This window comes from Ornithorhynchus anatinus, chromosome 10 (assembly GCF_004115215.2).
Source record: "Ornithorhynchus anatinus isolate Pmale09 chromosome 10, mOrnAna1.pri.v4, whole genome shotgun sequence".
Taxonomy (NCBI): domain Eukaryota; kingdom Metazoa; phylum Chordata; class Mammalia; order Monotremata; family Ornithorhynchidae; genus Ornithorhynchus; species Ornithorhynchus anatinus.
Window position 1 is genome coordinate 54565743 of NC_041737.1, and position 117576 is coordinate 54683318.

The 117576-nt window shown below is 57.5% G+C and overlaps 9 protein-coding genes across 9 annotated transcripts in view; 3 read left to right on the forward strand and 6 right to left on the reverse strand.

Moving 5' to 3' along the window:
• The window catches only part of ADCY6 (adenylate cyclase 6), a 19239-nt gene extending 17876 nt beyond the window's left edge, over nt 1-1363 (reverse strand). Inside the window, exon 1 of the mRNA XM_029073752.2 lies at nt 1232-1363. The gene's annotated coding sequence lies outside the window, so the exon portion shown is untranslated. The remainder of the gene's footprint in view (nt 1-1231) is intronic.
• Nucleotides 1364-13898: 12535 nt separating this feature from the next.
• Nucleotides 13899-24175, forward strand: CACNB3 (calcium voltage-gated channel auxiliary subunit beta 3). Its single transcript, XM_029074113.1, is given in 16 exon segments — nt 13899-13967; nt 18278-18349; nt 18351-18401; nt 18532-18630; nt 18632-18663; nt 19420-19536; nt 19798-19862; nt 20141-20160; nt 21130-21153; nt 21155-21214; nt 21411-21469; nt 21869-21978; nt 22124-22275; nt 22445-22540; nt 22633-22782; nt 23227-24175. Coding segments are annotated over 16 exon segments (1467 nt in total). The 5' UTR covers nt 13899-13922; the 3' UTR covers nt 23542-24175.
• Nucleotides 24176-25218: 1043 nt separating this feature from the next.
• On the reverse strand, nt 25219-35558 carry DDX23 (DEAD-box helicase 23). Its single transcript, XM_029072914.2, is given in 20 exon segments — nt 25219-25443; nt 25445-25522; nt 25525-25592; nt 25710-25884; nt 26332-26440; nt 26551-26702; nt 27244-27486; nt 28258-28435; nt 28858-28988; nt 28991-29005; nt 29100-29325; nt 29481-29624; nt 30214-30326; nt 30437-30570; nt 30817-30955; nt 31122-31187; nt 31413-31506; nt 32022-32144; nt 32299-32519; nt 35455-35558. Coding segments are annotated over 19 exon segments (2622 nt in total). The 5' UTR covers nt 32508-32519; nt 35455-35558.
• Nucleotides 35559-38872: 3314 nt separating this feature from the next.
• On the reverse strand, nt 38873-48242 carry RND1 (Rho family GTPase 1). The gene is made up of 5 exons (XM_029073740.2): nt 48026-48242; nt 47476-47563; nt 45026-45135; nt 43378-43512; nt 38873-39813 (listed from the first exon to the last, which is right to left on the reverse strand). Exons 1-5 carry the CDS (start codon nt 48143-48145, stop codon nt 39568-39570), a joined length of 699 nt encoding a protein of 232 aa, XP_028929573.1. The 5' UTR covers nt 48146-48242; the 3' UTR covers nt 38873-39567.
• A 10863-nt stretch (nt 48243-59105) lies between these two features.
• CCDC65 (coiled-coil domain containing 65) lies at nt 59106-70137 on the forward strand. The gene is made up of 8 exons (XM_029072728.2): nt 59106-59329; nt 62730-62897; nt 63490-63659; nt 65125-65263; nt 66791-66988; nt 67612-67830; nt 68937-69089; nt 69794-70137. The coding sequence occupies exons 1-8, from the start codon at nt 59198-59200 to the stop codon at nt 70094-70096; spliced, it is 1482 nt and encodes a 493-aa protein (XP_028928561.1). The 5' UTR covers nt 59106-59197; the 3' UTR covers nt 70097-70137.
• Nucleotides 70138-70558: 421 nt separating this feature from the next.
• On the reverse strand, nt 70559-75105 carry FKBP11 (FKBP prolyl isomerase 11). Its single transcript, XM_029072915.1, has 7 exons — nt 75036-75105; nt 73728-73834; nt 73503-73568; nt 73070-73157; nt 72772-72805; nt 71891-71961; nt 70559-70792 (listed from the first exon to the last, which is right to left on the reverse strand). The coding sequence occupies exons 1-7, from the start codon at nt 75103-75105 to the stop codon at nt 70575-70577; spliced, it is 654 nt and encodes a 217-aa protein (XP_028928748.1). The 3' UTR covers nt 70559-70574.
• A 3229-nt stretch (nt 75106-78334) lies between these two features.
• Nucleotides 78335-87641, reverse strand: ARF3 (ADP ribosylation factor 3). Its single transcript, XM_029073760.2, has 5 exons — nt 87589-87641; nt 82684-82932; nt 81586-81696; nt 81068-81192; nt 78335-80685 (listed from the first exon to the last, which is right to left on the reverse strand). The coding sequence occupies exons 2-5, from the start codon at nt 82829-82831 to the stop codon at nt 80524-80526; spliced, it is 546 nt and encodes a 181-aa protein (XP_028929593.1). The 5' UTR covers nt 82832-82932; nt 87589-87641; the 3' UTR covers nt 78335-80523.
• Nucleotides 87642-90542: 2901 nt separating this feature from the next.
• WNT10B (Wnt family member 10B) lies at nt 90543-99479 on the reverse strand. The gene is made up of 5 exons (XM_039913396.1): nt 99443-99479; nt 95943-95976; nt 95583-95848; nt 93284-93654; nt 90543-91539 (listed from the first exon to the last, which is right to left on the reverse strand). Exons 1-5 carry the CDS (start codon nt 99477-99479, stop codon nt 91081-91083), a joined length of 1167 nt encoding a protein of 388 aa, XP_039769330.1. The 3' UTR covers nt 90543-91080.
• An 8861-nt stretch (nt 99480-108340) lies between these two features.
• WNT1 (Wnt family member 1) lies at nt 108341-111953 on the forward strand. The gene is made up of 4 exons (XM_029072916.1): nt 108341-108456; nt 109532-109788; nt 110647-110912; nt 111465-111953. The coding sequence occupies exons 1-4, from the start codon at nt 108341-108343 to the stop codon at nt 111951-111953; spliced, it is 1128 nt and encodes a 375-aa protein (XP_028928749.1).
• Nucleotides 111954-117576: the final 5623 nt, after the last annotated feature.

The following is a 117576-nucleotide window of genomic DNA, read 5'->3' on the forward strand; positions in this document are numbered from 1 at the left end:
GGGACCCTAGGGAGTTGGGGGGGGCCACCCCCCACGCCCCCCCTCCGGCCGGGCCGCCCCGCCCCCATCGCGAGGACCGGTCCCCACCCCCTCCCTGCGGGATCGGCCTCCCTGGGGACCCTCCCCCATGCGGGGCTTCCCCCGGCCCCCCCTCCCACGCCCTCGGGGTCCCCTCCCCAATCCCTCCAGGTCCCCCGGGCCCCCCCACGAGTTCCTCCCGCTTCTGGCGGGCCCGGCCCCTCCGGAGACCCAAGTTTAATGATTAATTAACATTTCACTGCAGGAGGCGCCAGGTGTGAAAAAGCGGCCTCCGGGGGCCGAGGCGGCCGGCCCCCGCCTCCCGGGCCCGAGGGGGTCCCTTCCCCTCCCCAAGTCAGGGGGAGGGTGGGACAGGGTCTTCCCCGCCCGCCCTCCCCCTCCCCGGTGACCCCAGGGGGTCGCCCCCCCCCCCCCCCCGGCCCACTTGCGGGGACATCAGCAGCCCGACCCCATTAAGGGGGCCCGAACTTGGGGGCGGGCATTTGGGTTCCCCCAATTTCTCCTCCCCTTCCCCCCCCCCCCCCGGTTACCTGGGGCCGGATGTCACGTGGCCTCGGCCCTTAACCCTTTCGAAGGCACGCACCCCTGGGGAAGGGGCGAGGGCCCGGCCCTGGGGTTGGGGGGGGGGGGGCGGGGAGGGCCTGGGCGGGGGTCGCGGGGACGAGATACGGGGAATGGGGAGCCCCTTCGGCCAGCGAGGAGGAAGGGAGAGGACAGGGGCGGGGCAGGTGCGGGCCCGTGTCTGCCGGGGCTGGGAAAAATTCCCACCTCCACCGCGCTTCCTCCACCTCCCAATAATAATAATGATGATAACTGTGGTCTGGGTTAAGCCTCTGCTGTGTGCCGAGCCCTGTTCTAAACGCTGGAGTAGATACAAGATCATCAGATCGGACACGGTCCCACCCTACCTCCAGTCCTGTTTCTCCCCCAGTTCTACTCCCCTGCCCCTCCCGGCTTCTTCCCCTCCTGCTCCCTCTCCCACACCCCAAACCGCCCCAGGCCTTCCCTCGGACGTTCGGGGGATCCCCGTGGGAACGGTCCCCTCTCCCACCCCCGCCGAGGGAGGAGGCAACAGCAGAGACCGGGATGGCGCGGGGAGCCAGGACCCCCCGGGGCCTAGGAGCGACAGGTGACCCTCAGCAGCGCCCCTCCACCCACCCCCCCCTCCCAGCCCGCCCCCCCCTCCACGCACCTCAGATTTCTTCTCGACGAGGAACTGAAAAACACTTTGAAATCCTCGAATAGGAGGCTGTGTGCCCGTCAGTCATGCTCACAGACACACACCCCCTCAGACACACCTAGACAGAAACACACACGCATACACAGAGACGCACACCCACGGACACACACCTAGACAGAAACACACATGCACACACCGAGACACACACCCAGACGGAAACGTACACGCACACACAGAGACACACACCCACGGACGTACGCCTAGGCGGAAGCACACGCGCCTCCACCGAGACACCCACCCACCGACACACACCTAGACAGAAACACACATGCACACCCAGAGACGCACACCCACGGACACGCTCCTAGACGGAAACACGCACGCCCACGGACACACGCCTAGACAGACGCACCCATGCATGCACACAGACCCGCGCCTAGACAGAAACACGGGGGCATCCACAGACACAGCCCACGGGCCCGCACCTAGACGGAAACCCAGGGCCACCCATCAGGAAAGACGCACGCACCCCCGCCGAGGACACACATCTGGACAGAACACATGCAGAGGCAGAAGGCTTCATTCAGATACATGCTCACCAGCCACGCCGACACAGACACACGGAGAAACGAAGACCCGGGGCCGGACCCACGCATGCCCACAGACGCTCACGGCGGCCGGCTGACACTCTCATCCACCCACTGATAAACACGCACACACCTGTCGCTGAGTCCGGCCAGCCCTTTTTGCCCCCCCCCCTCCCGGCACCGTCCCTCCGTCCCCCTTTGGCCCCCCACTCCCCACCCGCGACCCCCGGCCGCTCTGACCTCAGGGCTGCAGGGCAGGCGAGGCGCCACTAGGGGGCGGGAGGGGGTGGGAAAAAGTCACGCGTGGGGAGGGGGCGGCGGGCGCGGTCCTGCCGACAGGGTCCTGGCAGCGTGGGGAGCTGCCCCACCTGCACCCACGGGCCTTCCCCTGTCCGTTGCCCCCTCCCCGTGGCCACAGTCCCTTCCCCCACCCCCGGCCACCGCCCCACCCACCCTCAACCCCCCGGACTCTGTACCCGGGGCCTCTTTATGGCCCCAATTTCCCGTCTCTGACACCCCTCCCCCTCCATCGGTGAGGCAGGGAGGTGGTGCTCCGCACATAGGAAGCGCTCAGTAAATACTATTGAATGAATGCATGGAATAATAATAATAACGTCGGTATTTGTTAAGCGCTTACTGTGTGCAGAGCACTGTTCTAAGCGGTGCGGGAGATACAGGGTCATCAGGTGGTCCTACGTGAGGCTCACCGTCTTCATCCCCATTTTACAGAGGAGGTAACTGAGGCACAGAGAAGTGAAGTGACTTGCCCACAGTCACCCAGCTGACAAGTGGCAGAGCTGGGATTCGAACCCATGACCTCTGACTCCCAAGCCCCGGCCCTTTCCACTGACCCACGCTGAATGAAAGGGGGGGGGCAGCCTGACTGCCCAGCCGGACCCCCTCCCTTCCATCAGTGAGGCAAGAAACTGGGGAGGGGTGCAGCCTGGACTGGCCGGCTATCAGTGAGGCAAGATGGGGGGCGGCCTACTCTGCCAAGATGCCCCCTCTCCATCAGTGTGGCGAGGAGATGGTGTATGTGGGGGTGGGGGTGGGTCTAGTCCGTGCCCCCTTCCCCCTCATCCAGGAGAGGGGGGCCGCCCAGCTGTGCCCTGCACTAGGAGAGGGAAGTGCCCACCGAGCGGCACTTGGGGATGAGCTGGGGCGGGGGATGAGGGGCTGGTTGCTAGGCAACCGAAAGCCGTATCCTGAGCCGAAGGGGAGGGGGAGGGGGGCTGTAAGGGGCGGGGAGCTGATGGGAGGGGCGGGGAGGCAGTGCCAAGGTCAGGGTGAGCGGGCAGTGCCGGGGTCAGCGAGTCAGATCTGAGAGGGTGGCACCGTGACTGCTTCTCGGCCTGCGTTTGTGACCGTGTGTGGGAAGGATCTGCTTGTTTCCCGCTGTGGGTCCCTGTGAATGCGGATGACAGTGTCTCTGTGTGAGTGTGTGGTGGTGAGTCAGCCTTGGCCTGCATGAGAGTGTGTGTGTGTCCACGTGTCGGGGTAGGACTGCGTGAGTGTGCGTGTGTGTGGCCATTATGCGATGGTCTGCATGAGTGTGCGGATCTATGTGTCAGTGTCAGAGTATGGGTGAAAGACGATCTGCTTAAGAGAAGCAGCGTGGCTCAGTGGGAAGAGGTCGTGGGTTCAAATCCCAACTCCGCTACTTGTCAGCTGTGTGACTGGGGGCAAGTCACTTCATTTCTCTGGGCCTCGGTGACCTCATCTGTAAAATGGGGATGAAGACTTTGAGCCCCACATGGGACAATCGGATGATTTTGTATCTACCCCAGCGCTTAGAACAGTGCTTGGCACATAGTAAGTGCTTAACATATACCAGCATTGCTATTGTTTTTGCTATCCACGGGTCACTGTAGGACGGAGTGTGCGTGTGAGCGTGTGAGCATGGTGCACAGGTCTGCAGGCGTGTGTATCCATGTGTCAGTGTAAAAATGTGTGTGTGTATCCATGGATCATCATAGGCCTGCATGAGTGTGTATGTGTGTATCCATTTTGTAAAGGTCTGCCTGAGTGTATGTATCCATGTGTCAGGGTATGACTGTGTGAGTGTGCGGCCATTGTGTGACAGTCTACATGAGTATGTGCCGAATTATACATTCCAAGCACTTAGTACAGTGCTCTGCACAGAGTAAGCACTCAATAAATACTATGGCATGAATGAGTATGTTGTATCCACGTGTCAGTACGAGAACGTGCAAGCGTGTGGATCCATTTGCCAGTGTAAGAATATGTGTGTGTATCCGCGTGTCATTAGAGGACTGTGCGAATGTATGTGGGTCTATGGTGTGACAATCTGCCTGAGTGTGTGCATCCGTGTGCCAGTGTAATAATGTGTGAGTGGGTGATCCCTGCACTCAGGGAGCTTACAACCTAATAGGGGAGTCGTTCATTAAAAGAAATTACAGGTGGGAGAAGAGGCCGAGTACCAGGAGCAACACATAAGTAGTTTCGGGTTGGGGGGGACGGTGAGTACCGAAGTGCTTAAGGGATACGGACTCAAGTGGATAGTCACCGTAGAAGCCAGGGAGAATAACGGGGAGGGGGAAATGCCATTCAATGGTATTTACTGAGCGCTTACCGTGTGCAAAGCACAGTACTAAACGCTTGGGAGAGCACACTCTAACATCGGACACGTTCCCTGCCCACAACGAGCTCACGGTCTAGAGGGAGGGGAGAGCTTAGTGAGGGAAGTTAGTCAGGGAAGGCTTCTTGGAGGAGATACGACTTTCTATGATATTGTGTCCGTGTGCCTGCGCCAGCCTGTGTCAGGCTATTTTTAATGTACTTCTGCATCTGCCTCTGAGGAGGAGGCAGGGATGGGCCAAGGGAGGGGCGTGTCCTGCTCATCGATTTATCGCTTGCTCTGGAATCGGCTGCTTGGCCTGCCCGTGACCCATTGCATTCTGGGAGTTGTGGTCCACCCACCATATTGGCTCCTCACTGTCAAAAGGCAGAGAGGCTCACCAGGGTCTTTGTTTGGCGGTCCCCTCTCCCCCTTTGAGGCCAAAGAGACTGAAGTTAGATGAGGATGATTTCTCTGGGTCTCAGTTACCTCATCTGGAAAATGGGGATTAGTACCATCAACCTCGTGTGGGACATGGACCGTGTCCAACCTGATTAGCTTATGGCTGACCCAAGCTCTTAGAACAGTGCCTAGGACTTTGTGAATGCTTAACAAATACTATTGAAAAAAAAGAAAGTAAAAACCCAACAAGGGTGGATGGAAAGGTCAGGCTACAAGGAAGGATTTAGAAAGGGGGACCTCGAAATAAAAGAATCTCAGAATTGGGGCATCTTCTCCAGGAGGAGACACCCCCTCCCTCCGCTTCCAATACTCTGGCTAGGTGACAGAAAGACCTGGAAGATGCTGAGGCAGGGGAATAGACAAGATGACCCAGACAGCTGAGGCACAGCATGGCCTAGTGGATAGATCCCAGGCCTGGGAGTCAGAAGGACCCGGGTTCTTGTCCCGGTTCCACCACCTGTCTGCTGTATGAACTTGGGCAAGTCACTTCACTTCTCTGTGCCTCGGTTCCCTCATCTGTAAAATGGGGATTAAGACTGGGCCCCATATGGGACAGGAACTGTGTCCAATCCGATTATCTTGGATTAATTCAATGGTATTTATTGAGTACTTACTGCGTGCAGAGCACTGTACTGTGCCCTTAATCCACCCCAGCACATAGAACAGTGCTTGACACACAGTAAACACTTAACAAATACCATTAAAAAAAGAGGCTCAATTTTTGCTGGTCCCTCTGCTAAAATGGGCCAACTTCATCACCACTCAGTGGGCCGTGGGATGAGCCCCCATTTCCGCTAGACTTCTGAGCCTGCTCTGGACCCAGGCAGCCTAGGTGTCCCCCAATGACATCCTGTCAATCATCCGGGACGTGGCTTACTGAGAAGCAGTGTGGCTTAGTGGATAGAGCATGGTCCCGGGAGTCAGAAGGACCTGGGTTCTAATCCCAGCCTCGCCACATGCCTATTGTGTGACCTTAGGCAGGTTACTTAATTTCTTTGGACCTCAGTTAACTCACCTGTAAAACGGGGATTAAGAGTATGAACTCCAGGAGGGACAGGGCCTGAGTTCAACCTGATTAACTTGTACCTACTCCAGTGCTTAGAACAGTGATTGGCACATAGTAAGCATTTAACAAGTACCATAATTATTATTATTACTAGACTCAGTACCCTCAGGAGCACAGCTAGACCTTCTTGCATCCTGGGCAGTGACTCTCCTCACTTCAAAGTCTTATTGAAAACCCATCTCCTCCCAGAGGCCTCCCTGACTAAGCCTCTTCTCTTCTCTTCTCTCTCTCCTTTCTGCGTCACCCTGACTTACTCCCTTCATTCATTCCCCCGCCCAGCCCCACAGAACTTATGTCAATCTCTGTCTTTTATTATATTAATGCCCATCTCCCCCTTTAATCTGTAAGTTTGTTGTGGACCGGGAACGTGTTTGTTTATTGTTATGCTGTCCTTTCCCAAGTGCTTAATACTGGGCTGTGCACAGAGTAAGCTCACAGTAAATATGATGGACTGACTGACTGGACGCGGCTGGACCTCCCAAAGTCCAGGCAATAGCTGGATCCACCCATGTCCCGTGAATGGATGGATCCAGCTGCGTGGGCCTGGACCCACTGGACCAGTTTTCTCTGCTCCGCCCCCAATCTGGGGTTGCTAGGGTCCCTCTTTGCACTTGGATCCAGTGACCTTTGGACAGTGGATATGATGATGATGATGCTTCTCATATCTTATAAATTATAAGCAATTTATCATATATGATTTAAAGATATGCACAGAAGTGCTGTGGGCTTGCAATGGCGTAGTAGATAGAGCCCAGGCCTGGGAGTCAGAAGGTCATGGGTTCTAATCCCAGCTCCACCACTTGTCTGCTGTGGGACCTTGAGCAAGTCACTTCATTTCTCTGTGCCTCATCTGTAAAATGGGATTTTAAATGGCTCCCTCGTCTCTCTGCTCCAGCCCCTCACCTTCAATAACTCTTACCTGGAGAGATCAGGTAAAGGCTTCTCGAGCAATCCTGATCCCTCCTGGATACACTTGGACAGGCAGGAGTCCCTGTGGGAGGCCAGGGACCACCAGGGGACCCCGGTGGCTGGCGGACACGCCAGCAACACCTTCATCGAGCATATTTATAGCCGACACTGCATCAGGACAACATGAGCTGGAGCCTAAACCCGTCAGATCCCAGGGGAGCATCAAATCACCCCAGAGCGGCTGGGCCGAGAGGGCAGGGCAGAGGCTTCAGCCAGAAGGATGGGGGGGGTACACCTGGGGAGATGCTCCAAGGATGGCAGGGACAGCACTGAGCTCCTCTCCCCTAGCTATCCTCAGACAGATGGGCCTGCCAGGGCCTGTGGTGGGTGTCGGGGTTGGTGACATGACATTCCCTGCCTTGGGTCATTGTGGCATTGGAGGGAGGTAACCATGGTCGGGATCTGGTTCCCTGCATTGTAACAATCATCATTGTGATATTTGTTGAGCGCTTACATTGTGCCAGGCACTGTGCCAAGCGCTGGAGTGGGTACCAGCAAATCGGGTTGGACACAGTCCCTCTCCCACATGGAGCTCACGGCCTTAATCCCCATTTTACAGATGAGTTAACCGAGGCCGAGAGAAGCGAAATGACTTGCCCAAGGCCACCCAGCAGACAAGTGGGGGAGCCGAGATTAGAACCCATGAACTTCTGACTCCCGGGCCCCATGCTCTAGCCACTAAGCCATGCGGCTTCCTCGTGGACCTGCTGGAGTGAAAGACTTGTATCAGAGAAGTGGGGGGATGGCGAGGAGGGGGTGGCCACTGAGCCCAGCTCCTACAGCGGGTGACACCTGGCTGCCAGGAAGGGCATGGAGGGCGTGAGCTGGGGGCAGGTGGGGCAGGTGTGTATGTGTGTGTTTGTGTGTGTTGGGGAGGTGAAAGCCGGGGGATCCCCACCTTTGGAGCAGGACCCGAATATCTGTTCCCTCCCCACCAGGTGCCCTTAACCCCCGTGCCCCCTTCCCTTCCAGCAGAAGGAATGGGGAGAGGGAGGGACCCCCCCCTCCCGGGGAGGGGTGACAGGGAGGGGGAGGGGGTGCAGCTCTAACCAGTCAGTTCCTTAGCTTTTCCCTTTCTCCACTCACCCGCCTTCCCATCCTCCTCCTTCAGAGTCAAACAATTGATGTTGCTATTTAAAAGCTCTGAGTCTTCCCCCTCACACACGCACTATTCCAACTCCCCTCACTCCGATAGAAATTCGAGCCCCCAGGCCCTGGGGAGCAGCCTGGTCCATTAGCAGCGGTCAGTGGTGGGCGGGGACAAGGGAGGGTGGCGAGGATTCTCCCCTCCGGGTCAGCCAAATGGAAAGCTGGCCCCACTCCCTCCCTGCCAGAAAGCCTCTTTGTCTCTGAGCAGTTGAAGCTGCAGAACTTGGGTGGGGGGCTGCAGAGGCAAGAGGTGGGGGATGGGGAGTCCTTGGGTGGGGGTGGGAAGGGGTAGAGAGGCGAGGGCCGGAAAGGGGATGGGAGAGATGGGGGTGTTTAGGGAGGAGGGGAGGCGTGTGGGGAGGAAAGGACTCTAAGGGGAGAGAGATGGGGAAATGGGGAGAGGGGAGAGAATGGGAGAGGTGAGAAAACCTCTCCCCACTCCCAAATCCTTCACCCCAGGCGGAGGGGGGCGGCGACGACCCAGTGCGGGCTCCTCCTTGGGATGAAGGGTAGGGGCAGTGCCCTCTGACCCTAAAGGGCCAGACTGGGGCAGGACTGCCAGGAGTAGGGGAAGGAGGGATGCTGAGCGGCGCTAAAGGAGGGGAGCAGAGAGAAGGTTGGGATGGATGCCCCAGCCCGGCTCTCCCCGCTCCGGCCGGGTTTTGGGCTTGTCCTGTTTGACGTTCCCGTCGGGGGGGAGAGGGGAGGGGGGCGCTGACCCGGGGAGCGGCCCCCTACCCGGCTCCCGGGCTCCCGTTATTCCCGTCCTGGGGCTAAGACCCGGGCCGGGGCCGTGGAGGGCAGCGAGGGCGCAGCGACTTCTGCGGGATGGAGGTAGGAGGGGGTCCGGGGGGTCGGGAAGCAGCCTGGGGGTCTCGGTGGGGGGGGGGGTGTCCAGGGGCAGGGTGGGGTCTCCGTAAGGGGTCATCGTTGGGGATCTCGGGCGTGAGGGCAGATGATGCTGCTGATGAATGGTAATTTGTTAAGCGCTGTTAAGATGCTCAGGCACTGTACTAAGCGCTGGGGCGGCTACGAGCAAACGAGTTGGACGCAGCCCTTGTCCCACATGGGGGACCCAGTCTCGAATCCCCATTTGACAGATGAGGGAACTGAGGCCGAGAGGAGTGAAGTGACTTGCTCAAGGTCACACAGCAGACAAGTGGTGGAGCCGGGATCAGAACCTTTGACCTTCTGAGTCCCAGGCCCGGGCTCTATCCACTACGCCTTGCTGCTTCGGCGTCCTGGGGGGGGGGGGGGGTGTCTCTTCGGGGGAGGGTCCTAGAGATCTCTCTCCGGGCAGCCCCTCTCGCTGGCGGGACCCAGCCTCCGGAACTCCCGCCCCCCAGCTCCCCGGGGCCGGGGCCGGACGGCGAGGACCCCGGCCCCCTCCCACCCTCCGGGAGAAAGTTGGGGGGAGGAGAGGCGGGGGACCCCGGAGCCTCGAGCTTCCAGGAAGCAGCACGGTGGAGTGGACAGAGCACCGGCTTGCGAGTCAGAAGGTCTTGGGTTCTAATCCCGACTCCACCACTTGTCTGCCGTGTGACCCGGGGCCAGTCACTTCACTTCTCTGGGCCTCAGTGACCTCATCTGGAAAATAATAATAATAATAATGATGTTGGTATTTGTTAAGCGCTTACTATGTGCAGAACACTGTTCTAAGCGCTGGGGTAGATACAGGGTCATCAGGTTGTCCCACGTGAGGCTCACAGTTAATCCCCATTTTACAGATGGGGTAACTGAGGCACAGAGAAGTGAAGTGACTTGTCCACAGTCACGCAGCTGACAAGTGGGGATTGAGACTGTAAACCCTACGTGAGACGGGGGGACTGTGTCAACCCAATTTGCTTGCGTCCACCCTGGCGCTTAATACGGTGCCAGGCACAGGCACACGGTAAGCTCTTAATAAACACCACTATTATTATTATTAATAAGGGGAGGGGGGCGGGGCAGAGTAGGAACCCGACCACCCCGAGGGAACCTTTTCGGACAGCGCTTGACTAACGGCCGCGGACTCAGAAGGGGAGGGGGTCTCCGGGGGGTGGGGTCGTTGGGCCCTGGGGACAAATGGGTTGATTTTGCATGGGGACGCAAAATTGTACCCAAATGAGCATCGATGTATTTTGCGTTCGGTCGTGCCCGGGGTTGCCGCACGGACCGTCGCCCCTCTACGGACCGGGCGCGGGGGTCTTTAGGGAGTGCTCTGCACATAGTAAACGCTCACTAAATACTACTGAATGAATGAGAGCCCTCCCCGGACGCTTGCCCTCCCTCGCCCCCTCCCCACGGGCCGGAGGGGAGGCCAGCGGGGAGGAGGAGGGAGGGATGGAGGAAGGGAGGGAAGGAAGGAGGGAGGGGCGGAGAGAGGGAGGGGACAGGCAGGGGGCGGGGGGGAGAGGAGGGGAGGGGGCGCGGGGCGGGGAGGGGCGAGGCGAGGGAAGGCGAGGCTGGCCCCGGAGGGCGGGCGGGTGGGCGCATACAGAGCCCGGGCCCCGGCCTGGCCCTCCCACCCGACCCGTCTATGTCTTTTTCTGACTCCAGTGCAACCTTCCTGCTGAAACGAGGTAACCGCACCCCCACCCCCCACTCCCATTCGAGCCCCCTCCCCTCGGATCCCCAGCTCCCGGGCGGGGCGGGGGTCGGGAGGCCGCTACACCAAAAGGAGGGGTCGGAGAGGGGTGGGGTGGGGTCTGGGAGGAGGGGAACCCTGGGGAGGGGGCAGGGCGGAGAGGGGACCGGGACCAGGCCGGGGAGCGATGAGGAGGAGGAGGAGGAAGATGGGGAGGAGAAGGAGGAGGAAGAGGAGAAGAAAGAAAAGGAGGAGGAAGAGGAGAATGAGGAAGAAGAGAAGGAGGAGGAAGAGGAGAAGAAAGAGAAGGAGGAGGAGGAGGGGGCCGGACTCGGCTACTCGGGGACCAGGGCTGGTGACTGGGGCAAAACGACCATTATTAGGTTCACCTCCGCCTTGAGATCTCTAACCTATCTTGAGCCTCAGTTTCCCCTTCGGCGCCCAGGACCAGGGTCCAATCCACTCCCAGGGGAGGGAGTGGGCCCCTCCCCTCAACCCGGCCCGCCCATTCTTCCCCGAGGTTTTGGCCTCTCCGCCCTTACTCTGCAACTCTCTTACCCTCCTTCAGATTAGTGCCAGGGTTAGTTTATACCAGGGAGCAAAAAGAGCTGGGCAGGGTCCCAGGGACAAGGTGGGTGTTGGGGTAGAGAGTGAGGCAAGGGGGGAATTGGGGTGACAGAGAAGTGGGAGGGGGCAGGGGAGGGCTTTGTGCCCCCCTCCCAGTGGCCCTGGGGCATCAGGGGAGTGGGCAGGGGCATAGGCAAACCAGAAGCAAGACTGGGGAGCTAAGGGGCCCAGCCTTGGGATGGAAGAGATCCAAGGAAACCCTCCTCCCTGGTCCAGTAGTGACACCTTGCCACCCAAGGGTCTGAGGTAATGCCCTAGTCAAGGATCTGGGGAGTCCGCTAGGAATGGCTGTAGGTGGGCATGGGGGTTCATCAGGCATCGTGGAACCCCATCTTCCTGCCCAGGGGTCTTCCTGAGCCTGCCCAGGATACTGTACTCTCCCAAACGCTTAGTACAGTGCTCTGCACACAGTAAGCACTCAATAAATACAACTGACTAACTGACCGGTGGCTGGGGTGGGGGGGTGGAGAGAGGGCAAACTTGTTCCCAGACATTTCTTTAAGGTTGAATCCAGCCTCAAACCCCAACCTACCCCCCCCTTCTGCATGGGAGGGCAGAAGCTACGGCTCCCACTCTCCAAAAGAGGGAAATTGAGGCACAGAGAGGGATGTCATCGGTTTCCTGTTTCTCGGTCCAAGAAGTCCTGTTCTGAGACACACCCCCTTTTCCTCCGCCACCAAACTGTGGGCTTTCCCCACTGAGCAGGAGGAGGAGAAACCAAAGCAGAGAGTAATCAAAGATGAGTATCAGGCAAGGCAGGCCTGGCACTAGGAAGGATCTGGGGGTCCTGATGCCCTGTTTCCCCACCCATCTTAGAAGAGTCTAAGAAGGGAGCAGGAGCACTAAGTACTGACCTTCTTAGCTTCCTCTTCTCACTGGGGCCCTCAAGGCCAAGAGACCCCTCCCATTCCTGCCTTGGGCTTCCACCCGTCACCTCCAGAAAAAAAGTCATTCCTCTTTTTGAACTCGCACCTGAAAAACCCACCGATCCCCTCCCCCGACTGAGCAATCAATAATTAATGATGGCATTTACTGATTGATAATTAATAATGGCTTTGTTAGAGCATCTATTAAGTGTCCTAATAATTAATAATCATTGTTATATTTGTAAACCGCCAAGCAGTGGGATGGATACGAGATGATCAGGTCGGACATAGTTCCTGTCCTACGTGGGGCTCGTGGTCCACGTAGAAGGGAGAACGGGTATTGAATCTCTGTTTCACGGATGAAGAAACGGAGACACGGAGAAGTGAAACGACTTGCCCAAGATCACAAAGCAGGCCCGAGGTGGAGCTGGAATTAGAACCCAGGTCCTGGGGCTCCCAGTCCCGGGCTTTTTCCACTAGACCACTTTGGAAGTTTCACCAAAGAACTCTGAGGCCGTCCCCGCCCTCGAAGACCTTATGATCTAGCGAGGAAGGCAGGCACTCAGAAAATAGTGAAGAGAACGTGAACCCGGATAAAATGAACAGAGCGTAGAGATAAAGAAACGAGTGAGCAAATAAATGAATGGATGAGCAACATGTAAATTCATCAAGTGACACATGAGTGTAGGGGCGGTTGAGGGATTGGCACGGCCGGATTGATGGGGAATTAGTCAGGGAAGGCTTCCTGGGGGAGGCGACTTGTGAGAAAGGTTTGAGGGAGGGGAGGAAGCCGGGGTCTGGTGAAGGGAGGTGGGGAAGGGGGAGGCCTGGGCGGCACTGAAAGGGGAACGCAGGATGAAGAGGAAGCTGAAATGTCGGGGTTCAGTTCTGCTCCCCCTGGGAAGCCCTGGCGACCCCCCGGAACTGACCCCTTCCCGGGGTCTCCACCCTGAGACCAGGACACACCCTCCTGTGGACGATGGATCTCCCTCCCGCTTCTGTGTGTGTGTGTGTGTTTTGGTGGGGGCTCGGGTTGGGGTGATTTCAATCCGAAGGCCGGGGTCCAGGCAGCTGGCTCCAGGCCCCCAGCAGAGCTACCCCGTCCCCCGGCCCAGTTTTCCTCCCAAAGTCCTGTGCCGGTGGTGATGGCGGGGACGGGGGGCTAGGGGGTTCCCGTCCCTGGCTCCCGGACAGTTTGGAGGGAGCCCTAAATCGGGAGCTGGAAGGGATGTAGTCCAATTTCCCTGGAAAACCGTCCGGTGGGTGGGGATGGGCGGGGATCTCCGATCCGAGCAGCTGGGTTTTCCTGCCCTCCCTCCGAGGCCTTCCTCCATCCTCCCTCCTCCTCCTCTTCGGTCCCCGCCCCTCCCCTCCCCTCCCCCGCCCTTTGTCTCCCGCTGGGCGGCTCCCGGCCTCCGCAGCCCGGCTGGCCCCGCCCCGGACCCCCCCTCCGGTCCCCCCCCCGACCGGCCCGGGCTCGACAGGTGCCCGCCCCCTCCGCCCCCCGCCCTCGGGCCCGGCCCGGCGGGGGAGACCCTCCCCCCCTTTAGCCTCATGTGTCCCCCCCGCCCTCCCCGGAGGAGGCCCGGGGGTGCGGGGCGGGGGCTTCGGAGAAGGGGAGGTCCGGGGGGGGGGGGGTCGGGAGGGGGAATTTCAGATCCGAGCAGCTGGGCTGGTCCGCGCCGCCTCCCTCGCCACCCGCCCGCCTGGCACCGACGCGGGCACGGGCGCGGCCCCCTCGGCTCCTCTTTCCAGGATCTCCCCCTCGGGCGCCCCCCGCCCCCTCCCCTCCGACCCCCGACCCCCCAGCTCGCCCCTGCCCCCCGATTCCCCATGTATGACGACTCTTTCGCGCCCGGGTTTGAGGACTCGGAGGCGGTGAGTGTGCCCGGTGGCGGGTGGGTGGGGGGGAGAAGCCCGGACCCCCCAGCCCCCTTTCCCCCAACCCCCCCTTGGTCACGCTTCGGGGATAAACGACTCAGCGGCGACGGCTCCGGGGGGGCGCATCCCGGGGGGGCGGGGGGATCCGGCGGCCACCTCCCCGAGGTCTGGGGGCTGAGGGGGAGGAGGAGGAGGGAGTAAAGCGCTTGGAGATCGCCCGGAGTGGTGCTGGTGGGTGTATTGGGCGGGGTTGTGGGCAGAGGGGCGAGCCGCGCGCAGTGGGGGGGGGGCAGGGCGTGTTGGAGTGGGTGAGGAGGGGGTGTGCAGTTGGAGGGAAAGAGAGGGAGGGGGCTTGTGAGACGTTCAGAGGGGGCTGGGGAAGGGGAGGCTGGGGGAGGGGGTGTTCAGAGCGTTTCCCAGGGACCGAAAGTGGGGACCCCCCCCGGAGACCAGTCCTGGGGGGAACCCAGGGAGTAAAGACCTCCGTCCTCACCCCTCATCACCCTGCCTTGGATTCGAGTCTCAGACAGAGTTGAGGGGTGGGGTGGGGGGCTAGGCTCTTTACTGCCCCTTGGCACCCCCCCCCAGCAACACTCAGGGCTGCCCCGCCTCCCCCGGCCCTGCTCCAGGAGGAGCTACCGGGCAGTGGGGTGGCAGAGGAAGGGCTCTGCAGAGAGAGCCAGGCCGTCTGATAAATATTTAATTCTGGGATTTGCTTTTATCTCTGGCTGTGGGAGACAAACCAGTGCGGGGCCAGTTCTGGGGGCCGCGGGGGGTGCGACTCGGGGAGCAGATGCCACAAGCTGGGATGGCCGGGGCTCCCCACCCGACCCTGCTGCCTAGCATCCTCGCCCCCACCCCGGGGGGGAGGACTCCCGGCAGCGGGGAGGAACTGAAAAGAGATGCTCCCCTCCCTTCCCCACCGCGGTGGGGGAGGGCAGCGGATGTGGGTTTATATTCTGGGGGGCCTCGGCCCGGCCCTGGCTGAGGAAGTGAACCACACCAGGGGTCAAGAAGGGGCAGGGACTGGCGAGGCACATCTGCTTGGCTCCGGGTGGGTCAGGCCCGCCAGGTGGCAGCGGGTCCTTGGGCCTCTCTCATCCTTAGCGTGGGAGTGGGGAAATGGGCATCGGGTCGAGCCGGGCGGAGAAGGGATGAGGTCGTGGGTAATGAGGCTCCCCGGGGCGGCCCGGCCTCTGGGCCCGTGGAGCTGAGAGGGCTGGAGGGAGAGGCCTCCGGGTCCCCTTGCCCCCCTCCGCCCAGAACCCCCCAGCTGGGGCCGCTCGTGGGAGCAGAGCGACTCTAAATAACTCCCAGCCTCATCCCCCTCCTCTCCTTCCCCGGTGCCAGGCGCTGCATCTGCCCACACACCCACCAGGAAGGCGGGCACTGCCGGGGCACCGTGCCAGCTCCTGTCGGCTCCTTGCCTCTGGCTTCCTTGGCCCCGAGTGGTGGGGGGAATTGGGGAGGGGGCCGGGGGGAAGAAGAGGGGCGCCCAGGCGGCCAGGAGCCGGCTGCCCATCCAGTCAGGGGTCAGCAGACCTGAGGGCAGGAAGAGCACCTGCTTCCTCTTTCCAGCAGCGTGGCCCCTGGGAGTCAGAGCACCTGGCGTTTCTGATCCAGCTCCACCACTTGTCTGCCGTGTCAACCTGGGGCAAATCACTTCACTTCTCTGGGCCTCAGCTCCCTCGTCTATAAAATGGGGATTAAGACTATGAGCCCCCTGTGGGACAGGGACCGTGTCAACCCGACAAGCTTGTATCTACCCCAGCATTTAGTACAGTGGCCTGGCATGAAGTAAGCATTTAACAAATACCACATTATTATTAATTATTATTATTACTTCAAACCCAAACTATTAGGCTCTCAGCAAGACGGATAGAGCGACCTATAGCTCATTCTATCCCTCCCTCACCTCTGAGTAGGAAAGCCTCCTCTCCAAGAGTCTCTCCCTCCACTCGCCCCTTTCGGGTCTGCCGCTCCCACGACGTCCTACGACCCTAGTGGTCAGGAATTCCTTCCTGCCGTCTAACCCCAATCTTCCCGGCTGCAGTCCGGACCCATCCTTTTGATCCAGCTGTCGCAGTGAAGGGGCACGGTGAGCTCCAGCCTGGAGCCCCCAGCTCCGTCCTCCCGCCCCCTTCAGCCTCCTCTCTTGGTGTGTGGAAGCCCCCAGTTCGGTGACGTCTCTCATGGCCCCAGCACCTGCCTCCAACCCACCCCGGGATCACAGCTCCGTTTTACCCCACCGGTGCCAGGGGAGAAATGGAACTGGGCCCCAGTTCATTCCAACCCCAACCTGGCTTGGGACCCACAAGGAACTCAAGATTGTTGTCAAGGATGGGGCAGAGAAGGGGGATGGAGACCCTGGACCACCCGAGATAGAGGCGTCAGTGTGGGGACCTGGGGGACGCGTGAGGAGCTGTCCTCCCCCAAACAACTCAATGCAGCTCAGAGCCTGAGGCAGCATTCTTCCTCCCGGGGGACAAATTTGTTGTCTTAGTTGCCTGGCACCGGCCTTTGCCCTCTCCTGAGTCCAGAGCCCCAGGGTGAGGAAGAGGGGACAAGGGGAGGAGGAGAGGAGCAGGGAGGGAAAATGTCATCACAGCAGGCAGCTGGGAGATGGGGGGTTGGGGAAACCGCTTTGTTGGGAAATCTTCTGCTTGGCAGGCATGCCCGCTGCTGGACCTGGCAGGGCCCTGCAGGTGGGAAACAGGGAGGAGGAGGACTTGGAAATGCCCATCTCATCTCTACCAGCTCAGAGAGGAGGTCCCTCCCATCCCCCAGCCTCGGATAGGAGGCACGGCAGGAGTATCTCTCTGCCCTGGGTGGGTGGAATCAGCCAGGGACTGTCTCCCACGCCCCTTCCACTTGCCCCTCCAGAGGGTCTGTCCGAGAATGGGGCCGCTTGGGGTGAGGGAGCAAGGGCCATTCTGAGCCTTTCCGGGGTCCAAGCACCCTCTCCCCACTCCTCTGCTCCGGCCTCAAGGACCCCACTGGGGGAGGGAGGAAAATTGAACGGTGGATGAAAATCTAGTTTGGGCCTGGGCAATCTGCTGGTTTATTTGCCACCTCTGGGGTTGGACATTACACGTGTGGTGTGTATTGCGTGCGCATGTATAAACTGTGGTACTTGCTAAGTACTTACTATGTGCCAGGCACGTATTCTAAGCGCTGCAGTAGCTACAAGATAATTGGGTTATGCACAGTTCCTATCCCACACAGCACTCAGTCTTCATCCTCATTTTACAGATGAGGGAACTGAGGCTCAGAGAAGTTAAGTGACTTGACCAAGGTCACAGAGCAATGAGTGGTAGAGTAGGGATTAGAACCTAGCTCCTTCTGGCCTCCCAGGATCTTGCTTTATCCACAAGGCATGCTGCTTCTCTAGGCCTAGTGCTTTTCTAAATATATAGTCCTCTCTCTCTCTCTCTCTCTCCATATATATATATACACACACACATATATATATACACACACATAGTCATATACACAGACGACACTGTATACACATACACACAGTATACCCCCCCCACACACACACATTCATTTAGAGCTTACTATGTGCCAAGCACTGTACTGAGAACCAAGCTAGATACAAGATAATCAGGGCAGGCACAATCCCTGTCCCACGTGAGCCTTTCGGACTAAGGGGGAGGGAGAATGGATATTGAATCCCCATTTTATGGCTGAGGAAACTGACTCAGAGTAGGGAAGTGATTGCCCATGTTCACCTGGCAGGCAAGTGGCAGAGCCAGGATTAGAAAATGCTGGACCTTTGATTCCCAGGTTGATTCCTTCTCCTCTAAGCCACACTATTTCTTGGTGTGCCAATCAATTAGTGGCATTTATTGAGCCCTTACTGTGTGCAGGGCACTGTACTAAGTGCTGGGGAGCATACAGCAGAGCCAAGAAGATATGGTCTCTGCCCACAAGGAGTTTACAGTCTAGGGAGGGAGGCAGACATTAAAATAAATTACAGAGATGGATGTAAGTACTCTGGGGCTGAGGATGTGTGGATAAGCAAATGTTCAATGGGAGACGGACTAGGGGACATGAGGGCCCTTAGGTGGGGAAGGCTTCCTGGAGGAGAGATGCGAATTTTTAGGGAGGGTTGCGAAGGAGGGAGAAGTGGTGGACTGTTGGAAAAGAAAGGGGAAGGAGCTCCAGGCCACACGGGAAGAAGTGGGCGAAGGGGCTGGCCACGAGATAGCATGAGATGAGGGCACGGGTGAGTCGGGGTGGGAATGTGGGGGGGCCAAGGGGGTCGCCTCATCCCCTGGGGGATCTCCACCCCTCCCTCTCAGGGCTCGGCCGACTCCTACACCAGCCGCCCGTCTCTGGACTCCGACGTCTCCCTGGAGGAGGATCGGGAGAGCGGCCCGGCGTGAGGTGGAAAACCAGGCCCAGCAGCAGCTAGAGAGGGCAAAGGTACCCGCCGTACCCACCCAGGGGTGGCCCCGGGGTGGAGTGGGGAGGTTTTCTGCCCCCATCCCCCTGCCAACCCATTGGGACCCCCTCCCCGGGCCTAGTGGAACTAACCCCACCCCCTCCCCCGCAGCACAAGCCCGTGGCATTTGCCGTGAGGACCAATGTCAGTTACTGTGGCGTGTTGGATGAGGAGTGTCCTGTGCAGGGCTTGGGCATCAACTTCGAGGTTTAAAGACTTTCTGCACATCAAAGAGGTGATCTTGTCCACTCCCCTTTCCCCCGTACTGGGCCCTACATGCCCAGCTTTGGGCCCGACTCCCAGTCCAAACCCCCCGCAATATACCCAGCTCCCCTGCCCCTCCCCTGTCGGTCTCAAGAATTCCTCTACCTTGCAGGCCTGTAGGTGCCATCTTTGGCTCCCTGGGGTCCCTTGGGGGAGTCCAGTTCTCAGTGGTCCTGGATCTGGTGGCCAGATCCCATTGCCAACCTTGCTTCCCGCCCCTGGTGGGAAAATGTGTCGGGATGGCGGGGGGCTGAGGCAGAGAGCAGACCCCAGGCTAGTAGCTGTTCCAAAGGCCACACTGCTTGCTCACTTGCATCTGGGAAACAAGATCTTGGGGCACTGCCCACCTGTCCTCCTCCTCTCCTGTAGTCCCCCCGCCCACCTGGGGCACCGTGGCCCAGGCCTTTGGCTGCTGCTGCTACTGATGTTGCAGGTCTCACAGACCCTCCCTCTCTCCCCTTTCCCCCAGCTTCCCCCACCCCCACATATCCCCCCCATTCTGAGCCTGGCTACCCACCCCCATCTTACTGGGCATTTGCCCCCCGCCCCCAGTTCTCAACAAATATGCAAATATGAGGTCTCTTCTACCTTGCGTGCAAACGTGAGTGCCGGTGGGGGGAATGGGATGTGAGTAGGGGTGTGCTTGTGAGATGCGGTGTTGTGTTTGTGTGGAAGGGAGGTATGGGTGTTTGTGTGCATGTGTGGGACCTGTCCTGAGCCCCCTCCCACCCACAGAAATTACAGCAATGAGTGGTGGATCGGGCGGCTGGTGAAGGAGGGAGGGGACGTCGCCTTCATCCCGTCCCCGCAGCGGCTGGAGAGTGTCCGGATCAAGCAGGAGCAGAAAGCCCGGTGAGGGGGGAAAGGAGGAGTGGGATGGGCTGGGGGGGAGGGGGATGAAGAGGGAGCAGGGAGGGAGAATTGGGCACACTCACACACTCCTCTAGGACACATTCCCCTCTCCTCTAGACTGTAAACTCATTGTGGGCAAAGAATGTGTCTGTTGTGATGCTCTAGTGTACTCTTCCAAGAGCTTAGTACAGTGCTCTGCACCCAGTAAGTGCTCAATAAATACGATTGATCGACTGACTGACTATTCCCGCTCTTTCCCAGGAGATCAGGAAACTCCACCGGTTTGGGTGATGTCGGTTCTCGGCGCTCCCCTCCTCCATCTCTAGGTAACGACTCCCCCCTCAGCCCCCTCCCCATCCCTTCCCGCCTCTAGGCAACATCAGGCCCCATTCCCCCTCCCTGGCCATGCCCCCAACCCCTGCCTGGATTACAACCCAGCCACCACGCTCAGAACTGGTTTGGGGGGCACTGGGGGGTGCCTTGCCGGGGTTCAGGCCGACTCCCCCCTTCCTTCTCCTGGAGCGCCCCCAGACCCTCTGTCCAGACCCCCACCATCCATCCCCGCCCACCCCACCAACCTCTGTCTATTTCCTTTTCCAAAAAGCCAAACAGAAGCAAAAGCAGGTGAGTGCTGGGAGAGTTAGGGGGGCTGTCGGCCTGGGGGCAGGGGTACCCCACGCTCACCCATTAGCATCACCAGGAGAGCTTCATTCAGGGCAGAGCACTTTATTAAATGCTTAGGAGAGTACATGGAGGCACACTTTCCCTGCCCTCCCAGAGTTTAAAGTCTCGTGGGGTGGACAGACCGACCAAAAGTCATTTACAAATAGCGGGAGAAAGAACAAGGATAGAACAAGAACAAGTGTAGCAGGAGGGAAAAAATGAAGACAAAAATATACAAATAAGAAATGAGGTACACAAATAATGGGAGAGAGGAATGAAGAAGTGCCTATGGTAGGACAGGGAACAATAATAATAATAGTTGGTATTTGTTCTGCGTTTTAAACTGGGCAAGTCACTTAACTTCTCTGGGCCTCAGTTACTTCGTCTGTAAAATGGGGATTAAGACCATGAGCCCCCACGTGGGACAGGGATTGTTTCCAACTTGAAAACCTTGCATCTACCTCAGCACTTAGACCAGTGCTTGACACCTAGTAAGTGCTAATCATTATTACTATGTTGCAGGCACTGTATTAAGCACTGGGGTGGATAGAAGCAAATCCATTTGGACCCAATCCCTGCCACACCTGGAGCTCCCAATCTCAATCCCCATTTCACAGATGAGGTCACTGAGGCCCAGAGAAGTGAAGTGACTTGCCCAAGGCCACACAGCAAACAAGTGGCAGAGCCAGGATTAGAACCCATGACCTTCTGACTCCTGGGCCCATGCTGCTCCTACACGGTCCAGGTTGGGGGGCAGGGTGGACAGGTTGGGGCACCGGGCCGGCGGAGGGCAGACGGTCACAGCCCCAGCAGCGGCCAGCAGGTCGACCCACCCGGGGACCGGAGAAGCCAGGGTGTCCCGAACCCCAGCGCCGGGGGCGCCGGGGCAGGGGGCGCGTGGCAGCAGCGGGACCCCTGCCCCTTGTCCAGGCGGAGCACGTACCTCCCTATGATGGTGGTGCCCTCCATTGCGGCCCTGTCGGTCCTGGTGGGGCCCTCCCTGAAGGGGTATGAGGTGAGTGAGGGGCTCCTGGCGGAGATGGGGCGAGAGGCTGGGGTAAAGCCACGTTTGCTTCTCACATTTCCTCCAGTGGCCCGTACGATCCCTGCCTCCCGCTGCCCCGGGGAATTCCCCTCTCCCCGGAGGGCGGATCTGGCGGATGTGGGCGGACCTCGGCCACGCTCACCCTCCCACTGCCCCATCTCGCCAGGTCACAGACATGATGCAGAAAGCGCTGTTCGACTTCCTCAAACACCGATTCGACGGAAGGTGAGACGTCCCCTGCCCGGCGGCCACCGTGGCCCTTCAGTCAGTGGTATTTATTCAGCGCTTACTGTGTGCAGAGCAACTGTATAACACTTGGGAGACTGCCGATATAACAACAGAACAAATACATTCCCTGCCCATAACGAACTTACGATCCAGAGGGGAGACGGACGTTAATAAACAACAGATAGGGACAAAAGCACTGTGGGTTTGGAGGGGGGGATGATTTAAGGAGCAAGTCGGGTGGCGACGCAGAGGAGTGGAGAAGAGGGAGGGAGGATTGGTCAGGGAAGGCCTCTCGGAGGAGGTGAGCCTTGGCTGAGGGCCCAGAGAAGGCACAGCTTGGGCACAACGCACGGTGCCACCATCATGACCCCGACCCCACCTCTCCCCTCCCGCCAGAATCTCCATCACCCGCGTCACTGCCGACCTCTCCCTGGCCAAGCGCTCTGTACTCAACAACCCGGGCAAGAGGGCCATCATTGAGCGCTCCACTGCCCGCTCCAGCATTGGTGAGCCCCCCGCCGCACGTTCCTCGAGAGAACCCCATCCCCCCCACCCCCCCCCCGGAGACCGGGTGGATGGCTACGAAGCGAGGGGCAAGAGGCCGCCGGGGTGACTCCTCCTTTCTCCCCTTCCTTGCCTCGCCTCTCTCAGCCGAGGTCCAGAGTGAGATCGAGCGGATCTTCGAACTGGCTAAGTCGCTGCAGCTGGTGGTGCTGGACGCCGACACCATCAACCACCCGGCCCAGCTGGCCAAGACCTCGCTGGCCCCCATCGTGGTCTACGTCAAGGTGTCTTCCCCCAAGGTCAGGTAGCTGGGGGGCCACCCCCTCCTTCACCGAGCACGTCCCCTCGCCCCTCTGTCGTCCAGCCGCCAGCCCAATCCCGCACCCGCTCCCGTTGTCCAGTCTCGCCTGCTCCATGGCCGCCTGTGCTCCCCGCCCCCCCCATCCATCCCCTCCTCGTGCTCTCCAGGTGCTGCAGCGTCTCATCCGCTCCCGAGGGAAATCCCAGGTCAAACATCTGAACGTGCAGATGATGGCAGCTGACAAGCTGGTGCAGTGCCCGCCGGTGAGGGCCGCCGGGCAGAGCGCCCACCCCGGGGGTGGCGGGGGAGGGAGGGAGCCACCCAGCCTCACCCCCTGCCCCTCCATGCCTCCCAGGAACTGTTTGATGTGATCTTGGACGAGAACCAGCTGGAGGATGCTTGCGAGCACCTGGCCGAGTACCTGGAGGTGTACTGGAGGGCGACCCACCACCCAGCTAGCGGGCAGAGCCTGCTCAGCCCACCCACTGCCATCCCTGGCCTGCAGGTACTGGGCTCCCAGGCCAGGGCAGGTGTGCCGCTCCTTCTCACCACCCCCGGGGCACGGACCTGGGCTGGGGACTCAGGCAGACTTGGACTGAGAGAGGGGAGAGGGCAGGTAAAGCCTGGCTTTTCCAATCTCCCTCTGTCCCGGGGCTAACCCGAGGGGGGAAATGCAGCAAGCCAGAGTGAGGTTAGATAGCAGCGAGAACTGCCGCCTACGGGTGAGGGAGAAGGGCACAGAAAAGAGGGTTTTGAGGGCAGCAGCCTGGACTACCATACCGAGAGCTAGAGGGTGGCTGGGATTGGGGGGAGAGAGAAAGAGAGAGGTGTGTGTGCTTCTATACTACCGTTCTGAGTTATAGATGGAGGAAGTGTGTGTGTGTGCGTGTTGGGGGGCGGGTGCGGGAGCCCAGCTCACCCAGGACCGGGTCTCCCCCCTCCTCCCCAGAACCAGCAGCTGCTGGGGGAGCGGGGGGGCGAGGCGTCCCCGCTGGAGCGGGACAGCCTGATGCCCTCGGACGAGGCCAGCGAGAGCTCGCGCCAGGCCTGGACTGGCTCCTCCCAGCGCAGCTCGCGCCACCTGGACGAGGACTACGGAGACGCCTACCCGGACCTCTACCAGCCCCACCGCCAGCACACCTCGGGGCTGCCCAGTGCCAACGGCCACGAAGCCCAGGACCGGCTCCTCGACCGGGACTCTGAGCACAACCACAACCAGAGAAACTGGCAGTGCAACCGGGCCTGGGCCAAGGACAGCTACTGACGGCCACGGCCCCCCCGCCCCCCCGCCCCGAGACGGGGCGGGCAGGCTTTAGGCTCTGCCCCTTCCTCCGCCGGTTCAGACCCTGGCACACCTCTCCTTCCTGCACAAGCTGCCAGCATGGGCAGTGCCCTCAGGCTGGGACCCCCGTAGGCACAGCCCCTACAGGCTCAGGGAAGGCCCCCCTCCGGGGGCGACGGGGTGGGCGAGTGCCCGAGGCTGCCTCCCAGCTCCACACTAGAAACGAGACAATCACTGCCCTCCCCGCCCGTCAGCAGGATGGGGGGGCAGGGAGGACGTAGGGCCACGGGGAGGGGTCCCTGGAGGGAGCCCCCCTTCCCACTTTGGCTCCAACCCCCGCCCCCACCCCCAGCCTGGGGACCCCTAACCATCCCGTGAGACCTCTGACCCCGGGCTCCTCCTCTCCCCAGCTTATAGTCGCAGTTCCTGAGTTGACCTCGTAGTTGGGGGAGGAGGAAGGGCGGGGTTGGGTCACATCGTCCTCCTCCTCTGGCACTGAGCGGCCCTCACGCCCACCCCAGCCCCAGGCAACAGAGCACGCCCAGAGAGCATGCCCCACGTGCCCAAGGACCGCCCCTCTGCCGTCCTCACCAATAAAGACCACGCACTGCCCTCCCGGCCCCGGCTCTTACTGTGCGGGCACCGATGCTCGGGAGGTGGGGGGGAAGGGGGCGTCCAGGAAGACCTACCTGAGGAAAGCCATAGGCCGCCTTGGCAGCAGCCTGAAAAGTGAACGGGGAGGAGGGCTATTGTCTGGTGGTCCCGTGGCAACTGGAGTTACGTACGGCTGGGGGCTAAGCCGAGACGGGCAGCCGGGCCAGGTGGCTCCTGGATGGTTACAGCTGGCTGGGGGTACAGGCCTGGGCCAGATGTACCCCCTAATCTGTCCCAGGGACCAGAACCCATCAGTTGGCATGACCTTCTCGAGATCATCCCGTTCCCTCTGCCTTCAGACAGGCCAGCTGGATGGAGGAGGAGGCGCCCAGGACGGTTGGTTAGTTGTCCTGCGGTCTACCCCGGTACCTCGAGCTGCAGCTGGCACCCTGCTTGGGCGCGGGGGAGGGCCGTTGCTCCCGCCCCAGATACAACGCCCCGCTCCCCCTCTCCCTGCTCAGACTGGGAACGGGCCCCTGTCCCCAAGTGACCCCCAGCCGAGTCCCCTGCTTAACCCCCAGGTTGCCAGGAGGGGAGGGGAGGAAGAGAGGGAGGGAAGGGGTCGTAGGGGCCAGAGAGGGCCTGAGGCAGCAGTGACTTTATTGCCAGCACACCCGCATTTCCATCATCTCAGAAAAATGGAAATGGAGCGCTCACTCCCGGTGACAGAAAGACCAGGATCAGGCCACCCCCCCACCCCGAACCCCTCAAAACATTTTTTTTTTTAAAAAAAGGGCCCCTTCCAAGTTGCGCTGCAGATCCGGGGCCCCCAGCCCCAGGGCTGTCCCTGACTCTCTCTGGAGTGCTCAACCCCGGCCTTCCTCAATCAGCTGGAAAAGAGCTGCCGGGCCGGGTCTGACCAGCGGGGAAAGCAGCCGGGCTCAGGCTAGGCCCCCGCTGTGGTGGCCCAGGGCCCGGCTCTCCAAATCCCTCCCGTGCCACACACGCAAGATGCAAAGGAGGTGGGGGTTTTGCTGGGGTCCAGGCCCCCCCGGGGACTGAAGTTCACAGAGGTTCTCCTTGTACCTCTGAAGTGCGTCCCCCGGTCCCACAGCTCCGGTCCACCCCTTCGGCCTCCTTTGGCTGGTTCAGGTCCAAGACACCCGGCGGGGTGAAGGGGCTAGGGCACGGTCCTGCGGGTGGGCCGTACAGGCGGATAGGATGGTCTCCTCTCCGGCGTTTCTCGGTGAGGATGGTGCCCGCGTTGTGACTGGGCTGCGGGGGGTTGGCCCAGCTCTGGGGGGCAGGCCGACACGCGGGCTCTCCAGGATGGCTGTTTCATCTCGTAAAACACGGGCCGAGGCCTCCTTGCGTCAGGAACGTGATGGCCACGCCGCTCTTGCCCGCTCGGCCCGTCCGCCCGATGCGGTGGATGTAGTCTGGAGAGAGGAGGGATGCCGGTCGTCACCCCCTGCCCGTCCCGGCCTGACCCCGTCCCGTCCCGTCCCCCGCCTCGGGGGCCCACCGCGGAATGGGCGGGCGGCCCTGGCTCTCACCTTCGATGTTCTTGGCCATGTCATAGTTGACCACCATGGAGACGTCCTGGATGTCGATACCGCGGCCGGCTACGTCCGTGGCCACCAGGATGTCCTTGGCCCCGGCCTTGAGGTTGGACAGGGCGAACTCACGCTGCTCCTGGCCCTTGCCGCCGTGTAGGGTGCAGGCATTGTACTGCAGGGACAAGACGGGGACGGGGTTCAGGGATGGGGTCGCCTTTGCCATCGCCGCCACCCCCCGCCATCCCGGAGCCCCCACTTTCAACCTTGTGCACCCCCTGCCGGGCAGCAGGAATGATGAGGGGACCAGAGTCCTCTCTCCCTAAGCCCCCCTTTTCCCTTTCTCCCACTCCCTTCTGCGTCCCACCCCCGCACTTATGTCCATATCGTAATTTATTTATTTATATTAACACCTGTCTCCCCCACTAGACTATCTCATTATGGGTAGGGAGTGGGTCGTTTATTGTTACATTGTACTCTTCCAAGCGCTGAGTACAGTGCTCTGCACACAGTAAGCGCTCAATAAACACAACAGTGAATGAAGAGGGGTGTCTCCTCTCAGGCAACGGGGAAACGGAGGAGCCCTGGTGTGGGACCACCGCCTCCACCACATTCTTCTTACCCCCATCTTCTCCAGAGACTTAGCCAGAACATCGCAGCCCTTCTTCTGGTTGACGAAGATGATGATGGGTGGGTCGAACCCTTGCTCCAAGATGGCCAGTAGTTTTTTCCTGGGAGGGGAGGAGGGGGCTCTGGGAGCTGCTCTGGGGGAGCCCCCCGGAGCCCCTCCCCGTTGCCCTTCCAGCCTCCCTCAGCACCCTCCCCCCCCGGCTCCACCCACCTCTTTTCCGACTCTGACATGAGGAAGACCTTCTGCTCCACGCGCTCGTGGGGTTTTCCCGCGGAACCGATGTAGACTACGGCTGGGCGGCGCAGGTAGCTCCGGGCCAGCCGCTCCACCGCCGGGGGCATGGTGGCCGTGAACATGACCGTCTGTGGGTGAGGCGATGTGCCCGTGGGTCAGACCGGGACCCCGTCCCCACCCATGCTTGAAGGTACTATCTCCCCGGGCCCGGGCACCGCAAGAAATCGGGTGGTGGCTAATCTGTAAACCCGCTGTCGGCAGGGAACGTGTCCGTTATATTGTCCTCTCTCGAGCATTTAGTACAGTGCTCTGCTCACAATAAGTGCTCAATAAATAGGAGTGGCTGACCACTGGGTATGGTGGGCCAAGAGAGCATTAGGCACGCCTGATGGGGATGGTTCTGTGGCAGGGACCAGAATCCCTTGAAGTGCCCGCTGCCCGGCTGGGGTAACTGCCACCCGGGGGGAGGACTGTGCCCCGGCTCCTCCGGCCCCTCCCCATCACCCCCATGCGCCCCCCAGCCCAGTCTGGGCTCTGTCCTGGGGCCGGCTGCAGGCGGAGAGTGGCCTGGCACCTGCTTGGCAGCCTGTGCTCTTGTGCCCCCCATCCACCTTGAAGCAATGAAATAGCCCGGTCAGCCCAAGCCCAGGGCGCCCGGAGTGGCCTCACCTGGCGGTACTTGTGTTTGCCCGACTCAAAGTTGGCCAGCATCTTCTCGGGGTCCTCAGCCTCATCCGTGTCAGGCTTCTGGTTGCTGACGGGCATGTGCTCCAGGATCTTCTGCACATCAGGCTCGAAGCCCATGTCGATCATCCGGTCCGCCTCGTCCAGGACCACGTAGGTGCAGCGGCTCAACACCAGGTAGCGGTTCTCCAAGACGTCGATCAGTCGCCCGGGGGTGGCGATCACGATCTGCAGTCGGGGAGGCTCGGGTGACCCCTCGTGGGGACTCCCCCTCCTTGGCACTCCCCACCCGGGCCTCCACCGGGAGGACGGGAAGTCCCGGAACAGAGGGGCCGAAACCCCGAGCCCCTTCACAACCGAGCCCAGCCCCTCCCTCCTCCGGGAAGCCTTCCCTGATTTCTCCCACTCGCTCTCCAGGCCCACTGGCTTTGCGGGCTTTCGGAGTCCTTGGGTGGCCCTGTAAGCAGCCCCCCAACTCCATGGAAGTAAACTTCCCAGCAAAGAGGAGGCCCTCAATCAATGCTACTGCTGCTATTTCGGCAAGCTAAGATGGGTGGCTCTGCCTTCTGGGAAGACTGATGGGCCTGGGGGCCGGGGGGATGGCATCTGTCCGACTCCCTGCCAACCGGCCTGGCCTTGAGGGAGCTCCCGGGAATTCTGGCTGCCTCCTTTGGGACCCCTGGGCCCAGGTGCTTAGCTAATGATCGGAGAGCTGTCTGCCCCCTCCATGGCTCACTTCGAGCCCCTTTCAGATCATGGGCCATGAGGGAGGTTGGCAACTCTGCTGCTACCCAGTGAGGATCCCAGGGCTCTAAAGAGATTGGGTCACTGAGCCCTGAAGGACAGTGGGCAATCCTACCCCCCCACCCCGACCCCTAGCCCACCTGAGCTCACTGGCAACCATCATCGAGGGGAGGGAGGAAGGGAAGTGAGGCCCCCTCAACGGCAGCCACGGGGCCGAGGAGCTGATGGCACAGACGGAGGGACGGACGGACTGACCTCACAACCCATCCGCAGCCGGAAGCCCTGGTCCTCCCGGGAGATGCCACCGATGACGGCCACGGTCCGGATGCCCAGGGGTTTCCCAAACTTGATGGTCTCCTCCTCGATCTGCTGGGCCAGCTCACGCGTGGGGGCCAAGATGATGGCGTAGGGGCCCTGGTCTGACTCCTCGATCCTGCCCGTGGGGGTTGCTCTGCCCGTCAGCTGGGGGGCCCTGACACCACCCCCACCGTCCCCAGCCCCTCTGCCTCTGAGCTGGAGAACTCAGGGATCCAGAACACAGTCACCCCAAGGGCAGCGGGACCCTCACTGCAGGTCATTTCACCCGGTCCCCACCAGCCCAGGGTGGATGACAGTGCCCTCTCCCCAGGCTGACTTGGAGAAGGAGGGAGGGATAGAGCGGGGAATCTCTCCTGGTTTGGGAAGGAGACGTCACGGCCTTCCCTGTGCTACGGGGAAGTTCTTGGCAACGTCTAACCTCGCTCCCTCCTGTTATGGTTCCAGCCCCTCCTTTTGGGGAAGTGGGAATGCAGCTGGTCGGCCTTTAGGGTAGTTCTTGACCTCTCGCCGCCTCCCTTCTCTCCCCCGGACCCTAACCTGTCTATCTTGGGCAGTGTGGTGATCCAGACCAGCAGCGGGATCAAGAAGGCCGCCGTCTTCCCGCTGCCCGTCTCTGCCACGCCGATGATGTCACGGTTCTGCAGCCCGATGGGGATGGCCCTGGCGCTGGGATGGGCGTTGGTTCCTGCGGGTATAGCGGGGCGGAGAGGGGAGGGGGGTCAGGCGGCCCCGGGTGCCTGATGGACGAAGCCCTGCCCGGCGGCGGCCCCGATACCCACCTTGTAGCCGCACTTGTCGATAACCTCCAGGATATGGGGGGGCAGGGACGAGTCCTTCCAGGAGCGGATGGGGTTGGGGATCTTGCCGCCCTTGGTGGTGATGCTGTAGTCCTCCCGGAAGATGCGCCAGTCCCTGTCCGTCATCTCGTCCAGCTTCTTCTGCGACCAGTGCCGGTCGTCCCAGCGCTGTTTGGCTTCTTTCTTCCGCAGCTTGCGCAGCCTTGCCCTGGCGGGGGCAGGAAAAAGATGTCAGCTCCCACCTGCCCTCCCCAGCCCCGCCCTGAACCCCAAATCCTCCTCCAGCGTGCCCCTCTTCTCCATCAGCCCCGATAGCCCACCCCACCCCTCCCCAGCTGGACGCCCCCCGGCCGCCTCACGCACTCCTCCTGTTCCTTCTCCTCCAGCGTGCGCCTCTTCTCCATCAGGTCCCCGTAGAACCGCGACTGCTCCCGCTTCTGCTGCTTCAGGTCGATGCCGGCGATGAAGCCGCGGCCCAGCAGCTGCACCTGGTGCCGCTCCTTGTACCTGGGTCGGGGGGAGGGGCGGGGCACGGCCAAGGGTGAGATGATGGGGGGACGGGGGGGGTCAGGAATTAACCGAGCGAGAGGGAACCCAGAGCGGTCAGGGGCGAGAGAAGAGTCAGGGAGGGTTCCACCAGCTCTTCCAGCACCTCCACTGGGCAGACCTTTCCCCAGAGCCAGCTCATCTCATCTTTCCTAGTCCGGCCAGTGACCACTGTGACCCCTTCACCTCTTTACAGCCCCCCTCCCAGCCCCACAACATTTAAGTCCATAGCTATTTATATTAACGTCTGTCTCCCCCTCTAGGCTGTACGCTCCTTGTGGGCAGGGAATGTGTATGTTAATTTTTCTATCATACTCTCCCAAGCGCTTAGTACAGTGCTCTGCATACGGTAAGTGCTCAATAAATACGACTGACTCTGTTCCTCCTCCAGCCCAGATGAGTGGTCCCTGTTATTCCCTGCCAGCTCCGACCTTCTCCATGGCAGATTGGGAAGAGAGCGGGGAGTCGGGAAAGGGAGGCGGGGAGCAGAGGGGACAGGGAAGAGGGAGGCAGGCTGCTGGGCCCTCCGATCGGGGCCAGCCACACTCACAGGGGGTTGTAGTCGATGGACGTGTCCTCGGACGCATCCCACTCAAAGACGAATTTACGGTCGTTGAGGTGTCGCGTGCGGCGCCTTTTCCTGATGCCCCCCAGGTAGCGCTCCTGCCCGGGGAGAGGAAGGGATGGAGGGCTGCCCGTCAGGCCCGGCCCCTGGACACCCAGGCCTCCCGGGCCCTCCGGGACCCCTGGGCCGAGGGGAGCCTGGCCCCTACCTTGATGGCGTGTAGCTCCTTGCTCTTGTCCTTCTCTTCCCGGATCTTCTGCCGGCCCTCTTCGTCTTCATTGCCGTTGGTCTCCCGCTCCATCCTCTCCCTCCTTTCCCTCCTCTCCCGTTCCTGGGGGTCTTCTGAGGGGGGAGGGCAGGTACCGGTCAGGTGGAGGAGAAGGAGAAGGAGGAAGAGGAATAGGAGGAGTGTCAGCCCAATTGCCAGCCCTCCACACCTGCCCTGCTGAAGCCCCGGGGATGCCCCCCACTTTGGGTCAGCAACGGTGAACCGGGGGGACCCTCGAAATGGCTGATGTGGGGTGACCCCCCCGGTGTTGGCACCAGATTGTCACAGACTGCACGCTGGGTGGGTCCTCCAATACTGACCCAGCATCTTCCTGCCCATGTCCTGAAAGTGCTTCCTCTTCTTCCTCTCCTCCTCGATCAGCTTCTGCCGCTCCTCCACTTCCTGCTGCCGCCGCTTCAGGGCCTCAGCCTCCCGCTCCGCTTTGGAGAGGAACTTGGGCTGGAAAGCAGAGTGGGCTCTGTGAGTGCAGAGAGGGAGGACTCCCCACTGCCCCAGCGCCCACACCTCTGCCCTCTGCCCCCATCTCCGCCCACTGCCCCAAAACCTATACCTCTGCTCACTACCCCAGTGCCCACACCTCTGGCCCAGAGCCCCACCCTCTCACCTTGGCTTCAGCTTCCTCCTCGGCCTTCTTCTTGGCCAGAAGTTCCTCCAGGGACAAGGGCTGAGTCTGCAGAACGTACAGGAGGCTGAGACCAGGGAGCCCACTAGCCGGGGCAAAACCCCCCTCCACCAGGGGCAACCAGAGTTGCAAGGGCTGAGCCTCCCCCAGTGTCACTGCTCTAGCCCCATCCCAAGATTTGTTTCTCTGCCCATTCTCACCCTCTCCAGGACCCAGAAGGCAGGGTGTGTAGGGAGGGGCATCACGGGACGGGGACCTCCCCCACCCCATCACCTTTGGCTTCTTATCTCCATGCTCGTCGTCCTCCTCTTTCTTGAAGTCACGGTCCTTCCGGGATTTGGAGTCTTTCCCTCGGCCTGGGGACAAGCTTTGGGGGGGGGAGGGGGAGAGCCCGTGTGATGGTGAGGCCCTGGTGAAGTGGACCCCTGGAAGCCGAGGCTGCCGGCCAGCGGCTCCTCAGCTGCCTGGCCCTCAGTGACATGCCTCCAAGGGATGTTCTCTTGCATTGGGTCCACCCACATATGTTTCATATGTTCATTGGGCCAAGGGTTTAGGTTGAGGCACATGAGTGTGTGTGTGTGTGCGCTACTGCTGGAGTCTCCCTTAAATATAAGTAGCCTAAGGGAGACAAGCCCCCACACTGGTTTCTGGGCCTGCCCATCTCCTGGTCTCCTTCCCATCCTCATCTTTCCCTGACACTCCGGGGAAGGGGCCGGGTCTCCGTCTACCTAGACCTGTGGCATAGCACCGTGCTGGCAGATGCTTCAGTGACCTCTGCCCACTAGGTACGACCCGCCCAGCACCCCTGAGCTGACCCCGGGCGGCCCCACCCGCCATGTCCAGGGCCGGGGCTCACCTTCCGGCCTCCCCCACCCCGGGCACCTGGATCGCTTCCGGTCCTTGTCCCGCCGATGGCCATCCTTGTCCCGCTCCCGGTCCTTCTTGCTCCGTTCCCGCTCCTTGTCCCGTTCTTTGTCCCGCTCCCGCTCCTTGTGCCTCCGTTCTCTGGGAGGCAGCCAATCGGAAAAAATGAGTCTCCACGCTCCCCTGAGACAAACTGGTCTCCCTGGGGGTCCCTCCGCTTCAGGGAGACCCTGTCGTGCTTGCGCCCCCACACCATCATTCCCAGGACACCCCGCTGAAGCCAGCCGCGACTCACCTCTCTGTGGACTTGGATCGGGAGCGCGAGTGGGAGCGGCTGCCCCCTCGTCGCCGGTCCCGGGAACGGTGCCGCTTCCGGTCTTTAAAGGGGGATGACTTCCGATCCCTGTCTCTCTCCCGCTCCCTGTCCGGGGACCGCGACCGCTTCCTCTCCTCCTTGGAGGGCGACCCGTCCCGGTCCTTCTTGTCCGCTAGCTCGCCCGCCATCTGGAGCGGAGACTGGGGGAGGCCAGGACCCCCGTGAGGGAAGAGCCCCAGCCTCCTGACTCCGGCTGGATGCTCCCCGGGCCCCCCGGAGATGCTCGGGCTGGAGGAACCCGAGTTGGGGGCCAGGAGTTACCTGTACCCCTTAATGACCTTCTGCCTCCTGGACATCTTAGCTTGGTTGTCCTGCCAGCATCTTGGGTTCATCATGTGCAAAACTGAACTCCTCTTTTCCCCATCTTTTTTTTAAATAGTATTAGTTACATGCTTACTATGTGCTAGGCACTGTACTAAGCACGGGGGTAGGTACAAGCTAATCAGGTTGGACACAGTACCTGTCCCACATGGGGCTCACAGTCTTAATTCCCATTGTACAGATGAGGTAACTGAGGCCCAGAGGTCAACATCTCCGTTGACTCTCCTCATCTCATTGCAGGTTTTCAGCCCTCACACTCAATCGACTGCTAAAACCTTTCCTAGATCCCGTCCCTTCCTCTCCACAGGCATGACACCACTGGGTGATCGCACAACTAATGTGTCAGTCGCCTCACTGGTCCCCCACCAGTCAATGACATTTACTGAAGGCTTACTGTGTGCAGAGCACTGTGCTAAGTCTTTGGGAAAGAACAATAAGATAAGTCTCCAGCCATCTCCCTTCTCAGCCAATCCCACGGCCCACTACCTGGATCATCTTCCTAAATCACGACTTCGTGAACATCTCTCTATTCTTCAAAAAACTTCTGATGACTATTTCCCTCTGCAACCGCAGAAATTTTTTACTCCTGGATAGTATAGTAATGGTATTAATTAAGCACGTCCAGTGTGTCAGGTACTGTACTAAGCATTCAGAAAAGGTGTACAGGCGAGCATTAGGATTGAGAAGAGGAACAGTCGAGAAGAGCCGCTTCTCCACTCTCTTTTCCCTCCATACCCCAGCTCGCCCTGGTCAGTCTTCTCAAACTAACGGACTCCCTTTGCCTCATTCATCTCTACTGCTTTAAACCTCTTGCTTCCACCCTTCCCGCCCGGAACTCCCTCCCCTCTCAAATCCACCAGACCACAAGCCCTCCAATTTTAAAGCCCTGCTGAAATGACATCTCTTCCAGGGGTCCTTCCACGATAAATTTTCCTTCTCCCCAGGACATTTCCTCAACTAACACACTTCTGCACTGATCACATACACATTTATGTAGGAATGAAGCAGCGTGACCCAGTGGAAAGAGCAGAGGACTGGGAGTCAGAGGACCTGGGTTCTAATCCCAGCTCCGTCACGCGCCTGCTACCTGACCTTGGGCAAGTCATTTCACATCTCTGTGCCTCAGTTTCCTCACACGCAAATGGGGATTCAATACCTGTTCTCCCTCTTAGACTGTGAGCCCCATGTGGGACAGGGACTGTATCCAACCACACAATATCGTAGAAGCAGCATGGTGAAGTGGATAGAGCACGGGCCTGGGAGTCAGAAGGTCATGGGTTCTAATCCCGGCTCCGCCACTCGTCTACTGTGTGACCTTAGGCAAGTCACTTCACTGGGCCTCAGTTCCCTCATCTGTAAAATGGGGATGAAGACGGTGAGCCTCACATGGGACAACCTGATTACCTGTATTTCCCCCCGCGCTTAGAACAGTGCTCTGCACATAGTAATCGCTTAACAAATACCAACATTATTATTACTCTCGACTATGGTACTTGACTGTGGACAAGTCGCTTAACTTCTCTGTGCCTCAGTTATAATAATGTTGGTATTTGTTAAGCGCTTACTATGTGCCGAGCACTGTTCTAAGCGCTGGGGTAGACATAGGGGAAGCAGGTTGTCCCACGTGGGGCTCACAGTCTTAATCCCCATTTTACAGATGAGGGAACTGAGGCCCAGAGAAGTTAAGTGACTTGCCCACAGTCACACAGCCGACAAGTGGCAGAGCTGGGATTCGAACTCATGAGCCCTGACTCCAAAGCTCGTGCTCTTTCCACTGAGCCACGCTGTTATCTCACCTGTAAAATGGGGATTAACTGTGAGCCTCACGTGGGACAACCTGATGAGCCTGTATCTCCCCTAGCGCTTAGAACAGTGCTCTGCACATAGTAAGCGCTTAACAAATACCAACATTATTATTATTATAAGCGCTTACTAGGTGTCAAACACTATTCTAAGCATTGGGTACAAGCACTGGGTACACAGTCCCTGTCCCACCTGGGGGTTCGCAGGTGGGATAATAATAATAATAATGTTGGTATTTATTAAGCGCTTACTATGTGCAGAGCACTGTTCTAAGCGCTGGGGGAGATACAGGGGAATCAGGTTGGCCCACGCGGGGCTCACAGTTACCCCCTATTTTAATAATAATAACGTTGGTATTTGTTAAGTGCTTACTATGTGCAGAGCACTGCTCTTAGCGCTGGGGGAGATACAGGGTGATCAGGTTGACCCACGCGGGGCTCACAGTTACCCCTATTTTAATAATAATAATAGTCCCTCATTCAATAGTATTTATTGAGCGCTTCCTAGGTGCAGAGCACTGTTCTGAGCGCTGGGGGAGATCCAGGGGCATCAGGGGGTCCCACGTGAGGCTCCCAGTCTTCCTCCCCATTTTGCAGATGAGGTCACTGAGGCCCAGAGAAGTGAAGTGACTGGTCCCCAGTGACCCGGCTGACAAGTGGCAAAGGCGGGATTCGAACCCACGACCTCCGACTCCCCAGCCCGGGCTCTTTCCCCTGAGCCACGGTGGGGGTCACGGTGACTGTTTCCTCCATGACTGGGGGGGTGGGGGCGGCTCGCGCCCCCTCAGGGTTTCCCGCCCCTCACGTCGAAGCTCCCCTTCCCCTCCCCCCCCCCCCCAAGGCCCTGTCGTCCTGCTCCGCGGCCCCCTTCCTGGTGGGGGTCCCTGCAGGGCCACCGTCCCCCTTCCCGTCCCCGACCGGCGGGCCCGCCCCCGCTCCCCCTCAGACTCACCTCCCCGGCCCCAACTGCCCAGCGCGGCCTTAGCGTCGCAGAGCGCCCACCATTTTTCCCGGTTTCCAGTCGCTACGACGGGGTCGCGGCGCGGGGCAGCCTGGGAGAACGAGTCCCGGCGCCGGGCCGCGCCAGGCTCTGGCCTCCACGCCGAACTACGAGGTCCGGGATGCACCGCGCGCGGGACCACGAAACCCAGCGTGCACTGCGCGCCGACTAGCTCTCTTAGTGGCGGGGGCGGGGGGGCGGGCCGCGGGGGCTGCTGGGATATGTAGTCCTTCCCTAAAGAGCCTCTCTTAGGGCCAAGTCGGCCTCCGTCTTCCCGCCCTTTGGTTATTTTGATCATTATGGTAGTAATTAAGCGCTTACTAGGGGCCAGGCACTGTTTTCAGTGCAGGGGTAAATACAAGTTAATCAGCTTGGACTCAGTCCCTGTCCCACATGAGTTTCACACAGTCTACATGGGAGGGAGTAATAATAATGTTGGTATTTGTTAAGCGCTTACTATGTGCCGAGCACTGTTCTAAGCGCAGGGGGAGATACAGGGTCATCAGGTTGTCCCACGTGGGGCTCACAGTTTTAATCCCCATTTTACAGATGAGGGAACTGAGGCCCAGAGAAGTGACGTGACTTGCCCACAGTCAACCGGCTAAGTGGCAGAGCTGGGATTCGAACCCATGACCTCTGACTCCCAAGCCCGTGCTCTTTCCACTGAGCCACGCTGCTTACGGATGAGGTAACTGAGGCACAGAGAAGTGAAGTGACTTGCTCAAGGTCACTGAGCAGACGCATGGCAGAGTGGAGGGTTGAAGGCCGTGAAAGGTCCATGGTGCGGTTTACCCCTCCACTTCCAGATCGGGGGTTACACCGTAACCCCTTGCTCCCCATCTGTTGCTGCACCCTCGTGCTTCTGACCCCATCCCTTACCCCTACCTCTCCTCCAGTCACCGCCCCTCGTTGAGGCGGGTGGATGGACTCGACGGGGAAGCAACATTGCCTGGTGGAGAGAGCCTGGGGCGTGGGAGTCATAGGACATGGGTTCTAATCCCGACTCCCCAACTTGTCTGCTGGGTGACCTTCGACAAGTCATTTAACTTCTCTGTGCCTCAGTGGTCCCACCTGGAAAATGGCACTTGACTGCCAGCCCTATGTGGGACAGGGACTGTCCAACCAAACTGTCTTCTATCTACCCCAGTGTTCAGTATAGTACCTTGCACATGGTAAACACTTGTGGGCAGGGAATGGGCCTGCTATCTTTGTTGTCAAGCACTTAACAATGCTCTGCACATAGTGAGTGCTCAGTAAATACCATTGATTGATTAACAAGTAACACACTAAGCTCGCTGTGGTTAGGGGATGTGTCGGTTTGTTTTATTGTATTCTCCCAAGTGCTTAGTACATTCATTCAATCATATTTATTGAGCACCTACAATGGGCATAGCACTGTGTTAAGCACTTGGGAGAGTACAACAATAATCGATTAGACTGTAAGCCCGTCAAACGGCAGGGACTGTCTCTATCTGTTGCCGACTTGTTCATTCCAAGCGCTTAGTTCAGCTCTGCACATAGTAAGCGCTCAATAAATACTATTGAATGAAAAAGACACATTGCCTGCCCATCATGAGCTTATTTTTAGTAGATTGTTTTGCAGAGAGTAAGCGCTCAATAAATACAAGTGAACACACTCGCACCCATCCACCCACTCCGGGGGCCAGCAGATCCAGTTCTGGCCAGCTGGAGTGTGCTGTGGAGGCATCCTGGCATCGTTCTCTGCCCTGTCCACGTTGCCCTACTTCTCCTCATCATCTGACCATGTGGGCCGCTTTAGCTGGGGGGTGGATTGCTCCCTGCCCTGCTGGAAAATAGCTAACTCTGGTGCAAAAGAGACGACCGAAAACCCTTAGCTGCCTGGCAGCTGGGAATGGGCCCATTCTTGGCTCTTCCGGCTGGGCGGTAGGTCTAAATCAATCAGCGTTATTGAGCACCTATCAGTCAGAGCACGGTAATAATAATAATAATAATGTTGGTATTTGTTAAGCGCTTACTATGTGCCGAGCACTGTTCTAAGCGCTGGGGTAGACATAGGGGAATCAGGTTGTCCCACGTGGGGCTCACAGTCTTAATCCCCATTTTACAGATGAAGGAACCGAGGCACAGAGAAGTTAAGTGACTTGCCCACAGTCACACAGCCGACAAGTGGCAGAGCTGGGATTCGAACTCATGAGCCCTGACTCCAAAACCCATGCTCTTTCCACTGAGCCACGCTGCTTCTCACCCATCAGAGCACTGAAAGAAGGGCTTGGGAGAGTCGAAAATACAATAGAGAACACACATGATCCTTGTCCTCAAGGACTTTACAGTCTAGTAGGAGACAGGCACTAAAATAAATTACAGGTGAGAAGAAGGAAGAGGGTTTAATGACATATCCACAAGTGCTCCAGTGACTTGTGGGGGCTGGGGCCATAAAGGGTGACAGAGATAAGAAATCAACTTTTATTAGAGTATAAGATACTTGAGGGGAAGAACTAAATCCTCTGCTTCTTCTGCAATCCTTGGCACAGAGTAAGAGCTTTAAAAATGCCAAAATTATTTAGGTTTCCTCAATGGCACTAGTAAATGCGCTGCACACAGTAGATCCTTAATAAATACCATTAAGACTAATATTAGTCCGTCTCCTACTTAGAATGTGAGTACGCTGGGCAGGGATTGTCTCTGTTGCCGAACTGTACATTCCAAGCACTTAGTACAGTGCTCTTCACACAGTAAGCGCTCGATAATTACGATCCAATGAATGAATGAACAACCTGATTATCTAGTACCTACCCCAGTGCTTGGCATATAGTGTTTAAGGCATACCACCATTACCATTAGTATTATTCTCCTGCGGGATTGGGTTATTAGGACTTGATGAGGTCACTGATTACATCTTTGTAATTTAAAACAAAATGAATACAATTCAGGTAGCTTCGCTATTTGATTGTAAACTTGTTGAGGACAGAGGTCCTGCCTCCTAACACTATTGTACTCTCCCAGCTTCTCAAGCTACAACTAATAATAATAACAATAATAATTAATAAATTGTATTTGTTAAGCACTTACTACATGCCAAGTACTGTACTAAGTGCTGCGGTGGATCCAAGCAAATTGGGTTGGACACAGTCCCTGTCCCAAGTGGAGCTCACAGTCTCAATCCCCCTTTTACGGATGAGGAACCGAGGCCCAGAAGAGTGAAGTGACTTGCCCAAGGTCACACAGCAGACAAGCGACAGAGTCGGGATTAGAATTTCTGACTCCCAGGCCTGTGCTCTATCCACTTCACCATGCTGCTTCTCTAGAATAGCAGCCCCCCAACCCCGATAGCCTTCCCTCCTTCCAGGTCACTTGTAGGGCAGAAAGAAGGTAAACGAGGAAACCGAGGCAGCCTCTGGGTATTTGTTATATTTTCATTAATAAATAACTTTTCTTTTCTTTAAACACAGAACATGTGACATATTGAAACACACCCACCTTCTGGGCTGCTGCTCCTGGTGGGCCCCCCCCTCCCCGCCGCCCCCCAGCTCCAAAGACAAAGTCTATAAAACAAACACCGACCACGTCCACCTGCGCTACCCCCTCGGGGGGCCGAGGGAGCCCGGACCACCAGCCTCCGCCCTCAGCCGGAGCGAGGGTGGCGAGGGGGGACGGGATGCTCCCGGATCTGGGGGTGAGAAACGAATGAGTGCTGGCCATCCTGGCCCGGTGAGTCACGGACGATGCAAAGACACACGGACGGGCCTCCCACACACACACACAACCCGCCGGCCCTCGGCCGACCTGCCGCCTCCACCCCCGGGCCCTCTCCTCAGAGTTGGGGCGGAGGGGGCGACCGGACACCCGCCTTCCCACCCCCCCGCCGGCCCGCGTGGAGACGTGGCATGGAAGAGTTGTGATGCTGAAGAAGGTGGAGGCTCCCGGATCCCCCGGACCCCTTCCCTCCGAGGGGCTGTGGCGTCCCAGGGCACCCCAGCCCCTCGCCCCCCTCGGGTCCCGCGGCCTTCCGCCAACTAGCCGGGTCCCGGGCGTGAAAGGGGCTGGTCCCTCCTCCCCTCCCTCTCCCCAGCCCCTCTCCCCACTTCACATGACGGAGCAGCTTTTGGCCTTTTCCTTCTTGAAGGCGGAGGAGATGAGTTCCGCCCGGCTGGGCAGGTGCAGCAGCCTCTTGGACAGGCTGCGGGTGGGGCTCTTCGGGGGCAGGGGGCTGCCCTTGTTGAGGCAGACCAGGGAGGCCGTCCGGAAGACGCTGTGGACGCTCTTCTCCGACGTGAAGGCCGAACATTCCAGGTAGATCTCGGCCCCCAACTGCTTGGCCACCGCGCAGCCCTGGCGAGGCGGGGGGAACCCAGGGCCCGTTAGTACCGGCCTGAGTCCCACCCAACCCGCCACCCCCGCACACAAGCTGGCCCCACTGTCTGAGCCCCCTCCACCTCTGCCCCTAGGCCCAGCTCAGGTCACAACCCGTGCAGGGAGGAAGAGGGGCGGCATGGCATAGCGGATAGAGCACGGGCCTGGGAGTCAGAAGATCATGGGTTCTAATCCCGGCACTGCCACCTGCCTGCCGTGTGACCTTGGACAAGTCGCTTCACTTCTCTGTGCCTCAGTTACCTCATCTGTAAGAGGGGGATTGAGACTGTGAGCCCCACGTAGGGCAGGGACTGTGTCCAACTAGATCACACCAACCCCAGCGCTTAGTATAGTGCCTGGCCCACAGTAAGTGCTTAACAAATACCATCATTTTTAATGACAACTGTGAGGGCCCCGGGGGAAAGGAACTGCGCCCGGCCTAACTGGTGTCTACCCCAATGCTTGGCACATAGTAAATACTTCAGTATTATTATTACTAATAATAAGCTCATTGTGGTCAAGGAATGTGTCTGTTATCTCGTACTCTCCCGAACACTTAATACAGTGCTCTGCACACAGTAAGTGCTCAATAAATGACTGAATGTTATTAGTTATTATGTGGCACTTATGTCCATATCTTTAAACTCCATTGCTTCCCCTTACCTGGAAGTTAATATTAGAGTCTGCCTTCCCTGTGCTAGACTGTAAGCTCCCTAAGGGTAGCACCATGGCCTAGCGAATAGAACACGGGCCTGGGAGCTCTAATCCCGACTCTGCCACTCGTCTGCTGTGGGACCTTGGGCAAATCACTTCACTTCTCTGTGCCTCAGTTACCTCACCTGTAAAATGGGGATTAAGACTGTGAACCCTATTTGGGACAGGGTCTGTGTCAACCCAGTCACTTTGTATCTACCCCGGTGCTCAGTACAGTGCCTGGTACATAGTAAGTGCTTAATACCATTATTATTATTATCGTGTCTATCGATTCTACTGTACTAAGTGTGTCTTCCGTAACTATTATTGTTTGAACGGTGGGAAATTCGACCTTTTGGGAGGATGGAGAGGGTACTTGAATACTATTTCATTCCCCACCCCCACTAAATAATAATAATTATGGTATTGTTAAGCACTTACTATATGCTAAGCACTGTTCTAAGCACTAGGTTAGACACAAGTTAATCGGAAACAAGTTCTTCCTAAGAGAAGCAGCGTGCCCTAGTGGAAAGAGCCAGGGACTGGAAGTCAGAAAACCTGGGTTCTAATCCCTGTTCCAACACTTGCCTGCTCTGTGACCCTTGGGCAAGTCACTTCACTTCTCTGTGTGTTTCCTCCTCTGCAAAATGGGGTTCAATATGTGTTTTCCCTCCCAGTTCAGGAATGCAAGTCCCAGTTCAGATCGGGACTGAGTCCAGACAGATTGTATTACAACTACCCCTCTGTTTAGTATACAGCTTGGCCCATAGGAAAACTAACAGTAAGAATAATAATAAAGTGCTTACTATTCCTTACAAGAGTGATGGAGAGGGAGAGCCAGAATTGTATAAATGGTGATTGGGTAACATGGGGGTCCCTTATTCATGACTGAAGCCCCACAGCTGTGGCCCACCTGAGGGCTGACCCACAGGTCTTGGGAGGAGCCACTTCCCCTCCCCCAGACTACCTGACTGCTTGACCTTTCACCTCTGTTTGCCTTCCTGCCCCCTCTCCATAGAAACTTCACCCAAATGGCTCAAATCACTCTCCCTTTCCTCCTCCAGAGCTCACCCCAGTCCCCTCCTTACTTCCTGTCTGTTCTCAGTCAATCATATTTTTTGAGAGTTTAGTACGTGCAGACCACTGTACTAAGCACTTGGGAGAGTACAGTACAACAGAATGAGCAGATATGTTCCCTGTCCATAATGTGTATACAGTGCTCTCTTCTTCCCTCCCAACTCAGCTGCCCAGAACAGCCTCACTCCTTCTACTGTCTTTCCTCTCCCTGATGGTCTTGAAACCACCTCCTCCAGGAAGATTTCCCTCATTCACCCCTTCCCTCCCCACCCCAACAACCCAGCTAGCTACCGCCATATGGCCCATCGTCCCTTTTACCTCCTTCCTGTGTAAGGAGGGACAGAGGGACAGAGGGAGAAAGAGAAGCTGCTCTCTGAAGGTGGGCACTTGGGTCCAATCAACCAGATGTTTACTGAAAGCTTACTTTGGGCTGAGCACAGGACTTGGGCAAATGAAGAGTTCAACGGAGTCACAGTCCTTTCCCTCACAAGTTACAACTTATTCTCTGCCTCAAATTTAAGGCCATTCCTCTGTCCTTGCACTCAGGGATGAATCAACAAAAGGAGCATGGCCTAGTGGAAAAAGCCCAGGACTGAGCATCAGGGAAGCTGGGTTCTAATCCCGGCTCTGCCACTTGCCTGCTGTGTGACCTTAGGTAATCACTTAACTGTCCTATACCTCAGCTTCCTCATCTGTAAAATGGTAATACAATTCTTGTTCTCTCTCCTTCTTAGACTGTCAGTCTCACCTGGGACTGTGTCCAATCTGACTGTGTGACATCTATCCCAGTACTTTGTACATACTAAACTCTTAAGACTACAAACGTTATTATTGGAGGCAATGTAGTCTAGTGGTAAGATTATGGGCAGGTCTGTCTCCCCTTTTAGACTGTAATCCATTTGTGGGGAGAGAGCATGTCTGCTAATTCTACTGCATGGTATTCTCCTGAATGTTCAGTACAGTGCTCTGCACATAGTAAGTGCTCAATAAATATTACTGACTGAAGTCTACTAATATCTCTGGGCCTCAGTTTCCTTACCTGTACAATGGAGGTATGAATCCCTAACTCACAGGTATCCTCATCTCTCCCACTCCCTTTTGTGTCACCCTGATTTGCTCCCTTGATTCATCCCCCTCTCGCAGCCCCACAACACTTGTGTCCATGTCTGTCATTTATTTATTGATGTCTGCCTCCCCCTCTAGACTGTAAGTGTGTTGCGACCAGGGAATGTGTCTGTCGGAATGCATTCTCCCAGATGCTTAGGACACAGCCAGTCAATTGTATTTATCGAGCGCTTATTGTGTGCAGAGCACTGTATTAAGCACTGGGAGAATACATTAGAACAATAGAACAGACACATCCCCTGCCCACCACGAGTTTACAGATAGTAGGCACTTACTAAATATGATCAATAAGAAGAGAGAAAGTGCTAGGGAGGGAGAATCACTAGTTTCTATAGTGAATAGACCCCGGGCCTGGGAGTCAGTGGGTCACGGATTCGAATGTAGGCTCCACCACTTGTCTGCTGTGTGACTTTGGGCAAGTCACGTCACTTCTGGGGGCCTCAGTTACCTCATCTGTAAAATGGGAAAGGAGACTGCAAGCCCCATGTGGGACAGGGAGTGTGTCCAACCTGATTAACTTGTATCCACCCCAGCAATTAGTACAGTGTCAGCTACATAGTAAGTGCTTAACAAATACCAGCTATTATTATTTTTAGTCCTAACAGACCCTGCCGTGCTCCCCCAGCCCCAGCCCTGCCAGTCCCTCACCTGCTCGTAGGAGATGGGGGCCTGCTTCTGGTGGGACAGCTCCATCAGGGTGCTCAAGTCTGTCCGCAGATCCGTCTTGCAGCCGACCAGCAGGACCCGGGTGCTGGGGCAGTAATCCAGGATCTCGGTCTTCCACTGGGCGGACAGAGCGGGGAGTGGGCGAGTGAGTCCCCCGCCCCTGGAGAAGGGCGAGTCCAGCCCCAGGCTTCCCCCGGCCACCCCTCCCCTTCCTCCCGAACCGGGTCCAACCGGTACCCTCGGCCTCACCGACATGCCAGGAGGTAGAAAATGGGACTGTTGGTGCCCGGGGAGGTCTCCCCCTCTGGACTGTAAGCTCTTTGTGGGCGGGGAATTTGTCTGTAATATTGTACTCTCCCAAGTGTTTATGGTGTAGTGGATAGAGCATGGGCCTGGGAGTCAGAAAGTCATGGGTTCTAATCCCAACTCTGCCACTTGTCTGCTTTGTGACCTTGGGCAACTCACTTCACTTCTCTGGGTCTCAGTTACCTCAACCGTAAAGTGAGAATTGAGCCTCTGAATCCCATGTGGAACAGGGACTGTGTCCAACCCCATTTGCTTATATCCACCCAATGCTTAGTCCAGTGCCTGGCATACAGTATGTCCTTAAAAAAGAACATTATTATCATTACAGTGCTTTGCACACAGTAAGTGCTCAATAAATACAATTGACTGACTGACAGGAGGTCTCCCTCCTGCCCTCATCCCTCAGTTTTCCCTCCTTCCCCCAGACTGTCTCCCCTGGGCCTCCTGCTTGTTTAGACCATTCATTCATTCAATCATATTTATTGAGCGCTTAGTGTGGGCAGAGTACTAAGCGCTGGGAAAGTACAATTCAGCAATAAAGAGAGACAATCCCCGCCCACATCTGGCTTACAGCCTAGAAGGGGGAAGACAGACATCAAACAAGTAAACAGGCATCAATATAAATAAATAGAATTATAAATATATACATATATACAGAAGTGCTGTGGGGTGGGGAGAGGTGGGGAAGAGCAAAGGGAGCGAGTCGAGGTGACGTGGAAGGGAGGGGGAGCTGAGGATAAGGGGGGCTTAGTCTGGGAAGGCAAGTCATTAAATTTCTCTTGGCCTCAGTTACCTCATCTGCAAAATGGAGTTTAAATACCTGTTCTCCCTCCTACTTAGACTGTGAGGCCTATGTGGGACAGGGACTGGGTCCAACCAGATTAAGTTGTATCTACCCCAGCGCTTAGAACAGTGATTGGCAACCATTAAAAAATAAACAAACAAAAAGAAGAACTGCTTCTAGAGAACCGGGGTGTCGGGGAAAAAAGACTCCAAACCTGGGCCCCTCCCTCCCCACCCAATCCAGCCTCAGGCCCAGGGTGGACTGATCCTACTACTCAAAGCATCACACAAATCCCTGTTCTCCCTCCTACTTAGACGGTGAGCCCCATGCGGGGCATGGACTGTGAGCGACCTGATTAACTTGTACCTACCCCAGCGCTTGGGACAGTGCTTGACACAGGAGTAAGCGTTTAATACCATAATAATAATAATTACTACTACGGAGGCCTCGGGGGAAGGTGGGGTGTGGGTGTGGTCAGGGGGTGCTCTGCCTCCCTTCCCGGGCCGCAGGGTTCCCCGCCCGGAGGTGACCGGAGCTGACCTTCTTGAGGGCGCTGTCCAGAGTCTCGGGGCGGCTGACGTCGAAGCACAGCAGCACAGCGTCCGAGTCGCTGTAGCAGAGCGGCCGGACGTTGTCGTAATAAGGGGACCCTGGGGAGGAAGAAAACATCAGGAGGGGACCCTAAACCCTGGTACCTCAAGAATGGCTTCCTTGAAATACGATTGATGGGAAGAGCCTCCCCTTTCCTCAGGCACTCCTGGCCTGGAAACCGGCTTCCCAGGACCCCAGAGCTGGGCAGCCCAGGTTACCAGTGGCTTGGAGGTGCGGAGGGCACTCTCGGGTCACCCTCTTGACTCTGCCTTGGGGCCCTAAACAATGGTATGTATTGAGCACTTCATATGTGCAGGGCACTGTATGAAGCACTTGGGAGAGTCCAATACAACAGAATTAGCAGACGTGTTCCCTGCCCATAACGAGCTTACCCTCTAGAGGGGGAGACAGACATTAATATGAATAATTTATAATATAATACAACAATTTATAATATTATATAAGGACATATATGATCGTGTTATATTACAAATGGTTATAGTATAAATTAATATAAGTTCCTTATTGGCAGGAAGCATATCTGCTAATTCTGTTGCATTATATTCTCCCAAGCATTTAATACAGTAAGCTCACTGGGGGCAAGGAATATGTCTGTTCACTGTATTGTTCTCTCCCAAGCACGTAGTACAGCGCTCTGCGCACAGTAAGCGCTCAGTACGACCGAATGAATGCTCTGCACGGTGTAGATGAATGCTCAATAAACACCATCGATAGATCATTTCAAGATATGTACATAAGACCCCCCAAGCCAGACATGGGGTTCTTACCGTCCCCTCCCTCAGCCCCGGGTCTTACAGACCCCGCTGGTCTCGAGGCCCTGCTGGGGGAGCTGAACAGGAGGTCGGCTGTTCCCCCCCAACTCCCAAATCAAATCATTCAGAGATTCCCTTCCCCTTCATCTCTCCTCCAGCCCCCAAACCAAATCAGAGATTCCCTCCCTCTTCATCTCCCCCCCAGCCCCCAAACCAAATCACTCTGAGATTCCCTCCCTCTATGCGTTTTAGCAGGGATGGACTAGTCGAGCCAACGGTGTCCGTGGAGGAAAGCGGGGAGGACTGCTTGGCCGAGGGGGGCCGGGGTCCCGGCCCCCAAGCCCCCTCCCCTCCCACCCCCATGGGAGGGAGCCGCCGTGACTCCCAGAGCCCAGACGCTCCGTGCTCAGAATAGCAAGCATCCCTATTCCCAGCACCCGCCATCGCCATGGAAACCAGAGGGTGGGATGGGGGGGAAGAGACACTGAGGGACCCCCCCCTCTTTTCCGACCCCCCATCGTAGCCCCTTCTCCCTCCGGCTCTGTCTCTTCCCCTGCAGAGACGGGCAAGGGAGGGGGGCACTGCAGCATTGGAGGGGATGGGTGTGAGGGGGGTCCATTTTAGCTCCAGCTCGCCCCCCATCCCCCGGTCCCCGGCCCGAGAGGTGGATGGGGCAGTGGTGGGCTGGGAGGGCGGGGTCCTGGGTCCTGCCTCTGCTCCAGCCCCCGCAGATGGGGGCCCGGGGCTGCGGGTCCGAGGCCAGAGCCGCAGTAATGGGGGGGGGGTGGGGGGTGGAGGGGAGGAGGAGGAGGCCGGAGAGGACTGGAAGGAGGGCTGGGGAGGACTGCGGACCAACCCGGGCACCGTTGGCACGGATGCTGCCCTGGCCCAGCCGGGCGGCCCTTACCAGCTCGGACCCGGGCGGTGGGTGGGAGAGGTGGCCAGTGGACCGGGCGGGGGCGGGGGGCGCGGGGAAGGAGGCGAGTGGCCGCAGAAGGGGGGTCCAGCCGGTAGCCCACCCCTGAACGCCCAGGTCGGCTCCCCTCCCCACCCCCGGGCCGGGCGTCCGCCTGACGCAACCGGCCCTCGCCGGTGCCCTGGTTCGAGCCCATCTGGCACCGATGACCCCCTGGACGCTCGGACCAAGGCAGGGGGCCGGACCCCCTCCTCCCCCCCGGGATGGGCAGGCCCCCTTCTCTCCCCCCATGGGATGGGCAGGACCTCCCTCTCTCCCCACCACCAATTGGATGGGCAGGACCCCCTCCCCCCCCCCATGCGATGGGCACGATCCCGTCTCTCCCCTCCATGGGACGGGCAAGACCCCCTCTCTCCCCACCATGGGATGGGCAAGACCCCCCTCTCTCCCTCCCCCATGGGATGGGCAGACCCCCTTTTTCGCCCCACCATGGGATGGGCAGGACCCCCTCTCCCCCTCCATGGGATGGGCAGGACCCCCTCCCCCTCCATGGGATGGGCAGGACCCCCCTCCCCCTCCATGGGATGGGCAGGACCCCCTCTCTCCCCCCTATGGGATGGGCAGGACCCCCTCTCTCCCCCCCATGGGATGGGCAGGGACCCCTCCCCCCCCCGGGCTGGGCAGGACCCCCCTCCCTGCCCCCCCCTTACCCGAGGTATCCCAGAGACTCAGCTCGACGCGCTGCTCCTCGGACTCCAGACAGGCCGTGTAATTCTCAAACACCGTGGGGACATAGGTCTGCGGGCCGACGACCCCGGGCGGCGGTCAGGGAGTCGTCGGGGCCCGGGGCTGGCGCGCTCTGCCCAGACGGTGGGCATGGGCAGGGCCAAGCAGGCTCCCCTCCTCCCCCGCCCGCCGTCCCGGGGCAGTGCCCTCTCCGGGTAACCCTCCCTCCATCCGTTCATTCAATCCGATTTATTGAGCGCTGACCGTGTGCGGGGCACCGCACTAAACGCTTGGGAAACACCTCCCGCCAGGACACAGAGGGAGCCCGGGGGAGGGGGGCAGGTAGGCCCGGTTTGAGTCTGCGGGGACTTCGGGGCGGGAGAGTTCAAAGTTGGCCCAGGGACCCCCTCCTCCCCATGAGGGGCAGGGCTCGGGGGAGCGGATGCTCTTTTCTAGGGGACCGGGAGGGAGGGGGTTTGAGGAGGGCACCGGGGAAGGGGGGGTGGGGTAGGGGGTAGGGGGTGGGGGGCTCACCTCCGGGTAGCAGTCCTTAGCCAACACCTGGAGCATCGCCGTCTTCCCGCCCTGCACGTCCCCCACCAGGACCAGCTTGCATCTGGCCACAGCCGGCTGGGGGGTCCGTCTCTCCTTCATGGTCACTCCGGCCTGCGCCTTCCCCTCCTCCGGGGGACCGAGATCGGGGACACGGGGCGGGAGGGGGGGGACACCCGGCTACCGCACCCCAGCCTGCCCTGCCCTGCCCACCCGCCCCCCGCCCTCTAACACTTGCCCCGCTGCCGCCAGGCCGGGTGAAGACGGGCGGGGGGAAGAACTGACACTTTATAGCAACCCCCAGCCAATCACAGAGGGAGGCAGATTCTCTCAGAGCCAATCCGGAGAGAGGAATCCCCTCGGCAGCCAATGGCGGAGGGGGCAGGTCGGGACTCCTTCTCTCTTTAAGCCAGAACCTCTCCTTCCCCGAAGGGTCCCCAGGGAGTCAGATAACATCATCATCATCATCATCATCACATCACCATCATAAGCTCCTTGTGGACAGGAAATGTGTCCGTTTATTGCTGGATTCTACTCTCCCAAGCGCTTAGTACACTGCGCTGCGCACAGTAAGCGCTCAATAAATAGGATTGCGTGAGTGATAATTGTGGTATTTTGTTAAGCGCTTACTACGCGCCAGGCAATGTTCCGAGCGCTGGGAGGGATACAAGGAAATCGGTTTGGACCCAATCCCTGTCCCACATAGGAAATCACAGTCTCAATCCCCATTTTACAGATGAGATGACTGAGGCACAGCAAAATGACTTGCCCTTCTCCAACCCCCTATTCCTAGACTACCTACCTGTAGACTCTGAGCTCGCTGCGGGCAGGGAACGTGTCTACCGACTTCGTCGTACTGTCCTCTCAGAAGCACTCAGTCAGTGCTCTGCACACAGTAAGAGCTCAGTAAATGCCACGGATGACCCTGTTCCTCGGTTCACTTCCAGGCTCTGGCCCGGCCCTTCTCACCTCCCTCCCCTCTCCCAGCCGCCTGGATCCGTCTCCTTGCTAATAATAAAGATCATAATAATCGTGGTATTTGTATCGTGGTATTTGCTTACCACACGCCGAACACAACGTTAAGCGCCGGTGTAGATGCAGAACAATCAGATAGGACGCAATCCCTAACCTACATGAGAATCACCGTCCAAGGGAGAGGGAGAAGAGGTATTTAATCCCCATTTTACAGATCCTCATTTTACATCTGAGGAAACTGAGGCCCAAATAAATCAAGTATTCTGTCTCTAACCCTTTCCTAAACTGAGTTTCTCCAGGAAGACCCCCTTGGATTCTTCTACCCTTAAAACCTCAGATGATCCTGACCGGCAGAGCAGGACAAGAGGGGAACATGGCATATGAGAAGAATGGTCTGGACAGTGTTCAGACCCCACTCCTGCCAAGTCAATCGATCAACCAATTAATAGCATTTTTTTTGAGCTCTTACTATGTGCAGAGCATTGTACTGAGGGCTTGGGAGGATATACATCAGTTGGTAGACACAATGCCTGTCCTCAGGGACCCTATAGTCTTCTTGGGCCGAAAGACCATAAAATACATTGCAGAGAGAAGGTTCACCAGAGACAATCAACCAGATTATCTTGTATCTGCCCCAGCATTTAGTAAAGTGCCTGGCACATAGTAAGCGCTTAAATGCTTTTAAAAAATTTAATATCGATGTCTGTCTCTCTTGCTTTACTGAAAGTTCCTCAAGGGCAAGAATCACGTCTACTAACTCTATTGTGCTCTCAAACACACTTATGATTATGGTTGTTGTTATTAATAATAACAATAATAGTATTTGTTGAGAGCTTACTCTGCCTAGAACTCTAGTAGATGCAAGATAAGCAGGTCTGACACAATCCCTGTCCCACACGGGGCCACCAGCCTAAGTAGGAGGGAAAACAGATAATGGATCCCCATTTTACAGATGAGAAATCTGGGGCCTAGAGAAGTAAAGTGACTTTCCTAAGATCACACAGCAGAGAAGTGCCAAGTCAGGTTTAGAAACCTGGTCCTCTGCCTCCCAGGCCCAGCTTTCTCAATTAGGCCACATTGCTTCTCATGCTGCTGAGTAAAGTGCTCTGCTTACAGTAAGCGCTCAATCAATTCTGTCGACTGAGTGATCGATAGAGCAGGGCATCACCCAGAGTCTCTGCCTCTGAAGCAGTTCCCCTGAAGCCCAGGGAGCAGGAAGCTGGGAGGTGGGGGTGAGGGGCGGGAACGACGGGGCTTGGCTTTTGGCTTCCAAAAATGACGGCAGCGGCTTCGTCACCCAGGCTGAAGTCCAAAGCCTTGGGCCCCGGGGAGCAGGGAGGCTTATCTGAGGGACTTTTCCCCACACACCCAAAGGCCTCTGGGTTGAGGTTGTACTAGCCGCTTGCCCAGGGTGGGGGTCTGCAATGACTCCAGCAAGCATAGAAGTGAGCCCCCCTGCTCCCCCTCTGCCCCCTGGCTCAGCTGGGACCCCCTCCACATTTCTCTCACATTTCATTGCCGGGGTCCCAGGCTGGGCTGGAGGACTGGGGGTGTGGCAGAGAAGCAGCGTGGCTCAGTGGAAAGAGCACGGGCTTAGGAGTCAGAGGTCGAGGGTTCTAATCCTGGCTCTACCACTTATCAGCTGTGTGACTTTGGGCAAGTCACTTAACTTCTCTGTGCTGCAGTAACCTCATCTGGAAAGTGGGGATTAAGACTGTGAGCCCCACGTGGGACAACCTGATTACCTTGTATCTACTCAGTGCTTAGAACAGTGCTTGGTACATAGTAAGTGCTTAACAAATACCAAAAAAAAAAAAAAAGCCCACCCAAGGGTCCCAGGTGGGTGGAATTGGTCTGCTAGCTTGTAAGATCCTTGAGGGTGGAGATCATGTCTATCAACTCTTTTGTAGCCTCCCAAGAATTTAGTACAATTCTCTGTACACACACCTTAGGAGCTCCATAACTACAACTGCTTAACTTCTCTGTGCCTCAGTGCCCTCATCTGTAAAATAAGGATTAAGAGTGTGAGCTGTCTGTGGGAGAGGGAAAGTGTACAACCTGATTAATTTGTAATAATAATAATAATGTTGGTATTTGCTAAGCGCTTACTATGTGCCGAGCACTGTTCTAAGCGCTGGGGTAGACACAGGGGAATCAGGTTGTCCCACGTGGGGCTCACAGTCTTAATCCCCATTTTACAGATGAGGTAACTGAGGCACCGAGAAGTTAAGTGACTTGCCCAAAGTCACACAGCTGACAAGTGGTAGAGCCGGGGTTCGAACCCATGACCTCTGACTCCAAAGCCCGTGCTCTTTCCAGTGAGCCACGCTGCTTCTCTATCTATCTATCTATCTATCTATCTATCTATCTATCTATCTATCTATCTATCTATCCATCTATCTATCTATCTATCTATCTATCGTATCTATCCCAGTGCTTAGAACAGTGCTTGGCACATAGTAAGTGCTTAACAAATACTGTTGTTATTATTATCATTACTATTACTAATTGACTGATTGATTGGTCCAGTGTAGAGCTAACAGTTCTTACCCTGAAGTGCACTAGGGTCTGTGGGGGAGGGGTCCCTCAGGAACATGCAGATAGGGGGAAGCGTTTGGATGCAAGGGGGAGAGAGGAAGGTAGGGAAGGGGTTAATTGGGGAACTGCACCATGAAGGAGAAGAGAAACATCATGGCCTAATGGATAGGGCCTGGGCCTGGAAGTCAGAAGGACCTGAGTTCTAATCCTGGCTCTGCTACTTGTCTGCTGAGTGACCTTGGGCAAGTCACTTTGCTTCTTGTGACTCAGTTCTCTCATCTGTAAAAGGGGGATTAAAGCTGTGAACCCCATGTGGGACTTGATTAACTTGTGCCTACCCCAGCACTTAGTACAGTTTCTGGCACTTAATAAATGCTTAACAAATACCATTAGAAAAAAAAGAGGAGAAGGGGAGGCAGACAGGAGGATGTGCGGGAGAGCAGGCAAGTTGAAGAGGGGGTGGAAAGTTCCAAAGGCCACAGACAGGAAGGCCATGGTGGGGCCAAGGAGCCAGACTGATCGATCTGTAAAGAGCTGACCCCTCCCCCATTCCCTTGACCAATCCCCTCCCTTGCTCTGACCACTGACCACTACCTGGAAAAAGCAGAGGTTGGCCAGGGAATTACTCCCGTTGAGCTATCTATCTGCTCTGTTCATGACCCTATTCAACTTCCCTCTTCCTCCCCCTTCACAGCAGGGGGTTCCTGATTCCCCCCCTCCCCAACTCCCCCAAGGGTGAGCTGAGAGACGTGAGGTCACCCTTTGGCCCTCCTCCAGGACCAAGCTGCCTCTTCCATCCTGAGGTTGGTCTCAGTCTCTGCCAAGATCACATTGAGCGTCTGGGGCTTGGAAATTCCAAATTTTACAAACTCCAGTGCTTCCTCCTCTCTACTGTTTATTTAGTGTCTGTCTCCCCCCACTAGATCGCATCAATCCATGGTATTTACTGAGCACTTACCATGTGCAGAGGACTGAACTAAGCACTTGGGAGAGGGCCAGACTGCGAGCCCATTGTTGGGTAGGGATTGTCTCTATCTGTTGTCAAACTGTATTTTCCAAGGGCTTAGTACAAGGGTCTGCACACAGTAAGCACTCAATAAATACAATTGAATTAATACAATAGATCCGATAGTCATGATCTACCACAAGGAGCTTACAATCTAGTGGGGGAATCTGGCAATAAAATAAATTACAGATAAGGGAAACCCCAAAGTATAAAGATATAGATAAATTCAAGGAGCTGACTACTACTTACTCTGTTTTAATATACTCTCCTAAGCAACCTAGTACAGTGCCCTGCCCAGTGCTTTGCACACAGAAGCAGTGTGTCCTAGTTGATAGAGCTCGACTCTGGGAGCCAGAAGAACCTGGGTTCAAATCCTGGCTCTGCGGCTCGTCTGCTGAGTGACCTTGGGCAAATCATTTCACTTCTCTGCCTCGGTTCCCTCATCTGTAAAATGGGGATTAAGACCATGAGTCTCATGTGGGTCAGGGACTGTGTCCAACCTGATCAGCTTGATTCTTCCCCAGCACTTAGTACGGTGCTGGCCATTAGTAAGCACTTAATAAATACCATTAAAAACAAAAAACAAACAGTAGCTGCTCAGGAAATACCATTGATTTTTTGGAGAAGACATTCCCACTCTTTATCAAGTCCAGACACCCAAAATTCGGAGCTCTGAAGCTCTCCACATCAGGAATGAGGGGCTGGGGGTGGGAGGCAATGCCCTCCTAGGGGTTGTTGAGGGATGGGGTTGGGGATGAGAAGGATGGGAGGCGCCTGTTGTGGGAACTGGTGGATTGCGCCAGTGTAGAAAGAACCTGCAAAGGGGAAACCCCCGGCCTGTGGAGAAGGGAAAGGAAATAGGTTGGCTGAGCCAGGGGCCGGGGCGGGGGGAAGGAGAATTCCAGGAAGCTCACAGGGACTCTCGGGCTGGCCAGTCTCCCGCCCGGCTGGGACATTCCCACCGATGCTCAGGAGACGCAGTTTCCCATAAGGGGGAGGTGGGAGTGGGGCGGCACAAGATGGGAGGGGCAGGAGGGCAGTTTCCCTACAGGACTGGGCCGTGAGGCTGGGGTTGGGGGCGAGTGGCTTAGGAGGGCTAGGGTCAGGGTCAACTCAGGGTCACAACCAGGCCAGGGTTGGAGCTAGAGCTTCCTGCTAGGGTTGGCTCTTGGTTGGGGGCTTTTTTAGGGGGACATGCTTGGCACACAAGAACTTAACAAATACTAGATGATGATGATGATTGTTATTAATATATTCATCTTCATCATCAGGAGCAGCTGGTACATCAGAGTTTAAGGTCCTGAACTAAAAGCCTGCCTGTCGCAACCATTTCTGCCAGCTCAGGGGTTGGGGGAGTCGGGAGGGGGTCCCTGATTCTGGGGAGCCCAGGAAGGGATAGTACATGAAATGGGACATGCACGCACACACAATATCACATCACATCCACTGCAGTAGGCATACGTACACACTCACACACAGCCCCAGACACAAACGGGAGCAGTGTGGTCTAGTGGATAGAGCGCAGGCCAGGGAGTCAGAAGGACCCGGGTTCTAATCCCAGCTCTGTCATTTTCTGCTATGTGACCTTGGGCAAGGCACTTCACTTCTCTGTGCCTCAGTTACCTCATCTGTAAAATGAGGATTAAGATTATGAGCCTCGTGTGGGTCAGGGACTATGTTCAACCCAATTATCTTGTATCTACCCCAGTTCTCAGAACAGTGCCTGGCACCTAATAAGCACTTAACAAATACCATAAAAAACACAAAAAAAGCCAAAAAACGAAACAAAAAAAAGTGCAGTTGCACTTCCAGTCAGTCACACCTGCTGCAATAGACACACACACAGAGTTCCAGATACACGCAGCCTCACATACACACATGATCACAGACACACATCCAGCCACAGTAACCTGCTCACCCCCTCCCAAGTATTCAGTGCCACTGAGACAGATCCCACCTGTGGGTCTCTCTGGGTGGTGCCTGGATCTGAGGCGGTGACCAGATGACACCAAGCTAGTGGTGTCTGGCTCAGGCCACTGTTGTCCCCGGGGTCTTTCCATCCCATTTCCAGAGGACATTTGGGGTTAGGCCCGGCTGACAGAATTCCCTCCAGTCTCCCCCTGCCCTAGCTAGGGGACTGCAAATGGGAAGAAGTGTGGCCTAGTAGATAGAGCCCTGGCCTGGGAGTCAGAAGGACCTGGGTTCTCACTCCGACTTTGCCACTTTGCTGTGCTAACTTGGGCAAGTCACTTCACTTCTCCGGGCCTCAATTAACTCATCAGTAAAATTGGGATTCAGATTGTATGTGCCAAACACTCTTCTAAGCACTGGGGTAGATACAAGGTAATCAGATTGGACACAGTCTCTGTCCCACATGGGGCTCACAGTCTCAATCCCCATTTTACAGATGAGGTAACTGAGGCCCAGAGAAGTGAAGAGACTTGCCCAAGATCACACAGCAGGCAAGTGGCAGAGCTAGCATTAGAACCCATTACCTTCTGACTCCTTGGCCTGTGCTCCATCCACTACACTATGCTATAAACACACAGTAACACACCCGCACACACACACACAGGTGGGGCCAGTTCTCCCGGGCCCAGGCCCTCAGAGGCCTGGGATGCCTGCACTGGGGACTCCTGGCATCACCATGGAAACTGGAATCTCTACGTCTCCATTTCGGGATGCCATGGGGACAGGACTGGATTTGGGAGGGGGAGAAGCATCGCAGCGTCGGCACATGCCGCCGCAGAGGCGTTGGACTCGGGGTCCGGCCCTCGGTCGAGAGGCGCCGCAGCTGACCGCTGGCTCTGGAAGGCTGAGGGAGGGAGCAGAATCCACTGGGTCTGGGCATCATGAGGGAGGGACAAGGGACCCTCCAACCCTGGCCCTTGCCTGCCCTGAAGGGGCTGTAGCATCATCCTCACTTCTTTCAAACATGCTTATCATCCCCTACCCTAAAAAAACCCTCCCTCGACCCCATGACTCCCTCTAGTTATCACCCCTTCTCCCTCTCACCATTCCTCTCAAAACTCCTTGAGCAATTTGTCTATTCCTGCTGACTCCACTTCCTCTCCTCCAATTCTCTTCTTGCCCCCCTCCCATACGGCTTCCACCCTCTTCACTACACAGAAACTGCTCTCTCTAATGTCACAAGTCGCTTTTTTCTTCCTAAATCCAACAGCCTCTACGCCATCCTAATCCTCCTCAACCTCAGCTTCCTTCATTGCTGTGGGCCATCCCATTCTCTTGGAAACGTTATCCAACCTTGGCTTCACTGACACTGTCCTCTTCGGCTCTTCGCTCCACCTCCCCCCCCCGTAACTCTGGGGGTCCCTCAAGGCTCAGGGCTGGGTCCCCTTCTATTTCCCACCTACACTCACTCCCTCAGAGAGAACTCATTTGCTCCCATGGCTTCAACTACTATCTAAAGGGGTGATTCCCAAATCTACCTCCCCAGCAGTGACCTCTCTCCCTCTCTGCTGTCTCTTATTTCCTCCTGCCTTCAGAACATCTCTACCTGGTTGTCCCACCAACACCTCAAACTTAACAAGTTTAAAATAGAACTCCTCATCTTCCCCCACAAAACCTTGCCCCCCCCACCCCCACGCCATCTTTCCCATCACTATAGATATCACCACTATTTCCCTATCTCACAAGCCCATAACATTGGCATTTTCCTCAACTCATCTCTCTCATTCCACCCACATATTAAATCTGTCTCCAAATTCTTTCGGTTTTACCTTCACAACATCACTAAAATCCGCCCTTTCCTATCCATCCAAACTGCTATTATAGTGATCTAAGCATTTATCCTATCCCACCTTGATCACTGCATCAGTCTCCTTTCTGACCTCTCTCCTCATCTCTCCCCACACCAATCCTTACTTCACTCTGCCGCCCTGATCATTATTCTAAAAAAAATCACACAGTTCAGGTTACCCCACTCCAAAATCTCTGACGGTTGCCTATCCGCTACTGCATTAGACAGAAACTCTTTTCCATCTACTTTAAAACATTTAATCACCTTGCTCCCTCCTATCTTACCTTATTGATTTCCTACTACAACCCAGCCCACATGCTTTGCTTCTCCAACACCAATTTACTCACTGTGCTTCAATCTCATCTGTCTCACCACCAATCACTTGCCCACAACCTGCCTCTGGCCTGGAATTCCCTCCCCTTTCATATAACAATGATGGTATTTGTTAAATGCTTATTACGTGTCAAGCACTGTTCTAAGCGCTGGGGTACATTCAAGTTAATCAGGTTGGACACAGTCCCTGTCCTACATGGGGTTCACAGTCTTAATCCCCATTTTACAGATGAGGTAACTGAAGCATGGAAGCATGAAGTATGGAAAAGATAAGTGACTTGCAGAAGGTCACACAACAGACAAATGATGGAGCCAGGATTAGACCCCCCCAGGTCCTTCTGACTCCCAGGCCTGAGCTCTATCCACTAGGCCATACTGCTTCCCTCTGATAGATCACCACATTCCCCACCTTCAAAGCCTTATTAAAATCACATCTTCTCCAGAAGGCCTTCCCTGATTAAATCCACATTTCCCATACTCCCTCTCCCTTCTGTGTCCCGTATGCACTTGGATCTGTACCCCTTAAGTACTTGATGTTCACCCCACAGCATTTATGTACATATCCATAATTTATTTTAATGTCCGCCTGCCCCTTTAGTCTTTAGTATGTTGTGGGCAGGGAACATATCTACTATTCAGTGGTATTATACTCTCTTGAGGGCTTAGTAAGTGCTTTGCACACAGCAAAAGCTAAGTAAATTCCATCGATTGATTGTATGGGACAGGAACTAGGTCCAATCTGATTGTATTGTATGTTTCCCATGCTTGGCACATAGTAAGCATGTAACAAGTGCCACGATTATTAGTTTCAGTTCTGGCACTGGCTGGCTGTGTGACCTTGGGGTTAACTTTAATATCTCTGTTCTTCCTTTTCTTCATTTGTAAAATGGGATTCAGAGACTTGTTCTCCACTTCATTAGACTCTGAGCCCCATTTTTTAATGGTTTTCATTAAGATCTTACTAGGTACCAGGCACCATACTAAATGTTGGGGTAGATAGAAGATCATCAGGTTAGACGCAGTCCAGGTCCCACATGGTGCTCCCAGTCTTAATCCCCATTTTACCAGTGAGGTTACTTAGTCACAGAGAAGTGAAATGACTTGCCCAAGGTCACACAGAAGACAAGTGGTGGAGCCGGGTTAGAACCTAGGGCCTTCTGATTCCAGCCCCGTGCTCTATCCACTAGACCACACTGCTTCTCTGACCAAGTTCTCAGGACATATTTTAAACAACTACTGAATAGAGAGGTTTAGAGATGTGGCTATGCAGGAAGCGGGTGTAGGGCTTTGGGGAAAGGAGTCAGCTTTCAGGAAACAATGTGGCCTAGTGGAAAGGCCATGCATCTGGGAGTCCGAAGACCTAGGTTCTAGTCCCAGCTCTGCCCTTGAGCAAGCCACTTATCTTCTCTGTGGTTCAGTTACCTCATCTGTAAAATGGGGATTCATTTCTCCTCACTCCAATTTAGACTTGAGCCCCATATGGGACATGGTCTGTGTCCAATATGATTATCCTGTATCTATCCCAGTGCATAGTGCAATGCCTGGCACATAGTAAGCACTTATTATTATTATTATCAAATGCCACTGAGTCATTTCTGATTTATAGAGACCTTATTGAAGGCACATCTCCTCCATGAGGCCTTCCCTGACTAAGCCCTCCGCTCTTCTCCCGTTTCTGTCTGTGCGGTTCTTACTTGCTCCTTCATTCATCCTCCCTCCCATCCCCACAGCACATATGTATGTATCTGTAATCTATTTATTTATGTATTTATATTAGTGTCCTTCTCCCCCTCTAGACCATGAGCTCATTGTGGGCAGGAATGTGTCTGCTTGTTGTTATAGTGTATTCTCCCAAGCACTTAGTATAGTACTTTGCACTTTGTAAGCGCTCAATAAATATTATTGAATGAATGAATGAATGAATAGCGATGTAGGGATGTATTTCTCCAGAACGTCTTCTCCTAGAGAAGCAGCATGGCTCAGTGGAAAGAGCACAGGCTGGGGAATCAGAGATCATGGGTTCAAATCCCAACTCCACCACTTGGCAGCTGTGTGACTTTGGGTAAGTCACTTGACTTCTCTGGGCCTCAGTTACCTCCTCTGTAAAATGGGGAGGAAGACTGGGAGCCCCACTTGGGCCAACCTCATCACCTTCTATCCTCCCTAGCGCTTAGAATAGTGCTTTGCACATAGTAAGCCCTTAACAAATACCAACAAAATTGTCTCTACCTGTTGCCGAACTGTCCATTCCAAGCGCTTAGTACAGCGCTCTGCACATAGTAAGCGCTCAATAAATACTATTGAATTATTTATTATTCTGCATTAAAAAAAAGAGGTGGGTTCCATTCCCTCCCGCTATGCGGTCCTCCGGACGGCAGGGGGGGCGCAGGCCTCCTCGGCCGCTCTGCCCTCCTTCCTGCCGGGAGCCGTCTCGGTGGTCCGGCCGGTTGCTAGGAGACGGGGACGCGGCCTAGTGACAAGTGGAGGCGACGCCCAAGGTCCCAGTTGTTAAGGGGGTCGAACAACCCCGCGACCACCGACCATGCCCTGGAAGGGCAAGAAGCTCAAAGCCCCCCTGAATGAGGAGGAGAAGATCCTGCTGCTGCAGCAGCAGCAGCTGGCCGAGGAGGAACGGGTCAAGAAGAGGGAGGATCTGCTGAGTCAGTTCCTGAAGGTATTCATTCATCATTCATCATTCATCATTCATTCATCCATCCATCCATCCATCCCATCGAATTTAAGCGGTTACTGTGTGCAGAGCACTGGACTACTACCCATAGTGATGATGCTGGCACTTGCACTGTTCTAATAATAATAATGGTGGTATTTGTTAAGCGCTTAATAATAATGTTGGTATTTGTTAAGTGCTTACTAGGTGCAGGGCACTGTTCTAAGCGCTGGGGAGATACAGGGTCATCAGGTTGCCCCATGTGAGGCTCACAGTTAATCCCCATTTTACAGATGAGGTAACTGAGGCACAAAGAAGTGAAGTGACTTACCCACAGTGACACAGCTGACAGGTGGCAGAGTCGGGATTCGAACCCATGACCTCTGACGCCCAAGCCCGGGGTCTTTCCATTGAGCCACGCTGCTTACTATGTGCCAGGCTGGATACCGGCAAATTCATTCATTCAGTAGTATGTATTGAGTGCTTACTATGTGCAGAGCACTGCACTAAGCACTTGGAATGGACAATTGGGCAACAGAGAGAGACAATCCCTGCCCAGTGACGGGCTCAACACAGTCTAAATGGGGGAGACGGACAGCAAAGTGAAACAGAACAAAACAAAAACAACATCATCAAGATATACAGAATCAAGGAGATACACACCTCATTAACAAAATGAGTTGGACCCAATCCCTGCCCCATGTGGGGCTCACAGTCCTCAATCCCCATTTTACAGATGGGCTAACTGAGGCCCAGAGTAGTGAAGTGACTTGCCCAAGGTCACACAGCAGACAAGTGGTGGAGCCGGGACTATCCCCATGACCTTCTGACTCCTAGGCCCGTGCTCTATCCACTACGCCATGCTGCTTCCCACATGTACTAAGCGCTTGGGAGAGGATGATATAAACATAAACAGCCCATTGCCTGCCCACAGTGAGCTTACAGTCTAGGGAGGGAGACAGACATTAGTAGAAATAAATAAATTACAGATATGTACATAAGTGCTGTGTTGTCTTCCCCAGACAAGCAGGAGCCTCCTTCATTCATTCATTCATTCATTCAATAGTATTTATTGAGCGCTTACTATGTGCAGAGCACTGTACTAAGCGCTTGGGATGAACAAGTCGGCAACAGACAGAGACAGTCCCTGCCGTTTGACGGGCTTACAGTCTAATCGGGGGAGACGGACAGACAAGAACAATGGCACTAAACAGCGTCAAGGGGAAGAACATCTCCTAAAAACAATGGCAACTAAATAGAATCAAGGCGATGTACAATTCATTAACAAAATAAATAGGGTAACGAAAATATATACAGTTGAGCGGACGGGTACAGTGCTGTGGGGATGGGAAGGGAGAGGTGGAGGAGCAGAGGGAAAAGGGGAAAATGAGGCTTTAGCTGCGGAGAGGTAAAGGGGGGATGGCAGAGGGAGTAGAGGGGGAAGAGGGGCTCAGTCTGGGAAGGCCTCTTGGAGGAGGTGATTTTTAAGTAAGGTTTTGAAGAGGGAAAGAGAATCAGTTTGGCGGAGGTGAGGAGGGAGGGCGTTCCAGGACCGCGGGAGGACGTGACCCAGGGGTCGACGGCGGGATAGGCGAGACCGAGGGACGGCAAGGAGGTGGGCAGCAGAGGAGCGGAGCGTGCGGGGTGGGCGGTAGAAAGAGAGAAGGGAGGAGAGGTAAGAAGGGGCAAGGTGATGGAGAGCCTTGAAGCCTAGAGTGAGGAGTTTTTGTTTGGAGCGGAGGTCGATAGGCAACCACTGGAGTTGTTTAAGAAGGGGAGTGACATGCCAAGCATTCCCTGATTAACCCCAGCAGCTTCTTCCCCATTCCATGGTTAATCAATCAATCAAGAAGCATTTAGTACAGTGCCTGGCACATAGTAAGCACTTAATAATAGTAATGATGGTATGCTTAACAAAGTCAATCGATGAATCAATCATGTTTATTGATTCATAAAGGCTTGTGTGCAAAGCACTATACTAAGTGCTTGGGAGAGGCCAATTCAACAGAGTTGGTAGACACGTTCCCTGCCCGCAAGGAGCTTACAGTCTAGATGGGGAGATGAACAATAAATGGTTGTCTGGGCTCCAGTCAGACTGAGCATCTGTTCCTGTCCTAGCTGGGTCCACCCAAAGTCAGTCAGCCCCACGTGGTCCTTCTCCCCAGAGGAGGGGCCCATCCTGTGTTCCTCCTCCCCCAAGTCTGAACCCAGATCATCTTACCCTCAACCCCCCAGCACTTAGATTATTTATTTATATCAATGTCTCCCTCTCTAGACTGTAAACTCATTTTGGGCAGGGAATGTGCCTACCAATTCCATTGTACTGAACTCTCCAGTGCTTAGTACAATATAGTAAGTGCTTAATAAATATGATTGATCCCATTTTGGTTTCTGTCTTCCTCTGGAAACCATATACTCCCCTTGCCCTCCTCACCCCCCACACCCATACACGCATACACTCCAAGCAACCTCAGGCAATTAAAGTGCCCAGAGAGTGGACAACTATTCAGAACATCTGGGAGTTGGGAGTCCTGGCACCCAGTGTGGAGAGGGTGGTAGTCTCCACTGGGTATCATGTCCACACTATCATTTTATCTGTTCAGTGTTATAGTGTCCTCTCCCAAGTGCTTAATATAGTGCTCTGCACACAGTAAGCATTCAATAAATACTATTGACTGAATCAATCTGTATTCTTCCTCCTCCTCCCGTCATCATTTGTAAATCTATTTTGTCTCTCCTCCACACCCTTGAACTTGGATTTGCGCCTCTCCCTCAGCCCTACAGCCCTCAGATACTGATCCATAATGTATTTATATCGATGTCTATCTCCCCCTCTAGACTGTAAGCTCATGGTGGGCAGGAAACGTATACCAACTCTGTTATACTGTACTCTCCCAAGCGCTTAGTACAGTGTTCTATCCACAGTAAGTGCTCAATAAATACAATTGATTGTAAAATCCCTGAGGGCAGGGAATCTGTGTTTGGCAATTGCTCTGCTCTCCCAAGAGTTTACAAGGGGGCTCTGCTTGCAGTAATCTCAATAAGTTCCATTCAGTCAATCGAGCAATGGTATTTACTGAGCGCTTACTGTTCGCAGAGCACTTCACTAAGTTCTTGGGAGAGTACAGTACAACAGAGTTGGTAGCCACGTTCCCTGCCCACAAGAGTTTACAATCTAAAGGGGGAGGTAGACATGAAAACACATTACAGATATGCACTTATGAGCTGTGGGGATGAGGGTGAGGTGAACATCACATGCTTAAAGAGGACAGATCCAAGTGCATAGGAGATGCCGGAGGGAGAAGGAGGAGGGGAGATGAGGGGAAGGTCTCTTGGGGGAGATGGGAGTTTAGTAAGGCCTTGAAGGAGGATGGATTGAGTGGGGGCCGTGCATCTTACCCCACAGGACAAGCTGGCGAAGGAGGAGCACAACAGCGCCCTGAACCTCCATAAAATCAACACGCAGTGGAGGTCAGTGCTGCGGGAGGTCAAGGCCACCGAGTTGCGCAAAGACATCGAGATCCTGAGCCAGACGTTCGAGCGGGTGGTCGACTGCAAAGACAGCGTCATCAAGGTACCCGGTTCTCTTGCAGCTAATCCAGTGCTTAGAACAGTGCTTGGCACATAGTAAACCCTTAAAAAGTACCATAATTATTACCAAGGTAGGGCCAGGGCCCTGAACTTAGTAAGCATTCAATAAATACGATGGATTGACCGGGCATTTGGAAGGAACAAAATGAAGGAGTTACATATTCCTGCCCACACAGAGAGTCCATCTACTCACTAGTCTGTAAGCTCCTTGAGGGCGAGGATCGTGTGTACCAGCCCTAATGTACAGTACTCTCCCAAGTGCTTCGTCATACGAGTGGAAATGGATGTGTACACCACCTTCAAGAAGGTAATAATGATGTTGGTATTTGTTAAGGGCTTACTACGTGCCAAGCACTGTTCTAAGCGCTGGGGTAGATACAAGGTAATCAGGTGGCCCCATGTAGGGCTCACAGTCTTCACCCCCATTTTAGAGATGAGGTAACTGAGGCACAGAGGCTTGCCTTGAGAAGTGGCGGAGCAGGGATTAGAGGGAGCAGATCAAAGGCCACGCCCACCCACGCGCAGGCCCCGCCCACCCACGACCAAGCCCCGCCCCCTGTCCCGCCCCCGCCCAGTCTCTGGCCAAGGACCTGTCGGAAGCGGAGGAGCAGTACGCGCATGCGCTGCGCAGCCACCTGCACAACATCGACCAGCTGCTGGACCTGCAGCGCCACCGCCTGGCCTACCTGGAAGAGTCCTACGCCGCGGAGCTGGAGGCCCTCAGCAAGGAGTTCGAGACCGAGAGGTGGGGGCGGCTCGGCCTCGGCTTCCTCCACCCGACTCGGTCCCTCAGCCGTTCAGTCGCATCTATTTAGCGCTTACTGGGGGCAGAGGGGCTGTACTAGAAGAAGCAGCAGCGTGGCTTAGTGGAAAGAGCACGGGCTTGGGAGTCGGAGGTCGTGGGTTCTAATCCCGGCCCCGCCCACTGTCCGCTGTGTGACCCTGGGAGTCGCTTCTCTGTGCCTCAGTTGCCTCATCTGTAAAAATGGGGATTAAAAAATGTGAGCCCCACGTGGGGCAATCTGATTAGCCTGTATCTACCCCAGCGCTTAGAACAGTGCTCAGCACATAGTAAGCGCTTAACAATTAATAATAATAATAATAATAATGTTGGTATTTGTTAAGCACTTACTATGTGCAGAGCACTGTTCTAAGCGCTAGGGAGGATACAAGGTGATCAGGTTGTCCCACGTGGGGCTCACAGTCTTCATCCCCATTTTACAGATGAGGGAAGTGAAGTGACTTGCCCACGGTCACAAAGCTGACAAGTGGCAGAGCCGGGATTCGAACCCATGACCTCTGGCTCCCAAGCCCGGGCTCTTTCCACTGAGCCACGCTGCCCCCTATTACCATTATTATTATTATTATTATTATTATTACTAAGCGCTTGGAGCAGTACAAGACGACAGTAAACAGTGATGTTCCCCGTCCACAATAAGCTCACACTGCCCACAGACCCTCAAGGAGAGGTCTGAGTAGAGGGGGATGGGGAGGGTCGGAGCAGGGAGCTGAAGGGCCATCAGTGATGATGATGATGATGGTATTTGCTATAAATACAATTGAATGAATGAATGTTCTTGGAATTACTGTTTCCTGTTTTAAGCTCTGGGGTGGATACAAGCTAATCAGCTTGGACACAGTCCTTGTCCCACATGGGACTCATGGACTTAGTCCCCATGTTACAGATGAGGTAACTGAGGCACAGAGACGTGAAGTGGCTTGCCCAAGGTCACTCAGCAGACAAGTGGCAGAGCTGGGATTAGAACCCAGGTCCTTCTGACTCCCAGACCTGTGCTCTATCCATTAGGCCATGCTGATTCGCTAACACTAACACTCTCTTGTTATTATTATTAGTGTTATTATTAAATACGTGAGAGTAAATAGACCATAATAGCAGCTGGAGGGATTTAAGTTAGACATCAGGCACACAGAGGTAGCTAGGTGTTGAAATGGGAGGCACAAGGAGGGGATGGGCCTTAGGAAGAGGTTAGATGTCCCCTGACCGGGCCTGGGATTGGGGTAGCAGAGGCTGGGTCAAGTGGCTCCAGGGAAGGGGCGGGGGGCAGGTCCCACCAGCCCTGCGATGTCTTAAGGTCTCCCGGCTCATGATGGCTCTGGCAGAGGCTCCCCTAACGGTCCCAGACCAGGGAACTGCAAGCTCCCCACCCCCCACTCCCTGTTTGGGCCTCCTCTGCTCCCCCTGCCCCCAGGAAGATAATCATTGACCACCACGAGAAGGAGAGCCGCTACCTCCAGGACGTCTACCTGGCCATGGAACAGACCTTCACCGACACCGAGTACGAAGGCAAACTGGAGTTCCAGAGCATGAGGGATGACCTCAAAAACAAGGTGGGGGCTGCGGGTGGGAGGTGCTGGGGAGGGTCCCTGGGAGCCAGAGAGGAGAGACAGGACCTGCTGGAGGATGGCCTTCCTCCATTCCAGGCTTGGGGCCCGCCCTTTGATATGAGCAGCCATCAGTCGATCAATGCTATTTTTTTCAAGGTATTTTTAAGCACTTACTATAATAATAATGATGATGGCATTTGTTAAGCGCTTACTAGGTACCAAGCAATGTTCTAAGCGCTGAGATAGATACAAGGTTATCAGGTTGGATGCAGTCCCTGTCCCATGTGGGGCTCCCTGTCTTAATCCCCATTTTACAGATGAGGTAACTGAGGCACAGAGAAGTTAATACTTGCCCAAAGTCACAGAGCAGAAAAGTGGTGGAGGCAAGATTAAAACATGGGCCTACAGACTCCCAGGACCATGCTCTTTCCACTAGGCTAGGCTGATTCTCAAGTGCATTATTTATCATTTGTTTATCAGGGGCTTCCAGTGTGCAAAGCACTGTACTGAATGCTTTGGCTGGGACAATACAGTAGAGTTGTCCTTAAGGAGTTTACAGTCTACCAGGGGAGATGGATAGTAGAATAAATTAGAGGTAGAGGAAGCAACACAGGCTAAGGAAATGGACCTGGGACTGTGGTGGAGGGAATACCCAGTACACAGATGATGCAGAAGGGAGGAAGAAGATTAGTCATGGAAAGCTTCCAGGAGGAGATGTGATTTCTAGAGGGCTCTGAAGATGGGTAGAGTGGTAGTCTGTGGGATCTGCAGCCCACCTCCACAGCTGTGTCCCCACCCCAGGAAATCATCCTACCTAGCCAGACATGTAAAGGTGAAATAGGAGGAACAAAGGGAGGATGGAGGAAATAACAATAAAAACCACATGTGTTATTTGTTAAGCGCTTACTTTGTGCCAAGCACTGTCCTAAGTGATGGAGTTAATACTTAACTTAATACTTAATAAGAGGATCAGATCAGGAAATGGCAAAATGACCCCAGAATTCAGGGCCTTCCTGAAGGCACCTGTTGACAGTCTGAAAGGGGGGTGGGGAGGCGGGCAGGAGGAACCAAGGCTCTGCCTACTAGGAGCAGTCACTCAGCATGAGACTGTGGTAATAATAATAATAATTGTGGTATTTGTTAAGTGCTTACTACAGTCAGGCACTGCATTAAGCGCTGGGTGGATCCAAGCAAATCAGGTTGGATGCAGTCCCTGTCCCGGGTGGAGCTCACAGTCTCAATCCCCACTTTACAGATGAGATAACTGAGGGCCAGAGAAGTGAAGTGATTTGCCCAAGGTCACATAGCAGACAAGTGGCAGTAGTACAGGGAAGAAAGCCAGCCTCTCTCTTCAATAAGTTCGTCTCCCGCTGCCCCTCAGCTGGGAGCCCTGGCCTCTTCCCCACCCTCTCTTGCCCCTCAAGCCACCGGGCCCAGTGGGGAAAGGAGCCAGGGAGGTCCCCTCAGCTCTGCCCCTCCTAATCACCTCCTCCTGAGCCCGGGGCAATCGCCCCTGTCCCCCCCTCCCAGAACGTGGAGGAGAAGCATTACCTGCGGATGCAGCTGGAGAACGTGGTGGAGGACCTGTGGAGGAGGTTCCAGCAGGCCCTCAAGAGCTACACCGATGCCACTGAGGATCGCAAGATAGCCTTCGAAACCCTCAAGGTCAAAGACGAGAAGAGCTCCCGGGAGATCGACATGCAGATGAAGAAGCTGCAGAAACTCCAGGTTGGTGTTGGAGGGCGGGGTGTGTGTGTATGTGTGTGTGTGTTGGGGCAGTGAGGAGGGCGGGAAGGGGGAGCATCCCACTCCCTTTATGCCCCGGGCTACCTCCTAGACGCAAGTGCCCCATCAGGAGTCAGAAACGCCCCCCACCGCCCCCCAAGCCCAACCACCACCTCTCAGTGGTTATTCCCTCTTATGGTTCTAGGTGGCACAGGGTGACTCCTTGTTCTTAGGACAAGGAGTGTGAGTCCTGGCTGGGGGTGGGGTGTTACTGACAGGCCCCGGCCCCCCAACACTCATACACCCCCAAATCAGAGCTAGTTTTGGCCCAAACCCCCCGCGGGCATCCCTGTCTTCCAGGGACAAGTACGATGGAATGACTGGGTACCGGCTAGGGATCGGCCATTCCGCTGTTAGCCACCAGAGGGCCCCATTGATCTGAGGACCGGCCATTCCGCTTTGAGCCACCAGGGGGCCCCATGGAGCTGGGGACCGGCCATTCCGCTACCAGCCACCAGGGGGCCCCCCCAATGGCGCCGCGGGCCGGTGCGCTTCCGCACCGGGGTCCCCCGCCATAATAATAAATAATAATACTAATAATCCCCCGCCCTTCCCCCGTCCCCCAGGACTCCATCGCCGTCCTGAAGAACAAGATTGCGGTGCACACGCGGGAGTGCGAGGAGCAAAACCAGCACATCCGCGAGGATAAGGACATGGTCCTCCGGCAACTAAGGAGGCTCAAGAGCCAAATGAACCAGGCCCGGGCCAAGGGCCGGAACTCCCTGGCCAAGCTGACCTTGGAGAGCAGCGCCGCTCTCCAGGCGCTGAGGGAGCTGGTCGCCAAGGTGTGGCGCGGGGCCCCGGTCGGGGGATCAGGGGGATGAGACCTCCCCCATCTCCCATCCTTATCTGACCCATCCCCACCAGTCCCGTGAGAAGCACTGTGGCCTAGTGGGTAGAGCGTGGGTCTGGGAGTCAGAGCACCCGGGTTCCAGTTCCAGCCCCGCCACTTGGTCTGCTGTGAACTTGGACAAGTTACTTCACTAGTGATTAGTGATGGGGAATTAGCTCAGACGGTGGCGCGCTCTGTTAGCGTGCAAGTGGAAACTGTGCAAGTGCAAGTGCAAACTGATTCTCTTCCCCTCTTCAAAACCCTACTTAAAACTCACCTCCTCCAAGAGGCCTTCCCAGACTGAGCTCCTCTTCTCCCTCTACTCCCTCTGCCACCCCCCCTTTACCTCTCCGCAGCTAAACCCTCTTTTTCCCCCTTTCCCTCTGCTCCTCCACCTCTCCCTTCCCATCCCCACAGCACTGTACTCGTCCGCTCAACTGTATATATTTCCATTACCCTATTTATTTTGTTAATGAATTGTACATCGCCTTGATTCTATTTAGTTACCATTGTTTTTACGAGATGTTCTTCCCCTTGACTCTATTTATTGCCATCGTTCTTGTCTGTCCGTCTCCCCCGATTAGACCGTAAGCCCGTCAAAGGGCAGGGACTGTCTCTATCTGTTGCCGACTTGTTCATTCCAAGCGCTTAGTACAGTGCTCTGCACATAGTAAGCGCTCAATAAATACTATTGAATGAATGAATGGATGAAAGTGGAAGCGGAGTTGATTCCCACATCCCCAACTTTATGGGAGCAGCATGGCGAAGTGGATGGAGCACAGGTCTGGGAGCCAGAAGGTTATGGGTTCTAATCCTAGCTCCATCCCTTGCCTTCTTGGGCAGGTCATTTTACTTCTCTGAGCCTCAGTTCCTTCACCTGTAAAATGGGGATTGAGACTGTGTCCAACCCGATTTGCTTGGATCCTCCCCAGCGCTTAGTACTCATAGTAAGCGCTTAACAAATACCGTAATCATTAATAACAACTTGATCCCCGCCATCAAGGGGCTTACGGTCTAGGGAAGAAGGACGGTAGCCGCTTCCCATCCCTCGTCCCCCAGGGCGACACGATCCTGCGGTTGGCCGAGCTGTGCCGGAGCCTCGAGACAGAGGAGGAGAAGGTTCTGCCCTTCTACACCACCCAGCTGAATGCCAAGGAGCAGAAAGAGGTGGAGCAGGAGGCCTGGGAGCCGCCCTCGCTGGAACTGACCAAGGTGAGGATCCCCGGGAGCATGGAGACGGGCCCAGAGGATGCCCGTGGTTGTCCCTCCACCTCCTCGTCGAAGAAAAACTCCTCACCGTTGGCTTTAAAGCACTCGATCATCTCGTCCCCTTGCTATCCTACTACTCCAACCCAGCCAGCACACTTTACTGCTCTAATGCCAACCTTCTTACTGTACCTCCATCTTGTCTATCTTGCCACCGCCCCCTCTCCTACATCCTGCCTCTGGCCTGGAATGCCCTCCCTCCTCATATCAAGAACAGTGCTTGGCACATAGTAAGCGCTTAACAAATACCGTAATTATTATATCCGACAATGACTCTCCCTCACTTCAAAGCCTTATTGAAAGCTTATCTCCTCCGAGAGGTCTTCCCTGAGTAAACTCCCCTTTCCTCTTCTCCCACTCCCTTCTGCATTTACCCTCACTTGCTCTCTTTATTCACCATCCCAGCCACAAGGCACTTATGTCCTTATCTGTCATTTATTTATTTTTATTACTGTCTGACACCCCCTCTAGTCTGTAAACTCGATGCGGGCAGGGAATGTCTTCTGTTGTCCTCATCCAAGAGCTTTGTACAGTGCTCTGCACATAGTAAGCGCTCAGTCGATAGAACTGAATTAATGTTTGAGGTGGGGGTTAGGAGGGTGCCGGACGGGCAAGTATCGAGCTCTGCCCCACCACTCCATCCCCTGCAGCTGATGGAGGACTACAGCGGGCTGGAGCGGTTCTGGCAGCGCTACAACAAGGTGAAACTGGAGCAGCTGAGCCTGGTGCGGCGGCGGGAGGAGCTGCTGGTGGCCAACGGGCAGCTGCGGGAGGCCCTGCGCCTCTACCTCAACGGCATCTCCGTCAACGAGGACGTGCTCTGCCACGAGAACACGCTCCTCATCATCCGGGGGCCCGGCCGCCCACCGGCCCCAGCCCCCTGGCCCGCCCCAGCCCCTGAGACCGTGTACAACGTCATCGAGGCCGCCCACATCGCCTCCCGGATCCTGTGATCTGCCCCCGCCACATCCCCGATTAAAATTTCTCATAATCATTGTGGTATTTGTTGCGTTGTGCACACGGTAAGCACTCAATAAAGACAACTGAATGGATGAATGAATCCAGGGCCAAGGCCCATCTTGGCCCGAACTCAGGTGACCTCTTTCCCATTCTCTCCCCTCCTCCATAGTATAGGCCCCGTTTTTCCCTCTCACAGAGGGATCTGGGGTCCCAGGGCGGCTATGGGCAGTGCCAGGGCAGACTGGTTCATATACCGAGAGCTTGGGGAGAAAGGGCCCTGTGGAAGCAACGAGGCAGCCAACGAGCACCTGGACACTGCTACCCAGGGACCGCCTTGGCCGCTGAAAACAGTGCCCGGGCAGAGCGCTGGCCTGCATGGCCAGGGCCCGAAAGAGGAGCGAGATGAGGCCCAGCGGCCCTCCCCCAAAGCAAGGCAAGAGGCACTGAAGAGAGAGATGGAGATGAAAGAGTTTATTTCTTTTTGCTTTTGCTTCTCTTCTCCTCCTTGAGTTTCCTCTTGGACACTTTGGGGCTGCTGGCTTTGTGGTACAGGTGGTAGCCGATGAGGCCCAGGAGGGCTGGCACCAGGCCGATGCCGACCAAGGGCAGCACCCGCTTGGCTACTTTCTGCCAGTAGCTGGCTCGGACCAGGGCGATGAGCTCCACCTCAAACTGGAGCACGGCATCCCCTGAGGGACAGATGGGGTCAGGGCCACCACAGGTGGTGGGGGGATGGGGGTGGGGGAGGGAGGACTGGGCCTTGAGGACTCACCCTCCCTCCATCCCTCCCGGATGTCTGGGGGTGGTGGTCAATGGAGCAAGCAGATGGCCCCCTGGGTGGTGGAGGCCAGACTGGGAAAGTGATCCATTTCGGGCTGGAGCACATCTCCCATGCGCTTGGTAGAGTGCTCTGCACACAGGGCTCAATAATAGGATTGAATGAATGAATGATGGGAGACCACAGCAGAGAAGAAGAGGAAGGTTGGGGGTCAAAGCTCGGGCAGTGGGAGCAGGGGTCCAAGCTGGGCCCCTCCTCCCCAGTAGCGGGGGAGATGGCAGCTGCTGGGTCCGGACCTGAGTCCCGGTTACAGAGAGCAGGCCCAGTGGGACCAAAGGAGGAGGAAGAACAAGAGAGGAGCAAACTGGTGGGAGTTGAGTAAGAGAGAAGAAGCCAAACCGGTGAGAGGAAAGGGGAGGTGTAGGGAACAAGGCTGGGTAGCGGGTGGAACATGCTTTGAAGGGAAGGAGAGGCAAGAGTGGGTAAACCTAAGAAGCAGCGTGGCCTAGTGGATAGAGTATGGGCCTGGGAGTCTGAGGACCTGGCTTCCAATCCTGACTCCTCCACTTGCCTCCGGTATGACCTTGGGCAAGTCACTTCATTTCACTTCTCTGTGCCTCAACTGCCTCATCTGTAAAATGGGGATTGAGACTGGGAGCCCTATGTGGGACAGGGACTGTGTCAACCCAATTATCTTGTATCTAACCCAGCAATTAGTACAGTGTTGACACATAGTAAGCGCTTAACTAATACCACAGTCATTATTATTATAGTAAGCACTTAACAAATACTACTATTATTATTAATAAACTCACTGATCAGAAAGTTTTGCCCATTAGGCCTAAGTGGATGGATCAATCTGCCTAGGAATAGGGGTGAAGGGGAAAACACCTAGGTAAAATGGGGTGGGGGGGAAGGAGAGATGGATGGATGGATGGATAGACTGGGAAAGGGTATCACTTAGGAGAGACTGGGGAGGTTTCCAGGGAAGGACGCATTGGGAAGTTACCTGGAATGGAGGGAGGGAATCCTCTCTTCCCATAGGCCAGGTGAGGGGGGATCGTCGCCCTGCGCTTCTCCCTGCAGGGCAGCAGGAGAACATGTGAGAGAAGCAAACCAGTTCTCGATTACTTTCCCCCACTTCAAAACCTATTAAAGGCACCTCTCCTCCAGGAGGCCTTCCCTGACTAAGCCCCCTCCTTTCCTCTTCTCCCACTCCCTTCTGCAATCACCCTGACTTGCTCCCTTTGTTCTTCCCCCAGCTCCCAGCCCCATAGCACTTCTGTACATATCTGTCATTTATTTATTTCTAATAATGTCTGTCTCCCCCACCCCTCCAGACTGTAAGCTAGTTGTGGGCAGGGAATGTGTCTATTATTGTTGAATTGTCCTCTCCCAAGCGCTCAGTACAGTGCTCTGCATACAGTAAGTGCTCAATAAATATAATTGAATGAATGAGTGAATGAATAGCTGGGGCAGCTGCAGACTCAACCCCTCAGTTCACCCCAGTTGGCTGTGGGGGGGCCTGGAGCAAGGAGAGGTGCAGGGGGACCCTCTGGGTGGGCCTGGGAGTCAGAAAGACCTGGGTTCTAATCCCAGCTCTGCCACTCATCTGCTGTGTGACTTTGGGCAAGTCACATTGCTTGTCTGGGCCTCAGTTACCTCACCTGGAAAATGGGGATTAAAACTGTGAGGCCCATGTGAGACAGGGACTGTGTCCAACCCAATTACCATATTCACCCCAGTGCTTGGTACAATGCCTGGCACATAGTAAGCCCTTAACAAATACCACAATTTATTATTATTATTATTATTATTATTATTATTAGGAGAGGTCTCGGCTAGGTCTGGCTGTCCAGGCCCCAGCTCCAGCCCCACCCCCGGACTCACCCTACACACATGTCCAGCAGACTCTGCTCCAGGCCTGGACAGCGGCCACAAAATAAGAAGAACCTGTTGAGTGCGTCGCTCCGTGGGACCTCCCGCCCCCGCCCCGAGGAGTGGGAAGGGGCCTACGACCCCCTCCTCTCCCCCCATCTCTCCCTCCTCCCGTGGGGCTTGGGCGATCCCGGGTGGCCGACGGGAGACCCCTGCCCTAAAGGGCCAGGGCCAGGGGCCCACCTGTGGCATCTTGAGAGAGGGGCTTCGGAAGGGTGGGGAGGGGGGAAGAGGGAAGGGGGCGACCTACCGGGGATCACCTGCTTCTGCCCCAGCTCGATGACCAGCGGGTCCCGGGTCAGAGAGGTGTCAATGACGCGCCCGTCGGCCAGGCTGCCCTGGGGGGGGGGGTCGGGGGACAGGGACACAGACATTCAGACACACACACGAGACACCCAGCGGGGTGGGCGCCCCCTGCCCGCTCCCACCCCGGCCCTGCTGGGGGCTGCAGGGGCGGAGGGCGGACTGAGCGCCCCCCAAGGCGCCCACCACGTGCCACGTGTCCCCTCCCCCCGGCCCCGTGGCCGGGCGGCCGCCGCCGGTGCTGACGTGTCCTGCGGGGCCCCGCCCCCCGCCCCCCCGGTCCGGACCCCCGCCTCCCGGCCCGGACCCCCGGCCCCCGGCCCGGACCCCCGGCCCGGACCCCCTTGCGAGCCCCCGGCCCGCTCCTGTCCGGTCCTCACCGTGTAGTGGATGTGCAGCGTGTCGCCCAGGGCGGCGGGCTCGGCGCACGGCTCGGGGGGCTCCACCTAAGGCCCGACAACGGGGATGGGCGAGGAGGGCGGGGAGGAGACCCCGGTCCAGGGACGCCCTTCTCCCTCCCCCTCCCGGCTCGGTCCCGGTCCGTCCCCCCGCCCCCCGGCCCTTGGTGTCCGCGGTGGGGCCGGAGGGCTCCGGGGGGGCCTCACCAGAGTCTCCAGCTGGAGGGTCCGGACGGGACTTTGGGTCTGGGTCCCGGGCTGGGCCCCGCTCTCCGGCCCGCCCAGCGCCAGCCCCAGCCCCAGCCCCAGCCCCAGCAGCAGCAGCACCGGGAGGAGGGGCGGCGACGGCGACGGGGCCGGGGTCGGCGTTGGGGGTCGCGGGGCCATGGCTGCGGCGCGCGGACACGGGCTGGGGGCGGCCACGGCTCCGACCAGCACAGGCCGGGGCGGACCCGGGGGGCGGGGCGGACCCGGGGCCCTCCCCCGACCGGGACCCCGCCCCCCGGGGCCCAGGCCGGACAAACGGGGCTCCTCGAGGGAGGGGGGCGGTGGCAACCCCTCCACCCCCTCACCGACCACCCCCCTGAAGCCAGCCTCTCCCCCGGCCCCCTCCCCCTCCTCAGGAGGAAGGAGGTCAGTCCCCTCCGGAGCCCCCTTGGGCCGCCAGCTTGACCCCCGGCCTCCTGCCCACCATCCAAGCTGCCCCCGGTGCCTCTCGGCCCTGCCGAGGGCAGGAGGGGCTGGGGGGCGCCGGGCTCAGTCCAGAGCCTTTCATGGTGCCCAAGGCGGCTGCCCCCTGATGGCCTCCAGGCCTGCCGCCTGGGAAAGCCCTCGCCCTCCCCCAGCCCGAGGGAGAGAACCGGTCCGGCCGGCCCGGCCCGGCCCGGTGTCTGGGAGCCGGGGTGCGGCGCCAGGGTTCAACGCTTCGGGGTGAACCCTCGGTCCGCGGACGCCTCGCCCTGCCCCTCCCGTGCCCGCCCTGCCGTACCCCGGACGGGCCCCGCCACGCTCGCCGCCTGCCCGGCCCGTGGGTGCCCGGGAACGATGACGGTGATGACTGTGATGATGGTATTCGTTAAGTGCTTATTATGGGTCAAGCATTGGGGTAGATACGAGCTAATGAGTTTGGACACAGTCCCCGTCCCACACGGGGCTCACGGTCTCAATCCCCATTTTACAGATGAGGGAACTGAGGCCCAGAGAAGTGAAGTGACTTGCCCAAGATGACACCGCAGACAAGTGGCGGAGCCGGGCCTAATGACAATAATTCTCGTGTTTACTAAGGGCTCACTGTCTACCAGGCACTGTTCTAAGCACCGGGGTAGTTACAACCTAATGAGGTTGGACGCAGTCCCCGTCCCAAATGGGGCTCACCGTCTCAATCCCCATTTTGCAGATGAGGGAACTGAGGCCCAGAGTAGTGAAGTGACTTGCCCGAGGTCACACAGCAGACCAGTGGAGGGGTCAGGACTAGAACCCAGGTCGACCCGACTCCCAGGCCCGTGCTCTATCCACTAAGCCACAGTGTTTCTCTAACGTCCAGGGTCTCCAGGGAGGCAACAGGTCCTTGCTGGAGCGTTGGCATGGTGTACGGGGTGGGGGATTCTGCCCACATTGGGGGAGGGGCAACTGGTGGCCCCCAGGAAGGGGTTAGGGAGATTATGGGGCCTCTTCCCACTTCCTCTTCTAGGGACCCGGAAGCAGAATTAAAATTCCGGAGAAAAGAATGAGAGGGTCCGTACATGGCAGGGAGCAGCAGAGGCTGCTAAGTTTTTCATATTCTTAATATTCAAAATTATAATTATAATTCATAAAAAAGAATGATGGCCTGTATTAAGCAATGACAATGTGCTAACTGCTAAGGTAGAACTAAGGCTATGAGATTGGAGATAGTCCCTACCCTACGTGGGGTTCACAATCAATCTTATCCCCATTTTACAGATAAGTGACTTGCCCAAGGTCACCCAGTGGCAGAGCTGGGACGGGAACCAAGGTCACCTGACTCCTGGTCTCACGCTCTTTCCGCTAAGTCACGTGACAAAGCCATGTGAGAAGCAGCATGGCTTAGAGTGCGGGCCTCCAGAGGAGAGTCAGAAGGACCTGGGTTCTAATCCCAGCTCTGCCACTTGTCTGCTGGGTGATCTTGGGCAAGTCACTCCTCTGAGCCTCAGTTCTCTCATCTGTAAAATGGGGATTAAGACTCTGAGCCCCATGGAGGACATGGATTATGCCCAACCTGATTATAGTTTGTATCTACCCTAGAGTTTAGTACAGTGCCTGGCATGTAGTAAGCACTTAATACCACAATTATTATTATTGCAGAGAATGTGTTTATTGTTATATTGTACTCTCCCAAGCACTTAGTACAGTGCTTTGCACAGAGTAAGTGCTTGATAAATACGACGAATGAATTATTATTATTATTAATAATAAGATTTGCACAAATTTCCTCTAAGGAAGTGTTTGAGGCCTCTGCCTTCTTTACACCGGCCCAGGTCTTCTCCCACCCAGGCTCCCAGGCCTCTGCAGTTTCTCGGCGCTGCCCCGGGCGGCTCACATCCCCAGCATCTCCCTCCTCACGCTCCTCTGCCCTCAGCCCCCACCCCTCGGATCCCTGAGCCCCCTTCCCCCAAGGTCTATTCTTCTCTTCTTCCAGACCCAGTGCACTGCACCGCCTCCTCCTACTTTCTCCCGAACGCCCCCGCCCCGGGACTCGGCCTAGATTCAATGCACACACAACTGCGGTGCCTCCTTGTCTATGCCTAGGGCCATCAGGAAGGGGGGCCACTAACCCAAGACCCCTGGGCTGAGGGAGGGGAAGGGGAAGAGGAGGAAAGCAGCCCCTCCCGGGGTCCCAAAGGGCCCACGAGGTCAGGGGGAGAGAGGGGAGGAGTGTCCCACATCCTCCCCCTAACCTGGAACTCCCTCCCCCTTCACATACTCCAGACCACCACCCTCCCCATCTTCAAAGTATTATTATGATGTGACCTAATGGATCACATAATATTTGTTAAGCGCTTACTATGTGCCAAGCACTGCTCTAAGCGCTGGGGTAGATACAGCGGAATTAGGTTGTCCCACGTGAGGCTCACAGTCTTCATCCCAATTTTACAGATGAGGTAACTGAGGCACCGAGAAGTTAAGTGACTTGCCCACAGTCACACAGCTGACAGGTGGTAGAGCCGGGAATAGAACCTATGACCTCAGACTCCTAAGCCCGGGCTCTTTCCACTGAGCCACGCTGCTTCTCATAAGCATTCTCATCTGAATTGTCATCTCCTCCAAGAAGCCTTCCTAAATTATGCCCTCTTTTCCCCGCTCATTCTCCCTTCTGAGTCATCAATCCACTTGGATCTGTGGCCTTTGGTCATTTGATATTTGTCCCACCCCCAACCCCACAGCACTTATGCACTTATCTTTAAATTATATGTGATTTATTTCTATTAATATCTGCCTCCCCTTCTAGACCATAAACTCATTATGGGCAGGGAACACGTCTGTTCGTTCTGTTGTACTCTCCCAAGTTCTACTACAGTGCTTTGCACATAAGTGCTCAATAAATACCATCGATTGATCCCAAGTGCATAGTACAGTGCACTGCACTTGGTAACCACTCAATAAATCCCATTGATTGGTTGATTTTCTCGCAGGAGGGACGGGTCAGGATAGAGATTGAGGCCGAATGACTGACTGGAAGTGCAGGACGCCAGGGTCTCCATTAATGCCAAAAGGAGCCGAGAGGGCCATTTGGGCTCTCTATCCACCTTGGACCGCCCTCTCCATCCTCAGGGACCCCAATCCCATCAGCCTGCCTTCCTCTCACATGCCACGCTCTCCCTGCACCGGCCACAGGCAATCCTGAATTAGGTCCTGTGGCCTTCATAGATCTGGTCCTCCCCTGACAGAAATCTAGAACGGCCTAGCGGATAGAACACAGGCCTGGGATTCAGAAGGGCCTCAGTTCTCATTCCAGCTCCACCATGTCTGCTGTGTGACCTTGGACAAGTCACTTCACTTCTCTGGGCCTCTGTTCCCTCATCTGAACAAAGGGGATTAGGACTGTGAGCCCTGTGTGGGACAGGGACTGTGTCCAACTCGATTATCTACCCCAGTGCCTGACACATAATAAGTGCTTAACAAATACCATCTAATCTAGCACCAACTCCTCTGCCGGGCACATGGCCCCTCCTCATCTATCCTCTGCCCAGGGTGCTGGGGAGGGTCTGCTGTGCCCCCTGCTACAGTCAGCGCTTGATTGGGGGCGGGGGAGAATGGACTTTGACTGCTGGCACGAGACAGCCCAGTCTGGTGTGAGGATCACACGATATACCACGAGTGTACCACGTATGCCGGCGGACGTGTGGGAAACAGCCTGTGTATGTCCACCTCCCAGATGCCACGAATGGAAGCCAAGACAGGTCAGTTTAGTTGCCCCACAGGTCAAGCCTCAGCAGGGTCAGGGGATCCAGGGCCCCCCCAACCTCCCAGATTTTGTCCTGGGACCGGGAGGGAACATGGGCCAAACTCCAGCTAGGAATGAGTGTCAGTCAGTCAATCATATTTACTGAGCACTTCCTGTGTGCAGAGAACCGTACTAAATGCTTGGAAGAATACAACAGAACAATAAACACATTCCCTGCCCATAACAAGTTTACAGTCCAGAAGCCTAACCAACAGTCTTCAACCTCACCGACCCCCACAATCGCAGTTTGGCCCAGGGGGCTTCTGATCCCGTCACCCCAGGCCGGCGCCCCCCACCCTCTGGCAGCCCTATTTCCTCCCCTTCCCACAGCAGGCAAGAGACGAGGCCGGACCAGGGCTACATAAAACATGTTTAATATCCAACCAGGGTCACAGTCCCTGGGAAGGAGGGGCGGGGGCGGAAATGGGGCATTACACAGGAACTGAACACATTCCGGGGGGGAGGGAGGGGCAGGGGCAAAAGGCAGGGTGTGGGGGGGGAACCAGCTCAGAACTGCAGATACCACTACACACCACACACACTAGGGGGTGGGGGGAGGCAGGAGGGGAAGGAAGGCAGGGGCCCAGAACAAAAATGTCTGATCCTGTGCCTGACAGACACCCAGGGGTAACCCTCCTGCTGCTCCGCTCCCCTCCCGGCCAACACTTTGGGGCAGAGGCGGCAGGAGGAGGAGGAAGAGCGGGAGGAGGAGGACAGGAAGAGCAGGAGGAAGAGGACACAGGCACCGCCCCCTGCCAGCCCCTTCTGAAGCAGCGCGGATGCCTGGATGCCGAGAGCGGAGCTGGGGGTCAGCAGACCCCTCTGTGGAGCAAACTAGGGTTGGAGGAGGGGCGGGGGGAGCAGTCTGGGTAAGAGTCTCCCCCAGAGCAGAAGGACCTAGATAGAGGGGCAGAGACCGGCCTGAACCCCAGGGCCGTGGGGCGGAGGGGGTAGCTGGGGGAGGGGAAGGGGGCGGGTGTTGGGAGTGAAATTAAAATGCGAAAACCTGAAACCCAGCCTTCGCCCCCTTCTATATGTGTGCGCAGGCACACACGCACACCCATGCGCCTACACATACGTGCGCACAACCACAGGCACCCGTCTATGCACACGCCCACACGCACCTATGCATGCATCTATGCGCACACAGAAACCCAAAGAGCGAGATGCAACAACCAAGCAGCGGCAGGAATGAGTTCTGGCTTGGCAGGGAGGGAGGGAGGGAGGAAGGAAGGGAGAGGGCTTCACAGTTGATCCTGGGGAGAGACACTGAGAGGCAGCCAAGAGAAAGGGCCTCCCTCCCTGCTAGGATAGGGGACGCTTGGGAGGCAGAATGGGGTGCCCCACCCCCCAGCCCTCACTCTGGGGGAGGGGTACGGGGGAAGGGAGGGAAGGGGGCTGGGACCGCTCGGGGACTCGGGGCGCAGCCAGCACACACAGGAGCCCAAGGGAGCGGCCGCGGCTTCCCAGAAACCGCTGCGGACCAAGGGTGGGGGGCGCACCCGCCTCGGCCTCCGGTTGCCTGACGGGGTCCTGAGGGTCAGTGAGGGGAGTAGCAGCAGCTTCTGAACTGGATATTCACTTCTGGGGGTTGGGGGGACAGGAAAGGACAGAGCAACCCAGAGCCCTGCCCTGCATCCCACAGGCCTCCAGTCTCTAACTCTAGTTCTCAAAGGAGCGGGTACCCCCCCCCCCCCCCCCCCTATGCCACAGCTCAATCGACTTGTCGGGAAGCAGGAGGGGGGTGGGAGCTGGCTCCGTCAGTGGTCCCTTCAGCTGGAGGATTAGAGCTGGGAGCGAGGAGGGGTCCTGGCCCGGAAGCAGAGAGGAGACTCAGGGGAGGGGCCCAGGATCAGCCCCGTCACCGCCAGGCAGTAGTCAAGGCTGGGGGGTGGGGAAAAGGGACGGGGGAGGGGAGTAGAGAAGGCGGGGGTGCTCCTCAGACTCCCATGCCCAGATTGCAGCAAAGGGGCCCTGGACCTCGGCTTCTAACCACATTCCCCTGGCCCACCAGCCCCTGACCCTGGCTCCCCCTGCCCTCCCTTCCACCTTTTCCTCTCTCCGTACATACACACACACACGCGTGCACACACACGCACACACACACGCACACACACACACAAGGACCGTGCAATATCCAGGTAGACCGGAACTGGGGAGACTGGGGGTGTGGGTGGTGGGGGAAGGCCCAGAGTGGGGACTCAGATGCCAAGTGCACAGCAACCAGAGCCAAACCAAGCGAGGGAACAGGATTGGGGACAGACCCTCACCCCTGGAGCCCCAGCAGCTGGGGAGTTTTGGGGGGAGGGGAGAAAAGGGAGGTGCTGAGAAACTAGAGTTCAAAAAATTCAGTAAACCGGAGTGAATTGTCATCCAAACCACAACAGCGACTGGAGGAACGGCCTTGCCATCTCAGCAAGGTGCGGGGTGGAGGGGGAGGGAGGGAGAGGTGGGGGTGGACCCTGGTCACCCTGGTCATCAGGGTGTAGGGAGGGGAGCCGGTAGGGTTGTGGGGGGAAGGAGTGGTAGGGGGCTTGAGGCTCACTTCTTGTTCTTGAGCTGGTTGGCAAGCCAGTCCAGACCCTCGTAGAGCCCGTCGCCACTGGTGGCACAGGTGGCCTGGATGTACCAGTTGCGGTGGCGCAGGGAATGCAGGCCCAGCTTGTCTGTGATCTCGGCGGCGTTCATGGCGTTGGGGAGGTCCTGGAGGGTGTGGGTGCGGGGGAGGGGACAGGTCGCACCCCGGTTCTCAAAAGAGGGGGCTCCCCCCACCCCCATGACTCGATCGACTAGGGCGGATTCGGGGGGGGGAGGAGGCCCGGTCAGTGGTCCCTATAACTGGGGGAGGGGGAGGCCCCCCACACTAGGCCCAGCCCCAGATCTCTCACCCGCCCCCACTGCTCCTGGCCACCCCGGGACTGAGGGGTCGGGTGGGTGGGCCCTCCGGGGACCAGGGCCCTCGAGGATGGGGTGACCTGGCCGGGCTGTGCCCCTGAAGCAGCACACCCCGAGCGGCCCTGAGTGTTGAGGAGCAGGCAGCAGGCACGGGGGTGAGGGCGGGCACGGGGGTGTGGTGGCCTCGCACCTGCTTGTTGGCGAAGACGAGGAGCACAGCATCCCTCAGCTCGTCCTCGGCCAGCATCCGCATCAGCTCCTCTCGGGCCTCGTTCACCCGTTCCCGGTCATTGCTGTCCACCACGAAGATCAACCCTGCGGGCCCAGAGCGCTGACTGCGTGGGGGTGCGACGTGGGCAAGGGAATGCGCCCCCATTCCCCAGACCCCAGGGACGTCCCCGCCAGGGACATGCACCCATCCCCACTCTCCAGGGATACCTACCTGCACCGGCCCCACCGGGGTGCCTCCACCAGGGACACACACCCCTCCCCTGGGGACACTCTCAAGGACCCGCCCCAGGGACAGCCCCCCATTCCCCAGGGAAACTCCCCTCAGGCAACCCCTCATTCCTAGGATGACTCCCCCCAGGGATACATCCCCATCCCCCAGGGACGCTCCCCCGGGACCCGCCCCCCCAATCCTTCAGAGATGGCCCCCAACCCCTCCCCCAGGGATGCCCCTCCCACTCTCTCCCTGGCCTGCCCTACCCTGGGTGTTCTGGAAGTAGTGCCTCCAGAGGGGCCGGATCTTGTCCTGGCCGCCCACGTCCCACACTGTGAAACTGATGTTCTTGTACTCAACCGTCTCCACGTTGAAGCCTGTGGAGTCAGGGAGCAAGGAGGTGCAGAATCAGAAACCAGTCTGGGCCGGACCAGGCTCTCACAGGGCTCCTAGCCCAACCGGCGACACAGGATGCACAGATGACCCAGAGCCTTCCATCGAGACCCAGACCGGGGCCAGAAATGTCAGGAGGGTGTCAAGATGGGGACGGCTGGAGGGAGTGGGTTGTCGGAAGTGGGACGGGAAGGTGGGCTGGAGGCTGAGGCAGCGGGTGAATTAGGGAAAGCTTCTAGAGAAGGAGGTGGTGGTGGACCCTGGAGATATGCAATAAATGAAGGAGGGGGCAGGAAGCAGTAGGGTAGGGGCAGCCAGGGGTGGGGATGAAGGGGGAGCTGACTGGAGTCGGGGGGCAGAATGGAGTCGGGGAAGGGCAGACAGGAGCTGGAGGGTGGGTGAGAAGCTTTTCCAGGCAGAGTGTGGCCTGGGCGTGAGGACTTGGAGCTGGGCTGGGGTGGCCAGAAAGATCAGGGAGGCAGGAAGTGGGAGGCAGAGGGAACCCCACCTACAACCCCCCTGGTCTCAGCGCTGCCCCAGTTCAGCCCAGAACCCCGGGGCCCACTGGATGCCTCCGAGGGACAGACAGCTCCAACCCAGCCCCAATGAAAGCTAGGACCTGGGAGAGGCCTCGCCCCTCTACCCCCAAATCCTGCCCCACCGCCCCGCCCACATCAACCTGGGCACCCCCACCCCAAACCTGCCAAGGTAGATGATCTGTACCGACTGCCAGGCTGACTTGGGAAGGGTCATGGGGCCAGGGAGGGGGGTACTAGGGAGCCAACCCCGTGGAGGTGGAAAGCTCAATGGGGAAAGAGCCTCTCGCCACCCCCAGGGTCCAGAGTTCCCAGAGCAGGGGGAGGCCCCAGAGTGCCCATGACCTGGGTGGTGGGGGGAGGCACAGCTCCGGCGGTCCCAGAGAGAAGAGGACATCTTGGGACCCCCAAAGTGGAACAACCCACTGTCCGTACCGATGGTGGGGATGGTGGTGACGATCTCTCCCAGCTTCAGCTTATAGAGAATAGTGGTCTTGCCAGCTGCATCCAGCCCCACCATCAGAATGCGCATCTCCTTCTTCCCGATGAGGCTCTTGAGGAGGTTCCCAAAGATGTTCCCCATGGCCACGGCAGGGAGGGGGCGGTCCCGGGTGGGCCGCTGAGCGGAGACAGGGCTGAGCGAGCGGCGAGGGCAGAAGCGTCTCTGGCGTGGAGGACTGATTCCTGTGAAGGGGAGGAAACGGTGTCTAGCCCTATGGGGTGAGAGAGAAGGGAAGGGAGGAGGGTGATCCAGCCCCGGTGGGGAGGGTAAGGGGGGAAAGTATGGTTCAGCCCCAGCAGGGAGAGAAGGGGAGAGTGTGGTCCAACTCTAGGCAGGGAGAGGATGGGGTGAGCATGGTCCAGCTCCGGTAGGAAGAGTAGAAGGGACCGTGGTACAGCCCCGGTGGGGAGAGAGAGGAGCATGGTATAGCCCTCGTCAGGAGAAAAACGGGAGAAAAAGGGGGAGTGTGGTCCAGCCCGGTGGGGAGAGAGGTGGGGAATGTGATCCAGCCCCAGTGGGGAGGGAAGTGGGGAATGTGGTGCAGCCCCAGCGGGGAGAGAGAGCGTGGTCCAGGCTGAGATGGACAATGGGGGGACCCTTTGTCCACCCCGACCCTGAACCTCTAGATCCAATGCCCCTGCAGGAAGCTCCCCGGAGTGGGTGGGACAGCCCGGCCCCTCGGTCGCTCCCCTCCCCAAGCCCCCTGAAGCCAAGAAGCAGACAGGGCAGAGATCCCCCGCTCACCCTCTCCCACACCCAGAACACCCAGGCCTCTGCCACCCCCGCCGCTCTGGCCTCCCTCCTTGCAACCAGAAGTGCGGGCTGGGAGCTAGGCCCCAGCAGGTACTGGGGAGGGTCACAAAAGCCCCCCAGAAGACGCCTCACTGGCAACACCTTGAAAGGGGGAGGGGAAGTACATACGGAGGAGGGGAACCAGAACTGCCCGTGCCAGCCGGGCCACCAGGCCCGCCCGCTGGAGGCATGCGTCAGTGGGTAGCTTATTCAGCAGTTCCCATATGCCAGCTGCTGGCACCCTCTTCGGGGCCTGGAAGAGGGACACACGCACACACACGCACGCACACACACACACACACACACAAGCCAAAAGAGCAGGTCCCAACGGGTTCAAGGGGCAGAGGGGACATGGCTGACATTGGGTTGGGGTGGGGGGGATGGGTCATCCCTTCCTGGGGAATGCCCCACCCCCACTCTTGGAGACTCTCACCAGCTGGGACTTGATCCTCCAAACCGGCAACAACAAACATTCAATTCATCTTCAAAGGCTCCAGCGGGGAGCAGCAGCAGGTGGGGCCGGAGGGCAGCCCAAGCCCCGGGGGGGGGGGGGGGGGGGGGGGGGGGCAGGGAGGGCCCGGCTCAAGCTTGGGGTCCTGCCAGACATCACCCACCCACCCACCTCCCCCTCTGCCTGCCCCACTGACCCCAGGGCCCCAGGGGAGATGGAGAAACTCAAACCGGGGAGAGGCCGGGCAGGCCTGTATTTGGGGGTTTGGTGGTGGACCTCATCTTTCCTCTATTACACCCTCCAGCGGGCAACCCACCCCGCAAGTCCCCACTCTCCAAACTCGGTGTACCAAAACATCTAGAGGGGTCCACCGAAGGTCAGCTCCTCCCTCTGCCCGTCTCCACGTCATTGCCTCTCCCCAGGCCATGCTGTCCACAAAGATGGCCAGGCAGAAAGCCGGAGGCCAGGGAGGGTCCTTCATTCCAGCCCCCCGGGGCCTGGAAGTCCTGCCTGCTGTCTATCCTTGGACTCTCCTGCTGCAATGGAAGCCTACCCTCATAGGGTTCTGCCCTCGGTGGAGTCAGAGACCAGTGGCTCCCATCTCCGTTAAACCCCCCTAGGGACCTCATAGACTCCCCGGGCCTCCTTTCCCCTGGAACTGCCCAGTTCCCACGCTCTAATTTCTCTTGGAGTTGCTGAATCCTCTCCATCTTCTCCCCATTCCCCTCAAATCAGGGAGCCCCAAACAGACTCCGGGAGCCAAGTGAGGCAGATCCAAGGACCGACTGTGTTACCTCTTCTGCTAATCCATCTCCATTTCAACATGGTTTGGTGTGAAAGTCTCAGCTGGAGAGGACCTCCAGAGATCATTCAGGCTATTCCCCTGCCTCCAGTCCACTGCTTCTCTCCATAAAGAGTCGGTAGATGTGATCCCTGCCCACAAGGGGCTTACAATCTATACAAGTTCTGAAGTCCGGCAGGAAGTTCCTTCTCCTGTCTAACCTAAATCCCTCCTACTGCAATTTTTTTTAATGGCATTTAAGTGCTTCCTCTGTGCCAGGCACTGTACTAAGAGCTGGGGTAGATGTGAGCTAATCATGTGGGCACAGTCCACATCTCACATGGGACTCAGAGTCTTAATCCCCATTTTACAAATGAGGTAACTGAGGTCCAGAGAAGTTAAATGACTTGCCCCAGGTCACAGAGCAGACAAGGGGCAGAGCTGGGACTAGAACCCAGGTCTTCTGATTCCCAGGCCCGGGCTCTATCCATTAGGCCATGCTACTTCTCATTAGGCCACTGCTGCTTCTCTTTAAATGCATCCCCTCTTAATCAGACCTCAGAGGAGAAAGGAAATGACCTGATCTAGTGATCCTGTTCTGACCTGAAGACTGTAATGTTGACCTTTGATCATTTCTTGTACAAACTCAAGCCCCAGGCCCAAATTCCTTCCTCTATTCCTCAAACATCCTGCTTCCCAGCCCTCTAATCATCTTCATGGCTCTTCTCTTCTGGTTCAGCTTGAGGTCCACTGTGACACCCGGATCTCGAGCGAAGACAACCAGTGGCCTCGCCCTCATCCGCGGCCACTTGGACCAGAATCGACAAGGACTTTGGAGTCTAGAGCCTTGGGTTCTAATTCAACCAGGTTTGGGATGGGAAGGCCTTACTCTTTGCCTGAGTCTCCCCGACCTTTGTTCCTGGGGATAATGTAAGGGGGGACACACAAAAGGAGCTGGGGAAGATTCTGAGCTCCCTGAGAGAAGAAAGCTGGCCATGACTCGGGGTCAGATCCTGCTGCTTAACTCTCTCCTGACCAAGCCCACATCCCCCTCCCGGCAAGGCCCTGAAGGGCTACCCTGCACAAGGGGAAGCAGAGTGGCCTAATGGTTAGAGCCTGGGAGTCAGGAGGCCCTGGGTTCTTATCCTGGCTCGGCCACATCTCCTGTGTGACCTCGGGCAAGTCACTTCATTTTCGGTGCCTCATTTACCCTCATCTGTAAAATGGGGATTAAGAATGTGAATCCCATGTAGGACAGGGGCTGCGTCCAACCCGATTAACTTGTACCTACCCCAGTGCTTAGAACAGCGCTTGGTACCTAGTAAGCACTTGACAAGCACCATAATTTTTAATACTACACATGCTGCATCTAACCTCATTAACTTGTACCTACCCCAGTGCTTAGAACAGCGCTTGGTACCTAGTAAGCACTTGACAAGCACCATAATTTTTAATACTACACATGCTGCATCTAACCTCATTAACTTGTACCTACCCCAGTGCTTAGAACAGCGCTTGGTACCTAGTAAGCGCTTAACAAGCACCATAATTTTTAATATTACACATGCTGCGTCTAACCTGATTAACTTGTACCTACGCCAGTGCTTAGAACAGTGCTCGGTACCTAGTAAGCGCTTAACAAGCACCATAATTTTTAATATTACACCCGCTGCAATTCACAGAGGGGTTCCAGACACCCCGACACACACACACCACAAACACACAGCCCAAGGCCTAGGTTTCACCCTGCCACCTCGGCCTCAAACGGCTGAGCCTTCCTAGGGGAGGTGGGCGGAGGGTGTGGGACAGCGGCCCGGGGGGGAGGAGAGGCTGAAAGGTGAGCCGAGGTGGAGGCCCAGGCCTGACGGACTCAGCAACCAGAGCCTGCCCGTCCAATTAAACTTTCATGGCGCAGATCCGGCCGGGTCCAAAAAGCAGCCGGGGCGGGAAGGTCGGGAGGGCCGGGGGTGGGGGACACGTTTTCTATTTCTCTCCTGGCTAGAACCACCGCAGTGCCCTCTCCATCCCCAACCCCTGCCATTCTCCAGGGGTGGGAGGTGGATCTGCGGGGAAGAGAGGAAGAGCTGGGATGGGGGTGTGCAGGCTCATTTATTCATTCAATAGTATTTATTGAGCGCTTCCTATGTGCAGAGCACTGGACTAAGCGCTTGGCATGGACAAATCGGCAACAGATGAGACAGTCCCTGCCCACTGACGGGTTTCCAGTCTAATCGACTGTTAAGCGCTTACGATGTGCAGGGCACTGTTCTAAGCGCTGGGGTACTTGGGGTCTCCCCAAAACAGGAACAGGAGCCCCTTCCCTCCATCCAAGGCCCCCTTTTCCCCAAGCGCTCCCTTCCCTCCTCCTCCTCCTCGTCCCCCTCCCCCGCCCGGCTGGCGTAAGCAAGGGCTCCATTTTCTGCTCGGGAGCGCTTTTGCTCCTTCCAAATGGGGCGGGGGGGGGGGGGAGAGAGAGGGGGTGTCCCCCCCGCATCCCGGCCGGGATCGGGGACCCGGGCTGCTTCCCATCTCGCGCTGGGAAAGCGGGGAGCAGCAGGAAAAGGACGGAGGCAAGGGGGGGAGGGGATCCCCTTCACCCCAGCTCCTTCCCCCATTAGACTGTTGGGCAGGGATGGTCCCTATCTGTTGCCCAATTGTCCCTTCCCAGCGCTTAGTCCAGTGCTCTAAGGGAGCGCTCAAGAAATACTATTGAATGAATGAATAAGTGAATGAATGAATGAATGGCCCCCGGCCGGACCCCTCCCCCCCCCCCACTGAGGGGGAGGAATGGTGGGACGACACCGGGCCCGTCACCTGCTCCCGCTCCTCCTCCTCCTGCTCCCGCCGGGCCGGGCCCGGCTCCGGTGTCCGTCCGTCCGTCCGGCGTCCGTCCGGCGTCCGTGCGGCTCCGTCCGACGCGTCCGGCCGCCCCCCTCCCCCCCCAACCCCACGACCTCGCACCGGAAGCGGCGGCGGCGGCGGCGGCTCTGAGGAGACTCCCGCCCCTCCCCCCCTCCTCCTTCTCCTCGCCCCAGATCTCGCGAGAACCGCGGGCCGGCCGACGGCAGCTCTCGCGAGACGCGTCGCCATGGCAGCGGCTGCAGCAGCCGGAGCCCCCGCCGCCGAGCGAAGGGCGGGAAGCGGGGGTGGAAAGGGCGAGGAGAAGGGCGCGAGGGGGCGGCCGCCCGCCCGCCCGCCCGCCCGCAGATCATAACGACAATAATATTCATTCAGGGGGTTCTTCGGCCCTCGCTCTGGGCCGGGCCCTGTTCTCAGGCTGGGGGCAGATACTAGGTAGTCAGGTTGTCCCCCCTGGGGCAAACAGTCTCAAAACCCATTTTACAGATGAGGTCACTGAGGCCCAGAGAAGTGAAGTGACTTGTCCCAGGTCACACAGCAGACGTGGGGCGGAGCTGGGATTAGAACCCATAACCTTAAGACTCCCAGTCCCGTGCTCTCTGTGCTACACCGTGCTGCTTCTCGTGATGCTAGGCCCCCTGGGGGGCAGGCCGGGCGACCTCCGAAGGGAGAGACCCTGAAGCTCGATGTGGGCAGGGAATGATAATGATGGTGTTTGCTAAGCGCTTACTATGTGCCAGGCACCGTTAGCCCTGTTTCTTATATTGTTATTTGTACTCCCAAGTGCTTAGTACAGTCACTCATTCAGTTGTATTTATTGAGCGCTTACTGTGTGCAGAGCAGTGTACCCCCAAGCGCTTAGTACAGTCCTCTGCATACGGTAAACGCTCAATAAATACGATTGATTGTGGAGATGGAGTGAAGGCCTGGGTCTGGGATGAAAAAGGTCCCCCTCCGCCCTCCATCATCCCCACTGGACCTCTTTGCTCCACCTTTCCCTGGCTCACCTCCACATCGGCCTCAATCAATCATCAATCAACCCATCGAGGGTATTTGTTATGCACCTACTCTGTGCAGACAACTGTCCTCACTCAATTCGATCCCTCCCCTCAGCTCCCCAGGTTGGACACAAGACAGGCTCTCCCCCCTCTTCCCCACCCCACAGGTCCCTAAGTATTGTACTCTCCCAAGCAACTAGTACAGTGCTCCGCCACAGTAAGCGTTCAATAAATACGATTGAATGAATGAATAATGCCCCTCAGGCCAGTAGGGATCAGGGGAGGATCAGGCTGAGACCCCAGCCCCCCAAGCCCTCTGCCCTCACTTCTGGGAATCCCCCGGAGGGTAAGGGGGAGCAGAGGGAAGCTGAAGTGGGCCGGCTTGCAGGCAGCGGTTGTACTGTTCCAGGCTCCATCTGACGAGGAGCTGGCTTCCCTCCCCCACGGTCTCTCCAGTTTCCTCGCCCTCAGCCCAGGGTGGGGTAGCCGTTCCCATCCATTCCAACCTCCCAGCTCCACCGCGCTAACCGCCCCCCCATACACACACACACACACACATATACACACACATACACACCACCCCCACGTCCCTCCTGGCCCACATCAGAACTGAGCAGAAGCTGCAATCACAAGCCTCCGGCCCTGCACACTGCCCCCTCCCAGCTCCTGCCTCTGACCCCAGGCCTGGGCTGGAGCCCAGCGCGTGTGCCGGGTTCTTGGGGGTGGGCCCGGGAGGGCGGGGGGTGGAGAGGGGAGGGTGGAGAGGGTGGGAGGCGGTGGCCTTGCTGACAAAATCCACTTGGAATTTCTCAAGGTTGCGGTTTGGGTTGTCTCTGCCACAAAGTGTGTCTGAAGGAGGGAGGGAGAGAGCCCCAGAGAGAGAGTAGCTTCCTAGCTAGGGAATGAGGGATGGCTCAGATTGGTGAGGAATAGGGTGGCGAGGGGGAGCCCATGAGGTGCCCCTCGGGGAGATTCACCTACAGCCCTGCCACTGGAGGAGCAAGGGAGATGGTATGCAAGGGTCCAATTTTTCTCATCTCCCCATGCCAGTGATTTCTTCACAATCTCCACCAAAGAGGGGCCCAGCCAGCTGGATCGCCTCAAGTGTTAGGAGCCAGGAGGATTGGGGGGTGGGGGGCGTTAGGACCCCACAGTCTCAGCCACCTGCAAGGCTCACCCTGATAGAGCTATGTAGTGAGATCTACTTGTCTACATTCAGGCTTAGTGACATAATTGTTTATCTTTAAAGAGACCAGACCAGGAAGGGAAACAGACTATTCCACTTGTCCCAGCTCCATTCAGTTCTCTCTCTGCTCTCCTTCTGCCTCCTTTCCCACTCTGCTTCCATCTCCTTAAAGATAAAAGGATTGAGAAGCAGCATGGCTTGAAAAGAGAGAGCAGGGGACTGGGAATGAGGAGACCTGAGTTCTAATCCAGGACATGTTACTTTGCCTGCAGTGTGAACTGGAGCAAGTCACAGGTTCTCTGTGCCTCAGTTTCCTCATCTGTAAAAATGGGGATCGGATAGGGAGAAGATACCTATTTTCCATCTCTTCTGTAGACTGTCAGCTCCATATGGAACAGGGATTATGTCTGATTTACTTGTGTTCTATCTGCCCCACTGCTTGGCACACAGTAAGTGCTAAATAAATACCACAATCATTAACTCACAGAAGGAGCTTGGCCTCCTGGAAAGAGCATGGATCTGGGACCTGGGTTCTAACCCCGGCTCTTCCACTTGCCTGCTGGGTGACCTTAGGTGAGACACAACTTCTCTGGGCCCCAGTTTCCTCATCTATATAATGGGGATTCAATTCCTATTCTCCCTCCGCTCTAGATCATGAGCCCTGTGTGAGGCAGGGTCTGGGTCCGACTGAGTTAGCAGAAGAGTGGATGGTACTTCAGCCCGGCAACTTGATCTTAATTTAGTTTAATTTAATGACAAACAGAAACCAAGATCGAGCCTCAGCACAATAAGTTAGCCATCCCCACCGCCCCGAGCTCAGGGAAGACTGGGTCCCCGGCCCCCGGCCACGGCGAGATACGCTCCCCGCCTTCTCTTTGGAGATGGAGGTGGGGGGTTGGGGGAGACTGCCACCTGGGGTCTCAGATGCTTCCATCCCCAAGGGGTGCTGCCCTGCCCAGTCTCCTGCCCCAGGATGAGGGGAGCCCTTCCCTCTGGGGTCTGAGGTCAACACCATCCCGGACTCCCCCAACCCCCGGGCCTGCTCTCCCAGGCTCTTTAGAAAAGGTGAGCTCTCCCTCGAGTGGAGGGGGAGGGAAAATACAGTGCATTTCATCAGAGTCCACCGAAATCTTTGTGGGGAGGGGTCGGGGAGGGACTCTCCAGTGGTTGGGGACAACAGTGCAGAGAAGAGATCTCCCCTCCCCACGGTCCCGGGGGCGGAGCGTCCAGCCGGCCGGGCGGGTGAGGGTGGGGGGCGAAGGGTCACTTGCAGACGTTGACCCACTCGGTGACCCGACACTCCTCGCAGAGCACGTAGCAGCACCAGTGGAAGCGGCAGCGGCAGCGCTCGCTGCGGGTCTGGAGCAGGACGTTGTGGCCGCGGCCACAGCAGAGGCTCCCACAGCCGTCCATCAGGCCGCTGGTCTTGTTGCAGGCCCGGCCACCCGTGCCTGGGGACCCCAGGGCCGGCTCCCGCTCGCAGAAGTCGGGGGACTTCTCGAAGTACACGAGCTCGCCGGCCAGGCGGCGGGGCCGCAGGCGAGGGCGGAAGGCCCCCGAGTTGCGGTTGTGGGCGTCGATGAAGACGGCGCGGGACAGGCGGTCCCGCAGGGCCGCGCCAACCGCCCGGAACTCCGGTGCTGCCCGCCAGCACGTCTTGAACTGGCAGCTGCCCGACGGGCCGTGGCATTTACACTTCTGCTTCAGGTTCTCCGTCACCACCTGGAGAGCAGCGGGCAGACAGTAAGTGCTCAATAAATATGATTGAATGAATGATTGAAAGAAAGAGAGGTGGCGAGGGGATCGGGGGAGGAGAAGGAGCTGGTTAATAATGACGGTACCTGGTAAGCGCTTACAATATGCCAGACACTGTTCTAAGGGCTGGGATCAAGCTAATCAGGCTGGACACAGTCCCTGTCCCACATGGGGCTCCCAGGCTTCCTCTCCACTTTACATATGAGGGAACTGAGGCACAGAGAAGTGACTTGCCCCAGGTCACATAGCAGACAAGTGGTGGAGCCAGAATTAGAACTCACATCCTTCTGATTCCCAGCCCCATGCTCTTAACCACTAGGCCACGCTGCTTCCTGATTAGCGAGGGGCCTGTAAACCACGTGTCTCAGGCTGGGGTAGCTGGGCCAGTGTGGTGGACTTTGACTGGAAGCAGTGTGGTCAAGTTGTTAGAGCACGGGCCTGGGAGCCAGAAGAACCTGGGTTCTAATCCTGGCTCCGCCTCTTGTCTGGTGTGCGACCTTGAGCAAGTCACTTCTCTGTGCCTCAGTGACCTTATCTGTAAAATGGGGATTAAGAGTGTGAGCCCCATGTGGGACAAGGACCGTGTCCAACCTGATTAGCTTGCATCTACCTCAGTGTCTGGCACATAGTAAGCACTCAACTGCTACCATTTAAAAAACTTGGAGACGCTTTTAATCATTTTTAGATTGGGAGTCCCAGGAGGGGCAGGGATCATGTTTAATTCCCACCTGTGTAGTTTCTCCCAGAGTTTAGCACAGTGCTCTGCTCCCAGTCAGAGCTTAAGAAATACTAATACTACGGTGGAAGAGCCAAGGCTTGGGTTCTAATCCCAGCTCCACCAATGGCCTGCCGGGTGACCTTATGCAAGTCACTTTAACTTCTCTGGGCCTCAGTTTCCTCAGCATCACATGGGGATTAAATACCTGTTCTCCTTCCTACTTAGACTAGGATCCTCATGTGGGACAGGGGCTGTGTCTAAACTGATTATCTTGAATCTACTCCAGTGTTTAGTTCAATATTGGATACATAGTAAGCATTGAACAAATATCCCTTTTATGATATTTATTATTACTTCTAAGCTCCTTGAGGGCCGGGATCATGTCTTATAATTCTATCATACTCTTCCAAGTGCTTAGTACAGTGTTCAGTGCTGAGCTGGTGCCCACTAAATACTATTGGTCAATAATTGAGTCATTAATTGAGTCCTGCTCCACCCTCCCTTTTCTGCCATCCATCAGGCCCTGAGATGATTGGGGGGAGGGTCAGACCCCCAAATTGGGTGGGGGGGTGAGAAGTGGCGTGACCTCGTGGAAAGAGCCCAAGCCTCTAAACTTGGGTTCAAATCTGGGCACTGCCACTTGTCTGCTGTGTGATTTGGGGGAAGTGACTTCTCTAGGTTTCAGTTTCGTCATCTGTAAAATGGGGATTAAGTACCTTTTCTCCCTCCCACTTAGATTGTCAGTCCTGTGTTGGACAGACTTGACGATCTCGTATATCCCCAGCGCTTAGTACGATGATGGGCACCTAGTAAGGGCTAAATAATAATACTGTGGTACTCGTTAAATGCTTACTCTGCACCGAGCAGAGTTCTAAGCACTGCTAAGTACTGTTCTAAGTGCTGAGCACCGTAAATAAATGCCACAATTCTTGTGACGGTGGTTCTGAGAGCAGCAGGCCCCGGTGCCCCTGTGCCTGTTGCCCCTGCCCGTACCTGACGCCCCACGCGGTTGTTATGGATCCGCATCCTGGCCTGGATGTCCCGAGGAGTCTCTCGCGAGTCCAGAAAGTCCTGGGAGAACTTCTCCCCGAAATCCAGGTCGTGGCTGCAGCCACCCCACTCCCAGGTGTCCTGCGGGCCTGGGCCTGGGCCGGGGCCCGGACCGGGCAGGGCCGAGGGGAAACCCTTCCCGCGGGCCAGCGCCTGCAGCTGGAGCAGCTGGACTGGCATCCTCTCGGGCTCCGAGCCGCCGGCCGGACCGCCGCACCCGCAGCTCCCCAGCCGGCCCAGGCTACAGGCCGTGGCCACCGCGTGCATGACCCCTGCGGCCAGCAGGGAGAAAGAGAAGGCGCTCTCCCGGAAACCTGTGGGGGCAAGGGGGCAGAGAGGGAGGACGGTGACGGAGGCGGGCAGAGAAGGGGATGACTGCGAGGGGGGTCCCCGGCCGCCCACCCACCCAGGCTGCCCTCGGGGTCATGGTGAGGGCAAGGCTGGACCCGCCTCCGGTTGGGGGGGTTTGGGGGAGAAATGGGCTGCGGTTCCCCTCTTTTTTCGCCCCCTTGAAGGGGTGAAGCTGTTGCCACTTGTTCCGGGAATTCCCCCGGCGACGCAGCTGTCTTTTAACCCTCTCCTCCCCGCAGTTCAACCCGGGCTCCTCCCCCCACCCCCTTCATCCCCCCCTCCCACCCTCCTCACCTAGTCCGGGGGGCTCCCGGGTCTTTGTTCCCCGGCAATTTTTGGAGGGGGGAGGAGGGACGGGGCCAGTTTTAACCCTTTCACTGCTGGGGTGGCGCCTCGCCCCGCCCCTGCTCCGGGGGGCGCGGCCCGGGCTTGTCCTAGGTGGGGGTGAGGGGGTGTGGAGGGAGGGGGAGGGGACGAGGCGGCGTTTGAAGCTGTCGGGGCCGGGGGCGGCTCCCTCCCCGCGCACAGGTGCAGGTGCGGGCCCGGCCCAGCCCAGCCAGGCCCAGCCCGGCCAGCTGCCTCGCCGGGAGCGCGCAGGTGGATGGGGAGGGTCGCGGCGCTGGGGCTCAGACGAGGCGGAATTCCCGGGGGAATTCCCACGCGGGGCTCCCCCGCATTAACCCTTCCCCTCCCGCCTCCGATCGCGGGCGTCCTGAGGGGCCTAGAGGACGAGGGGCGACCCCGGCGGCCGCAGGGACCACAAAAGGGGTGGGGGGGTGGGGCGGGACTCCGAGGGAAGGACCGAGGGGGCTTGGGCGGAGACAGCGGACCCGAAAGTCCTCATCCGGGCGGGGGGGGAGGGCAGTCTTGCCACCTACTCGGAAACTCTCAGCTCTGGGGCGAGGTTGGGAGTCCCCAGCCCTTAAGGCAGTGCTCTGCACAGAGTAGGCCCTCGATCAGCGCCATCGATGGACGGCTCGTCCAGTCCATAGGGCTGGGCGGGGGCGTGCCCGACAGTGCGGAAGGAGAGAGAGAAGACTCATGTGGGACAGGGATGGGACTCTGGTTTGATTAAATCTTCCATCGACCCCAGGGCTTCGAACAGTGCTCGACACATAGCCAGCGCTGAACAACTACAATAATAATAATAATAATAAAGGCTGCGGCCCCATTGACCCCTCACGGCGCCTGGCCGCCTCTGCCACACGTCTGCCTTGTGAGCTTGGGCAAGTCGCTTAGAACAGTGCTTGGCACATAGTAAGCGTTTAACAAATACCATCGTCATTATTGGTATTTACCTTTCTGCACCTCAGTTCCCTCATCTGTAAAATGGAGATTGAGACTGTGAGCCCACCTGGAACAGGAACGGTGTCCCGCCTGATTTGCTGGTATCTACCCCAGCGCTTAGTACAGTGCCCGGCACGCAGTAAGCGCTAGACAGATATCACGAGGATGATAATAATGTTGGTATTTGTTAAGCGCTTACTATGTGCCGAGCACTGTTCTAAGCGCTGAGGTAGATACAAGGTAATCAGGTTGTCCCACGTGGGGCTCACGTTCTTCATCCCCATTTGACAGATGAGGGAACCGAGGCCCAGAGACTTGCCCAAGGTGCACAGCTGACGAGGGGCAGAGCCGGGATTAGAACCCACAACCTCTGACTCCCAAGCCGGAGCTCTTTCGACTAAGCCACGCTGCTTCTCAACACAATCTGGGATTTGAACCCGGGACCTCTGGCACCCGAAGGGAGAATCCTACCCCTAGACCAACGAGCCAGTCACCCCACCTGCAAAAAGGGGAGGAAGACAGCGATCCCCACGAGAGCCAAGGACTGCGTCCCACCCGATTACCAGGTTGGCACCCAGGGCGCGCCGCCCGCATCGATGCCTACCGCGCTTGAGGATGGCGCTGTGGTGGGGCAGGCGGCCGCTTCCCCCCTCGAGGGCGGAGCAGTTCCAGCGCTGGTCACGCAGCTGGTGCTGACACTCGTGGACGGCCAGGCGCAGGCCCAGCAGCGCGGCGGCCGTCCCGTCGGGGCTTCGCAGGCACAGGCCCAGCTGCCGCTTGCTCAGCCCGGGCAGCGTCAGGCACACGGCGTTGGGGCTCAGCGAGGGCTCCCCGGGCAGCTTCAGCCCCAGGATCTCGTTGGCCAGGGTCCTGCCGGGGAAGGGGAAAGGGGAGAGGCCCGGCTGTTCACGGGGAGCCGCCCCCCACCTCCCCTCCCAATCCGTCCCATTTATTGAGCGCTTACTGGGCGCTGGGGAGAGGACGATGAAGAGGAGGATGAAGAAGAAGAGAGAACAGTAGAAGAGCATAGGGAAGCAGCGTGGCTCAGTGGCAAGAGCCCGGGCTTGGGAGTCAGAGGTCGTCGGTTCTAATCCCGGCTCTGCCACTTATTCAGCTGTGTGACCTTGGACAAGCCACTTCACCTCTCGGGAGCCTCAGTTACCTCATCTGTAAAATGGGGATTAAGTCTGTGAGCCCTACGTGGGACAACCTGATGGCCTTGTTTCTATCCCAGCGCTTAGAACTGTGCTTGGCACATAGTAAGCGCTTAACGAATACCATCATCATTCCCTGCCCATGACGGGTATACAGTCTAGAGGGGGAGATAGGAGGACAGATGAATAAATGACAGATAGGGATATAAGTGCTGTGGGGACCCCTCCTCCTCCCCCCGGGATGGTCAAGGAGTGGGGGCCCACCGCCCAGCCATTCCCGGTTTACCGGCTGCTGAGGGAGAGGAGCAGGAGTCCGGCGAGGCCCAGGTGCCGAGGCCGAGGCCGAGGCCGAGGCCGGGGCCGGGGCCGGGGCCGGGGGCGCAGGCGGGGCGGCGGCTTCTCGGTCATATCCTGGGCCGTGCGGCTCCGGTGACTCTGTCGGGCGGTGCGGGCTGTGCGGGCTCGATCTGTGGGGTCTGCGGGGTCTGGGGGGACGGGGAGCAATGAGGCCGGAGAGGTCCCGTTCTGCTCAGAGCCCGGCGCTCACCCCAAGTCCGCGGCCCGGGGTTTCCCCAGCCCCCTTCGCCTGGGTCGCGGGGGGGGCCCGCGGATCCTGACCCCCAGATCCTGATCCCCTAGCGCTCACCCTTCACGGCCAGGTCGTGGCGAGGCGAGCGGAAGGGAGGGACGGGACCACACAAAAACCCACCCAGACACACACACATACACGCTCCGACCTCAGACTCATCACAGACACCCAATCTCCCTTAACACGCTGAGACAGAGTCCTGCGTACGCGTATACACACAATCACACACACTCCGTCCTCAGACACCCCCCCCCCCCAGACTCACGATCACCCTCTCACGCTGAGACAGAGCCCTGCGTGTCCACACACACACACAAACACAAAATCACACACACTCCAACCTCAGACACCTCACGGACCCACCCACAGACATGCAGACGCACCTAACACGCTGAGAGAGTCTCACGTACCTTATGTGTGTACACGCGTACACACACACACACGCACACAGGGGTATCCCCTGGCCCCCGGCCGATCCCGGCAGCCGTCGCCCACCTGAGTCCCCGCCGCCGGGAGCGGCCTGAGGTGGGAGAGGGGGTTTCCCCGCAGGAAGCAGGAGGGGCGGGAGGGCGCCTGGGTTCTCCGCTTCCCCCTCTGGCGGGATGGAAAGGGGCGAGGGTCGGGACGCCACTGCCCTCCTCTCCCCTCCCACCCCGTACCCACGAGGTCTCGGGGTCACCCCCCGAATCCAGGTACTTTCACCGCAAAGGGGGGCGGGGGGGGGAGCAAGGGAGGGTCTCCTTAAAGGGACCGTCGGGATTTCGCACCTTTCCCACCGCCCTTCCCATCGGGGCAGTCCACCGGTCCATCGGCCACCTGCTCCCCCTCCCCTCAGGCCGGTCCCAGCCTCCATCCCCTCTTTTCTCTCCTGTCCAGCTCACGAAACCCCCCCTCCCCGGGACCCTTAACCCTCTCTGGGTTTCAACCTGCGACGTCTCTTGTCTCTCCGGGTCCATGGCTGTCTCTGTCTCTCTGTGTGTGTCTTTCCTCATCTCTGCTCTTTCCCCTCCCGCCCCTCCGTCCCCCCACCTCCGTCTCCCAGTGTCTCTCCCCCCGCTCTTCGGTCTCTGTGGCGGCCGCCCGGTCGTCTCTCCCTCCCGGTTGGCGTTACCTCCCTCGGCTCCCGTGGCCCGGTGGGCTCCGGTCGGCCGTCCTCCTAGGCCGTGGGGCTCCGGGGCCGGGGTCGGGGCCGGGGTCCCAGTCGGAGCGCTCGGCGCTTCCGCATCCTTCGCGGGTCGCTGTGCTCCGTGGCCCGCTGCCGGCCCTGCGGGGGTGGGGGTCGCCGGGGTCCCCGCCTGGGTCGCCGCCGCCGTCACCGGGAGGGAGGTCGGGGCCTCGGGCTCCGCTCCCGCCGCTGTCGGAGGCGGCTGTGTCGGGGCTGGCGGAGTCAGGCCCCTCCCCACGCTCGGGGCATCCCCCCCCTCCCTCCCCACCCCCGCTCCAACCTGGCAACCCGCGGCCTCTCCCGGGGTCCCCCCCACACCCAAGCCCCCCGACCCTGCTGCAAGGGTCACCTGCGCGCCGGCCACCCCGGAGCGGGGAGCTGGGTCCCCTGGGTCCCAGCCTCTCCATCCCTCTCCGCCCCCCGAGGAGCGTCCCCCCCGGAGGGATGGGGGTGGTCGGGCGGAGCTGGGAGGCAGGGGCGGCTCCGAAGCCTCCTCCGGTGTCCCGCCCTCCCCCCCCCCCGGGAGCTGTCCGGTCCGGTCCGGTCCTTTCCCCTTGCGGCGGCGGGGGTCCCCGTCGGGTCAGGCTCAAGACCGCTTCCGTGGCCGGCGAGGGTTCGTCTGGGGCCAAGGGACCCCCCCTCCCGCCCCCTGACCCCACAGCGACCCCGGGGTCCGTCCCCGGCTTCGCCCCAGGTCCGCGCCCCGCCCCCGGGGCCGGCAGGACAGGCCCAGCCTCTCCTCTCCCGGGGGGCCGAAGGCAGCCAAGGGGTTAAGGCTCCGCCCTCCCGCCTGACTCACCCTCCCGGCTCTAACCACCGTGGCTATTTTTGCCGGAGAGGGGGGCCCTGGCCCCGGCCCCGGGCCCCGGTCCCCGGCCCCCAGCCCCAGCCCCGGCCAGACCGCAGCCCGGGGCACGGCCGGCTCCCGCGCCCCGCCGCCCGTTGAGTCAGAGGCCGGGCAGCTCCGGGGAGCGTGGGGGAAACGGGAGCGCCGGCCCCGGCCCCCGCCAGGCCCCCGCCACGGTGACTGCCCCGACCCCCGCTTCTCCGCCCCGCTCCCCCCACCGGACCCCTCTGCCTCGCCCTGCTGCAAGCCCCGACGCCTGCAGGGGGCGCTGCGGCTCCGCTCCCCCCGGGGCTCCCTCCGGACTCTTTCCGTCCTGCTTCATTCCTTCATTCACTCGATTAGTATTCATTGAGCCCTTACTATGTGCAGAGCACTGTGCTAAGCGCTTGGAATGGACAATTCGGACACAGATAGAGACAATCCCTGCCCAACAAGGGGCTGACAGTCTACCAGCCCCTGCCCCCCCCGCCACGGCCCGGCCTCGCCCAGCCCCGGGGGGAGCCCTGGGGGCCGGGGCGCCCTCTGCCGGCCATCAACGGCAGCCCGGAGCCCAGAGAGGGAGGGAGTCCGGGTGGGGGGCACCGGTGGTCTCTCCCCCCCCGAGGTCTCTACGTCTCTCCCCTCCTCTTCCCCCGAAAGGACAAGTAACGCGACTCCCCACCGACGTCGCCCTTTCCCCTTCTCCGTCCCTGTCTCTTCGTTTCTTCACCTGCCTCGGCCTCTCCTTGCCCCCCTCGGGTCTCCATCACGGCCTCTTCTGGGGTCTCTCCATCTCACTGTTTCTACCACACTCGGTCTCCCGGTGCCTCCGTCTCTAAACAGCCTCGGACGGTGGAGAGATCCCGGGCCTGGGAGTCAGAGGGTCATGGGTTCTAATGTCGCCTCTGCCACTTGACAGCTGTGTGACCTTGGGCAAGTCACTTCATTTCTCTGGGCCTCAGCTCCCTCATCTATAAAATGGGGTTGGAGACTGTGAGCCCCACTTGGGACAGGGACTGTGCCTGACCGGATTTGCTTGTATCCACCCCAGCGCTCAAGTCACTTCACTTATCTGGGTCTCAGTTCCCTCATCTGTAAAATGGGGGTGGAGACTGTGAGCCCCACATGGGACAGGGACTGTGTCTGACCGAATTCACTTGCATCCACCCCAGCGCTCAGTAAAGTGCCTGGCACATAATAAACGCATAACAAATGCCATTATTATTATTATTATCTCTCTGGCCTCTTTCTTACTGTTCTCCGCCTTCTGGTCGCTGCTTGGGTCTCTGCCCTGGGTCAGGCCGGGGCCAGGCTCCTCCCGTCGTGGCTAATCGATCAATCAATCAATCGTGTTTATTAATCGCTTATTCGCTTGCTGTGCGCAGAGCGCTGTACTAAACGCTTGGGCGAAGACTCTATGGACTCGAATTCCCGAGTCTCCGGTCGGGGCCCGTGGTGGGGGGACGGGCCTTGGTGTCCTTGGGGTGACAGGCCCGGCCCGGCTCGGCCCGGCTCGGCCCTGGGCCCGGCCCTGCTCGGCTCGGCGCGGCCCCACGCCCATTGTCTAAGGCCCCAAGCACGCAGCGAGGCTCCGCAGGAACGGCGGCGGCGGGCGGGGCGGGATGAGGCGGGGAGAGCGGGACTGGACTGGACTGGACGCCCCTGGGCCGAGGGGCGTCTCGGGGGGGCGGGGGGAGCGGGTGAAGGGGGGACGGAAGGGAGGCGGGGGGCTGGCGGCGGCTGGGGGTCTTGGATGAAGGAGGCCAGGAGACAAATGGTTTCTGGGGGAGGGGGACAGAGGGTGGGGGTGTCCCGTGGAGGGAGGGGAGGTGGGGGGCAGGCGGTGACCGTGACCGGGCCGGGGCCTCTCCGCCTGCAGTGTTTTCCTTGGCCCCAGGATCGGGTGACTCATCCGCCTCTGATAGGCCCGGCCAGGGCGCGGGGAACCCAAATTATAGGCCCGGGAGGGACCGACGGACCGAGGGAGGCCGGAAAGAGGGAGCCGGAAAGAGGGAGGGAAAGGAGGGGAGGAGGGGAGAGAGAGAAGGAAGGGAAAGGAGGGAGAGGCAGCACGGCATAGTGCCTGAGAGTCAGAAGGTCTTGGGTTCTAATCCCGCCTCCCCCACGTAGCTTCTGCGTGACCCTCGGCAAGTCATTTCACTTCTCTGTGCCTCAGTTACTTCATCTATAAATTGGGGTTTGAGACTGTGAATTCATTCATTCAATCGTATTTATTGAGCGCTTACTGTGTGCAGAGCGCCTTACTAAGCGCTTGGGAAGTACCATTCAGCAACAGAGTCAATCCCTGCCCACCACGGGCTCACAGAACCCCACCTGAGCTAGGGACTGTGTCCAACTTGGTTTTCTTATATCCACCCTAGCGCTTAGTACGGTTCCTGGCACATAGTAAACCCTTAAAATGATTATTTATTGTTAATATTAGGGCGGGCAAGGCTGCCGGCGGACAGCTCCGCTCTCCCTCCTTTCCCTGACCGTGGCCGCGCCGCGCCTGCACCGCCCCAGATCGACCACCAGAGGGCAGCAGAGACCTCCTCCCCCGGGCAGCGAGGATCAATCGGTCAAACAGTCAATCAGATTCATTGAGCCCTTACTCTGTGCACAGCACTGTATTAAGCTCTTAGGAGAGTAGTCATCGCTTCCCCGGTTCAGCAGCTTCTGGTTCCTGGGGGAGGGCGGGCCCAGAGGCCCCCCAGCTCCCAGTCTTCCACCGATTTTTGCGACACATGTTTGTGTATGGGCATTTGGGCATGTATGGGCATTTGGGCACGCGTGCTTGTGAGAGGGTCTAAGAAAAAAATGGGCACCTTTCATTCCTCGACTCCTTTTTTTAAATATATGGTTTTTCTTAAACGCTTATGATGCGCCAGATACTGTTCTAAATGCTGGGGTAGATACAAGGTAATCAGGTTGGACACAGTTCCTGTTCCACCTGGGGCTCAGAGTCTTCATCCCCATTTTATAGATGAGGTAACTGAGGCCCAGAGAAGTTAAATGACTTGCCCAAAATCATGCAACAGACAAGTGGCAGAGCTGAGATTAGAATTCAGGTTCTTCTGACTCCCAGACCCATGATCTATCCACTAGACCATGCTGCTTCGCTGATTAGTAACTTAATTAGTACTGCTGCTTGATTTCATCTTTATGCTCTACTATTCTCCCATCTGTAGTTCATTCTAATGTCTGTCTTCCGCCGTGGACTGTAAGCTCCCTCGTGGTCATTCATTCACTCAATTCAATCTATTTACTGAGCACTTACTGTGTGTAGAGCACTGTACTAAGCATCAGGGTTCCCTCTACGAGTTCTATTGTGTTTTATTTTCCCAAGTGCTTAGTACAGTGTTCTGCACACTGTAAGAGCTCAGTAAATATCACTGATGGGCTGATTGCTTGATTGATTGATTTTGGATGCTTTAGTCACTCTACATGCTTTTCCCTCGCTTTCCCTCCTGCTTCCATTTTCTGTAAAAACATTTTTGTCTTTTCCCCTCATTCTCTCCCTACTGGAAAAGGCACAAGCCTGAGAGCCAGGAGCCTGAGTTCTAATCCTAGCTCCATCACTTGCTTGCTATGTGACCTTTGGCAAGTCGCTTAACTCATCTGTGCCTCAATTTCTTCATCTGGAAAATTGAAATTAAATTCCTGTCCTCACTCCCCCTTAGACAAGGATTTCACCCGTTTATTTCCTTATATGGTATATAGCCCAACACTTACTACAGTGCTTAGCACAAAGAGAGCATTTAACAAGCAACATAATTTTTATTATTACATTGTAAACCTCTGAAGGTTAGGGAATGTATATCTTTTTGTACTCTCCCAAGTGTTAAATTGCAATGTTTCACAATCCCTCCCCCTTCACATATAGCAGATCACCACACTTCCCCATTTTCAAAGCTTACTAAAATCACAACTCCTTCAGGAAGACTTCCCTGACTAATCTCTCATCTCACTATCCTATTTTTCCTTCCTACTGCTTTATCTGTGCACTTGAGGCCCCCCCAGCACTTAGCTACAGTCTCCCCGACTAGCCTGCAATCAATCAATCGATCAGTGCATGGCATTTATTGAGTGCTTACTGTATGCAGAGCACTGTACTAAGCACTTGGAAAAGTACAGTATAATAGAGTTAGTAGACACGTGCTCTGCCCACTGTGAGGTTATAGTTTGTTGAGGGCAGGGAATCGCATCTACTTCCTTTATTTTACTCTCCCAAGTGCTTAGTACAGTGCTCTTCCCAGAGTAAGTGCTCAAAAAGCATCACTGATGGGAGCAGCGTGGCTCAGTGGAAAGAGCACGGGCTTTGGAGTCAGGGCTCATGAGTTCGAATCCCAGCTCTGCCACTTGTCGGCTGTGTGACTGTGGGCAAGTCACTTAACTTCTCTGTGCCTCAGTTCCCTCATCTGTAAAATGGGGATTAAGATTGTGAGCCCCACGTGGGACAACCTGATTCCCCTATGTCTACCCCAGTGCTTAGAACAGTGCTCGGCACATAGTAAGCGCTTAACAAATACCAACATTATTATTATTAATAGATGCTCAATACATACCGTTGATGATAAAGACGATGGTAATGCATATCTCTCAGTGTCTGCAACTGTGAAAATGCCCATATATTTTTGTGTGCAGGGAGAGTTAGGCGTGTCAAGAAAGGACTAGCTCTTTTTGCTCAGAATCCCTCAAAGTTTTCAGAGACAAAGAGGCAGAAGTCATATCAGCATCAAGTGCTGTAAAGGAGCAGGAAAGCTTAACAAAGAACTCTGTGTGTGTGTGTGTGTGTGTGTGTGTGTGTGTGTGTGTGTGTGTGTGAAAGGTGTGGTCGGGACTGTGGTCTCAGCACTGACCTTTTTCCATCATAAGTGAACTTCACCACCAGTGTCAACTATGTATCTATATATAAGCGGAGAGAGCGAAAGAAAGAAGAAAGAGACAAGGTATGTGGGTGTTTGGAGGTGAGCTGTCCGGGTGGATCTGACTAAGAGTATCAGACTAATGTATCTGTGTGAGTCCAACTGTGTGATGATGTGGTGAGTCTGATGCCGGCCTGCGTGTGTTTGTTTTTATGCCTCCTTCCGTCTGTGGGTCTGTATCTGTGGGCCACGACCGTGAGTGCTTCAGGGTGAGTCTGGATGTGCCTCTGACTCTTTTGTTATGTGAGTTTCCGAGGATATCTCGGGGTCCATCGGGAGTATCCTCTTCACCCGTTTCGGGGGGTTTATTTGGTGCGGGCCTGCGAGCCTTGAGGGCTGGCTGGTTAAACCTCTGGGTGTCCTTGCGCGCCCGGGGACGGCTAAGTGCCGATCATTGAGTCAGCATCGCCGCCTGGCGGAAAAATCAGGAACCGCAGCCCAGCTCCTCGCCACACACCGACGGAGGCCGCAGCCAAATCCGAGTCTTCTCTCCTGCTAGAGAAGGGGGTTATTTGGGGGCCAGTCGCCGGAGGGCTTCCGACAGCCACAGACAGCGGAAAAAAACAAGGGAGAGATAGCTCGCCCCCCGGGGAAGACATAGAGACCCGGGGAGCGATATAGAGACCCGAGGAGAGGCAGACACAGAATCCTAATCCCCCTCCACCTCTCAGCTGCCTTCGACGCTGTGGAGCACCCCCGAGAAGCAGCTTGGCTTAGTGGAAATTCCCGGGTTTGGGAGTCAGAGGACGTGGATCCTGATCCCGGCTCCGCCACCTGTCTGCTGTGTGACCTTGGGCAAGTCGCTTCACTTCTCTGGGCCTCAGTGGTCTCATCTGTCAAATGGGGATGAAGACTTGTGAGCCCCACGTGGGACAACCTGATTACCTGGTGTCTATCCCAGAGCTTAGAAAGGTGCTTGGTACATAGTAAACGCTTAACAAATATCATAATAATAAATGTTATCCCACCTTGGCTTCACTGATTCTGTCCTCTCCTGGTTCTCCTCTTATCCCTCTGGCCGTTCATTCTCAGTCTTCTTCGCGGGATCCTCCTCTGCCTCCCACCCCCTAACTGGGAGGATCCCTCAAGATTCAGTTTGGGCCCCCTTTTATTCTCCAACTATATCCACTCCCTTGGAGAGTTCATTCACTCCCATGGCTTCAGCTCTATGCAGATGACACCCAAATCTGTATCTCCAGCCCTCATCTCTCTCCCTTTCACCTATCTCGCATTTCCTCTTGCTTTCAGGCCATCCCTAGCCCGGGCTTGGGAGTCAGAGGTCTTGGGTTCTAATCCCGGATATGCCACTTGTTGCTGTGTGACTTTGGGCAAGTAACTTCACTTCTCTGTGCCTCAGTTCCCTCATCTGTAAAATAGGGACTGTCTGTGAGCTCCACTGGGACAATCTGATCAACTTGTATCCCCCCAGCACTTAGAACAGTGCTTTGCACATAGTAAGGGCTTAACAAATACAACCATTATTATTATTATTATTACCTAGATGTCCTCCCATTACCTCAAGCTTAACATGTCCAAAGCAAATCTCCTTATCATCTTCTCACCCAAACCCTGTCCTACCCCTGACTTTCCCATCTCCGTAGATGGCACCACTATCCTTCCTGTCTCACAAACCCATTATCCTTGACTCCTCTTTCATTCAACCCACATTTTCAATCCATCGCTAAATCCTATAGGTCCCACCTTCACAACCTCGCTAAAATCCACCCTGTCCTCTCCGTCCAAACTGCTACTACCTTAATCCAATCTCTCATTTTATCCCCCCTCGATGATTCCATCAGCCTCCTTGCTGACCTCCCAGCCTCCTGCCTCTCCCCACTCCAGTCCATATTTCACTCTGCTGCCCGGATCATTTTTCTACAAAAAAGTTCAGAAATTTTACCCCACTCCTCAAAAAAACCCTTCGGTGGTTGCCCATCCACCTACGCATCAAACAGAACTTCACCATTGGCTTTAAAGCAGTCTATCACCTTGACCCCCTTCTACCTCACCTTGCTACCCTCCTACTCCAACCCAGCAGGCACATTTGGCTCCTCTAGTGCCACCTTCTCACTGTGCCTCCATCTCATCTATCTCACTGCTGACCCCTGGCCCATGCCCTGCATCTGGCCTGGAACTCTCTCCCTCCTCAATTCCGACAGACAATGACTCTCCCCCACTTGGAAGGCACATCTCTTCCAGTAGTTCTTCCCTGACTAAGCCCCCCATTTCCTCTTCTCCCACTCCCTTCTCTGTCACCCTGACTTTCTCCCTTTGTTCTTCTCCCCTCCCAGCCCCACAACATTTATGTCCACATCTGTAATTTATTTATTTCTGTTAATGTCTGTGTCCTCTGTTCTAGGCTGTAAGCTGGTTGAGGGCAGGGAATGTGTCTGTTTATTGTTGTATTGCACTCTCCCAAGCGCTTAATAGAGTGTTCTGCACACAGTAAGTGCTCAATAAATACGATTGAATGAATGATTGAATGAAGTCTGGAAAAGATTCAGAGAGATCAGGGAGAGAGCAGAGGGCTAGGAGAGCAGATTCTCTTCCACAGAAAATCCCCGGGCCAGTCGGGAGGCTAGGTCGACCCCCCTCTGACCTTTCCCCACCCCTGAAACCTGCCTTCCCCTTCGCTCCCCCTCCGGGCTCCCCGGCTCTCCTGCTCTCACCCTTCTTGTCCTTCACAGCTTCTTAGTTTACCCACATACAGTACCACACTTAGTCACACTAAGACTCACACTATCAACTGCTAAAAGTAGAAAACACAGCCACCAGACACACAGTCACCATCAGTCCTACTCACACTGTGGCTCATACAGGCACACAAACACCGCCCTGAAACAATCACACTCACACATATACACACACGGTTGAGGTGTCCCAAGCACACATGTTGTCACACAATCACATGTGCTGACGCAGGATCACACTGCCCCTTAGCTCGCCTTTCATAGGCACACCGGCACACACTTGATCACACCCCGTCATATACTTCCACGATAACAATAATAATAGTACTTTTTAAGTGTTTACTATGTGCTAAGCACTGTTCTATACTCTCTTCTAAGTTAATCAGGTTGGACGCATTCCCTGTCCCTCAAGGGGCTCACATTCTTATGCTCATTTTACAGATGAGGCCCAGAGAAGTGATGTGACTCGCCCAAGGTCACCCAGCAGATAGGTGGCAGAGCCGGAATTAGAACCCAGTTCCTTCTGGCAACTGAGAAGTTGAGTCTCTGGCACGCTGAGAAGCAGCGTGGCGCAGTGGAAAGAGCACGGGCTTTGGAGTCAGGGCTCGTGAGTTCGAATCCCAGCTCTGCCACTTGTCAGCTTGTCAGCTGTCAGCTGTGTCTGCCACTTGTCAGCTGTGTGACTGTGGGCAAGTCACTTCACTTCTCTGTGCCTCAGTTCCCTCATCTGTAAAATGGGGATTAAGACTGTGAGCCCCACGTGGGACAACCTGCTTCCCCTGTGTCTACCCCAGCGCTTAGAACAGTGCTCGGCACATAGTAAGCGCTTAACAAATACCAACATTATTATTCTGGCTTCCAGGCCTGGGCTCTATCCGCTGGACCACGCTGCTTCTAACCCCGTCACACGGTCCCACACCTTGACCATTCCGCTCTGCTATTCCTGGGCCAGGCCAACGGTCCTTCCAGCCCAGGCTTGGCATCCTGCCTCCCCAGTCACGCTGTGTCCCACTCACACTGACACACACACACGCACACACACACACACACACACTCTGGGTCTCTTTCGTTGGAAGTCGGAGTGCTCTATCTCTGTCTCTCTGCCCACCTTCTTAGGCCGCTCCACCCGGCGGCTCCCCCCGCCCCCCACACCCGCCCCTTCCTCCTCCTCCTCCTCCTGCTCCCCTTCCCCTTCTCCCTCCCGTCCCCGAGGTTCCCGGCCCCGGTCTTCGGAGGCCCGGGCGGGGCTGGTGTCTCCCCGAGCCCGGTTAAGCCGGCGATGACGTCGAGGTCCCCGGCCGGCCCGGGAGCGCGCGTGGGCGGCGGGCCCGGGGGTCCCCCCCGTCGGTCCCCCCCCGTCGGTCCTCCCCGCCACCGCTGGGTCCCGCTGCGCCCCCCGGTGGCCGCCCCGACGGGGACGGGGGTCGGCGGGGGGAGGGGGAGGGGGAGGGGGAAGGGGCCCCCACGGCGGGCGCGCGTGGGAGGGAATCCCGAGGGGAGGGGTCGGCGGCCTGGGGGCCTGGGGCCGGGGGCCGGGGGCCGGAGGGCCGGAGGGCCGGGGGGCCGAGGGGCGGGGGCCGCGGGGCGGGGGCCGGGGGGGCGGGGGGCGGGGGGAGGGGGGCGCGCCCCGATGGACGGCCAGTCCGCCCGCCCGCCAGCCCTCGGCGCAGACGGGCGGGAGCCGTGGGCCCGCTGCCATTGTCTGCGCCCCCAGCCCCGGTGGCCCCTGCCCTGCCCGGCCCTGCCCGGCCCTGCCCGGCCCTGCCCGGCCCTGCCCTGCCCGGCCCGGGGGCACCCTCCTCGCCTCTGCCCGCCGCTATAAGAGACGGTGCCGCCGGCTCCGCAGCCCGCCGTCCCGCACGCCATGCCGCCACCCGCACGCCGCCCCGGGGGGCTCTAGGTCGGAGCCAGGACTGGCCGGGACTGGCCGGGGCTAGCGGGGCTAGCGGGGCTGCCCGGGGCCTCCCCGTCCCGCGCCGTCGAGGGCAGTGAGGAGCGAAACCGGGCCCCGCCATGCGCCCGGGCGCGCTGCTCCTGGGCTGGGGCGCGGCGCTGCTGGCACTGCTGGCGCTGCTGGCACCCTCGGCTCTGCCCCGGGCACTGGCCGCCAACAGCAGCGGGAAGTGGTGGTGAGTGCGGGCCCCGGGGGCGGGAGAGGGGCGGCCTGGGACCCTCCCTCTCCCCTTCTCTCTCTCCGTCTCGGGCCGTCTCTGTCTCCGCCACGCGCGTTTCTGGACGCGGAGGCTCCGCGCATGGGGAGCCGGGCATCCCCGCGCGCCTCCGCCCCCGGGCACTCCCGCCCCCGGGCACCCCCACGCTGACCCCGACCCCTGTCCCTCGGGAGGCTGCGGGGACGGCGCAAGGAGTGGAGGCCCTCAGCGGGACGGAGCCCGGGGTCCGGAGCCCCCGCCGCAGGGCCGGAGGGAGCTGTCCGCGGCTGGAGGGAGCTGTCCGACTGGCCGGAGCTCCTCCTCCACCTCCTCCTCCACCTCCTCCTCCACCTCCTCCTCCACCTCCTCCTCCTCCTCCTCCTCCTCCTCCTCTTCCTCCTCCTTCTCCTCCTCCCACCTTCTCCTCCTCCTCTTCCTCCCGGGGTTCGGCCTCGGGGGGTCCGAGGGTCCGAGGCTGAAAGTTGAGGGGAGGCCGGAGGGGAGGTTGGGGACCCGCCGCCCCCTCCCCAACCCCCTCCTCTCTCAAAGTCCCGGCTTTCCGGACCGCGCTCCGCCCCCGCCTCGGGGTGACCCTGGTGGCGGCCCCCCCCGGGGCCCACGCGGGTCACGACTCCCGTCGGGCCTCCCCTCCCCCCGCCCCGGGGAGGAAGGCAGCCGCGGTGCGTGGGGAGTCTGAGCTCCGGGCAAGCAGATGCGTCCGGCGGGCAGCCCGCCCCCGCCCGAGCCCGGACAGCTGGTCCCGGACCCTCCTTCCTGCTGCCCCTCCCCGCGGGTCTCCTCTCTCGGCTGCCCACGCGTGCCCAGGGCCGGAGGGGGGAAGGCCCTCGCTCCCCTTCCTGGCCGGGCCCCCGGGCTTCCTGGGTCCTTCCCCCGGCCGAGCCGCCTCTCGGCACCCGGGGCCTCCCGCGACCCCTCGTCGACCTCCGCGTGGGCGTCCCGGGGCCGGGGGAGGGGGCGTCCGGGGCGATCCCCGCCCCCTCCCTCAGCGTTCCCGGGGTGACCCATCGTCTCGGCGGCCTCCGCCCTCCTCCAGGGGCATCGTGAACGCGGCCTCCTCCTCCTCCAACCTGCTGACGGACTCGCAGAGCCTGCAGCTGGTCCTGGAGCCGAGCCTGCAGCTGCTGAGCCGCAAGCAGCGGCGGCTGATCCGCCAGAACCCGGGCGTCCTGCACAGCGTCAGCGACGGGCTGCAGGGCGCCGTGCGCGAGTGCAAGTGGCAGTTCCGGAACCGCCGCTGGAACTGCCCCACCGCCACCGGACCCCACGTCTTCGGCAAGATCGTCAACCGAGGTGGGCGAGGCCGGGGGGCGGGGGTCGAGGGGCGGGGGGCCGGGGTTCGGGGGGCGCAGGTCCGGGGGACAGTTGGAGCAGAGGGCCCGGAGTAGAAGGGAGTCGAGCACGGTTCCCACGCTAAAGAGAGGTGACCCCAGGGGAGAAATGAAAAGAGATCCAAAGCGCCCGGTTCTCCCCTCGTCCCCCCACAACACACACACACACACACACACACACTTTCTCTCTCCCCGTCATATCCTCCCCCGTCATATCGGCCCGGGGTATTTCCCTGCGCCCCGAAGCCACCCCTCACAGACGGGGAGATGCCAACCTGCCCCTCTCCCACACCTGTCTCAGTCTCCCCTCGAAAAGAAGGGCAGCAGAGGAGCGGAGAGGTGGGTGTAGGGAGCGGGGTGTGTGGAGGGGGTGCTCTTCCCCCCACCCCCACCCCCGCGGGACCCTCAGTTCTCGGACCGCTCCCCCGGTCCGGTCCGGCCCGGTCCGGCCCGGTCCGGCCCCGGCTGACGCCCCTCGCCCCTCGTCCGTGGCTTAGTGGCAAGAACACGGGCTTGGGAATCAGAGGTCATGGGTTCTAATCCCGGCTCCGCCAATGGTCAGCTGTGGGACTTTGGGCAAGTCACTTCACGTGTCTGTGCCTCCCTTCCCTCATTCGTCAAATGAGGATTAAGACCGCGAGCCCCACGTGGGACAACCTGATTGCCTCGTCTCTACCCCAGCGCTTAGAACGGTGCTGGGCACAGAGGAAGTGCTTAACAAATACCAACATTATCATTATTAAATTATCATTATCAAATACCCTCCTCGTCGTCTTCCTCCTCCTCCTCCTCCTCCTCCTCCCGTGTCCGCACCGTCCAGGCTGCAGGGAGACCGCCTTCATCTTCGCCATCACTTCGGCGGGGGTGACGCACTCGGTGGCCCGCTCCTGCTCCGAGGGCTCCATCGAATCCTGCACGTGCGACTACGGGCGGCGAGGCCCCGGAGGCCCCGACTGGCACTGGGGAGGCTGCAGCGACAACATAGACTTCGGGCGCCTCTTCGGCCGCGAGTTCGTGGACTCCGGGGAGAAAGGCCGTGACCTGCGCTTCCTCATGAACCTGCACAACAACGAGGCCGGCCGCGCGGTGAGGGGGCTGGATCCGGGGAGAGGGGCCAGAAGGGGAGGGAGTCAGAGGAGGAGGAGGAGTAGGAGCATTTGTGAAGCGCCTACTATGTGCCGAGCGCTGTTCTAAGCGCTGGGGTACATAATAATGATAATGTTGGTATTTGTTAAGCACTTCCTCTGTGCAGAGCACTGTTCTAAGCGCTGGGAGAGATACAGGGTAATCAGGTTGTCCCATGTGGGGCTCACAGTCTTAATCCCCATTTTGCAGAGGAGGTAACTGAGGCCCAGAGAAGTTAAGTGGCTTGCCCGAGGTCACACAGCAGACAAGTGGCGGAGCTGGGATTAGAACCCATGACCTTCTGACTCCCGGGCCCAAACTCTATCCACTAAGCCACGCTGCTCCTCCAGGGACCAGGAAACGGCAGGACGGAGAGCGGAGGAGGAGACGGGGGGCAAGGGGAAGGAAGGGGTCGGGGAGTGGTCGTGCCAGGGAAGGGGCGGCGTGGGCGCGGGGGCGCGGGGTCCTCCCTCGGAGGACGCCCTCGTGTGACCCCCTCCCTTCCCCCTTCAGACGGTGCTGTCGGAGATGCGGCAGGAGTGCAAGTGCCACGGCATGTCGGGGTCGTGCACCGTGCGCACGTGCTGGATGCGGCTGCCCACGCTGCGGGCCGTGGGCGACGTGCTGAAGGACCGCTTCGACGGCGCCTCCCGCGTGGTCTACGGCAACACGGGCAGCAACCGGGCTTCGCGGGCCGAGCTGCGCCACCTGGAGCCCGAGAACCCGGCCCACAAGCCGCCCTCGCCCCGCGACCTCGTCTACTTCGAGAAGTCGCCCAACTTCTGCACCTACAGCGGCAAGACGGGCAGCGCGGGCACCGCCGGCCGCACGTGCAACAGCTCCTCGCCCGCCCTGGACGGCTGCGAACTCCTGTGCTGCGGCCGCGGGCACCGCACCCGCACGCAGCGGGTCACCGAGCGCTGCAACTGTACCTTCCACTGGTGCTGCCACGTCAGCTGCCTCAACTGCACCCACACCCACGTGCTGCACGAGTGCTTGTGAGGGCCGGACGGAGCCCCCCACCCCCCTCCCCCGGCCCCAGACCCACCCCGGAGGAGACCCTCGCCCTCCCTCCCACCCTCCTCCGATGGATCCTTTGCCCCCCACCCACAGCCCGCCCCGGTGACTCCAAGCCCTTGCCCGTCGAAGCTCAGAGCCCTCGGCACCCTCTCCCAGCTCGCCAGCCTCAGCCCCCCGCTCCGGGGAGGGGGCAGCTGTAGTGACGTGTGTGTGTGATATGGATTCACAGTGCCCCGTCCCCCAGGGCCACGGAACAGCTGCCGCCGTCCTCCACCCCCCCACCCACGACTTCCCCCCTTCCCCCACCGCCTCAGTGTGGAAATAATTTGCACTGAAATGTGGATGCAGAGCCACGGGTTTGGTTGTTGTAAATAAAAACTATTTATTGCGCCGCGTCTCTGCGCGCCACCCACGGTCCCCGGGGCCCTCTTCGGCCCATCTCCCGCCTGCCTCCCCTCCACGGCCTTCCCTCTGTCCTCACCGACACTTGGAGCCGCGGGAATAAATATTACCTCTTGCCATTCCTCTCCCCCACCCCAGCCCTGCCTCCGGGCTACCGGTCCCCTGGCCCAAGTTATGTTTGTCCCGTAGAGCAAAGCCACAGCAGAATAAAGTCTATTTTTTATCAATGATCTCTCAGCTTCTCCTTGAAGCACACGGCCCGTCTAAGTGCATCCACCCCTGCCAGTCCTCCTGCCAGCTCCAACGACCTACCTCGGCCCGCACAGATCCCCTTCTGCCTTTACATCTCCACGGACTGTGGAAGGAGGGGAGGCCGGATGAGCTGAGGGAGGACAGGTCAGTGGCCAGTTCAGCCCTCGGAGCAGTGGGCGGAGCCCTGATCAGCTTCTCAGGATCCTGACCCCCAGCACTGACCGTCCTCCATACCGTCTCCTCCCCTTTAGTTCCTGATCCTGGTCCGCATCGCCTGTCTCTTCCCACCCATCTCCTTTCCAACCTCCTAGAACCCCAATCCCCCCAGATTCTGTCGCCCGGGAAAGAGGCGGACCCAGGCCCAGGTAATGTGTGAAACGCTCAGAACCAGGCCGGCTCTGCTCGGGTCTGCCTGCAGCACTAAGGACCACCCCCCGCCGCTGTCCTCCGCCCTCCCCCCCCCCAACACCCCCGCCGCTGTCCCCTAGTCGATCGCCAGGGCGACGTGGCCGTGGCCGACACTGGTGTGGCCGACGCGGCTGGAGGCTCCTGGGAACTGTCCATCACAGGCGCGGTCCTGACAGCTTCCGAGGGAAAGTTGACAAGGGACTGAGAGGGGAATGAGGGGGGTTGGTGTCAATTCTAAAGTGTAAAGCAAGAAAAATGCAAGTCCAACCCAGCTGGGATTCTAAAAAACCCTAACCCTAACCAATCCCAAAGGTCAACCTTAACCAGTCTCTAACCATAATATTAGTCAAAATCTAACCAATCCCTAACCATAAATCTAAATCAAAAACCTAACCAATCCCTAGCCATCACTAACTGCAACCCTAACCAATTCCTAACCATGATACTAACCCAAACCTAACCAAGCCTTAACCCAGACAACCCTAACCATAATACATCCAACCCAAACTCAACATAAACTCCAAACAAAACCTAACCAGACCCTAATCAAAATCCTGACCAAACCCTACTAGTGACCCTTACCCAAACTCTGATCTCTTAGTGGAACCCTAACCAAACCTTAACCCAGACCCCAACCAAATCCTAACCAAACCCTAATCAAATCCTAACAAGACCCTAATGCTTACCAAGTTTTACTTCAGCCCTCACTACTGATATAGCCCTGACCAACCCTAACCTAGCCCAAATGCCAAGCTTTACCATAGCCTCAGCCTTGATCATAGCCCTCGTGCTGAGCACCGCTCCAACCCTGGTCATAGCCCCAGCCCCGATCACAACTCTAGCTCTGGTCAAAGCCCCAGCCCTGGACACAGCCCCACCCCTAGTCATAGCCTCAGGCCTGGTCATAGACCCAGGCCTTGTAAATAGCCCCAGCTTTGGTCATAGTTTCAGCACTGGCCATAGCCCCAGCCCTGGTCATAGCTTCAGCTCTGGTCATAGCTGAAGCCCTGATCATAACCCCAGGCCTGGTTCAGGTTTTATTTTACCAAGCCAAATCTAATTCCAACCAGTTCATCTACTCTCAGCTTCATCCCTAACCCTATCCTTAGCTTTAACCTTAATTCAACCCAAACAAAACTCTAGCAACACTAACCCTATTTCTTCCCAATCCCCACCCTATCAACATTCCTAACTCTCTCCTTAGCTCTAACCCTATTCCAAAATAGACTCTAACCAATCCTGAACTCAATCCCAACATATAGCCACTAACTCAGGTCCTTGAATTGAATTGAATTGAACCTTAGCCCTAAACCTGACCCTAACAGATAACCATTTACCTTCTGCCAACTGTGATCTAACCCCACAGTAGCCTACCCTAGTGGAAACACCCCTCTCCCCCCCACAATCCCTCCTCAGCATGGTGGAGGAGGCCACAGCCTTTAACCACCTGATCCTGATCCCTGGTCCCCTCCAGAAGTCTTTCGTTTCCCAAGAAAAGACCTGCCCATCTGCCAATCCATCCCCCCTACCCCTCTTTTTTTTTTTAAAATGGCATTTGTTAAACGCCTACTATGTGCCAGGCACTGTACTAAGGACTGGGATAGGTCCAAGCTAATCAAGTTGGACAGAGTGCCTGTTCCACATGGGGCTCACAGTCTTAATCCTCATTTTACAATTGAGATAACTGAGGCACAGAAAAGTTAACTTGCCCGGAGTAAGTGCTTAAATACCACGATTATTATTATTATTCTGTGATCTTACAGCGGCTTGAAGAAGTGAAGGGGGAAAAGACTGAGAAGAGGATGGCACCCAGTGGCAAAAAGGATAAATCTTACTCCCTCCAATTTAGACTAGGAGCATCATGTGGGACAGGGACTGTGTCTGGACTGATTATCTTACACCTACCACATTGCTTAACACAATGTTTGGCACATGGTAAGCACTTTTCAAATATCATTTAAAAAAGCCAAGGGAAACGCTAGGACCTGGAGTAAGGTGGGGAGGGCTGAGGATAGGGGAAGACTAGATAAGAACAGTGATAGTGTCTACTAACTGCACTGTAATAATAATAATAATAATAATAACAGTATTTGTTGAGTGCTTACTACGTGCAGACACTGTACTAAGAACTGGGGTGGATACAAACAAATCACCTGGGGCTCGCAGTCTCAAGCCCCATTTTCCAGGTGAGGTAAATGAGGACCAGAGAAGTTAAGTGACTTGCCCAAGGTCACACAGCAGATAAGTGGCGGAGCCGGGATTAGAACCTTTGACCTTCTGAATCCCAGGCCCTTGTTCTTTCCACTAGGCCTCTATGCTGCAGTAGCTTCCCAAGCGCTTAGTACAGTGCTTGGAACACAGTAAGTGCTCAGTAAATACCAGCGATTGGAAGAAAGTGCTGGAAAGAGCTGACCCACGTATGAGTGGGGGAGGGGGAGTTGGAGGAGGCAGCAGAGGGGCCAGGGAGGAGGGGAAGGGGCCGCTGGGGGATTCCGCGACTCGAGGTCTCGTCCTCTCTCCTCCCCCAGGGTCCGCACACGCCCCGCCCTGCGGGTCTGCTACTTCTTCCCGGCGCCGGAACCCTCTTAGATCCTGAAGAAGGAGGTGTGGTCGCACCTGGGGTCGGGATCTGAGCCGGGATGGGAGGGGTTAGGGAGGGGTCAGGTCTGGGGACGGGGCGGGGATGGGGAGGGGTCGGAGAGGGGTCAGGGCTGGGCACGGGGCGGGGATGGGGAGGGGTCTTGGAGGTGTCAGGGCTGGGGTCGGGGTGGGGACGGGGAGGGGTCTTGGAGGTGTCAAGGTTGGGGTCGAGGCCGGGATGGGGAGGGGTCTGGGAGGTGTTAGGGCTGGGGTTGGAGAGGGGATAGGAGGTGTCAGGGCTGGGGTCTGGGCCCCGATGGGGAGGGGGAGGGGCGGAGGCTGCTCCCTTAGGACTGGCTCTGGGAAAGCCCTGAGTGGAAAGGCTGGGCCGCCAGGGAGTGGGAAGGTGGCGTTGGGCCGGGGGTCCCCCCACCCAGTGAGGTGGGGGGAGCGGACACCCTGGCCTGCACCCACACCTGCAATCCCCTGCGGGCCCTGAGTGTGGGCCCGCCCTCCTCCGGGCCTCCCCTCCCCCAGGCCTGTCCTCCCCCCGGCCCTGCTGCCTGCGCCGGCTAAATTCTGCCCGGCGTCCATGGGGCCGTCCTGCCTGCCCGGCCTCCCTGGAGCGAAGAATAACAAAACCAGGAGAAAATGAGCTGTTTGGCTGTGGTGGCGGAGCCGGAATATCCGTAATGGGCTCTTCCCGTCACGCAGTCGGGTTACTCACTCTTTCCACGGCCGGAGCACCCAGGGCCCAGAGACAGAGAGAGAGACACACACACACAGACAGACACACATGCACACACACACGCACACACACTCACACACACACACACACATAGCGGGCGCCCCCCACCCCCGGCCACGTCTGGGCTAAAAGCAGCGCCCGGGGGAGCGCCGGCGGCCCGGTTATAAATAGGCCGGGAGAGCCTCCCCGGGCCAGCAGCGGCCCGTCCTGTCATCCTCCAACACACCTCCGGCCCTGGGGACCCGGACAGGGGCTGTCCGACCCCTCCCCACCACACTGGCGGAGAGACCCCGGAGGGCTGGAAGGGGGCCACTGGGTTCGCCGGAGGCCCTGGGGAGGGGAGACCCGCCCCCCCCCCCAACACCAGAGTGCCCACCTGCAAGCACCCACCTACCCGGGCACACAGGTGTAGGCGTGCAAAGGCTCACACCCAAAGAACCCCTTGCAACCCCTCACTCATTCATTCGTTCAGTCGTATTTATTGAATGCTTACTGTGTGCAAAGCTCTGTACTAAGTGCTTGGGAGAGTACAATATAACAGCAGAAGTATAGTAGTACAGTATAGGGGTGTACAGTTTTACAATATAACTGACATAATCCCTGCCCACAAGGAGCTCACGGTCTAGAAGGGGAGTCGGACATTTAAATAAATAAATAATTAAATTACAAATACATACATACACTATATTTATTCCATACAAATATACATATAAGTCCACGGTTGTGCGCAGAGACCCCACGCAAGGACGTGTGTCAGGCACATGGACCCACACGTTTGCTCCCACGGACATCCTCATTTACAGACAAGCACACACATACCCACGTGTTCCCGGACCACTTCTCATGCTCCTCAGAGCCTCCTGTCCAGGTGAACGTCAGAGTGGACAGAAACTCAAGCTGGGAACTTCCCGGGCCCTGGTTCTGGCTCTGTTCCTTCTGGGCCTGTCTCCAGGGGCCCTCTAGGACCAACAGGCCCTTATCCCTCCCCTACCTCGCCTCCTCTCTGTAGGGGTAACTGAGGCAGGTCAAGGAGCTTGTTATGGGCAGGGAACTTGTCTCTTTATTGTCATATTGTACTCTCCTAAGCCTTTAGTACAGAGCTTGGCAAATAGTAAGTGCTCAATAAATACGATCGAATGAATGAGACACCACCAACACCGCTCCCTAGGGGGTCTTGCTCAGCCAGGGCCTATCTATGGGGAATGACCGGTCCCA

Excerpts from the sequence above, each read along its gene's own strand:
- RND1 (XM_029073740.2), bottom strand. The coding sequence starts at position 48,145 with ATGAAGGAGAGACGGACCCCCCAGCCGGCTGTGGCCAGATGCAAGCTG. Across the intron at positions 47,564-48,025 it reads CTAAGGACTGCTACCCGGAG|ACCTATGTCCCCACGGTGTT; the intron begins GTGAGCCCCCCA and ends GTCGGCCCGCAG. Across the intron at positions 43,513-45,025 it reads TGGACAGCGCCCTCAAGAAG|TGGAAGACCGAGATCCTGGA; the intron begins GTCAGCTCCGGT and ends CTGTCCGCCCAG.
- CCDC65 (XM_029072728.2), top strand. The coding sequence starts at position 59,198 with ATGCCCTGGAAGGGCAAGAAGCTCAAAGCCCCCCTGAATGAGGAGGAG. Across the intron at positions 63,660-65,124 it reads AAGGAGTTCGAGACCGAGAG|GAAGATAATCATTGACCACC; the intron begins GTGGGGGCGGCT and ends CCCTGCCCCCAG. Across the intron at positions 66,989-67,611 it reads AGAAGCTGCAGAAACTCCAG|GACTCCATCGCCGTCCTGAA; the intron begins GTTGGTGTTGGA and ends CCCGTCCCCCAG.
- FKBP11 (XM_029072915.1), bottom strand. The coding sequence starts at position 75,105 with ATGCCAACGCTCCAGCAAGGACCTGTTGCCTCCCTGGAGACCCTGGAC. Across the intron at positions 73,835-75,035 it reads TAGAGAAACACTGTGGCTTA|TGGGGCTGGGGCTGGGGCTG; the intron begins GTGGATAGAGCA and ends TGCTGCTGCTGC. Across the intron at positions 71,962-72,771 it reads CTGCTGGACATGTGTGTAGG|GGAGAAGCGCAGGGCGACGA; the intron begins GTGAGTCCGGGG and ends GCTGCCCTGCAG.
- ARF3 (XM_029073760.2), bottom strand. The coding sequence starts at position 82,831 with ATGGGGAACATCTTTGGGAACCTCCTCAAGAGCCTCATCGGGAAGAAG. Across the intron at positions 81,697-82,683 it reads CACCACCATCCCCACCATCG|GCTTCAACGTGGAGACGGTT; the intron begins GTACGGACAGTG and ends CTGACTCCACAG. Across the intron at positions 81,193-81,585 it reads CTACTTCCAGAACACCCAGG|GGTTGATCTTCGTGGTGGAC; the intron begins GTAGGGCAGGCC and ends CTGGGCCCGCAG.
- WNT10B (XM_039913396.1), bottom strand. The coding sequence starts at position 99,479 with ATGGAGACCCGAGGGGGGCAAGGAGAGGCCGAGGCAG. Across the intron at positions 95,849-95,942 it reads CGTCCTCTCCCCAGCGCCCA|GACCCTGGCCAACGAGATCC; the intron begins GTAAGCGCTCAA and ends CTTCCCCGGCAG. Across the intron at positions 93,655-95,582 it reads CAGCGCCATCCTCAAGCGCG|GTTTCCGGGAGAGCGCCTTC; the intron begins GTAGGCATCGAT and ends TTGCCCCCACAG.
- WNT1 (XM_029072916.1), top strand. The coding sequence starts at position 108,341 with ATGCGCCCGGGCGCGCTGCTCCTGGGCTGGGGCGCGGCGCTGCTGGCA. Across the intron at positions 109,789-110,646 it reads CGGCAAGATCGTCAACCGAG|GCTGCAGGGAGACCGCCTTC; the intron begins GTGGGCGAGGCC and ends CGCACCGTCCAG. Across the intron at positions 110,913-111,464 it reads ACAACGAGGCCGGCCGCGCG|ACGGTGCTGTCGGAGATGCG; the intron begins GTGAGGGGGCTG and ends TTCCCCCTTCAG.